General features: G+C 39.1%; 2 protein-coding genes across 3 annotated transcripts; one reads left to right on the top strand and one right to left on the bottom strand.

The window, feature by feature from the left end:
* Positions 1-2,680: 2,680 nt before the first annotated feature.
* Positions 2,681-52,831, bottom strand: LOC139725148 (testis-expressed protein 2-like). 2 transcript variants are annotated; one of them, XM_071636237.1, is made up of 9 exons: positions 52,566-52,831; positions 48,393-49,859; positions 33,941-34,822; positions 24,247-24,503; positions 22,419-22,511; positions 17,814-17,939; positions 10,692-10,892; positions 7,261-7,381; positions 2,681-5,705 (listed from the first exon to the last, which is right to left on the bottom strand). In XM_071636237.1, the coding sequence occupies exons 2-9, from the start codon at positions 49,833-49,835 to the stop codon at positions 5,622-5,624; spliced, it is 3,207 nt and encodes a 1,068-aa protein (XP_071492338.1). In that variant the 5' UTR covers positions 49,836-49,859; positions 52,566-52,831; the 3' UTR covers positions 2,681-5,621. The 2 variants fall into 2 exon arrangements, with proteins under 2 accessions (XP_071492338.1, XP_071492339.1); XM_071636238.1 differs by lacking the exon at positions 22,419-22,511.
* A 6,747-nt stretch (positions 52,832-59,578) lies between these two features.
* LOC139725147 (serine/threonine-protein kinase/endoribonuclease IRE1-like) lies at positions 59,579-105,514 on the top strand. The gene is made up of 20 exons (XM_071636236.1): positions 59,579-59,968; positions 63,184-63,395; positions 64,094-64,226; positions 70,514-70,620; positions 74,716-74,788; positions 75,255-75,426; positions 78,569-78,627; positions 81,598-81,844; positions 85,976-86,057; positions 88,953-89,079; positions 92,267-92,547; positions 94,745-94,968; positions 95,321-95,450; positions 96,474-96,630; positions 97,937-98,130; positions 99,325-99,463; positions 100,338-100,465; positions 101,510-101,633; positions 103,573-103,640; positions 103,935-105,514. Exons 2-20 carry the CDS (start codon positions 63,273-63,275, stop codon positions 104,181-104,183), a joined length of 2,817 nt encoding a protein of 938 aa, XP_071492337.1. The 5' UTR covers positions 59,579-59,968; positions 63,184-63,272; the 3' UTR covers positions 104,184-105,514.
* The last annotated feature ends 4,285 nt before the right edge of the window (positions 105,515-109,799 follow it).

Below are 109,799 nucleotides of genomic sequence, written 5' to 3'. Positions count from 1 at the left end.
GTTGCACTGAACAACCACTCCGAAATTACTAAGACAAGTTCTATCAAAAAACACAAATTAGAACAAGGAAAATGCCCTGAAGAAATGAAAAAGATATGTGAAAACCGAATTTTGCTTCAATACACTGATAGGTTGCAGTGCAGGTCGACGTTTAGCATTTTCTTCATCCTCACTCCTCGTTGCACTGAACAACCACTCTGAATTTACTAAGACATGTTCTACCAACTACCAAAAACAAAAAAACAAAAACACAAATTAAAACAAGGAAAATGTACTGAACAAGTAAACAAAATTGTTTTAAAAAAAATCTTCTGGAATTCTCCAACCCCCTTATCCTAAAAGTCATGCATACCTACATAACAGTTATTCATCCTCACAAATACAACCAATATTTCTGCAAGTTGAGTGAGAGGAAATCAATATGAATACTTCATTCAAGTTCAACTGACATGACCACGGAGGTAGTACCTCCTCAATGTGACTACAGGGTGTTTTGCATCATGTGGGTTAGTAAGACTCCATATTTCTGACTACTCAGTTACAGTGAATGTATTTGAATGGGTTTTTACAGGCGCTAGAAGGAGAGGGGCAGTTTTTGAATATTCTTGGTACAACGAGTGTAATCTCTGCAATCTCTATGAGATGATTCATTGTGCATGGGGATGAATTGAAAGCCAGCCTCATGCTAGCTTGTTTCAGAACCTCATTTTAATTTTGTCTCTGTGAAAAAGAAGAAAGAAGAAAGGTCATCATAATACACTATACACCTCGTGCCATCCCTAATTACAAAAGACATAGCGAGTACTGCGGATCTCTAACAACAACAACAGCAACAACGATGAGAACCATACCAATTTGTATTCATGGAATGAAGTTGTAAAGGACATGATAATTATACACTGTATTTTATAGTGTCGTGAAATGCACGTGGACTAAAAAAACAAACAAACAAAACAAACAAACAAAAAACGACCAACAAGAACAAGAATCAAGAGAAAATGGTTGACCTGTTCTGGATGGCATACAACATGTACCTGAACTGGCTGCCAGTTTATAAACCATACATAATGACACACCTTCTACACTGTCACAGAGACATAAAATGGTGTTGCACACAATTCACAGAAGACAGAAGCAGCAAACAACAAATAGAGTCTTGTGTCTGTCAAAGACAAAATCAATTTTACCTCAGAATGATTTCTCTCATGGATATTACTGGCATTTTCATCCTAAGTCAATTTCATGGAGGTGCTTCATTTGCTTTCACACTCAAAACATCTCTTGTTAGAAAAATATCTGCTTACTTTGATTCGTAGAACAATACATGTGCTCATGATTAATCCTATTTCCTAAAATACCGAAGACTTGACCAAAAAAAGATGCATTATAAACAACGCTATACATAAAGGCACCATTGCAACTCGTGAAAGCATGAAATCAATAAAAAAAGAAATTAATTTGATAGTGTCGATTTGGAAGAGATAGTTGTCAAAAGACTAAACACAAGGAATACATCACATCCATCTCATACAAGGCATGAACTGTTACAGCTTTGACCTCAAACTGCAGCATTTGTCAAAGATTTGCTCTATACACGTATCTTAAATAGCACTCACAATACCTCATACTCCTTCTGCTTTAGATTTTTGACATTTCATGATCAATATGACTAGCAACCTGCAATGTGCAACCATTCCAGATTCTGACTGGTTGGAAGTGAAAATCATTGAGACTTCCAACTGCAATCAGAACTTTTCATAAGAACACGGCTCAAAAATAAGGGTTATCATGTAGAAATGCACACCTACCATTCCCTTCTATTATTTGGCAATAAAAGTATCTTGTGCTTATGCAATATGTCAAGATGGACCATATCTGACGGTTTCATGACATTTCAAAGGCAATTACAGAAGAAAAGTACATAATTCTGCCTCAAAAGTATGCCTATCGCCAGCAGGATAAAAAATATGCTTCAGTACTTATCACAGTATGTAGAGGCAATAATGATTGAAGATAGTAATAACAAAGGTCATACTTAGAGTTTGGAATACATGTGGAAATGATAGGACTGCATTCTTTAAAGGACAAGTCCACCTTCATAGACATGTGGATTGAGTGAATGCAGCTATATTAGTAGAACACATCAGTGAAAGTTTGGGGAAAATCGGACAATCCGTTCAAAAGTTATAAATTCTTGAAGTTCCTGCTCAGTCACTGCTGGATGAGAAGACTACTACAGCTTATAAAGAATAAAAAGAAATATAAAGAATATAAAGAAAATTTGACATATTTAGACTTTTCTCGCATAACAAAAGGACGCTTGACTTACCTCTTTCAGAAGGCAGGGAGGAATGATATTACCTTTAACATAAGTCAGTGACAAGTCAAGAAAATGAGCACTTTTTTCACCAAAATTTTTGTGAAATTGTCTTTATGGTTAATTTTAGCATCTCTAACAGTTGCACAATACTTAACTGACAAACAGCAAAGCGTACAGTAGGTGTGCATCTCTACTTGATTCACAAAATACTAAGGGCTAAGGATCAATGAACAAACCAAAATGCATATTGGAGAGATCACAGTTGCTGAAGTAATTGGCATTTCTTCTTATTTGGCCAAATCTTCTCTGATCTGCAGTAGATATGCAAAATAATGCTGGCTCTGTGATATGACTTGTCCTATGACTTGTCCCAAGCCTAAAACTTTGCAACAGCAAATCAAAGCTCACAAGCCTGCCTGTTTTTGGTTTTTTTTTTGCTCCTGAAAAAAGACGTAAGCAGAATTTTACTCTCCGCAATTAGAATTTAGTCAGCGCACTAGTCACCAGAAAGTGGAAATAAATCGATCATGCGTGACCTATTCTCATACACCGTGTGCTACCTCAAGTTTACGAGTAACATAGCTTTGTCCATGAAAGTGTTTTTACGAGCATCAATAACAATAAATTATAAATGCATGTTCACATAATATAGATATACATATACATATAAAATTTGTCAAGTACACTTATGCTCTCATTTTTAGAATTAAATAGATTTCATAAAACTTTCTCTTTGTCGGAAATCAGTAATTATAACTTTTATTTTACACTAGCTGCTGCTTTTAGAACATTAACTTTTGAAACATACACAAGTATTAGAAACATATAAAAAAAAACATACATGAGCATCAAATTGGCAATGCGTCACAGCTCACTTGAGCGCAAAGAGCTCGGCACAGCCATCAATCTTACAACTTACGGTAACTTTGAGTGTAGACAATGATTATTTTGTAACACAGTTGATTGCAATTGAGTTGCTTTGTTTCAAGGAGTTGGGGTTGACTGCAGTAGAGTTTGAAAGGAGCCTATCAAAACATGTTGTGCTCATGACGGTTCTGAAGAAGAAGAGAAATCGATACAAAATGTCCAGCTGGAGTCCAATGTGTGTGTGTGCTGTGCCTTCTACTAAATGGCAGTAAACTTTATCTAATTTGGTGAACTGCCAGGAAAACTTGATTGGGCATAAAATGAAGAAGATCGGTGACAAGATGGATTTACAGTTTCTATCACAGCTACCAGTTGGAAAGAACAGAAAACCTCTCTCTTTTTAATATATAGTTTGTGTCTTCTTTGCTGCACTTTATGCTGGAAACCAGCTGTTGCTGAGTTTGGTCACAAGAGGGCTCCCTTTCTGCTTTCACACAGCTCTACATGGACAAGCAGTAATGCAGTACAATGCAGAGACTCCAACTCTCCCGTTTTCGACAGGAGATCTCCCGCCGAAAACCCATTTTTGCAAAATCTCCCCTTCTCCCATTTGAGATTTAATTTCTCCCGCCCTGGCTCTTTGTCTCCCGTTGGAAAGGATTTCTTACATATTTCTATCGTATGTTGAAAAAATAAGCCTTAGATAGCACCAGAGAGCATCTAGAACCCTGGGAATTTCGCGCTTCGCACACATCAACTTTGAGTCTCCCGTTTGCTAGGGGTTTCAGGCGGGAGAATCTCCAGATCAGAAGGTACTTTGGGTTGGAGTCTCTGACAATGCGATCACCTAGCCGCACCACACAACCTTCACTGTGCCCCATCATCAATCCACAAATATGCCTAGACAAGAGGTATGGAGTGAGGATGGCAAAAGGATAGAATGAAACATATTATGATTTAGACAGAGAAAAATGCTGCCTCTTTGAAGCCTTATTGGACTTTTGCACAGACAAGAAAAACAGTACTGATCACCAAAACATGGCCAAGAATTTGATATGACTTGGTTCCAATCTTTTGCTACAGCACACACACACAGACATGGTTCAACATATTCAAAATGACATGCAAGGTCGTGCCATGTATTGGTCGCCAACAATGATTTAAAGACACCACAGACTGCAGAGAAGTACAAAATATTACTTAGACCTTGGCGTCGCCCGACTGCTGCACGGAATATTGATATCTGCACAAGACACGACACCATCTCACCGACACTGCTCCGACAAGAATTCACAAAATAGAACATTTTGGATATCATCATTTGGCAAGACTTAAATTTTGAGTGACATTCTTGTCATACGCAAGGCCACCAGCAATGACAAAGATATTTTACGTCAAATCAAGCGTACTGTTTCATCACTTTTATCCACAAATATCTACCACACACTTAGAATCATGCTACACTGTACACATCCTCTATATAGCTTAATATACACCATCAAACATGATTTCCTTTTTTTCAATATCAAATTCAAAAGTCACTATTTTCACCACAACATTAAATACAATTTTGACTGTCTTTCAAATCACTGATGGAAAAAACAAAAGTGATATTCCTCCTCAACACATCTCTTCAGATTAACACGCTGAAGTGGGCCAAACTTCAGAAATCACTTATGATCTAACTGTAAGAAATCACAGAGAAATAAGGAGCTGGCAAAAACAAAAACAAAACACAACCACGTTACCAAATGGGAGAGACAGTCGGCTATGGAGAAGAAAATTTCAAGAGCTCTCAGAAAGTTGACAAGGAAAGAGAAAAAGATACTGTCATTCCATAGCAGTGAACACTGAGGGATGATAATGCCCCAAGTTTTATTCATTCAAATCATCTTTAACATCAATAAAAAGATATGGTTTGAAATACAAAAAAAAAAAAGGAAAAAAAAAGTGTGAAGCCCAATTAAATTCGATGGCAATGCCTAATACCGCAATGAATAGTCTGGACTGGCAGACATATAAACATTCCTCTGTTAAAACTGTTGCAAGGTTATAAACATACATCTTAGTTTGAAACAATGAGATTATGAGAAGTAACAATGCTTGTCCAATATCATATCTCTCCTTTTGAGATAACATAACTCTGCAGCATTATTTGCTTTTGCTCAATTAATGACCCAGCAATACTGAAACAAAGAAGGCTGGGGGGGGGGGGGTAAGGAGAGATAGGGAGACAAACTCAAAACAAATCAATCACACAAGTACATGGTTTGTATGCATTAAAAAAAAACTACAACAACAAAGACACTGGTGCAGCATCCCTATAGCACGTGCCAAGGTCTTTGCTGCTGGGATGGAGTGTTGCTCGATAGTTTCATGGAGGTGGGTCTCTGGAGATGCTCCTGTCATTCCACTTCCTGTGAAGCTGGCAGTATCACCTCGAGGAGCGGTTCTCGTCGATGTCAAAGGTCATGATTGGCACAGGGAGGTCGTCCATATTGGGCAGCACAAATATTCTCTGTGACGTGGGACACAAACAAAAACATTAGATGGCTTACATTGGATCAACAACATTAGAATGTTAAAGAGTATAGACATGTTTTCATCACTGTTATCATTCTATATTCACTCCCTTCTCACCAACACCTTGGAACATGGCTCCTCACAAGTAATATTCATGACTTAACCCATTGAGGATGAAGATCCAGAGTATACTTGGGCAAGTGTCTATAGGAAATGCATGTTGTAGCAAAATCAGCCCGTCCTCAACAGGTTAAAAAGAAAACGTTGCAGCGTGTGTAATTATGTTATGATTACTCTTCACACCAGAAACGAGTGTAGGACTTTTTTTTAAAGCTAATCTTCACTAGACAGATACTTCCAGACCTCTATCAGCATGGTAATAGAGACAACAAGTGCCACAGAGTAGTGGCTCCTTTCTCTTCCAGAACTACCTCATTTCTTGCTGTATTTGTGGTAAAATGATTTTATTTATCATAGTTGATCCTCATCGGTCAATAATCAAAAGATGAGCACAAACTTGACTTCCAACATTTTCTCTTTTTTTGTTGCTAATGTAGCTTGAATTGATTTTCTCCAAGTACTGCAAACAACCTACACTCTTTCCAGAGACACGTAATTAAGCCCTCATTCATCTCGAACGAAGGCGCCCTGTGCCATCATCTATCAGAGTTGTCCAGCGATAATGAGTGCATGTCTGGATTAATGCACACCTCTGCCTCCATTAATGCATCTCATTTCCATTACAGGAAAGACAAGAAGCCTTGTGACCATGACGCCCACAGCCTAATCGCCCATGGTGAATTCTGGTGTAATAACAGGAACCATCTTTTAACCCTAACCAGGCCGGGCTTTTTGGCCTGTTCTGTGGCCAGGGGAGGGTTGATTCAACCCCACCCTCCCCTCCCCCCCAACCCTGAGATCTCTGCCGTTGATCACGCAATTACCCTGAAAATTGGCACATACATTACTTGTTGTGTAATCTACCAAACTATAAAAGAAAACCTTGATTTTTTTCATTTTTTTATACATGTATTTCATATTAATTAATATGCGTGAAATCATATATTTTGCTCTAATTCAGAAAAGAAAGCAAGGGGCATCCTAATTTTTGGTGACATTATTCCTTGTAGCATTCCTAACAATGTAATTGAAAAAAAAATCTGGTATCAAAGTTAATTTCTTATGTATTCTATTGTTTTATGAATTTCTTATGTAGTACTCTGTTTTTCGACTTTTTGGTTTTTTTTCTTCATTTTTTCTACAAAATTTATTACAGAACCTATTTTAAGCATAATAATGCTAAAATTAATTGATTTCAGCCATTGAAAGTGAAAATAATCATATCTTTTTGAATAAGGTGAGAAAACTCTATTTGCATAGACTTTGTACGTTTTTGAGCCCTTTTTTGTCTGACAAGCATGTATAAAAGTTTATTAATGGTATGTCCGATTTTCGCGAAAAATGGTGTCATTAGATGTGCGAGACTTGAAAGTAAAAAGTCAGCGAGCAGCGCCATTGCCATTGTCTACTAATTTGGTTTCTATGGTTACCTGAAATTCCTTCTCCAGCTTTCTCTCGATGTACTCTGATATGTGTGTGATGGTGACCTGACGCGTCCCCAGCTTGGGCTTGGCGGAGAGCCAGAGGTGGGGTTTCCCCCTGAAACCATACCTGCGACAAGAAACAAAGCAAAAACAATAACAAAAACGAGAAAAACATGCCACTCCCTTTAGCATAGCTCCGCCCACCAATCAATTCTTCTAGTGAGTTTGATTTTAGTAGCAGAACTCTTTGACATATCTTTTTGACTTTGTATGAGAGGAAATGTATTACTAATTGGAACATAAAGGAAAGGGGAAGTTCATATTGAAAACAAAATGGGCTCTTGTAGCCTAAAAATTAAAAAAACTCATGCAGTAAATGCATGCCAAACTCATAATTATGGCCATGTTGCCAGTATTAATGGTTGAGAAATTCTTTACAAAGGTGAAGAAGGAGAAAAAAAAAACTAATACAAAATAAGCTCCAAGAATCATTTTCATTCTCAAATTGTGATTTTAATATCATATTTCATGCCACTTACTCTGCCAACTGACAGCAAACGTTATCTAATAAACTCTTTTGCAAGGACCATCTTAAAATCTAATTGACATTGTTAATAACCATATTGCTAACATGACTCAAAGAGTTAACAGGGTTCCCAGCATTTCAAGAAAACAGAATTCCCTGATTTTTCCTTGATGAAGTCTCAAAATTCAATGATAATTATTCAAACTCATTTCCAGTTTCACATGTTTTCTTCGTGGTTGCAGTGAACTATTTGCAGTATAAAACACCAAGGGAAATGTGTGTGTGTGTGTGTGTGTGTGGGGGGGGGGGGGGTGGTGGGAGTGGAGCTCTCAAATGAGGCAACAAAAACCCCAAATCTAATGTATATGGCCTTGTCTGTCTCATCTTGTATTAAAACTTTTGCACATTGTGGTTTTATCCACAAAGGGACCAACACCAGGAGTCTGAAAGTGGTCTGAGATGTGGCGTTGGATGACGGAAATCAAATGGACGAGTGGAAATCAACAATGACATTGCACTGGGCAAGGTCCGTAAGGGTTTTCCTACATAAGAGGAAGTTTGGAGTGGTGAAAGGAGGATTGGTGATAGGAGGATAGAGTGAAAGAAAAAAGATACACGGGAGTGGAAACACTCATGTTAACAAACTCTACCACACATGGACTTTTTTTAAAGAGCCCAAGAACATGGCTCTCAAGACACTGGTATGACCATGTTTCCTAACTGGTCCTGTTTCAGAACAGAACAGCATTTACATTAATACTAGGTAATTTACTTTAAGTAAATGCGTTCAGAATAGCATGCAATACTTTGGTCTAGTCTATCTCCCTGTATATATCATACTATAAGAAAGCAAAATAGGTCCAGATTTCTCCTCTGAACTTGGAACAGACTAAATGGAAATGGTATATTTACAACATGAGGTATCACTTTTAAGTCACATGACTCTTATCCACATACAAACTGGGCATATCTCAGGGCTACTTTCAGTCTATTTTTCAGAACAAAGCTTGCCTCATATGATACCAATGTACCACATGACCAACTCCTGCATCGGACTGATAACATATTATTAGTTTATTGCAAACCACATCATTTCCTACTTTGACAAGGGAGATTTCCTGGGTTATAAGACTACTAGGAAACAAAGAACATATCTTCCCCCTGTGGGTAAAATAAAAGTGATAGTGTTTCATATTTGTTGTAAACTCCTGTGTCTAATCTAAAAAATAAAGGAAATCCCCAACAGCTATATGGGTAACAGTGCTTTGCAGTTTGATTTCATGCAGTAGGGGTATTTACACTGCCACAGTAGTTTTTTGCACATTCCAATTTTTTTCATTAGAAGTTGCTAGGCGACTATTGGTATGTGAGCAAAAAAATGGAATCAAGAAACATTCCTCAGGAATGAAGTTTGTTCAAACTTTAACTTTAGCAGTGATATTCAGGGTTTTTGTCAGTATAAATGGTTTTTGTCAGTATAAATGGTTTTTGCCAGTATAAATGGATTTTGCCAATGTAAATGGTTTTTTGTAGTGTAAATGCTTGCTCTCCAGCAAGTTTTATAACGGCTTTTGATCATATGACATCTACTCTCGGTGCAGGGGATCTCTTGCCTGCCTACAGTATGCATAGCTTCACTACTGATCTCCATATAAGAATCACACAGATCAGTGGCCTCCCACACAAAGACAGCAGCAGAGTTCACACATTACAGGAATGCTTAGATGTGAAAATATGATTCACATTGTCAGTTGAAAACCACAAAAAGCTTTAAAATGTCCAAAGCCTATGGTAGAGGTTAGCATTCTCTGCCAGATCACAATCATCAATAAGGGCTTTTCCATTTGCACATTCACATACTGTAAAGCAAGAGTAAAGCAAGGCAAACAGTGCAGACAAGAACTTTTGTGTGCATTTTGATCTTGGTTCTTGCGAAATTAATGAAATTAAAATGCATGTGAACATTTCTCCTTTTACAGTGGTGGATTACGACAGGACTACCTATTTTGAATGAACTGATCATGCTCCTTGTTCTCTGGCTCAGTGAGTACCAGCATCAGGAAAGTGTTGATGGAGGATTTTATGTTTTGCCTCGATTCTAGGACAGATGATGTCCTTGTGTATCAAATAATCAGAGATCTCAGGGCAGAGCAATAACATGATTGTGTCACAAAATGCACAAAATGAAATGGGTCCAAATTACAAATGGACAAGGCCAGTAGGCAGCAAATGTTTGGCATGGAGAGAGAATGAGGATGGTCTCCACATGCACACACTTGAAAGTCATTCAGTCAATTAGACTCTGTCAAAGAAATCAAATCTGCTGTCATTACAGCAGAGCATGAGATAACCTTCACTTTTCCCAGATCATCAAAAACTCCACTAGCCTCAAAATAGTTCACTGTAAGTTCAGCAAAATCAGGTATACAAAACAAAATTCCACCAGGGAATGAAGATTGTTAGAAACACTCAAGAACTGAAATTTAGGTATGGTATGCCATATTTCACATCATCATTACCTCTCTAACAACAATTCTTTCAAACTGTCTAAAGAGTGAGATATCGCAGACTGGCTGCACAGTTCATCTGTGCCCTACGGCAGACCTCCCGACCTTTGTGACTGAAAAAACAGGGATGAACTGGTTCAAAAGTGGGAGAGAAAGAGTACTTCCCACAGAAGTATGTAATTTAGTTATCAAGAAAAATAGGAAAATCCTACTGAAACAAGAGCTGGGAATGGTCAAAATTCAGACTCAGATTCTTTCCTCCAAATTCAGTATGGTTGAAAGGTCTGTTATGGTCGTCCAATAGTTCATAACCTGTTTGCCATGTTGCTCCACTGTCTTGGATGAATTAAACAAAGAAGTAAAAGCTTTTCTTTTTTTTTACAAACTAAAAAGCAAGCACAAACCAGAGCCTGTCTGAGGGTGGTGGTGGGATGTTGACGGCCAGAACGCCCCGAAGCTCCTTCACCTCCACAGTGAGCTCCACCGAGGTGTTGGAGACTTCATCAAACGCCCGTCGGATGTACTTGTTCTGCGTGGCACGCTGGAAGTAGTTGGAGTTGGCCACCTTGTTCACAAAGCGCATGATCTTACTGGAGCTCTTCACTCTGCAGTGACACAAAGAAGGAAAAATGAAGTAAAAAAAAAGGGCAGACAATTAATCAGAGGTACTTGAAACTCAAACAGCACTGCACTACATTGGTAAATGCCTTGGATTTGTTGGTAGAAAATTTTGGGTTTGAATCCTGGTAGGTACATGCATCGTTGGACTATCAAAATGGTTAATGACAATCTCTCTCTTGCCCCGGAAATGGAAATGGGCACCTGGCAATGTTGGGATCAAATGACTTGGACCCTGTTTACAGTGCGAGGCTCGGCCGCGGCTCGGCCCAGCCCCGCTTCAGTGTAAACGCGCAAAAGGCCAAATGCGAGGCCAAAATTGGCCTCGCATTTGGCCTCGCTCTGGAGGTGGTCTCAGCCTTTTCTCAGTGTAAATGTAAACTGGGCCAAATGCGCGGCCAATTTTAGTCTGGCTTCCAAACCCTCTGCCTGTACTATATCGCTGTTCAGGATATTTACCCCCTCAACGTCGAAAACTAGTATAGTTTAAGGTGGTTTTGTCCTGCAAAGGATTTTTTCCGTCGGCAAAGGCCTTTGCCCGAACGACGGAATTCATTTGGCAAAGGGTCTGAAAACCAGACAATACCAAATTGCATTTGTTTACAAGTAGAGCGCCACTACGACAACATATTGAAAGGTTTGTATCAAAAGCGCGGCAGAGCCCGGCAGTGTAAACGGACAAAATTGCGGGGCCCAGCCTCGCAATTGAGGCTGGGCTCGGCCCAGCCCCGCACTGTAAATGGGGTCAAAGGCAGCTAGGCCCTCTGGGATAGTAGTTATAACAGTCAAGTAGTGTCCCTTTATATATGAGACTAGATTATCATCAACTGTCTTGGGCCCATAATAGGCGACTTGTTGGTGTGAGAGCTAAATTGTGTTTGGTATCTCAGGCAACTACTGTAAAAGTGGATATTTTCGCGAGACTAATTTTTCGCGCTCGGCGGGGATAAGAGTTTTGCGTGTTTTTAATCCGCGGAATCAAGACATCAACTACTGGAACATATGGCAAGGAAAAATATTTGTGTGCTTTTATTTTCGCGCTAGTTTCTGGTTGCGCGAAATGCGCAAAAATTTCAACACCGCGAAATTTCCACTTTTACAGTAGAGTAAATTCTTGCAGGTACATTAAGAGATGCTGATCACATTCTGTGCCTTTTTCACATTGAGTAGTTGATCAACAATAAATACACCTGGGTTTATGAATGGCTGGATGTTTTTAATTAATTTTCAAACCCCCATTCAAGAAGAATCTCATGTCTGCTTGGCCTTGGGTCTATGGAGACACAAACTCAAGTAGTTTTGAATGGGGTGAGCCACAGCCATTTGCACATGATCAACACACAGCTTCCATTGCTGTGCCATTGATTCATTTCAATGGAGATAATGCTTTAAAACCTGATATTCAACGAAGATAAACGACTCCTTTTATACTATCTTTTGGTTTCACACTTGGCTATTTCACAAGCACCAAAGCATAGCACATTTTCCAAGTTTAAATTGGCCCTGTCTTTTAAGCAGGGCTGGTACAGCACGGTTTATGGCCAGCCATTAAGGTATACAACCAATATAGAGAGAACAAGGCTTTTGTCTCAGTGTTCGTCAAAGTGTGATGGACATTCATAACAGGAAATATCATCCTTGATGACCATTCCCATTTGTTTAGATTTTCTCGTCATATACTAAAAGTCGACATGGAGATTGAATGGAAAAGCACAGGTAGAGAATAGAATGTAACACTACCTAAGGAAAATGCTTGTTTCAGAGATTTTCCAGGTCTGTGTATGTACACAATTGTCTATGTTTCCAGATGCACTGTGTACACTTGTTGATTTTATTCAAGGAAGTTTGCCAAATGGGGAATTTGAAACAGTAATTCTATACCGCTGTTCAAGTATTTTTCTCATTAGTGGATTTTGAGCATCAAATGATTTCGGCTCATCCAGCAACATTCATGTCATGTCATTAGGAGATGCAGGTTTTCCATATTTGGCCAACAACTGCTATAGTTCTGTTAAGGACGGGGTAATTTGTGTTTTGCAATGAAAGAATTAAACAGCACTGCAGCTTTCAATTGCGCTGTTTTTGTTTTTTTTCAGTCTTTCCTGCCCTCTGTTCTTTTTTATATACACACACAGACACGAACATCTCCCCTCCTCACATAATGCGCTGTACGCAATTACTACGCACACACTCGGAAGCAATCGGACACTCGGAAGCCATCAAACACACAAAACACACACCGTATTCTGATCTCTAAAATACACTGCACTGATCATACAGACAATTTCCATTGCCAGTCCTGTCTTCTGATCACACATCAACTTCCTTGAATACACCATACAACCCCTCCCTTTTCATAGAAAGATTTACTTCCCAGAGGAGCAGCACTTGACCTTTCAACTTTGTGCCCTCCTAAGTCAAGGGATGTTGCCTACATAACTCGCCAGCAATCTCTGTACTGTTGTGGACTGGCAATGTGTACGCCAGTGCATGTTGTCGCAAATTTGATTAGAAAGGTTAATTTTCAATCAGGCACTATGACGACAAATAGGGGCGTTGCCCACATAAACAGTATGGCAGAACTACATTGTATGGCTGCGCAAAGAGGGAAGAAAATCTGTAAGACATCATGAATTCATGACGATTTGATTCAAATTCTGTGATCTATTACTTTTATAGCTAAAGTGAACAAATATTTCACTATCTTTGAAACGTCTAATGGCTATAGTGTGTATGCACTCTCCAAATTAAGACAACATTATACCATCAGCATGCACAGTCACATCTCAACCTTTTAGGAGACAGACGTCAAATCTAATAATATGGCAATAATCAAGTGATGGCATATTTCTGGCACCATTCTTCTGATGTCGAGCATATCTCCAAGGGAACACTTGAGTGTCTCACATCACGGGAAGATTAATCTGGCTCTGGGTCAGTGACGATCAAATTTGATGTGACCGATGAAAGGTAAAGATGGACGATATTTTGCCTTCTGCGTCAGCGGATTCCATGAGCACTCTTTTTACTCAGACCCCAGTCACATACATAGAATTTAACAGGGAGTGCTGCAAAAGATTGATCAGGCTGTAGGATTTCGATTCACACTCTACACATTTTGTTCTGTCTCCATGAGACCTACATTGTTGCAGGCTTGTTGTTTTTTTAAAGCAGTTTCAGGTGACTTTAGGTGTATGATACAAATTGAAGTTCGAATGCTTATGTGTTCACACTCGATGTAAAGTCAATCCTATCATTAAAGGCCGTGTCACACCTTTCCGGGCAAGCCTTGCGTGCGACTTGCAAAAAACAATTTTGACTACCCGGAGGTCCCCGTAGATGATCCGCACATGACAGTACCTAGCATGTATCTCAACCGTAGTCGCCCGGAGGTGCACGCATATTTTTTTACCCGCAACCGTGTTCAGGCCCTGTCACACCTTTCCGGGCAAGCTACTCGGGCTTGTTATGTGTAGGGATTTTCTAGCATACCGGACATTCCTGAGGGCGGAAAAGGATTTGAGCGAATCAGCTCATGTGTCTTACTTGCTGGACGCATTCTACTTAAATTATACTTGCGAGTATACTGTGTGACCTTTGTACCAGTCGCGTGGGGGCTGACAACTCAGTGAAGGAATTCCTCTAATGGAATGGCTGAAATCCCACAGAATTTCATTATCTTGGCTGCATATGGACTGCGAAGTACCTGCGTGGGAGTTGCCTGGGAAGTGCTGCCGCTAAGGGCCTCCTACTGGCGTTCTGCGTGGACCTCTACGCGCATTCCCGCGACTCACCCGGAAAAAGTTTTGGTCATGCTCAAAACTTGGCTGCGGTTAAATCGGACTTGCGTGAGCACCTCCGAGCAACTACGCGCTAGATACTGTCAGGTGCGGACCAACTGCGGAGAGCTCCGGGGAGTAAATTTGTTTCCCCGCAAGTCAAGCCGCAAAACTTCCCCCGTACGGTATGACAAGGTATGAATGAAAATTAGCAAACATTCTTGTTTGCCCGCTGAAAATCTTCTACGTGCTGGAAACTACCTCCTCGCCACAAGCCCACGTAGCTTGCCCGGAACGGTGTGACACGGCCTTAAGTTTAAATGCCTATGTGTTCACACTTGAAATAAGCCAATCCTCATGGGTAGAGGGTGTCGGAGATCGGATCAAACAGGAGCAGCTGAGAGAACCACTCAAGCTCACAAATCATTTCAAGCAGTCATTCTAAGATCAACCTTATTTTGTGAATGTGAACAGGGTCTCAGACGTGACACATTATGAAATGTCTATTTTACTGGTGCCATGCGACGTTTCATTTGCTGACATCTTCCCTGAGGCATCCTGGTATTTATTAAAGTATTAAAGCTCTCTCAGAAGTCAAACAGTTATTCTTTCTTCCGATGCTTCCAGCTCCATTAATTGCTGCGGCATTGCTAAGGTCCCACACTCTTTGACAACACCGCTGTCGAGCATTCATTTGCAATTAGAGAGAGAGAGAGAGAGAATGAATAATCCCTGCCAAGGCCTCCAAAACTTGAATACTAGAACATAGCGACCTTAAGAAAGGAAGTTGGGGAGTGGAGGGGGATGGGGGAAATTGTATGAATCGTGGTTGGCCTGAGGAATCTCAGCAGAATATGAAAACAGCCCAAACTGAGACATGAAGCAGATTCACAGTGATTATGTTTGTGCCACATAAAGAAAAGAATACACAGGGAAAGGAATGCATATGATTATAATACAGTGCTCACCCATTAATTGGGAACTGCTTTAAAGGGAACCTCGCTGAAGTGCAACAAAACTTGATGGAACAAATTTTTCATGTGCTATTTCTACCGCTTTATCGGAACCATAAACCACTTTATTGGGAGAAACACTTCCACTGTCCATGAATTCTTAATGTCTAAAAAAAATTCCTCAAAACTCTCACTGATGTGTTGTAGAGCGTACTAATATTGCTGCATTCTCTTAATTCTTATGTGAAGGTCAACTTGTCTTTTACCCATGCATGGTGAATAGTGTAATGCCCACGCACCTGACTGGACTTCATGTTGCATGATTTGCATGGGCCAATGCCAGCAACCACTTAAGTGGGAACACTGCTTAAACAGGAGAAAAACTTGTCTCCTGACCCCTCCTGATTAAGCAGTGACCACTGTATTGTGAAGATATTCATGATTTGGGCATGGGACAAAAAAAAAAAAGGGTGAAATTTGCAACATGTTTCCACTAAACAGCATCTCCCAGAAACTGATATCACCAGCCCCCATCAAAGACACATACTTGCATGTCATGAATATCATCTCATCAGAGATCATTACCCATCAGGATGCTAAAATGTCAACCAGGAATAATTCCAGCTCGACCATTACAGCCATTTCGGCCATTTTTTTGCTGGCAACAACTCTCCTCTGTCTAATGATATACATTAACACAAAGATTGAGGGTTAAAGTCAACTTTCACCAGTTTTTACCGAACAGGAAGCAGAAGTAATACTATATCCATGTCCCACATATCTGCTACAGTACATTTTTATGCATTTCACGAGAGAAGAAAGTGAAAAAGTGAAGAAGTAACCATGGAATTACATCACAGATGAATTCAATTGAGATGGTCTTAGCATTGATCTCACATTTTCAAGATGGAATGATTAACATTCATTCACATCATCAAAAAAGAGAAAGAAATTAAATGATTCTGCAAATGTAGGCTCAAAGGACTGAAAAAAATCAACTTTTTATTTCATGTTCAAAAAGGGGACCCGGATATTTCAGGTGTACTTGCATTGGCAATGCATTTTAATCTCTTGAAAGTATGAGTGTAAGACAGAAAGTATTTGTGTAAGAATCTACCATTGCATACATTTGTATGATACTACAAGTACTGAAAATTTTATCGGCGGAAATAATACCAGGGTAGAAATACTGATATGTATGAAATTATCAAATTCGATTCCCTTAATACTCCAATACTGCATATATGATTATGCTGTATATGGAACTCTGAAAGCATAATATTTCTTGAAACAGGCTGTGCAGGAAATTTTCCTCAGTCATGAATGTGCAATAGAGTGCCACCATGATGAAATTACAAATAAGTGTTGTCTTTGATCGTGATAAAATGCAATAATTTCTCACTTTCCAGGAAATGCAGTGTGTATGTTGCATTTCTGCTGTGAGGAAATATTTTCACGGGTTGTTAATTTTGCGAATAATAGTCAACTTGTAAAATGCTAATACACACACACACAAAAAAAAATGTAAAACATGAAAACAATACAGAGAATGTGCAGCCAATGTAACAAAGAAAAGTAATGGCATTACCAACTTGAAGGATGTACAAAAGTTTCTCTGCTATCTTCTGGTCAATATAACCATGTAATGCAATAAATTTGCTTGCTTAGTATCATTTCACACCACACAAGCCTCTTATTTCACTGTCCCAGGTTTGATTTCAACTTTTTGTCCAGCTGGAAGTGAGAAAAACTTGTTCACTGTATGCCGACTGCTGTATCACTTACAGTAGCTTTTTTTTTTCTTTTTTTTTTTCAAGCACTTGATAGAGCAGATACAAAGAGAAAGATGGAAAGAAAAAATAACAACAATGCCAACCCCTCTTTAAACAAGGATGACTTACACACATGAGACTCACATGTGTGTGTGTGTGTGTGTATCTCAGAAAGCATGCTGGTATGACAATCCCACCACAAGTCATAAGTGCACTGGTATTAAAACACACATGGTGTGTCAATATCCACTACAAATGGTGTTGCACAGAGCTTATGGCAACAACGTGAATTACAGCTGAGAAAAGCAGTCTCCAAGATCCACAAAACAGCTCTTTTGATTCATGTTTTTAAATATTTTTTTTCATGATCCTTTGTCTTGTCTTCCAATCTTGGAATAACTTACCCCTCCTCGCCACCCATAATGCTAGTTTCAGAGGCTGTAGTGCTGATGTTCTCTTCCGCAACCTCATCATCCGAAGATTCGCCACTGTCCTCTTCGTCACTGTAGAGGGCAGCAGACATCTGTCTCCTGAAAATACAGGCAAATTTTGAAATTAAAGTTATTTCAGTTACATATCAGAATATATTCATTCATTTGTACTGCATCACATCCTGGGTTGGATGCCATTTACCAGAGGGAATGACATGATTACATATGGCATTTCTCTGCTAGGCTAGCTGGCACTTGAACCCTAGCCATTTGATTACACAGAAGGCATGCAACTCATAGAGCCACCTTGCTGTTCTTCTAATTAACTGTACATACGTATTCAAACTGGTGCATAGCATATTCAAATGACTGTAAAAGCTGTTATTTTTGTGTACAGATATTTTCGCGAATGAGGAGGTCACTGACATTTTCGCAAGATGTTGTTTTCGCGATTTCGACAGCGAGGTTGTAACGAGTGCACTAGTGCCTGTCAGTTCTAGATATTTTTGCATGCTGTTAAATTCACAGTCCAACAGTGATTCTTGCAATTCGCACAAATTAAACCCTTGTGAAAATAACAGCTTGTACAGTATAAGTCAAGCAGACAATGCTACAGGGGTTTTAGGACTTGTCATCACATTTTATTTTTGATGGTCACTAGCCATCACTAAGCACCTGTATAATGAACTATCCATACTTGTTGCTGGCATTCTACAATGCGTCAGTCAAGTGCTAGTACATTTCAAAACTCATCTAACCCAAAGTTGATGGGATGTGGTGAAACAGCAGGATGTAAAGAACAAAGGAAAAATTAATGGTGATCTTTCACTTTCACAACCCTACCCAGCTTGAGTTAATGAGGCCTTTATCGCCATCAGAGATCAATTAGTAGTACTAAGAGAATGTGATCTAGAAATCTTTCTCTTTTTTTTAAGAAAAGACTGATACCGCATCAATGAAGGCAAGGATATAAATAGCGATGATGCTGGCTAAACTAATAGTTGTATTGGTAATATTGATATTGATGAGGATGATGTTGGTAATAATAATGATAATGATGAATATGCCATTTTCTGTGGTTGCGCCATGGTTCCACTGACAGACAAAGCGTATCCCTCAAAGCAAACAGAGGACATAAGTGTCAACTTACACTGAAAGCAACTACATGTATGAGACGGTGAAGATGGGTAGGCAGTGGATATTTTGATGAAATGAAGGAAGTACAATGTACTGGTCGCTCTGAGGCTTTGGGCATGCATTTAATATTTGGTTGTCCAAATAGCACCATTCCCATATTATCCCCCCCCCCCCCCACCACCACCACCACCATCACCACCACCACTCAAAAAAAAAAAAAAAAAGGATCTAAGTTAGGTTCTAAATAAATGAAGATCACCCTATCATATTCTACATTACACTTAATGCCCCCCCCCCCAAAAAAAAAAGCCATCCCTGAATTTGGATAACCGGTAAATTTGCATCTGCATTTGCATTCAAATCAAAACTTTGAAAAATATATCTGTTCTTCTCACACTGAGGGCTATAACTGCAATCTACAATGTTTGAAAAAATTGTGTTCTTTATCTGCATGTGTTTGTTTGGTGTTTGCCATTTTCTTCTCTGTTGTCATATACATGTATTTATATCTACTTTTTCCTGCCATGAGCACCGAAAGGTGGACTTGTTTGCAATACAAGTAGCCACTATTATTATTATCATTATTGGCATTTCTATCATCTGACGACTAAAACCACAGCATACATCATTTGCTGATTGCCAAGAAAGCCTCCCATCTTACGAGGCTGCCATTGCCATCGAGCGATTGTGCCGAGATGGTATTCTCGTCCGTCAGGCCACTTTCAATTTCTTATTCTCCAGACTGAAGACAATCGGGAGCTGATGTGGCTTGGAAGACAAGACTACACATTTTTCCGATCCTACTGTCCCTGGTTTGAGAGTCCCTTGGCTGTTGGAGTTGTGCCCTTCTGCAGGGCACCTATCCTCATTGACTAGTCCGTAGGAAGATGATGTCATCAATTAATGTTATTTGCATATTATGTGGCTGTATCAGTATCCCTGCTTTGGATGTGGATAATTTGTGAAACTTGGAAATTTCCTTTATAAATCTTATAAATATTTTACTTTCGATTTGGATGAAACTCTACCCTCTGCTTTTCCTTTGCTTCACCTTCTTTTGCTTCCTTTTTTTAAATCAGATTTAGTATGAACAAAGATAGACATTGCACTTGACAACAAAACTTGATGGATATATTTTCTCTTTTTCCTTGCACAAGAATTTGTTATATCTGGCATCTTTTGTTTTGCTGCATTCATAAAATTCTTAGCCTCCCTTCCAAGTAGTTTTATTCACATGACAAAATACTACACTGATATTAAAAGTATGTAATTACTGTAACACTATCTAAACTGTAAATGGTGAGCACACTATACAGGTGACAGAGGTAAAAAAAAAAAAAAAAAAAAAAAACCAGCTGTGACAGGAAAAGTGTTGCACTTTATAAACAATACATGTCAGCATGTGGATAGAAGATCATGAGAATACTGTATCTTTTAATATGTTGGCCTTGGAATGCAGAATACCATGATAGCAGAGAAATAAGCAAAACAAGATTTGTTAATACATACTATATATATCTTTTTTAAATGTACGGACAAAATGAAGTGTCTTTTATCTTTCTGCATGTAAATTGGCCACTGGAGTGTGATCCCTCTTCAGACTGTCTAGTTGTTATGGCAACGACAGTGTGTATGGGTCTTCTGAAGGCAGCCAATCAATGGACTGTGGTTGTTTTCTTGCCCATGGACGACATCACGATTGTGGATGAGTGGCATTCAGAGGTGGCAACGACACCGCTCAAAAACCACACCAGAGCAAAGTGGTTGAGATTATGTGCGTCTTTTGAAGAGAGCATTTGAAAATAATGGAAGAGTCTCTATTTCTGACTGCGCTGGTCTCCCTACTTCTCCTCCCCTCCCCCCTCCCCATCTCTCTCACTCTCGACACACAGCCTGTTTGAGCGGAAACACAATGCAACTGATTGTAATAGCAAATGCCAGCGAATGCTAACTTTGAATTTAATCACACAGACAATCAGAGAGCAACTCAAGAGGAGCAGAAATATCATCAATGAGCACTTGAAAATAAACATGATCCGAAAGGAACAATTCTATAAGTCTGTGCATCACGTTTCACACTTAAATATCAGCTTTACAATCTGCATATAAAATGTCACAAAATTTGTAGAGTATTTCTGGAGAGAAAAGAGCTGCAACCTTTTACATGAAAATATCAAGATTCAAAGGCACAGGAACAAAAATCAAACAGAAGGCAAAGCGGAAATGGAAAGAATCTAGGAAGTTCACTAAATTTGGAATGCACTTTGAAATGTGTACTTATGCAGGATACAAATACCAGGAAAGAAAAGGAAGTGAAATGAAAGAAGAAAAAGAGAGAAAAAAAATAAAAGAAGACAGAAAAAGGAAAGAAAATAGCAGGAAAGAGCAAGAAAAAGGATACATGGTAACGCCAATGGGTTTACCTTTCAAAAGAACAACTCGCACATGCTTTCATGAACCTATTCAATACTGTTAAAGTGGAAGTTTCAACAATGTGGAAATTTTTGCAGTTTGCGCAAGCAGAAGCTTGCATGAAAATGAAAGCATGTGAGTATTTTTGCATGCCATAACATATTATATCCCAGTAATTAATGTTCTGATTTCTCAGAATTAAAAAAAACATGCAAAATTCATCTTACCCAGGTGAGCACAAAAAAAAAATTACTCATGCGAAAATATCCACTTTTACAGTAGTGATATTAAGATACAAGATATTGAAATTCAGTCTGATAGAGCTGCACACTGAACACAATTCATTTTTTACATGTAGATGTTGTACTCCTGAGTGGAGAAAGTTCAGCGGAAGACTCCGTGCAATATTGCGGAAAATTGGACAATCTGCTCAAAATTATGGATTTTTTTAAAAAGAGTTTTGGTAAACTGTATGCCCTGCCCTCAGCATGTGGAAACTTTACAACAATACTCGAAATCCGCAGATATGGTTGGGGGAAATTCCCCTTTGAAACAGTGCATACACCCATGGAGGATTAGCTGATTTTGCTATAACGCACATTTCCCACAGACACCAGCCCGAGCATACTTGGGACTAGCCTTCAATGAGTTAAAGATAGAAGGCAAAATCTGAGTCTCAAGCTGGCAATAGCTTTTAAAGTGGAGCCAAAAATATCAACCAAAGTGAAAGGCACCATGAAGACAAAGTTCTTAAAGACATAAGAGGAAGAGGATACTTCGCAGAAACACAAAATGGCCATGTCTGATACTGACTCACATGTGCACTGGGCGCGACAGCACGCCAAACGGAGGAAATATAAAAGGCACAAACATTGAATGAGAGCTGGTATGAGGGCTAAATGAACAGAAGGCAGAGGTTCGAGAACAGGCAAAAAGGTGGTAAGTGCAGATTATGAGATGAATGTCAAACAGGGAAGTCAGCAACATAAGCCTGACTTATATCTTCTTTTTTTTCATCAATGTTTTTACCTGGGTTTACCACGTTCGGGGTAGGACTCGGGTTCATACATGCTGACTTTATCTGGTGAGGGTTTTTTGTTAGTGCTGCTGTCTCGATTCTTCCTGGATATTGCATGCAGGTTTACAAGAGTGTGTGTTGTTCAGTGGCAGGGGTAGGGGTAGGGTCGAAAAGCAAAAAAATCACACGGGCAAACCAAACGAAGCCGGGGGGCAAAGGAAAAGAAATTGCAAAATAAAATGTGAGTTTAACATCACATGAAATTACGGGTATTAAAAACAACAAAACGGCATCACATGGAGTGGGAGAAAATGTTAATCATGTCTGCATGCATTTAGAAAATATTTCTGTGATATGCAGAGCTGATATCATCATAAACTGCAAGATGCACATTTATCCAACATGGCAGCTATCCACACAACAGCAGCAAAATAAAAGTAACTGATCAACTGAAAATGGGATGTGTGAAAAAAGTCAATATCATTTTACTGCCAAAAATCACCTAAATAGGCACACTTGGTAATCTCAAATAAAAGAGGCATCTTTGTCATGTGAGCCGAACAACACTTCTATGCAGGAAATGCCATAAACTTTACTTTTTCTTTAGATAATGACTTGTGTTTACGACTAAGCTCCAGACAAGATAACAAAAAAAAAATAATAATGCACTGCACATCCTCCAAGATGTAAAGCTAATTCCTATGCCTAAAATTCAAGAAAAATCAGGCTTGATATTATAGTGGATAACAGTATGTGGAATTCTGTGCAACATTATCGGGAAACCCTGGATGGAATGCTATATTGGATGATTTTTTTTTTTTTTTAGTTTTAAGCAGAAATTGCTTTTTAAATATCACTGCAATTTTGCTCAAATTTTCATGCATCTCTTGCTTTTATGTCGCTCCTTTTTTTTTTTTAATCTCCCTTGCAATGCACAATGACAAAATCACTTTGTCGCTGTTAGTGGGCGTTCATGAGAGCATTGACGTAGGTTTTCTTGTTGCATTTCATTATCCATTATGATTTAGGACCAATAGAGTGTCTTGTTAAATGATGGTCTGCAAGAGTAATTCAAAAAAAAAAACAACCATAATTCATTAACTTTCAATATAATGCAACAATAACAACAATACCAACAGACAAAAAAAGAATTCATGGCTATTCGAAGCTTTAATATTCCCACCAATTGCTAAATATTACTATTTATACTGGATCAAACTACAACACAATGGATGAAAGAGAAAAGAATGCCTGTCATCTTAGAAGTGAACTCTCCTTAAAAAATCTTATGGCAAAATGTCTTGAAATCAGTGACAATGATTGTGATTACACATCCACTTGGCATTTTTGTTTGTTGTTATTTTGATATTCATGATAGTGCCATGCTTTTATTTGAAATGCTCCTGAAGAGGAATAAAAGCAGATCGCAGTTGGTGCGACAAAACCTTGTATCTCCAAAATGTCAAATGTTCATGACAGCGAAAAAACATGGCAGGCAGAGCACTGTGACAAATGGAATAACCTTTCCTTTGGCATGCCATGGTGGCCTTATTTTTGGGGTAAGACAGCTAAAATTTGAACAGGACATCACTTCACTTACACAAACTTATCATATGATGATTAATCCTCAAAGTGATTTAACCAAAATTTGAGATATAAGGTCTGCCATCCCAGCGATGAGATACCATCAACTGAAAGCTACAGACTCACGACCAAGATGTACAAGTACCAAGATATCGAGTGTGGCCTCGCGGGAAGCCCCACCCTGCCCCGCCTTACCCCACCTTGCCCCACTTGGCCCCGCCTTGCCCCACTTGGCCCAGCCCTGCCCCGCCTCACCTCTCCAGCTTCTCAATGCCCTCCTTCTTGCCAGCCATCATGTCCTCCATCTCCCGCTCCATGCGGGTGTCCTTGCCCAGCTTCCACAGGTTGAACTTGGTAGTCAGTGTCATCCAGCAGGAGCCGCCGTAGTGGATCTCCACGTCCATCCACATGCCCCGCGAGTCCACCGTCGGCCGCGAGACGCGCCGGACTGTGGGCGCGTTCAGGCCCAGGTCGGTCTCGGTGATCGTCAGTGCCTCCATGAAGTGTGGAATCTGAGAAAGAGATAGAGAGGGAGCAGGAAAGAGAGCGTAAGTATGTGTGTGTGTTCTGTAAAGCAATAGTCACATTTGTATTTACAACACACACACACACACAAAAGCAAACTCTTGCAGCAGAGTTATATTGATGGAAATCAGGGGGGCATGTCATCAAGCATTTTGTCAGATATTTTTCTAACAAATTGTCGGAGCTTCTGAAATCCTTGCATCTGATTGGCCAAGTGCAAATTGGTCAGAAAAGAGATATCTGACAACATGCTTCATGAAATGCTCCCCGGAAGAAACAAAAATAATTCCCAACTTTAAAACGTTTTTATTTGGCATCGATATGTTGGGGAGGGGGGGGGGGGGGTATGTTTATGGTGTTCTGAAAATTTTGTGTGCCTTTTGTCATTTTGCCTTCCATGTGATGAATGAATATATTTGCTCAAGTGGCAACATAGAACTTATTTCTTCTTTTGCATAATTTCCTTGTGTAAATGCTACACAGGGACTCTATGTATGGGTACTTGTTTTCACAGTGGGCACACTAAGCTTTTGTGAGTCTAATCTAAACACACTTTTATATCCATGATATCGTATATTATTTTTGTGTTCAGTTCATACAGACAATAGACTGGAATGGAGAAGAAACATTGATATCTTAAAATATCCTTGGCAGAGTCCCAAGGATATCAACAGTTCTTTACGACAGCCTATATTCTTGGATTCTCACAAAAACAAAAACAGAACCCAGGCACTCAATTAAATGGCCCGAATATCACGCATGTGAGAAACTATTAAAGAGTACCAACAGAATTCCAATGTTCTATGAGTCACTGAAATTCAATAATAGCATTCTTTTATGTGTCCTCCTTCTCCTTGCTTGCCCATTAAAAGTTGTCAGATGCTACACCTTGCTACAATTCATCATTTTCCCTTCACCCTAATATCAACTAAATTCTACAAGCGACATAACCTTTCAATACGGGAAGAGAGAAAAATGAGCTATAAGAGCAAAGACAATGCAAAAAGCATGAGAACGACACACAAGTCAGAATTACTGGAAACTGCTGTAAAAGGAAGCTACATGTGGACGAGAGATAGAGAGAAAAATACTGGTCAAGAGAGAAAAATGTAAGGAGAACACGAAACGGCTGGTACACAGAAAAAATGGCATGATCAAGAGAAAGACACTGAAAATATATTCATGGGAAGCTTCAATGAAGCAAATAATTTTATTCAAAAAGACATAAACAGACTTGGGGAGTTATCTATTAAAACCATATTTCCACTGTTGATGCAATATGTATCTACACACCCTGAGCTTAACTGTAATCAAGTTGTCAAGCATATACTATTGATCGGTATCTCTGGTATTGAGTAGGACGGCTGTATGGTAACACTGCTGAAATGACACATGCGGCTGGGTCAATATTTGGCCTGGTACAGACATTCCATCTGCACAGAGTCTATAATCCTCAGGCAGTACCATAATTAGCACAGAGCTTATTTCGGTCTCACACTTGCAAATAAAGTGAACTTGCCCTGGCCCCTTCGCGCATTTGTATCAAAGATACTATTTAAGCAACCTAGGAAGAACATTCATGAAAAATTGAGTGTGCAAGTTCTGTGCAAACTTCCTGGTTGCAGTCGATGAGTGATAATTTCTCTACAAGATGCTCCTAGTATGGATGTCAGAAGTTAACATCTTAAATTTCAGAGGGACTTCCTTTGTTTACGTGTAGGTGCACCACAATATTGGGAATTTCTTAATGAAACAGCACATAGTCTAGCTTTAAAGGTCCTGTTTACCTTTGGGAATAGTGATTTAAAAGATTTTAAAGATATGACATTTAATGCATATCTGGGGGTGTCTCATCAATGTTAGTCAGCGCTGACAAGTTGTCAGCGCTGACAATCACCATAGTAACAGTCAGTGACCAAAGCATCTCTTCCAATCAAAACCAAGGATTTTGCTGAAATTGTCAGCGCTAACGTTGATGAAACACCCCCCCTGTTGTACCACAAAACATCCTATCATATAAAATTTCGCGATAAAGCCTTAAATATAAGGAGATATCTGTATTTTTCTCAATAAACTGTAACTGTAGATGGCTTAATCTGGAAACATTTTTATTATAACTATTGTTCACATTTTGTATATATTTAACAATACTTAACATTAATTCTACCAATTCAAATTTTTACAGTGGTTGTTTCTATCCCTAACTCACATTTTAGAACTATTCTAAAGCACTAATGCTGGGTTTTTGTTTCATCTGCAGATAGTAAATTATGCCTTTAAGGATCCCTGTGCAGAGTTTGAACAGAAAAATGAAATCCTCTTTACCAATCTGGTAACTGAAGGGATAGAAGCTGATCTACATGATGTACTTGGAGGTTGACCAGGGCCCCATTTCATAAAACTTGTTATCAGTGACAAGTTGTTATAGTTGTTACGTGCTACTATAATCCTTGCATCTGATTGGCTGAGAGCAAATTTGTCATAGAAATGTGGCAGTTGTCACTGATGACAAGTTTTATGAAATGGGCCCCTGATCTACATGTACTTGGAGGTTGACCAGGGCCTCATTTCATAAAACTTGTTATCAGTGACAAGTTGTTATAGATGTGACAAGCTACTGAAATCCTTGCATCTGATTGGCTGAGAGCAAATTTGTCACAGAAAAGTGGCAGTTGTCACTGATAACAAGTTTTATGAAATGGGACCCAGGAGAGGGCTTGAATCTTTTGTGTATTTTTATAGAAATGTTTCATTTTCAATCTTTAATATGTATACATCTCTATCAGTCTTTGGAAAATGATTTACAGGTGGAGACCTGTACATTTAAGTAGATTTGCCTCCATGTTTCCCCACTCAACACTTGTTGCTTCCTATATTTCACCTGGTTTACTGCCTTAGCATAGTTTGCTGATGATCCATTCAAATATGTGATTGTACATAAGGCTAAGTTTTGTCGTGATTTGAGGATTGATTTCTCGCCATATGCTTCGTTTCACTCCCTTTCAGTGATCTATAAATCACACAGCTTTTAGCACCAAACATATGCAGCATACCCACTCCTGGTGAAAGCAAATGCAAATAACGTTGTTATTAAATCAAAACAAAAATGAAATAACAAAAATATGTCCATTCCTTTGCTCGAAGATCCTCCTTGATTTTGAACTGTACCTGCACCTGCATGAAAATGCATAGAGCGAGTCAAAAGATGTTTTTCTTACTCTTTCATAAATTCTTCCACAATCAACTTGTCATGTCATATGAACAAGTCTCCCTTATCTCTCTCTTTTCCCACTCCCATCCCTCAAAAAATACAATCTACAAGCTTTACAGCCAAGAGCCTACACTTTCTCCTGCTTCCTCTGACACATCTCTGAGATCTCCCACGCAAACTCCACTCCAGCTAAACAAGAAAAAGATGGCAAGCTTTTAACAATATCTCCTTGGTACTTTAATATCGGTAGAACATGCAAGACAGCGAATAGACAAGAGAGAGGGAAACAGGAAAGTGAAAAAGAAGGGAAGGTGAGAGAGATGCCAGCGTGCAACTCCCTGTGCACCAATTCATATCACTTAGTGATATGAGGTGGATTACTGCACCTCCTTTTACACCTTGTACTTAGGGTCCTCTCACATTGAGGAAAGAATTTATGCATGAAGTACCTTTGAGATGATATGACATCTTTGTACAAAACAGAATGAAGCAAAATGTTCTGAAGCATCATCAGAATAAGGCACAATTGACATTGTGAGGTTTGTGTCAGAAAGGCACTGTGAAATACAGCAGAGTGATGCAGGCTTTAATTTCATCTTCTACTTTTAAGGTCTGAAAGGGGTACATTGGGATGAGATTCTCTGCACCAGTTTGCAATCTCCTCTGACCCACTTTTTCTCTCGAGTGTCCTTGCATTTCATGTGGATACCCATGAGTGACACTAAGGCAGCATGCTCTTTCATAATACACCGTATCTCGGTCACACCTGGGAACTCTGTGGCTGTTTGCAGTGTTGTGCATAGTATCCTTTCTTTTCTTTTTCTTTTTTGTCTTACGGAGGGGTAGCGCAATAGAACGTGAGGCCCTAATGAAAAAAAAAATGTTGAATTCAATAACAATTTGACAGGGACTTTGATGCTTTCCATGCCCAAAACCCTTCTGGGGGCATGAAAGAAGTTGAATATAATACTGTACATGTAAAACGAGGAATGTTTGTGTGCATTTTAAAACTGAACTAAGCAAAAAAATTTGCGAGAGCCAAGATTCGTGAAATTAAAATGCACATGAAAGTTCTTGTCTAAACTATACTCATAGAATGTTAGAGGCAACTTGCAAAAATTTCATGCCGTGAAAAAGGCTGTCGGCTCCAATTCGTGAAAATATAGTGTTTTACAGTACCTTTACTTCATAAACTTGTTTCATGAAATTATGTGGTGACAGAAAATGTTCAGTTCAGCTGTGATGGAAGACTATACTGCCGTCCCATGACAAAAGGAAGCGACTCTGTGGAATGAGTTTCTCAGTAAATTAAAAAAAAAAATGTCATTGTTTTATGAGGAAATCTGTAGAGTTGCTTCCTTCTGATATGTCTGTACATGTATTTCGGAAAGTAGGGGTCTTGTGACCTCAATTTCTTCACCATTATGTAGAGCATATAAAAGATACCCCAAATCAAGAAAAAAGTCAATTTTGATAAAATTCAGAGTTGTTTCCTTTTGTCATGGGCCGGCAGTATATCTCATGGAGGAATGGTCTTTGTTCAGAAAGTTCTACATAATTGCCTCCATGTCAACCTATGAAAGCAGTGGAAGAAACACAACGAGCCAGATAGGACTGAAGAGTGAAATCATGCAGGTTTGTTCACAAAGAACTATACCTTGGCATCACATGAGTCAGAGTACTGCATGACTTTTTTTTTTTTCTTTTTAAACCATTTTGTAGATTTTCAAATTGTTGCAGAACACTTGCGCGATCGATAATTTTATTTGCCCGAAGAAAAAAGTCCAAATATCCAGAAAATCGCTTGTAAGTCAAGAGCAGTGCAAGAAATGTCACTGGGCTGAAAGACCTTTTTCTCTTAAACTCTACTCAAGATTTATCACCGCACATCTTAAATAGCCACAGAACATGATGTTATACTCACAATGCACTGCACTTTAATTAAACCACATATCATATACACGTATGATATTCTGGCATGTGGGAAAATCAATATTAAACTAAATTTCCCTTTTGTTATGATAAATGTAAAAGAAGATGTCATATCACTTTCTTTGAAATAATTTCAGAGTACTGACTTTGTGATGAAGACTTCTGTGGGGGAGGAGGGGTCGCTGTCATTAAAAGAATATCAAATTCCAGTATACATTTAGTATTCATACAAACGAATGGCAGAGCTGTGAGATAATGCCTGCAGTGTACCATCTAATTAGAATATCAGAATGAAAGAAACATAAACAATTCCATAATGTTAGTTCACTGTTTGTTTGTTTTTCGACATCCATTCTCATGAAAGATAATAATTTTTATTGTTAGATATCATTCTCTCCCATTCTTTAAAGCAGTCCTGGACAGGGAACAGAGTTTTCCTTTAATTTCCCTACTGTAATTTTCTCCTGGAGCAGCATCTAGTTTTCCTGCATTCCCTCGGCGACTCAGTATGTGCACGGGGCGTGACTCATCCTGCCAGAGTTATGCCATGTGAGTCTGTATCCAGCAGACACTAGCCATCGCTCTTCGCCCAAACATTATGCAATGGCGTGATCCACACCGACTTAATTACCACTCACATAAACACGTAGCTTCATTAGTAACTCTTCAACCTCCCCTCCCCCTCCCTCCCCCCCCCCCCCCCCCCCCCCACACACACACCCTCCAATCATCTCTGCTATCATTACTTAATTGAAGCCTACATCCATTCTAGCCACATATTGCTGAAATGTGCACACGCCCACTGGGGCAAAAATTGCAACACATATGATATTACACAATGTACAGAATCAACCTTTTCTACATTCAGCTAGACTTGTAGTTGGGCATCTGAAAGCTGTGTTTTTGAATTGGCCACTCCCATCCTCCGCCTCCCTACCCCTACCCCCTGCCAAAAAAGAAAGAAAAAAAAAAGGGGGGGGGGGAGTAAATGGCATCAACTACAAGGAGGCAAGCATGCTATGCAATTGTTTCATTTAGCATGCAACTTGTGGTTGCTGTTGAACCATCAATGGGAGTGCTGGCCAAAGGTTCAAGCAAGACACATAATTATACATTATATGCACTAGTGTTTGCCACACAGTCAAGGTTTGTAAATGTCAAGACAGTCACGGTCAACTCTAGAAAACATTGAATCTCAGCTGGAAAACGCAGATATTGCACATGAAGGTAATGCATATTTGTTGTTATCTTTTTTTATACCTCAGGATTGAAAATGGTTGTTCTCGTTGGAAATCTACACTGACATGCATGTACAACTATCCTGATTTCTTCATTGGGTCTCTACTTTAACCTTCTTCAAATAAAAATTCAAATACTACTGTATAGTAACTGTACCTTATCTAAATGCAGCAAACATACTGACGTCCTTACAATTCACAACCACACCTGACTGTGCATGCTTCAAACCTTAGATTGTACAGTGTTTGTTTAGATTGTATTCAGTTTCCCCATAGCACACTCAATGCTAATGGATTTCCATGACGACCTCAGTACTCGCCAGAAATTTGTCCCCCCCCCTTGCCTGATGTAGCACAACTGGTAATAATGGATGTCTAAATGTTTCAATTTAAATCACTTAACCAGTATGACTCTTTTATTTGTCAAATGCTATTAAAAACCTTATCTGCACTCTGGGCTATGAACATATGTTGACTGAAGTGAAAGCTGATCAGAAAACTGAAGAATACAAACATAGAATGTACCAACGTTTGCACACAGCAAATATAGTCTGAAACACCTTCTCCACACCTTCTCCACAGTATAAGTTGAAGCAACCTACCTCTGGTGTGACTCTACAATTTCAAAGCATGTTTCTACAAAGCTTGAAGAGCATCAGTCATCACTGAGTTATTAAACCCCCACCCACAACCCTGTGCCTTCCAGGATTTGTAACTATGGGCCAACATTTAACGCAAGTAATCTTCCCAGCCAAAGCATAACCAGCAATCCTACCAACAAAAAAAAAAAACAAAAAAAAAAAAAAAAGGCAACACTTCCAACATGCAGATAGATGATGGAAGGGCACACATTTCTTACCGTCCATGCTGGACAAATTTGTATACACGTAGTTGTATGAGCAAGCAGCAGGAGAAAGCCATCCAAAGCCTAGCCTTCTCAAAGGCTCCCACTCTATTTTATTTTTTTCACCAAGTATCATGATGAGGGGGATGAGCCAAAACTGAGCATGTCATCACCAGTACTTGCCTGTTGCTGGTGGCTGGACAACGTCTCATACCATGGTTATTCTCTTCTCATTTCTCTGGCAATAAGGCATTTCATAGTTCCACTTTGTGCATGAAAAGGGTAAAGGCGTGCTGGGTTTTAAATTCACGGAGATAAGCATCTGTGATGTAATGATTATTCATGCAATCCTTATAAATGATGCTTGCCACCGCATCCACCTGACAGCAACAAAGATTTCAGGAGAGCCTAGTATTGGGCAATAATACAAGAAAAAGTTCATTTATGCATTCAATGCGAACCAATAAATTAGATGCCTCCTAAATTGTTTTAATTGAAGGGCCATTCTGGTCATCTTGTATACGAAAGCTCATTCTTTGAGTGAAGACAAATTAAGTATATTGTCACATTGGACAAACTCGAGCAGTACGTCACTTTGAAAACAAGTGGAGTGCCTAACAGCTGAGAAGAAAAGAATGGTCACTTGTACAAATGTGCACAAGCTAATCATAAACTGGCTCATTTATATGATGAGAGTGTCTTGGACTAAGGCTACTTAAACCCAGGCATGTGAGAGAGGTGGAGCACTCTCGATTGCCATATATCCTATGACAGTACAGTGTACCTACCTGGCTTTTCATAATCTGCCATATCCTTCCAATAAATCTTGAAATCAGCTGAATGTGGGAAGCCTACAAGAGAACACTTCTTGTCAGCCAAGTTTGAATCATCAGAGGTGTCTTAAAAACAGACATTCATACACAAATACTGCCTTTTGCATATGGTGTGTGTGTGTGTGTGTGTGTGTGTGCGTCTTTATTCAGTCTTTTTTTTTTGAGGGCATACTCTATATCAAAGACTTGTCAACTGAGAACACAACACTCAATGAACAGTCTCAAGGGGGAACACAATCTACTTGAAGAATTTTTACAGGCTGAAATCCTGCCATACAAAAGCTAAAAAGTAAATGGCCAGAATTGGCAAATGGTTGGAAAAACCATAATCATCAGAATATAGATCATTCTATGGTAACACTGAGGTAAAATTGTATGTGTCTGTTGGTTTACTTTGATAATGAATGGTACAATTCCTTTTTGTTTGGTGCATGAAATCTTATTTTTTCATAACTCGACTCTAGATCTTCGAAGACAGTACGTTATCTGCAATTTATATGATTTCAAAGAAGAGAAAACTTCAAGAGAAATCACATCTAGGTCTTTGTGTCTGAAGAAAAGGAATGCAATTGCAGCATGATGATGACTTGATCTAGGCAGCAATTTTTTTTTTCTAGGTTTCCAAAGGTAAAAGGTGAGATGACTAATTTTACATCAATTGCTGTGACCCTTTCAATTCTGGTTGGATTTTGTCTGCTGCTAATACACTGCTTTGACTGCTGTATTTTGGTAAACTCTGTGTGTGGAATATATCCCTTCTGTAATCCTTTGCTTTATTTTGATGAATAATTCCCCTATATATGACAGTGTTTCATTTTCACTATCACAATGGTCTTATGGAATGCAACAAATAAAAACAACATGAAAGTCATGTTCAAACAAACCTTATCAAGACCAAATAGTAAGCAGTCACATGGCTGAAGTACTTCTACTCCTGTAAACAAACATGTACAAATCTGTATGACCTTCAGTGTATCACAGGAACTTGGCAAGCTTCAGCAACTATTTTGGATGTAGATGATAAATTGTGCAGCTTGTAATTTATTCATATTTGAATTATCCCTTACAAATACATCTCTGGCAGGAAACGTATACATCATGCCTTTGGGCTCATCACAAGTTGGCTAAGCATTCAAAAGCAATTGAAACATCAATCAACAGAATGATTCCAGATATGGAGCATTTTCAATTAAGATTGTGTGAATATTTGCTCTTTGTTGCTACTGCTATTTGAAGAGCATATTCTTTTTTTTTTTTCATTTAACAGAATTAATATGGGTTGCTCCTTACCAATGACACCTGAACTTAATGCTGCCTACTAAGCTACTATAAATGATCATCAATAATTCTGCTGGTTACACCATACCTTGAGCTTGGAGAGTTTCTTCTGCAGCTTGGCCTGGACAATCTCTGCCCACTGTTCTTCCCGCAGGAAGTCCCAGAAGAAGCGTCCCACAAAGGCATTCACCCAGGCGACGGGAGTGTCATTGCTAACCCCACCCTGGATACTCCCCTCCCGCTCCAGGGTCCCCTTTGCCGGCCGACGCCCGGGACTGGCATAGGTCACACCACCTGCCTTGGCCTTGATGTCCTGGACCAAAGTGTCTTTGACATCCTTCTCCTTTGGCATTACCTTGGCTAGGAACTTGAAGAAGTCCACCATGGCTTTCCTGGATGTGATGTCCTCAGGGTCCCTATAGATTGGGTTTCCATCCTCACCAATGAAATCATTGCCAATCAGGAACACTTTCTTTTGAAGAGTTTGGATGGGACGGACGCGATTCTTCTGTGACGTTGACGCTGCTTCAAACTTCCAAAACCATTCCTCTTTTTCTCGACTGGTCCTGGCAAACAGAATAAGCACTTTGTCATCGCACTCTTCGTTTTTGATGACGTCGAAGCCAAGACCCTGGGCAACCCCATCATCTGGCGGTGATATATCCTTTTTCTCTACCGAAAGTCCCTTTTTAGGGAGCTCAATGAACAGTGGATACTTCTTACTCCAGAGTCGTTTCTTGACTAAGCCATCTGGCTGCAGGTAGACATTGCTTCCTCGGATGTCGTAGATCCTTTGGTGTATGAACTCTGGTTTCGGTGTTGGCTCGTCAAACATGGCTCTTCTGGCAATGTTCTGCTTTGGTCTCGATAGTCTTAGGGTGTGGCCCTCCAGGCGCACAAAGACGGAATGTGTTTGATTGACATTGTAGGTTTCAGGGTCATAGGCTACTGTAAGCTCGTTCATCCAACCCTGTAACAAAACAGAATGACAAAAACACAAGTAATTCATCTTCTGATCGGAACTTTCTAATCTGTATCACTGCATCAATTAGCTGTGCTCTTGACAGCAAAACCTTGGCATCTTGAGATAAGCTGATATCAAATCATGGATAAACTAATTGCTTGTCATTACTAAAATTTTCCCAACATGCAAGTACATGTACAATATAAGGACCCGAAATGACTTTCAGCCTTTGAGCATTGGAGTCAAGGCCAAGTTCAAGTATTAGCTAGCAAGATGCTAGCAAGATGCTCCACAATGCCCATGCACACTCAACACTTACTTCTCTAAGATATCAGTGCAAAGTCCCACTGCGTTGCTCTCACCCAGGAGACACTCATGGGCTATCTCACTATCAAGAATTATCAATCATACTAGCCTGACAAGTGCCGCTAATTGTGTGAAGGTGTTCTGTTAACATTTTCAATATCTTATACATTAATCATCAGTGCACCAAATGATCAAAACACAAAGCTGTTCCAGCTCTACTCTGTTTCCAAAACTTTGTGCACTTAAAGCATTTCTGATATAAAATTATCTGATAGGGCATGTAAGGAAATACCATATATTGCAGTACTTCTAATTTTGAGTGTGTCTGGTTTTAAAAAAAGAAGTAACTCTGATGATGAAGATACATGACAAATTGTGAATGCAATACCTTCTCATGAGTATTGTTCAAGATTAAAAAGACATCTTGCTGAAACCATTCCACTGGGTCAAAAGGCAATTTAAATTAGATGATAAAAAGGGGGCAGCAAATTACAGCAGCAGAAATGTTTGTTAGAATAAACAAGTCATCACATACAGACAGTTTTTGTCCTATGACTTATGTAATTGCTTCTCTTTTACGATGAGTTTATCTCATCTATTCATAATCAGCTATCTACATGTTTAATGATCCACCTTTTCATTCATTCATTTATCAATCTATTCAGGTTTCATATCAAGAAGGGATGTCTCATTCACCAAAACAAAGGTGGTCTATCTTGTTAAACATACACAAGCACATACAAATTGATATTAGGCGTATAGGAAAAGTAAAAACAGACTTCATACACTGTTACACACAATGTACAGTAAACAAAAAAAGAAAAAAAGGTGTCCGTTTGTAGAATATTGCCAGTAGATATGTACAGATATTTACTTATACTGAACAGTCACCATACGAGCATAAAAGGCAATGTGTACAATGTGTATGTGTACAAACGGCAGAAACTGCAGCAACAGCTATTAGATCAATCATAGGACCATCCATGAGAATATGAAAGTTCAGATATTATTATCATGAGTATCAACGTATATTCAATGTAGATGTATTTTCAAGAGATGGACTGCGGAAGTCTACAGGTGCACATATCAATCAAGCTCAGTGTCTCTTGTTCTGAGGTCAAGCCAATTGAACTGAGGCCCTTCTCTCTGGAACTCAGTATCATTCTTCTTTTTACAGCTTAAATTTAAAAGTAAACACATGGTGGTGTAAAGTGTTTGCTTTGTTCCACAAAGTTTCTTGGCCAATAATTCTCTGGCTTCCATGCTTTCCCAGGTGTTCACATTGAAAAGCAACTTTGTCTCATATGTGTTGTCAAGGTCCAAATTTCAAGGAGAGGCAACTGTTGATTCAAGATATGGGGGGAAACAAACTTTGCTGACAGTTCAACTAAAACTGACTTAACAGCATGAGACAGGGAAGAACCATTAAGTGACATTAATAGCCCAATCAGATACAGGTGATCATGTCAAATGAGTCACATAATATACAAACAACAACCTCAATGTGTAAAGACAACACAAAGTCTTAACTATCACCAGTTTTACAGGTTGATGGAATACTTTGATCTGGTAAATCATGTGTGTGTTGAAGTGGATTTTGCTCTATGAGAAGAACTTGGTCTGCTTGCTTGACTTCACACTTTAGATCAAAGCCACTTTGTACACAAGGTGTGGAAATTTCTGAATTGTGTTATACGTCTCTGTTCTTCCCCTAACAACTACTACCTCCAAATGAAAAAAGAAGAAGCATAGATATACATACTACTTGCATCATCTGCGTTCAAATGACATCATGAACCATTTCAAACTCCTGATAACAAAATTGCATGCAAACTTTGGAAACACACATGTATACGTGTAGTTGTTAAAGGGACTGTACAGTACTGGTTGAGGTAGGGATTCATGTTTTGAACATTCCTAAGTGAGATAACGAAAAGCCTCTTATGAAATATGAAAGAGCATGTGATTTTAAGAAGGATTCAACGTTTATTTGATGAAAATTGGTTTTCAGATGGCTGAGATATCCAAAAAAGAGCTAATAATAAAAGGCGACATGCCACAACTTTATTAGGATATCTTTGTTTCACCTTGTTTTTGGATATCTCAGCCATTTCAAAACCGATTTGCATCAAATAAACTTTTGATACCCCTTACAACTGCATGCTCTTTGACATCTCATAGAGTGGTTTCTGAATATCTCGCAAAACGTTAAAACGTAACTCTACACCTCGACCAGAGCTGTATACACCCTTTAAGATCAGTGGAAAATGTTTAAAAAGCACAAAGTTCTTTTAATTCTTACATTGTATTACCGCAGTAATGCAGAAATACACATGCACAGCATGCTGGGATGTAGTACATTTAAGACTGTGCAAAAATGTTCTTAAAAACCTTAAGTCTATTAACAATGAGAGTTATAGTTATCTTTTTTTCCATAAAATTGTAATTCTCAGAAAACAGTCCATGTGTTCACAATTTCAAGTCAAAATGGTTCTGAGCTCAATTGCCAAATTGTTTTAAAGGTTGCCAGTCAATTTTGTGTATTCAATGAGAGAGAAAGTTGAGGTACACATACAGTGTATTAGTCCAGTTCAAAACAGAATGCAAGATTCTCTCAAATGACTACTATTCATTTTCTTTTTAAAGTCCAGACTATACTCTGCCTTACATGTCACAGTGAAACATAAGGGAAAATGTGTAATAAACAATGTGTCTGAAAGGGGTTCTCCCCCCCCCCCCCAGAACTATTGATAAAAATGCTTTTAAAAGTAAACACAGAAGTGAAAGTAACTTGTCACATGTCTTGACAGTGTGTGACCTATGACACTGAATTGAAAATGTACTCTACAGAAAGAGTTGTTTTGAATGGAAACCAACATTTTACAGCAGCACATCCTGGTTACATGATCAAAATTGAAAGAGGAACAATGATATATTGCCTTACAACACTAGTAATAACCATTAATGCACCTTCCCATTTATGCTTTAAAATGTCACAATATGCTTAATATACAGCTGGAAATAGCCTGCTGAGCTCTTTTGTTTCACAGTTTTACTTAAAATTTCTCATATTGTGGTTAAGGTCTCTTTTGGTACAACTACAAATTTGTAGTTTACATGAATACGCTGAAACTCCTGTTTATGTTGATATTTTGTAAACTCATGAAATAATCTCCGATATAACAACAGAGGGAAATGCGCTGTATTGCAAGTTAAAACAAGGGCTTTCTGTACGGAAGCTTAATAGTAAAACATAGAGTACCGTATGCCTTGTCTCTCTGGTTCTCAATTAGAACTAATAAACTGTAAGTCACAGACTATCACTCACATTACATTAAAAAAAAAAAACTACATTAGCCCCATCACATACCAATTTCTGTGTTTGTATACTCAGCATTGCTTAGGGTTTTGAAAAACCTCTTTATGACCATGCCATCATTTTCCTGGCTTCTGCATAGTGACAAACATTTCAACAACAAAAAATAACATCAAGCTAGTTTTGTTGAAAAAAAGTGACCAAAACCACACCCTACTTGTGCTTTTATGATTTTGATTTCCCTGTGATACTGTACTATAGGTACAATGGTATAGGCCCCTACTGTAGTTTGGAAATATTGGTTTGTATATATTGCAAAACATACAAGATGTATGTTTTGCCCATTTTCTTTGTTTTTTCTTCTCTTTCAAGGCTGTCGTATCTTCAAGCTGTATTCTTATTTGACGACAGTCTTCTGCAATTATGCTCCTAATACATGTACCATAATTCAGTCTGAATATTTGATTCACTTTATCCCGAGTGGTTCCCAACTGACGTGTTATCTTATTCTTTTCTCTAATCTTTACACATATATCTCAGTATTATATTCGGATGCACACACTGTATGTTCTATTGTCTTGTGAACAAAAAGAAATGACTGTATTTCATTTGTAATATATATTCCATGCAGAAAATTCCTAACATATTCATTTTAAATTTGGAAATTTAGAAAATTGTTTCTTTTCTGGTGACTGTGATGATTTCCTGTATTCCACAATATTGTATACTTTATAGTTGGGGAGACAAAGAAAGTTAAATACGGTTCTATCCCCGCACAGTTCAACAGTTCATACATATAGCAGGGCTCGACACTAACGGTGGCCCGGTGGCCCAGGGCCACCAAAAATGCACGTCGGGCCACCAAAATTTCATAAATGAAGACTTTGGTGGCCTGATCGGGCCACCAAAAAAGGTCGGATGTTTGCCTTTGGCTGGGCCACCAAAAAAAAAAGTTAGTGTGGAGCCCTGCATATAGTGATCAAAACAAAGTATCCGGTAACAACAAGTTCCCACAAACACAGCAACAACTCAACAATCACAAAAATACCATTAATACATCACATTTTCTCAATGAATAAAAAGAAATTACTTTGGCCTACTATTTTACAGCAGAATAGCTGTTTCAGTGCAGGGCTTGTTTTCTCTAGAAGTCCACTGTATAAATTACCTGCATTTAGAAAATCTCAAAAGAGTTTTCTTAAAAGTTATTTCCATTATGAAACCAATCCTATGGAAACAAAAAGCTCTGAAAAAAGGGTATATCAATTTTTGTTCGTGAAGCAGCTTTAGTTGAAGCTTCACAATATTATCAATACCCTGATTGTGAAAATCTGAGCAATCATTCCACTTCACATTGTTTACAGAAATGAACCTGTCTTTCACAGCAAGTTCCCTGTAATTTGAAGAAACCGTTTGTGAAGATGCAATTTCCCATCATCTCCAGGTTCACACAATAAGAACAAAAATCAATTTTGATCATATGGAGACAAGCATTGCTCAGTGTGAGCGACTACTACCACATGACTGCACATTTTGCAGTGTGGCATCTAAACAAATAAAAATAGAAGTGGTGGAATATATCTTAGGTTATTCATGTTATCTCCTCGCTCATTATTACCCTGAGGGACTCATTGCAGGAAATTGAAATGGAGCCCAAGTCATTAGATTCCTGCCAACAAGACTTCCAGTCTATTACTCAGTCAAGAAGCAAACAGTGTGGTGCAGGAGAAATCCCCAAAGCAATATTCAGCCTACAATAGACGTTTTGTTTTTAGCAGTTTGTTTGTAACTCTATAAAGATTCTCAGTATCGAATGGTGCTACTCAATACATGAATCCATATTCCTTCTTTGAACATTAGCTTGTTAGTTGGTCACTAATGACTCCAGAGTGCACAAACAAACCGCAGTGTGTTATTCACATTGTAAGTATGGTGCTAAGACATATACACTGTAGACCTATCTGGTTTTTCTGTAACTTATATATCAGCCACAACTGGGGGGCTTCTAAAATACAATGCAGGAAGAAAAGATGATTCAACGGCTAATGCAATGGGAAAGGTGCAGTGCTATGTCAGTGAATAAATCAACTATTGTTAGGCATACTGAAGCCCTCCAGTTATGGCTGAAATAGATATTAAACATTAAAAGCACTCACACCGAACAGGTCTATATGGATGACATTGAAATTGGTTTAAAAAAAAATGAAATGTAGAGAACTTCATTATCAAAACAAACTCTCTGAGCAGATTTATTACATCCCAAACCCACAGCCAACCCAAATCTCACAAACCCTTGTGCCATTCTTTAACACACTGGTGCTGGAGCATGGCACTTTATTTCCCCCTCTCAGAACTGATGGCATAGCATGAGCCAGCTCTGAATGCCAACCTCGTTCTTGAGTCCTGAACATTGAAAGCTTTCATGACAAACAACAGTCAAAAAATAACTTTGATGTCTTGTCATCTGATATCAAAGGACAATTCTATCTTCACAGACATGTTGATTGAGTGAATGCAGCAATATTAATAGAACAAATCAGTGAGGGTTTGAGGAAAATTGGACACCCCGTTAAAAAGTTATGAATTTTTGAAGTTTCTGCTCAGTCACTGCTGGATGAGAAGACTAAGTTAGCCTGTGATGTCATGTGTATAACGATATAAAGAAAATTCAACATATTTTCACTTTTCTCGCATAATAAAAGAACGCTTGACTTGCCTCTTTCAGAAGGCAGGGGGAATAATATTACCCTTAACATACGTCAGTGACAAGTCGAGGAAATGTGCATATTTTTCAAAAAATAAAAATTTGTGAAATTCTCTTTATATTTTCCTTATATCGTTGTATGCATGTGACATCATACACTGTAGTAGTCTTCTCATCCAGCAGTGACAGCGCAAACACTGTAAAAATTCATGACTTGTGAATGGATTGTCAGATTTTCCCTGAACTTTCACTGATGTGATCTAATAATATTGCTGCATTCACTCATTCCACATGTATATGAAGGTGAACTTGGTCTTTAATTCATTTCAATAGTCATGACAACTTTAATATGGTGTGGAATTGAACTTTAAAGGTACAATTGTACAGTAAAAGCTTATCTGTCCTTGGCTTTGAATTGTTTGAACATGAGAGTGAACAAGATGCCTTAACAATTTAACTCAATGTGGCCTCTGTGAACATAACCTTGCACTTCCTCTATTTTCCTCTCCTTCAACTGTTCCCCACGGGTCTAGGGTAATTACCCCCTGGGCAATTACCCCCCCCCCCCCCCCCGACCCTTCCCCTTCCCCTGGCCCTAATCCTAATCCTAATCCTGAACCTAATCCTAACTATAACCCAAACTCCTAACCCTAACCCTAATCTTAACTCTAACCTTACCACTAACCAGTATTTGGGGGGGGGGGGGGGGGGCGTAATTGCCCTCTGGGGGTAATTGCCTGGATGCGGTTCTTCACATAATAACATATTTTTCTCCTCTCTGCTACTGCACATTTTTGGCATTTCTTCCTGTCTGCAGTTGCCAGCCTGTAGACTTGAGATCTCCTGTGAATTACTGTATGTTTTGATCTTGAGAGATAAAAAGGGGCATCATGCCAGTGAGTTCAAAGGTTATCAAGGGGTGACTGATGGAATGCTATATCATACGATTCAACATTACTCAAATGATCTGGCTGCAAGTTTCATGCCATCTGTCAGATTTTCCACAAGTTTTCACTTGTGCACAGTTTTTCTCTATCCTGATTTATGATCCAAAAGCTTCTTGCTTTCTGAGTGGAGGTACTGTACACTCGATGCTTCTCTGTACGCCAAGCACCATAAGCTCACTGACAGATAACTACAATAACACACACGAGATTACATTCATAGGGGCCAGAAACATTGAGGTAAGCACTACAGGTCACTCTCATGGGCACGAAATATCTAAAAATCATGCGCTACATGTTTTCTAACTATAACAAGATCTTCAATATCTGAGATCTGCATTGTTCTGCTGAGAAAAGAGGTCTTAACATCTAGGTTAGTGATCAGAACATTACATGTGTGATCAAAAGGCACATAACACAACTAATCTGTGTCTGATTAAATTGGATCCATGACAACTGGAGGACAGAAAGGTTGTAAATCACATCAAAGACGTTTTGAAAATAGCACACACACAGCAAACCACCCGCAAGTCACCTCTTCCATCTGTGGGCTGAGATCGTACTGGAGAACTTCATCGCCATTCTTTGTCAGCATGGACAAAATTCAAAGAAACAAAAATTCAAGGAAAACTACAAAAACAATTAATGATCAATATTGTTTGATGAAAGTTTGAAACTGGGGTGCTCAACTCTGCATACATGTAGTAGCGGGTGCTGTAACCTGAAAAAAAAAAAAGGTACTCAGCATAAGTATGATTGCAGACAGGTTTTCCTTTTCGTAATTGAGACAGGCTCACAAGATAACTCAGGGTTTCTTATAATTAATCCTACACTGTACTTCACTGATTTTTCACAATTCCTACGTATTTGTTGTTGGAACTGATTAACAAATTGCCCTTCATCAACATTAATACATGTAAGCACCGATTATTCAGTATTAAGTAGCAGCTATGATAAAACAATCATGGGAATACAATATTATACTCTGGTTGGAATCAAACCAACAATCTCCTGATTACTACTAGCTACTAGATGGGGATTGTGTCCACTAGACTACAGAGCTTCCATACGACAGCCAACTCTGGCTCTGATCCCTCATAGCAGCACGCACTGACCATCAAGTTGTTTTTACTGCAACTGGTTGACAAATTGCCTTTCATCGACATAAATAAGCACTGAGTGGTCAATGCTTTAGTACATTGATGAAGGGCAATTTGTCAATCAGTTGCAATAAAACAACTTGACACAAGAATTCACTTATTCTGTTTGAATAATGCTCTCACTGTGAATGACTTTCTTGTACAAGCCAATTCTTGTTCACTGCCACATCTTGTTATCATTTGGGCCAGTCACACCACTAGTAAAAAAAAATCGCAACATCAGAAAAAGTTTGGCGAAAGTTGCTAGGCAACAGGTGCCATAGGCCACTCAAAATATTGCCAAAGAAAATCAGCAGATGGAAAGTAATTTCTCTAACTTTGTGTGAAGTCTCATTTTGATGTTTTGCTAGGAGAACACTCTCTGCACAAGGATGTGATATTTTGCACATATGAATTTGATATACTACTGTGGTGAAAACATGCATACGGTACCAATATTTCTAACTTTGCAATTTTTTGTTGCAGTGTGAACAGATAAGCTCAAATGCCACAACTTTTAATGTTGCCATATTTCCCAGTGAGAATGGGCCTATTCTGGCACTCTGATGAACATCCCCCCCCCCCCCCACCCGACCATGACTTTACAGTACATTGTTTTACTTACACATCTCGTGCAGCTTTACTGCCAGAAGTTATGACATGCCTACAGTACCAAGAGGTAAGACACTATGCATGTATTGTACAGGTGGCAAAACAAACAGGCAGCTCACATGCTCATCATCTGTGTAATGGGCTTTCCACTCGAGCATTTTCGGTGTCATAATACATTGCATGCATCCCCATACCTCCCCACCCCTTCCCACTTTCAACGCTGTGAGCTTACTGTAAAACTTCAGTTCTACCCCCTATGAGCAGGCCCTAGAACACAGCAACAACAGTATGAGAATGACATTGCATTTCCAAAGGGTCAACAAACTCTTGTATGGCCATGACATCTGGCAACCTGTTAGCCTCAAACCTCTTCCATACATGTGTTTGCCCACAGATACACATTGTACTCTACACCATGCACAAGTGTAATCTTGTACATTGGTGACACACTGTACTGTACCTGTTCTACAATGCAATGCTACGCAATTACAATGCAGCTCCCCGGTCTGCTACAGTCCATCCACTCCTTTTCTCTCTCAACACCGCTTTTATATCATTCCTACTGAAGTGTGGATAAGAAAATCCAGCTTTCCAAGATGTCAAGGCAAGGCAGCATACAGTACCTCATAATCCATCCAACTAGAAAGGACATGTCCTCAGGTACACATTCATTCCCCTATGGCCCCTTTAACATACTTTCTGGAAATTGCAGTTGTATGGTGATGTACATTTGTAAGTGAAGTACCTGGTACACATTTTATCCACTTAATTTGCCCCATAACAATAACTGGGCAAATAATACGAGTAACTCAATAAAGTCTGTTTAACTTCTTCAATATATCTTTTTACATCTTTATCCTCAATGCAATTATTGTTGGTTTGAATCAATTCCTGTCTTTTCTTTTTCAATTACACACATGTCATTATTTTCAAAGACATTTATGAGAATACACTGACATAAGTATTCTGATTTTCTGCTCTACAATCACAATGACATTAAAAGTACCCTTAACCCATTGAAGACGAGTCCAGAGTACAGTATACTCGGGCAAGAGTCTATGGGAAATGCATGTTGTAGCAAAATCAGCCTGTCTTCAACAGGTTTAAGAAGCCCTTTTAGTTTGAGTAGAAACACACTGAACCTATCATTAAGTTTACAAAATCGTTCGGATACATTAAACACATTACATGCAATGTGAGAAATTCTCTACAGATGAGGGATGTACAGTTGTATGGTGGCTGTAAAGTCACAAAGCACCTGCCTTTGCCCAATCTTTGCACTTCATGATAGGCCTTTAACCTTGCATCCCAATGGTACCTAACTTCATCCCTTCCCCTCATCACAATAATACCGCTGGACCCCCTCCAGCTCCCTTGAGTGAGCTTAAGAAGTAATTGCTTGCGAACCTCGAGGGGAATCTCCCAGATTGAAATCGAACTGCTGATACCAAATCATCTTCTTTGGGATTGCTAACCCTCCTCCAGGCTCCTCCTAACCAACTCCTCTGGAGAATGTGGCACTATAGTATCATGACGATCTGTATGCTTCATCATTATATGTTTCAACTTATTCACTATAATGGAATATTGGGATGGCAGAGGCAGATGTCACAGAATTAAAATTGCAGCCTATACAATCGTAAATGTATTATACGAGCATTTAGGGAAATGATGGGAATGCATCATTCTAACCACTTTTGAAAGGAAAGAGTTCCATGCTGCTACATGTATCCCCAAATGTCTCACAAAATACATTTGAACCTTACTGAAAAAATTCATGCTACATATTGTTTTTTTAAAAAATATTTGAAGTTTAAATAGACCTCTTGACAGCATAGAAAGTGAAAAATCTGTAATCCACCCTGACTTTAAAGTGATATTTCATTTCTTCTGATTGCTGTGGGTAGCTTAAATTTTTTAAGCTGTCTACAGTTTTACACTGCCGCTTTCTACTATTCTCTTCTAATAGTACTAATATTGTACTTGTAGCAAATGTATGTGTACATCACCCTGAAAGAACCACTGAAAGTTTGAAAGAAATCAAGCAAATGATATAAGATACAAGAACATCAAAATCAGCATGTACCACATACATATTACATGTATATGCAGTACATCTTGTATGCCTGTCTACAAAATAGTCGTACAGAGGAAACCATTAATGTTAAGGCAGTGTTTTAACAATCCTGTCAAAACTGACATACTGCATAAAAATAGATCTTAGTGCAAACAAAAAATAATCACTTCCACGATTGATTGTCTAGCATATCAAATGTATTTTGGTTTTGAGCTGATCTTTTTTTCTTTTTTCAATGTGATACACAATCTGCAGCCAAGCTTTTGCATATAATATATTTCCTTCACAAGTAGTGATCTACACTACGTAAACTACTTATGCAAATTTCCTATCTTGCTAGTCACATACAACACAATTTTAATTGACAGAGTTTCTTAAACATGCACCAACTAGTGTGCATGACACATCTTTGTGTTTTTTCAGAACCTACAGTCATTGCCTCCAGTGGAGCAAGTCCATCTTCCAAATGCAGATCGAAGGAATTTCATCATTTTTTTCTCTTCTCATGGGTTCCTCTGGTCTTTTGTCACTGGTTGGTGTGCTATATTATGTCTCACACAATTGTTAGGATATAATACTTCTGTAAAATAGATAACAAAAAAGGAAAGCCCTGGATGGGCACAACCACTTTTGCTTCCTAAACAGGTAACTTTCTGTTTATGACGGTGCACAGGAATGCATTGAGGTCAACTGGAATATTGAGAGGACAAGTCACAACTTTTGCAGTCATCTTAACAATGTCAACATTGATTGACCTCCATAACCAGTAAATGCTGGTACTACAATTTGTAGTTAGTACAAAAGGCTTCAGCACATGTCCACTCTGTACAACAAGGTACAACCATGATATTGTGCATACATGTATGTAAAACAACTAAATGTACCATTACTGTAAAACGAGGAATGTTTGCGTGCATTTTAATTTCTCGAATTTTGCGAGTAAAATGCATGTGAAAGTTCTTGTCTACACTATTTGCATTGAATGTTAGAGGCAACTCGCGAAAATTTCATGCTGCGAACATCATGTTTTACAGTATACTGTAAAGCCAAAAATATTCATGGCAGGAAGTATGCAAATTGGAGCCGATGGCCTCTTTCACGGCACGAAATTTTTGCAAATTGTCCTTGGTATTAGATGCATTGCGTAGACAAAACCTTTCACATGCATTTTTCTTTGATGATTCTTGGCTTCTTGCGAATTTTGTGAAAGTTTCAAGCACGTGAACATTTCTGGTTTTATGGTACCGTACTAACCACGTTGTGTCAACACTATCTCCTCTCCTCCATCCACACATAATATGTCATTTCTAGGTTTCAGCAGCTGAATACTGAATCATTTCTTTAAAATCATTTTACCTGTGTCACTGGAGATAAATCTAGATGCAAAGAACATGATTTTTAACTTCTAAAGCTGAATCATTTCCTTCAGAGCCCCCATCCCCAAATGCCACTGATGTGGCACACATACTGTAACAGTCGCCTGATGGGAATGACAGACAAATACGGGCACCAAAATATAAATAAAAAAAGAAAAAAAAAACAGAAGAAGAAGAAGAAGAAAGTGAATGACATTAAAAGCTATGATATATTAAAACTGTGATTATAAAACTGTGATATTAGTGTGTGGAAACCCATCATGTACATATAGGAAAAGGCATCTAGATCTGTTAATGAATTAAAGATACATGTAGGTTACCACTACCAACCATGTGGTGACCATTTTCAATTTGAGATTCAGCTGTTATGCTGATATGAACCCAACATTCTGTTCTATTTGTTTGAGATGTTCATGTTGCCTGGACGTAGAGCATGCCTCCTTTGGGATTTGTCCCACATGGCCATCCTCAGATATGTCATGCCAGCAGCTACAGCTCAGCTTTAGATTGGAGCCTGCTCTTATACGGAATTAAATATTAACCTCAGTGTAGATGTCCCTGACCACTGGGCAGGTTGCCAACGTACAAATGGTTTACAATAATAATTATCTCTTTTTTTTTTCAATAAAAACACTGGAATTCTAGAGACTGGAACAGTACACAAGCTAGTGGCAACTTTGCATGGGCAGCCATTTTAAACAAAGGAGGAGATAATGATTCTATGCCTGAAAAGCAGAGAATAAGTACAATCCCTAATCTGAAGAATGCCTCTTCAAACTAGATATCACTTGCATCATAATGGTTATCCATTGCACTTTCAAACTTTTCTGATTCCATGAAAATTTCTTTTTTATACATGTATCTCTTTTCTAATGACATCTGTTACATACTCTTGACTGAATCCATAGGTTACGTGACAGACTCGGAATTACGGCAGGGTTTTTATTGGCATAGAATGTTAAAATATGTTGTACATGTTGAATATGGCTGTGAGTAGAATCTGGGGTATGCCTTGATCTTTTAGAAATGTGAATTTATACAATGTATTACTGCTTCCATTTGGAAATGATCATAACAGCAAAGAGTGGGGTCAGATTCTTACCTTTAAAACCACCTTCTCTTGCTCTTTCCTGACCTTGGCTGCTGTCTGTCTGGGTCCAGGGATGACAAGAGGAGTATCCACCTCTGTCCCAGCCTCCTCTACATAGAATTTGTCTCTTGCTGGAAGATTGAGCCAGATGAGGAACAGGACCAGGTAGAAGGCGCAGAGGAGGCCTGTCAGGAAGCCACTCAGGTAAGTTGGCAGCGGAAAAAGGTAGTAGCCGAACATTGCCAATGTCAGCATACTGAGGGTGTAGATGGGTAGGGCTGGGAGAGACACGGATGGTTCCTCAAGAACGGCATTCCTCTCCTCCTCGGGAGACTGCGCCCGGCTGGAGGAGGTGGGAGGACTGCTGGTATCCTGCTGGGGCTTCCGCTCTATCTTGACCCAGTCTGCCTCATCAGGAGGCACATCGGGGGTTCTGACTCCATCAGAGTTGGTGCGAATACTCTGCGTATCCCCATCGACCTCCGAATTGTCGGGGTTGGACAGGAGGCCTGACAACGATATCACTTTGGCTTGAGACTTTTTGGAATTTGCTCCAGACTCCGATTTCCTCACAGGGTCATCTTTCAGTTCTGAAGGGGTTGGAACATTGAAATAGCAAGGGTTAATGTCAAGGGAGTTGTCACCATTGACTACTTTCTCAGAGTTGTGACGAAAGTCTGCATCTAAGCTCTTGGCCCGATGTTGATGGAGATCCTTCTTTCGAGCATTTCCACTCTCTCTCCTCTTGCGAAGATGACTCTTGCTTCCACTGTCGTCATCATCATCAAAACTGCTGCCCAACTGATCTTCCATCACCTTGTCCAAGAAACTCAAAGGATCAGCCAGTGCTTCCTGAGAATCTGCAGGCAGCCTCAAAATGTCATTTTCATTCTCTTCCAGTACTTCTGTGGCCACTTTGAGGACACCTGAGCCACCTTTCTTCAGCTTTGGCTTACCCTTCGCTGCATTCTGGTCCTCCTTCCTATCTGTCTCTACACCAGCTTTTGGTGGAGATGACCTTTGAATCTCCTCCTGCACCTTCTGCACTTGGACAACTGGCCTCGGAGCCTCAACTGACCTTGATGCAAATGGATGGTCAAGCACTTCATAACCACCATCTACTGAGTTTCTGTCAAGGCTACCAAATGATTTAAGTTCTCCTGATTTCCCGCTCTCACTACTAGGGTGAGACAATGGTTTCAGCTCCTTCACCTTGGTATCATGATTGGCACCTGACAATGGCTTCAGTTCTTTGTCCCGTCGACTGTTGTGCATGGAGTCTTGGGCGTCCGGCCTGGTAGAGCGTGCAAAGCTTTTCTCCTCATCATCACTGTCCACTGCTTTGAGGTCATTGAAGCTGAAAGACAGACCGGAGGATGCCTGCTTTTTGACGCTCTTCTTCGGAGCAGGGGGAGCTGCTGGCCTCGGTGGCTTGGGCTTCCTATCGCTGCTCATGTTTCCCCGTTCCTGTCACCACACCTAGATGTATTTGTTGTACAACAGACACAGATATTATAAATGATTACCTTGATTGATGTGAAATTATAGTGCAAGAAGATCTTGAGGGAAGCATCACGGCGCATAGCTACTAACTCTCATGAAAAAATATGCATGTAGGGTATGCATTTAACAACAGATGCATGCCATAATTATAATATGCTACAAAAATTAGTGCACTGTTAGCTCATGAAAGCAAGTAATGTACAATGTACATTCTTTTTTTTTCTCTGAACTAAAGAAACAGTCAGACATCAGGTGATGTAAAGTGTGAACAAGTTTTTGGATAATTTCTGGGAAAAGAATGTTAATGTACAATTATTAAACTCCTACTGTCACACAAAATGCAATTATAGTCTACAAAACAAAGATTACAGTGTACGTGTACTTCATTCTATCATGTCAAAACATGGATTTCAGCCCACGCTTTTCGAAGAGGCAAATTCACATGAAAGTGCTTACACAGCTTGTGAGCCATAAATTTTGCACATAAATCTGTTACTGTTGAAAACGATCCTACATAATGTATCATAGTGTGTTGAGGATTGCTATTTTTTTCCCCTCATAATTGAAGGAAAATCATCTCCATTCTAGATAAATCAGAGAAATCATGACATTACACATTCTTCAAGACAGAAAATATGAAAAGCATTGAATGAATTTGAAAAAAAGAACAACCTTTCTTTACATCGTCATTCACTATAATTTTATAGTCTCCTTTCACTGGTGTAAAGACTTAGTACAGTCATATTGTAAAGAGAAGTACTAAATTAGACTAATCAGTATGGCATGTTCTTCAAACAAAATCATTTGAAAACAAATATCATGAAAAGGAATTAATCTTTATACATGTAGTAAAAGACTGTCATCAAGTATAAAAGCAGTTTGGAAAGGTTAGAAGTGGACAACTAAAATACTCCAGTCAGTATTGTCATATTGACTGGAATTACAGCTGTAATGCTTTGGACTGTGCGGCAAATAGGACATGTACATGTACTGTAAATCTCTATCACTTTTCTTATTCACAGTTGGAGCTTACAAACATGGCTTAAATTGTTTCTGATCATGACTATTGTTATCAGATGAGAACCTACTGTAGGGCCTATTGCAAAAGAAAAAAAAAACCCTCAGAAAACTCTTTTAACTCTTTTACTTTTTAAACAGTTTTTCTTGTGTTGACAAACTGAATAGCAAAATCAGATTACGTAACCCAAGTTCTTAATTATTACCATCCCCCCTTTTTTTTTCAGGTACGGTACAGCACCAGATTCCTGTTATAACGAAGTCCTCGGGACCGGCACTTTTCTTTTGTTATACAGAAATTCCACTATAACCGAACAAATAAATAATAAAAACATACACCTTGTAGAGCTGATAATTTTGCAACCTGGATTTTATTTTGTTGTATACAGAATTTTGTTACAACAATGTTCTTTATAACAGGAGCACACTGAAAAAAGTTTAATGCAACAGGTGCCAGAAATGAGAGAATGTGCAAGAGGACTTTAATTTGGTCGTTTTCTTGTTTTCGAGGTTGGTTTGCTACATGGCATACAAATGATACAGAGTTCCTCTCTGCTAGCTCTTCGACTCTGTGTAGATCCTACAGCAAACTGACTAGAGAAATACTGAATCTGCCCTAAACACATTTACATGATTTTCAGTGAAAAACAATACACTTCTACAAATTATACTTAGTACACAAACAAATTTTGTCACCCCATGAAGTCCACTTTGCTTCTCTTTCCTTTTAATATTGGTGGTACAAACATACTAACGTCGATTACCATTAAGTCGCCACTACCTAAAGTCGCCAGACATTCACATCACATGTAATGCGCGCCGCGATCGGAGATCAGCTGGGGCGACAGATTTTCATCGCTCTCAAAAGGCATTCCTAATTCACCTTTTTCCTCCATAAAAACACAAATAATTGTAATCCAACCATATGCAACAGGTGACAAAACCATTTTTAATGCGAGAATGTTTTTGATTTTGAATGGATTCCAGGTGGCAGATTAACAAAGTTTTTCAAACGCGATGATACACAATGCATCCTACATTGAAGTGTGCGTATAACACACGCGCTAAAATAATATGTGGCGCGCTATTGGGCGGCGAACTAATTCAGTGCCTATCGTTAGTTCGCCAACCCAGGAGTGCATAGGAAATACACGCAAGTGGCGACCGTACGGTAAATTACTTGAATACACAAGACAGTCCAGAGTCCAGACATTAATGAATTTAGGGTCTAGTAAATTATTCTAGATCACGGCCTACAGTATGATGTCTATGAACTCTAACCAGGCCATGCCGCCAGGGTCCCAGGGAGGGGGTCTTTTTCTATCTCCCTGCTCTAACCAAATGATCAAGGGGAGAATCAATCAGTAAATCATGGACCCATCATTCATTTTCTTTGGCCATGTGTGACCATGCAAAACTGGACTGGCACTGCAGTCGAGCTGGAGCCTGGGATTTTCGGTCAAATCACACAACACAACCAACAGACCAATTAACATTTTACTGGTATTTTGTAGAACATTGATTGTTTGTAGGCCACAAGCACAACAAACACTTCATGTAGACTAGCAGTAAGTTTAGTACACAATAGGCCTAGCACCCTTTTTTTCAAGTCACTTCATAGTTCAATATTCTTGCACACTTTTTGACTTACGACTAGCGACTTACGTTAGCTCTGTCTGTCGACTGCCGAGGCCAAAGGCAAAAAGTCCAAGTCCAAGGCAAGGTATCAACGTTTAACGTTAGGTCTATTCCCGTAGTCACCTCAGCGACGCTTGAGATGAGACTCATAACCAGCTCGTCATGCCAGTGTTGTGGATTGCTTCACAACACTCAGTCCATTCTCACACACGGCTGTGATGCCACTGACTGGGTGGTGGTGGGATGGTGTGGATACAGATGTTGTTGTACGTGTTTACAAAAAACGAGAACACGTCGGTACTCTCGATATGCTCTGCCTCTGGCTCTGGCAGGCAGGGAATTTCAACAGTTCGTTGCCGTATGCAGAGACAGAGCTATGGCGACGTGTGTAGTATGTGCAGTCAGATCGCAGGAGCATTTTATATTCGCTAGCACGGCTTGCTCCAACTCGATCTTATGAACAGGATCTAGAGTGAGCTAGGTGATGCCTGATGGTTGTATTTCTCATCTGCCTGCGGTAGTGTTGCAATCGGTACACCATACTATATAGCAAGAGCTGTATACAGCTCTATGGGTACCACACAGTTGGTGTGTGTGTGTGCGACGGTGTGTATGGAGTACGTAGGTGTCGTCCACAGAACTCTTACATACTAGTATGGTGTCGTCTCGCTACGCGCTTATGCGCTAGCTCTGAAATAAGCTGGTAAATGTTAAAGTTGCCAATCTTCATCATACTGTAACTACTGTATTAAAATGAATTATATAAAATCTTATTTTTGGATTGCAAAAACTTAATTTGTTCATTTGCATTTTGATAATCACTTATATTTTAATTTAAACTATGTTTCAGTTGTGTGGTTTGATATCTATATTTGTACATATTTCAAATCATATGTATATTGTTTAGATTGGCATTAGTTTTGAATTTTGATATTCTAACTTCAATCTAAAAAATGTCAACAATCCTTTTCGCACACCAGTAATCGCGTTGGACGTGAACTCCGCGGGAGGCGTTTTTTTTAAAGACGGCACAGATTGGGGCATGGCGCGTGTTAAACCTATGGGAAAAACGTTGGGTTAGGGTTTTTGGTTATGGTTAGGGTTAGGGTTAGGGTTGGGGTTAGGGTTAGGGTTAGGGTTAGGGTTAGGGTTAGGGTTTGATGGTTAGGGTTAGGATTAGGATTAGGGTTAGGTTTAGGGATAGGGTCCCCGATAGATTTTTAGTTTCCCCAATCTGTGCCGTCTAAAAAAAACACGCCCGCGGGAGGTGGCAGCGAAATGCTATAAGCCACCAACTGGAATAGTGAGGAAATTCTTCTCGGCACGCAATAAAATAGTCTACAATCTCGACTAGGAATCTTCGCGGTTCGCTATTATGAAACGCACAAATTCCGTATATAGTTTTGATGTTCGTTGAACCGAAAATGAAAACAAAAATCAATACAAAAAAAAACACCAAAAAAAAAAACAAAACAAAACAAAAAAAACCCAAACAAACAACAACAAAAAAAAAAAAACCCCAAAAAACAAAAAGGGCGTGTTTATCTGCAAACAGTAACTTTTTGATTGTGGCGAAGTTTCGTTATAGTTTGTTATTCCAAATGTTTGTTACTCCGAAATTGAAATCCTTTCGTTCATCAAAAAGATTCCTTCACCCGAAGGTTCGTTGATCAGAAGTGAAAAAAGAAAGAAAGAAAGAATGAAAAAAGTGCGGTGGAATTACGAACCTTACTTCATTCTCGAATCAGTAAACCTTTGGAATAACAATTTTTTTTTTTCAATTGAATAATTCAACAATAAAAAAAAATCTGATTTTTATTTGGAAACACAGGGTAGGACCTACCAAATATATATATATATATATATATATATATATACATGTATATATATCATAAAACCTATATAAACCACGTGTATATCAGATTATTGGTCTTTTTTGTTATCATTCATAAAAACAACATGCAATGATGACTTTTCGAGGGACAAAGGTTTGCTGTTGTGAAGCGTCGAACAAAAATATAAGTTTTATTTGATATTGTGGTCTGTATGATATACAAACCTAATGGAGACAATAGTTTGCCATCCGAATCATCTATATTTGTTCGTTTGCCATCAACTTCAGTGAAAATGATTATGTGAAACTTGAGTTCAAAAGATTCAAAAAACAGAAAAAGCCATGCACAAAAATTACATTTACAACATTTGAAGAGTCAATTCAATTCAAATTGTATTCATCTATAAATTCTTTGATGCATACAATCATTAAAAGAAATCGATGCAAATACAAACTATATTATTATAAACATAATTACGGAAACATTTACATTAATTTTGAAAGCGGAAAAAAAAATAGCAAGTGTACAACGTGGATAAACGGGTGCACGTCACGAGATACCGATACCCACAAGTCATACGGCCCACGAGTCATAGCAGAGCTCACGAGTTATAAAGCCCATGAGTTACTAGTATACAACTCACGAGTCATACAGCCCATGAGTTCGACACAAAGTATACAAGGCCCACCGAGACCGACACATTAAGCCCCGTATTCTGTCGAACTGGGCTGTTTTTACGTATAGTGTCGAACTCATGCATGGCTTTATTTGCCTTTGTGTCGAACTCATGGGCTGTATGACTCGTGAGCTGTATGATTTATGGACCTATTTTCAATGTCGAACTCGTGGGCTGCAATACCATGACTCGTGGGTGTTGGTCTTGTGGGATGACCCCGTATAAACTATATATGTTTCAACAAATTTATTGTTTTTGGAAAAGAGAGTCTGGCAGGCAAAAACATTTAACTGAAAAAAGGTATCTATAGGAGCACACAAAAGAACACACACACACACACACACACACACACACACACATACACACACCACTGCCACCACCACCACTACACACACACACACACACACACGATCGCGGAAAACGACAGAAACGACAAAGCGCCAAGAAACATCGGGAAGGGATATGTATCACAGCTCTTGCAAGGAACTTTTTTTTTTATGCCTCCGCAACGAAGTGGCCAGAGGCATTATGTTTTCGGGTCGTCCGTCCGTCCGTCCGTCCGTCCGTCCGTCCGTCCGTCCGTCCGTACGTCCGTCCGTCCCGTTTTGTTTTTGTCGATATCTCAAGAACCGTGTGGTGGTTTTACATCAAACTTGGTATGAGGGTATATCCTTGGGGGATAATACTTTGTGTGGATTTTAGGGTCACAGGGTCAAAGGTCAAAGGTCACAGGTTATTTTGTGAAAAAAAAATGAAATTTCATGTTTTTCTCCATATCTCGCAAATGGTTCAAGGTATCTTCATGGAACTTAGTATATGGTATGCTTGTACCGATGGGCAGTGATTATCTAGGGAAGTTGGGGGTCATGGGTCGAAGGTCAGGGGTCAAAGGTCAAGGTCAACTCCTCAAAATATCACTACTTTCCTTAGAATGCAATATGCCTGAAGGTTTTTTTTTTTTTTAAAAAGCTTGATGTATGGCATGTATTACCCAATATATATTTTTGGGGAAGTTTCTTGCCAAAAGGTCAAAGGTCAAAAGGTAAAAGGTCAAGTGAAAGTGCTTAATTGCACTTTTTCCTCCATATCTTGAAAGTAACTCAAGGTATCATCATGAAACTTACATATTTATGCATGTTCAACCTAACAGTGATTCTCTTTGGAACTGTGAGGTCAAAGGTCAAAGGCCAGGTTTAGATAATGCTATTTTCCCATTTGATACTGAAATTATACTTTTTCTCAATACCTTGAAAATTACTCAATGCATAAATACTTATACTTATATTCCCCAAATACCTGCACTCTGACATTTTAATCATTCATCCAATTGAACCTAGTTCTAGGAAAGTGAACATTCAGCACATTTGTGTCAAACCTGTCATTTTAATATTTTGCCAATTGTGTGAAACTGTCATCACACATTGTCAAGACATTGTACTATAGACCTATTAGGAGAACCATGCATTATGGCGGAGGCATATCAGTAGCCGTAGCGATATATCTAGTTTTTTATATTCACTGGTACTAGAACATGCAGTTTTGACAAAAGAAAGCCATTAAGATAACTTGATTAAAGACAAAACACAATTAACAAATTCGAATTTTAAGAACAAAATTAATCTTTTCGCTTGAATACATCAATAATTGGCGCATATTTAATCACTATCATTTAAAGTGTATCTTTGGCCAACAAATTATTTTGGATAATGTGAAAGAGACACAATAATTGCACCATCTTTGAGAGAAAGTGGGTCATTAATTAGTGAAATAATGCATCTCAAAGTTTCCAAACACACGGTGTCTGGAAGATTCAGGAACCGCTGTGGTTCCGTAACCCACTGCAAACAATAGGGTTTGCTGTAGTCTTGCTTCCCAGACCCATTGTGTTTAGAAACTTTCAGATGCATTTTTTCACTAATTAATGACCCATTTTTTCTGAAAGTTGGTGCAATGGACTACTGAAATGTGTCTCTTTCACATATCAAAAACATTTATTTTTTTTTTGGCAAAGATACAAACACTTAATTGGTCCAGTCCATATACGAAACAAATGCTTGTGCAAGAATAGTGAGAAGAAGCGTATATGAAATTTTCGATCGTCTATATAGGTATAGTACTATAGGATAAATAAACATTGGCATTTCTGCAAAATATATAATCATAATTATACTTCTTTGTACTCACTGCTACTAATTGAATACTTATAGAGTTGTCTTTAATACGATATATAGTTGAGGAAACTATGCACGGACCCGAGTCTTTTATAGAAGTGAACCTTGAGAACGTTGTTCTGCGATTTACCAGTATTTGTGATTGCGTGTATTTTTTTATATTAAAGATTATTCCTATAGAGCCTTTATGATCTAAGACGCAAATATCAAGCAATATACTGGGAATGAGTATTTCTCGATCATGCAAGAATATCAGATAATTCTAACACGGTCATATACTACTATAACACTATCCATTTTGGTGAGTAACATTAGGGCCTATAATAATTATGTGTGGGGAAATGCTCAAGTTATTGGTATAAAATGATGTAAATTCAATTTCACACACAAAAAAAAACTACAGTAATCATTGGCATATAATTTGCATGATATAATTTTACCTTAGACTGTACATGAAATCCTCAAGTTTTTAGTCGAGTATCATTGTTATCAAAATAAAATGCACAACGTTGCTTTCGTTTCATACAGACATCAGCTTTAGCATAATATTTATTGATGCGAACTATAACATCGAGTGTCTAGAGTACCAAAAACAAAATCTTTATATAATTGTCATTTGATGATCAGGTGATATATAGGTTTATGCCCATCATACTGAGATTGAGTAGTTGAAACAAAATATCTCTATAACGTGATTTTTCATACCTATATCGTCGGATGAGAACCAGAAAGGCCTTATCACAATCTTCGGGGGTATTGAATTATTGATATCATAATGCAGAGCCCGACTTCACATCATGGCGTCAATTCTAAATTTATTTAGTTTTCCGTAAAATGGTAAAAAAACTAAAACCACAACGGGTTATTTTGCCCTATATTTCTACAATGCTCAAAATCTGCCCACTTTTGATTAAACAAACTTTTTATTTCATTATAGAATTGATTGTTTCCACTCAAACCCCAGAAAACGATAGCACCCTTCTGGTTCTCAGCTGACGCTACATTGAGCTAGAACAGTTCCATGTTTTTTTACCCCAGTGGTGGTTCAAGTCAAATTGGGAAGACCGTCTATGCACAAGTTGGCGAACCTTCCAAAGAAGGGGCACATTCCATAGTGCAGGGACTGCGGGAGGGGGAAGTACTGCAGGGTCAATATCTCCCCCTTCCTCAGACGACTTTTCCCCGACCTTTTTCCCCAAGCCAAAGAATACTGTATTGGTTCCACCAGGGAGGTGCGTCTCACCTCCCTGGTTCCACTCAATGGTTCCATTGCCCTTGCATTCCTATATGCTAAGAAAGGGCATTCGGCTGCCTTGAAATGTATTTATTCTTTTTGGTTTCCACTGGTTTCTTAACTTGTCCTCGGAAATATTTTCTTTTACGTATACTTACATGAAAGTACATTTGTAAATCATATACTTGTACATAAATATTAGGCCAGGCTTTATATACTTTCTGCTGGGGGTTTCGCCCCGACCTGGGTGCAGGGAGTGCTGTTGACCCCTCAAGGAAAGGAGAATGTACATTCCAAATCAACAGTAACATTCTGCAGCCCTTTGTATGCCATAGTATGCAGTCAGTATGTACATCATCATCTCGATCATGCACATCATCCACTTCACTGTTCAGTCATCGCCGAGACCAAATTCCGGTAATAAACGGTGCATACTCTGTAATATGTATAGACTACACCGAGCTCATTCGCTCCTTCGTTGGGCAGTTGGTGGTCTACAACAGTCCAGGGGCCCGTTGCATAAAACTTACTGTTGAATTTCAATGGTAACTACCGTCAAAATTAGGCATCACAGCCAGTCAGCATCAAGGATTATAAAATTTACCGCTAATTTGAAGACTTACCGCTAGAAAGGAGCGGTAAGTCCAGCGGTAAGGGTTTTATGCAACAGGGCCAAGGGGCCCGTTGCATAAAACTGACCATTGAATTACAATGGTAACTACCGTCAAAATTTGGCATCACAGCCAATCAGCATCTAGGATTATAAAATTTACCGCTGATTTGAAGACTTACCGCTAGAAAGGAGCGGTAAGTCCTGCGGTAAGGGTTTTATGCAACAGGGCCCTGGGCTTGTACGCACGGTTGAGTTCCGTGGTTCGATCAATAGGTTCGATGCAAAGAGATTTTTCTCCTCCCCACCACTGCGGAAAATCTCTTTGGTTCGATGTCATCATCCCCCTCTACGACAGGAAAAGGACAGGGTGCATGCACAAAAAAAAAAAAAACACGAGTGAAAAACAAAACAAGTACAATGTACATACTGTGGTGCTCTGCTTGAATTTGTGCAGAGGGTACACACTGCTGTATTACACACAATCAGCTCTCTAGTCAATAGAGGTATTACACGTGTAACATTTCGTGGAAGGGATTGGCAGAGTAGGTCCAAGAATAGGAAAGATTCGCGACTACGTCTTACGCAATGTCAATGTGTTTGACTGCAACCCAGCTGTTGTGAGGTCAAGTCAAATGTTTTTGCTAAGAAGACAAAGGATTCTCGGAAGCGTTCTATCAGCTGTATTTCATTCCAAGTTGGTCCCCAGTTGATTCATCTATGACCAATCGTTGCCGAAGTAGGATTTTCGCTAATTTTGGCTGTTGTCCGTCTCTAGCTGAGTCTGCACTGAGAAGTGAGAGCTGAGACTTCCATGCATGAGAGTGACGAATACGAGAATCATTTCGACACAGGTACCCAGGTCACAGGTGTATGGATTGTGTTGTTTGCGGTTTGTGATTGTGTACGGCCACCTAATTAGGTCTACTCCATTCTGTTCTCACGTTCACCACCTTCACTATTCAAAACGAATGAGGGGCCAAAGCTAACGCCATAACGATCTCTCTGACGACCAAAGAGAGATGTGCACATGCACGCGTGGGTGCAAATGAAATGGCCTTTCTTTTCTTCTCGCTGATCGTCAGTGTTGTAAATGTAATGTTAAGTAGCTGTTCTAACACACTGACAGGGGCCGCCTCGCCTCGGCACTTCACTCACTTTTAAAGCAACATTGGCCAAAACTTGTCCGACATAGCAATTCATGAAATTCATCATTAGGAACCTACATCAATCATGTGTAAACAAACAAAGACAAAGTCAAAGGATGAATTTGCATAGGGGGGGGGGGGGGGGCATTTTTTGAAGCGCTTTCTCAAATATTTTCTTTCTGACAAAAACTTATATTCATACGCTACTGAAATCCTTGCATCTGATTGGCTGAGAGCAAATTTGTCCAACAAATTTATTAGACATAACGCTTTACCTACAATGTAGACTTCTATTCATTAAGGCAACTGCTGTCTACAGAAACATTCCAATCAAATCCAAACTTAAAACATATCTGCTCCTTTCACACTGATGCTATCAAATTGCTGTCTATAATGTTCGGAACAATTGTATTCTTTATCTGGTATGTGTTTGTTGTTTGCCATTTTCTTTCTACGTTGTCATGTTTGATACATTTGTATATCTATAGATCTTTTCATTTTTGAAGCGCCACGAGCACGGAAAGGTGGACCTGTGCGTTATACAAGTGGCCACTATTATTGAATTATTATGAAATGCCCCTTAGGTGACCAGAATGGCCCAGCAAATAACACCTTATGGGAAAGCATCCATGATCATTGGTTTGTGTTGAATTTATTTCTAAGTTACAACTTAATACAAGTATCGATATTGCCAAACACCATTACCCTTTTTGCTGTCAGATGGATGTGCTGGCAAGCACCAAAGATTAGGACCCTACTTGAATAATCTCGACATCACAGATCAGGGTGGTCCACGAGTCACGATGGGTTTGAGCATGTCGCTGCAACATCAGGGAATAATTTTCCTTCTCAAAATTGAATAGCAATTTTAGTTGATAGTGATACATTTTGAACAAAATGGTGTACAAGTCTATGCAATGAAATTGCTATGCAAATGATATTTTGCATATAGCAGTCATACGAAAATGCATAGCAAACTGCTACGCGATACCAGGAAAATTATTCCCTGAACATGCTCGAATTCTTATGCAACATCCATGGAAATTGGCAACATGCTCAAAATAGAATGTGATTAGACATAAAAAAATGTTCAAAACTTTAGAAACATCAAACTAGGGGAAGTGTGGGAGAGTTGAGCCACTGGGAGAGTTGATCCAGGCCACCTCACATCTTCATAGTGACTGACAGCAGTCAGCTGCTGCCATTTCTTGTTCATGCCTATGATTAACTATATACCAGTGTATGAGGCAGCGACGTTGGACGAAGCATGACAAAATAGTCAAAGAAAAACCATTTTTGGTCACCAAAAGTGAATGTCCACTTGTCAGATATGTGGTTTTCTCTCACACCTATGGTAGACGATAAAGTGCGAATCAGTTTGATTAGCAGATAGTCTGTATATCATTTGTTTCTTTCAGCAAATTTCAACATGTTTGGTGTGGTCACTTTCATAGGTTTTGAGGGTTAGTTTAAATGGCGACTGTGGGGAGAGTTGTGCCAACGTGTCGAGGGAGAGTTGTGCCATGGCTAAACCGTGTATTCCAATGGCTCAGCCCTCAAGTGGCTCAACCCTCCCTTCAAGTGGCTCAATGAGTGTCATTTTTTGGTCAAAGAAATGGGTCTGCAATTGGATGAGGTGAGGAATATTGGAAAGGTATGTGGTGTTCTCGCCAGGGGTGACGCCCTACAGGCGGTTTCTTCTCCCTAACACCAACAGTTGACTTATTACGCAAATCCAATCAGGGTGCATCTAGAAATCCTGATCATGTGATCGTAGGTGGACCCCAACAACATCCACATTATCCATCCGATGACCCGTAAGTCAAACAGATGCCCCGCCCCCTCTGTTTCCATTACACCATCTTTTCTTAGATAGGTTTCCATAGTCATTTTCTTTTATAAGCCTGAACTTCTTGATATGATATGTAGGGACTGTAGCATAGTGGCTCAACTCTCCCAACCCCGTGGCTCAACTCTCACCACATCAAGGGAGACTTGAGCCATTTTGCAAAATATTTTTGTCGAAGTGTCACCCCCAAGTTGTTTGTGCTAGGTGTCTTATTGGGCTATCATATTATGCCTGAATAGTTGTAGTATATACCAGCAAAGGAATAATCCATAAATTGTGTATAGTTATTGAACAATATCAATAAATGTAAAAAGTGGCTCAACTCTCCCACACTTCCCCTACTTAGAAAGTATGTGTGCAAAACATGAGACAGAACATCGAACATAGCAGCACAACAGGGAATAATTAGTTGTGAAATATTGCATGCTCCGCACACATACAATTTCATCAATATTCTCACCTTCAGAGCTTGCAATATGCTCAAATTTCAAGTTGTGGACCACCCTGCGGATGTTCAATCCCAGTGAATTTAAAAACTAACATACAATGTTGATAAAGATGACCTTTTCCTGCTCATGTATCCACAAAGTGGAACCCCGAACTAGCTAATTGGGAATGGGTTTCCCACCTATATGTACAGTGTCCCTCAAAAGTTTACTCTGACATACACTATACATGCTAACCCGATGCTGTGATATCACAATATTGGGACAGTATGTACAGTACAGGACACGGATGTAATCTATAACTTTGTAACAATATGGCATAATATTTAGATGATACATAGATGCTGACTATTGTGGGAAGGAACATGCATACACTGTACGTACTAATGATCTATATGAGGATTTTTAACTTTCAGTAAAGAATTAATGTTCAAGTCTCACAAATTTTTAAGGCAAATTCAATGACCTGTCTATATGTATGTGCTATCGATTTATGACCTCCCCAAATAGCACATCAGGCCGACCCTCCTGTTGAGGCTAGAACATTTGAAGTGTCATTCTTTTGTGTGTTTTTTTTTTCCCCCGAAACGGAAAAGTGAAAAGTCATTGTGTAAATGATATTGGCAGTTTGTGATAGTATCTCTGTTGATGCCATTCACTCATCTGTTGCTCACAGATAGAAACAGCTTGCAAGGATGCTGTTGCTTTGAAGCAAGTCTATGGTAGTTGGGATCTTCTTGCTTGCCTCTTGTCACTGCGAACGAGATGAGGAATGCCCTCATCATGAATGAGTTCGTGACTGCCGTCGTCATGGTTCTCCTCGTCCTCTGGCTAGCTGTCTGCATTGTCCAAGCATCGTCCAGTAGCAAGCATCATGGTCAAGGCCAGGTATGTCTGTCGCCTCTTGTGAAGATTCTATTCTTCAACATCAGTTTACAGCATAATTATGAGAACAATTTACATTCTCCATGTTACCCCTTAGGTGAATCTGTCATCAACTACAGTTGTATTTATAATGTGGGGTTGTGGGTGTACTGCCTTAATCCTAATATGATACTTCAGAAATAATAATTCTAATGATTTTGAACAATCTAATGAAGACTACCTCTGCCTTTGTTTCAAACATGTAATCTTTGGTTGCTCTTTGAATAAGACAGAAAATGATGTTATTTTTCTTTTTCTTTTTTCTTTTTTTCATTGTCCATCAAGTATTGTGTATTTCCAAGTCTGAATGTGAAGGAAATGAAACCTTTAAATGTGTTGGAATGCCACATTTTTCTTTTCCTCCCACTGGTCTGATCAGGAATGGAGTCAATACACGGTTGCAGTAAATACGATTTGCATTCCAAACATTAACAAGTTTGAAGTCTTGTATTTGATTTTTCTTCTACCACCCTGTTTTTCTTATTTTACTCTTTTCGTTGAATTCTACTTGAACATGGTTTAGAATTGCCCTTTTTATAGTTCATATGATCTGTCTTCCTCATACATAACATCTAAATTGCACAGTGATAAGGCAGTGATCAGCGGTGTACATAAGAAATTGCTGGGGCTAACAATTTCCCTCGTTTTATGGTCAATTGCAGGGGGACTCCGGACAGGGGCGCCTGACCATACCCTACACGGGACACGATGGTCTACTCCTTGTGTCCACTCTGGACGGCAGCATGCACGCTCAAAACCAGCGCACTGGCCAGACCCTGTGGACCCTTAAAGAAGGTACAGAGCTGTGAAACCAGAAATTTTTGTTTGCATGAAACTTTCACGAATTTTGTGTGGAGCCAAGATTTGCAAATGTGTAATGCACACAAAAAATTTGTTTGTTTGTTTGTTTGTTTTGTTTTGTTTACCTTCAAAATGCATTGAATGCCAGGAGTAATTCTTGAAAGTTTCATGCTGTGAAAAAGGCCGTTGGCTCCAATTCACAAAAATTTCATGTTGCAAATTTTTGTGATTTTACTGTATGTTGTACTTTTGTCCTCTCACTCTCTTAAAAAAAACACAACAACAACAACAACATACTGTAAAAGTGGAAATTTTTGCGGTGTTGAAATTTTCGCGCATTTCGTGCAACCAGAAACCAGCGCGAAAATTACTGCACGCGAATATTTTTGCTTGCCATATGTTCCTGTGCGTGATGTCTGGATTCCGCGGAATTAAAAACACGCGAAACTCTTCTTACCCGGCCAAGCGCGAAAAATTACTCGCGCGAAAATATCCACTTTTACAGTAAATGATTTGTAGATTCATGTATGTGACTCCTGTATATGACAGTGACCACATACACAGATTATATAGTGAGAGATATTGTTTTAGAAGGATTGAGAGGATGAGGTTCTGCAGAGAACGTTGTTACAATTGTACTTTGAAGACCTGGTAGAATGGAAAGAATGTTCATTGCGAAGGATGGCCTGACTGGGATATATTTGACAATTTCCATAAAGAATTGTGCACGTCTTCATACACGACACACGCAGTCGAAGAATCATGACTGGAGTTGAACATTACCAAAGAGCATACAAATGTATGCTTCCGTGCACACATTAGCTGATGGGCAGTTCTTTTCTAGCAGACCTGCACCAATGGCGATACTGTAAAACACAATATTTTTGCAGCATGAAAATTTCGCGAATTGGAGCCGACAGCCTTTTTCGTGGGATGAAATTTTCGCAAGTTGCCTCTAACATTCAATGCGTATAGTGCAGACAAAAACTTTCATGTGCATTTTAATTTCACGAATCTTGGCTCTCGCGAATTCGCGAAATTGAAATGCACGCGAACATTCCTTGTTTTACAGTATTCAAATGTACCCTGGTGGGAAGTGAATGAAGATCAATTAGAGCAAGCCAACCTTCCCATTGCATAGTGTCCCTACACTACTGGGTCTTTAATACTGTAAACGAATTTCGCAAGCGCCAATATTCGCGAAATTAAAATGCACGCGAAAGTTCTTGCGTGCACAATATGCATTGGATGCCAGTGCCAATTTGCGAAAATCTTGTGCTGCGAGAAAGGCCGTCGCCTCCAATTCGCGAAATTTTCATGCGGCGAATATATCGTGTTTTACAGTACATTGAATCTTGTATTGCTCAGTATTGACCATTGCATGTGAAGCTGACATATTAAAGGCATGTTTGAAATGATCTGTTGGTCATCTTATGGGCAGGTCAGCCCTTCACCTCATGGGTCATTGCTTTGTGAATTGTCACTGTTACAACAACAGGACTTCTCCAATGCCAGAACCCCCAAGGTGTGTTGTGATGCGGTGGGATTCTGAAAAAACATAAAATGGTTTGAACTGAAGACATATTCTTGGAGATGCTAGCCATTGTACAAGAAGTTTTTCCTGATAACAAGAATGATTGCCTAGGATTTGCCTTCATACAGCAGCAAATATTAAACACAGCTCCTGTAAACTGGATTCCAAATATCAAAATACAAAGACCAAGTAGGTGAAATGAATTGAGTGTTATTATCTCTGTGAGAGATAAAAATGTTTGCAACTTTGATTACATTAGTACACTTGCCTATTCAGTAAAGAAGATCTGTAATGTGTGTAATTCATTTTATGCCTGACCTGAAAACATGACTCTTTTTCTGGCAACCAGGAAACAAAAGCTTTCACATTTGTATCAATTCGTGTATTCTCCCTGGAAATCTTGAACTGCAGTAAAAACTTGATATCCTTTTCAAGGAGACACCAACCAGCAAAATCATCAAACTCTGGATGGCTACCCTTTCAGGCTAAGGCTGTATGGCCTCTTCAGTTGTGGCAGTGGAAAATGTGCGACATTTCACTTTGATAAAACTAAATCTCAGCGTCAGTGTCAGGACTTTAGGATCCAATCAGATGCTGATGAAGTCCAGTGCCACTCTGTTTCACATTGACTTTGCTAAGTAAAGCATGGAGATTGGTAGAAGTTAGTTTGTTAAGATTGGACATGCATAATTATGTGTAGAATATATTGGAATGTTATAGAAACCTGAAGTTTCACACATTTTCACCAAGCAATGATATAAAGTAGCAATGACATGATTAGATGAGATGATTGTTATGATAATGATAATAGTAATGATAATGATAATTATGATGATATGTTTTTTCATGCACTGCTAAATACCAGAAGTAAAAAGTAGTTTCATAGTGCTTTATAAAATTGGCAATAGAAGGTTGCTTTGCTTGACTGTGAATACTTGACTGGGAATAAATCTAATTCAACAAGAACAATAATACCCATTGAAGTACAAATAAAAGATATGATAGTAGCACCTCACAATCCTTCCATTGGTTTGTGCACTTATGCATCTGATGTTTTTGATCAATGATTTTAGCCAAGACAAATCTTAATTTGAAAGATAGACATTTTTTCTTTTTGATCTGATATTAAAGAGGAAATTAGAGAAGATAAGTGTTCAGGTCAATGGGGGACCTGGGACATAATGACATCATCACTTATAATTTGCATATATGAGGATGTGACGTGTATCAGTGTTTAGTGGAAACATGCGATACTTACAGAATTCCATAACTTTCACATATCATGTCATAATTTGATAAACTTCTCACCATTTTGTCTGTATGATTTTACACAGTTTATTGAGCTCAATTTTGAACATGGGAGTCCTATTAAGACATTATAGTTGTACATGTATATTGTACTACCCAAAATTAACAGATTTTGAACATTGAGCATGGCAATGCATTGTAAAAACCATTTATTCATGTATGTGGACACAAAATAAGTGTTTACACTTGTGATCCGCATTGCCGTGCCAAATCGGTCCACTTTTTAAGATTGCTTTAGTGTTTTAAAACCCTTGTGATAATTTGCCTCATGGACTGTGTGTGAATGGCACACACACACACACACACACACACACTCACACAAATCAAGATTTTGCATCCCATCGCGCAGCTCCCCTATACCAGGTCTGCACAATAGAGTGCCTGGATTCATGCTACTGTCATTGTCTAGCCATGTACAGTTACAAGATTTAAAGCACAGTCGGTAGCTGAGTGATTTTTTTTTTCTCTTTTAATAGATTGATTTTTGCAATGCACTCCTAAAACCGATAACTCTTGTGTGTGAATAGACCGAGAGTGGAATTGTACATGCATGGAAATATGGAGAGGGCAATGATCAATTCCTCTGACTGGAAACAGCTGCTGATCGGTGGCTGCTAGCTGCAACGGTGAAGACTTGTGCAAATATTCACTCACGTCAGTCTGTTTAATGAAGAGGAAAACTTGTGCATTGTCTTTGATAGTGTACAGTGTGCAGCATTTTGTGCTTTCTGGGTTGGTGGTGTGTACACCTCATCTGCTTGCATCCGTATTGTAGTAGAATATTACTCTGCTCACACTCACAATATTGAGTGAGGGAATTTCAGACGTAGCCATGAATTTCCAATGATCTTGATTTATGATGATGTGGCCACAAGGAATGAATTCAATGTTGAGCGTGTAATACAAAAATTGAAATTTTTTGTGGTTCATTTATCGGCAGCTGTTGCTGATGGGATGAATTTAGAAAATAAGTTTATAACTACATTAGAATTACAATGTGTGTTGTAGCACAGGCGTTGATGTTAAACTCACATTGAATACTCATCCCATGGAGATTTATTTCTAGACAATATACAAACAGTAATCATAGAAAGGCTGACTGGAAACACAGTGGTGCTTTTACATGAAAATTTGCGATAGAAAATGTTATTTCAGACATGGTTTGATATGATTTTAGCATAACTCTTGAGACTGTTTTGTTAGCATACTGGTATGCATGCCTTGATTGCATTGACTGTGAAGCATATATTCAGTGAGATTCACTGTATCTGCTCTGTGTGTGTGTGTGTGTGTGTGTGTGTGTGTGTGTGTGTCCGCACGCATGTTGTATATATATGCACAGGAAACGTATGTTTATACATTGTGCATGGTGTACAATGTTTTCTGCCAAGCATTACTTCAAATGACTGATACATGTTGGCCTTACCAGCATCACCCACTTGTGTTACAGGAATTTGATGTGCAAAGATTATTTCTGAATTAGGTGCAAACTACAAACTTATATCCCAGTAAATTGTGTGGGATATCGGAGCAGGAAGTCTAGAATTACTCTGAAAGCAGTGATTATGATCCCGTCTCTCAACCTCTCATGAAAGTGTAGAGAGAAAGAAAATAATAATTTCAGTGCATTTATTTCTCTCTGTTGAGAACCATATGTTCATCCCTGCTTTTTTTTTCTCACTGTTAATTTTTCTCACTAAGATAAACAGCAATTGTTGCATGTTTCAAAATGATTTGTAACTTCTGCTGGTAGTTTTGTATGTTTAGGATGGCATGTGGAAGATTTATGAAGGGGATATTTGCAATAAATTGTGTGTAATTTGAATTAAAATGTCAAGTATATTGATGTCCAGGTATAAGGTTTATGTGTTTATTGTTGTTTTAACAGTTCTATTTTTTTTTTTGTTTATTGCACATGGTGTATATGCCTCTCAAGAAACAAACAAACAAACATGTATATTATACATGTATACAAATTACTGGTTTTTGCTGTACATTTGAAACAGAGTCATCATGACATTTGCCTTCTCTTAAAGGCACTGTACAGTACTGGTTGAGGTAAGGGATTCATGTTTTGAACATTTCTAAGTGAGATAATGAGAAACCTCTTACATTGTATGAAATTTGAAAGAGCATGTAATTTTACAAAGGATTCAACGTTTATTTGATGAAAATTGGTTTTGAAATGGCTGAGATATCAAAAAAAGTGATGATAATAATAAAAGGCGACAGGCCGTAACTTTATTAGGATCTCTTTGTTTCACCTTGTTTTTGGATATCTCAGCCATTTCAAAACTGATTTTCATCAAATAAACTTTTGATACCCTTTAGAATTGCATGCTCTTTGACATCTCATAGAGTAGTTTCTGAATATCTCGCAAAACGTTAAAAGCTAAATCCTCACCTCAACCAGAACTGTACACACCCTTTAAATGGTCAAATTTTGATAGTAATTGTTAATAAGCCATTATAGCACATTTCTGTTTCTCTAATCAAACATTCAGTTTTGGATTTTTGGGGGAGATTCTTCATGCAGTATTGCATGTAACAGAAACACATTATATGATCTGTAACATCTGTGATCAATTTGTTTTATGAAGCAATTTTTGATATACATGTATGTTGTGTTGATTTCTCTTTTCTTTGAAGAGAATCATTGGATGTGTTCAAATGGTCCTGTGGGGGGGGGGGGGGGGGGGATCCTTTCAATTTGACTGCTGGCTTGACTGTCTATCAATGGTCAGTCCTGACACCTGTGGTCACCAGCCTCCAGCCTTGTACAAAATTGTGATCATGTAGAGACCATGTGTTGAAATGACCAACAGCTCTTAAGGAGTGTCTTAAGTACGATTGCACAGCAATTTGGCTTCTTTATGATATGAATACAATATGCCAAATATGAAATAGCTAGTCTAATTTTTCACGAATTGAGACTTCCCAATGATTTTGCGAGTGGTTGAATTTGCAAGTGGAGTACAGCACTGAACAGAGAAATGTATCTGTAGTATGTCACAGTCATGTTGAGATGAGAGTTTATACTTTTGTGTGTTTTTAAATTCACGAATAGCACCTGACTAGCAAAATTAGTAAAAATAAAAACCTCACAAAATATTTGGGGTATACAGTAGTTCCCTTGTACTGTATGTCATTAATGTGCCATATATATACATTATGTCAAATTACATTGTGTACGTGTACGCAGCGTGGACATACATGTACGTTAAGTTTTCAACAACATGGTACAAACTTGTAAAACTTAACAAAAAGTTGATCTCTTTTGTCATCTTCTGTGGCAAAATTATTTTGAAAAGTGTTCAACGAGATATATGATAGACACATGTATTTAATTACTTGTCCTTGTCAGGAAACTAGAATGTGGTCACTTTGCTGATACTGATGTCTAATCGTTCTTTCATATATTTTTTTTCCATTGATGCAGATCCGGTGGTCAAATTGGCAATGGATAGCCCAGATGGCATAACATTCATTCCAGACCCAACAGATGGAACTCTCTACCTGCTTGGACCAGGAGCTGATGGCATTAAGGTGTGACATTTGTGTGAAAACTCTATTCAAGGAGTGCTTGTTGTGCACATACTGTAAAAGTGGATATTTTTGCGCGACTAATTTTTCGCGTTTGGCCAGGTAAGAAGAGTTTCACATGTTTTTATTTCTGCGGAATCAAGACATCACGCACAGGAATGTATAGCAAGCAAAAAATTTCGCGTGCCTTTATTTTCGCGCTAGTTTCTGGTTGCGCGAAATGCGCGAAAATTTCAACACTGCGAAAATGTCCACTTTCACAGTAGATGTATGCACAAATACTGTGTATACGTCATATATTTCACAAGGTTTTTATTTTACCTGCATTTTGCGATTCAGGTGCTTTTTGTGCATTTAACAACATGCAAAATTATTAACTCTGACCTTTACGTGATTGCGATGGGCTGTATTCCACTATTGCAGATTTAACCACTTGTGAAATTGTCAAGAAGTCCCAATTAGCAAAAACTTAGACTTGATAAATATATGGCAGAGATGTTACGAGCAGGCAGCAGCCCTGTGCACAGTATTTTCAGTGTTTAACAGCAGAGAGATAGTGTTGACAGTGTGAACATAACTTGTTCATATCAAACCAATCAGCAGAATTGACAAGGGAAGAATTAAAAAAGGAGGAAAGCTCGTGTCAAACCCTGGAAAATAATGACTTGACATGGTGATGGCAGTTATTATTATGTGGTGACTGGACTCTAGTTGCACCTTAATAATTCACTCACTGGAATTGACAAAGGATGAAAGCAGAGAGTAAATGGTGTTTGAGCAATGCAAAATTATGACTTGAGATACTTGTGACAGTTGAAATGTGTGGAAAGTGGACTTTGATTGCATGTTGATACGTCTCTCAACAAACTTGACAAGGGAGTAAAAAGGCACAAATATGTTGCGCCAGAAAATTATGATTTGCAATGATTGTGACAATGGAGATGTCTTGCAATTGGATGTAGAATCAGATAGCACATTTAGAATTTGAAACTGGATTTTTTTTAAATGTGTGTGAGTGATACTGTAAAACATGATATATTCGCGGCATGAAATTTTCGCGAATTGGAGCCGACAGCCTTTTTCGTGGCATGAAACTTACGCAAATTGCCACTGGCGTTCAATGCATGTAGTATAGACAAAAACTTTCGCGTGCATTTTAATTTCGCGAATTTTGGTGCTCGCGAAATTAAAATGCATGCGAAAATTCCTCGTTTTACAGTAATCCCTCCCATTTAGTATTTCATTTTGTCCATGATGTTTTCAAGCTTGTTGTCAAACACCATTGTCTATAGATGCTTGTTGCTTGGTGATATTTTTCCCACAACTCAAAATAGTGCCAGAGTATGTCAAACTCATGTTTTATGCAAGTCAGCCCATGTAACAGTTCACCCAACATAATTGTTCTTTTTTTTTCTTTGCATTTATTGAACTATTGTTTTAGTTTTTATGCTTGGACAGTGGACAGGTAGTAATTCTACTCATTGAAAAGACTTGATGTCTGATTTTCCATCTCATGTGCAACTCTCCTCTCTATGAATTGTATGTATAAGAATAGATAGGACAATTTTTGCTCTTCGCTTCATATCAAATTATCATGACTGCTTTGAAAGGCAGAGCTTACAGAAAATGGTTCAAAGTCACCTGACTTTCTCATGTAAATGCTATGGATGATAATCTCTCTCAGGAATTTATTTAGACTTTAAACAGGTGTATTTTTTTTTTCTTCTAGTACATGTAGGGAGCTCTACTTTGACCATGTTCAGAAGTATTGTGTTGGTGTGCTGTACCAGTTACTGTATGTAGCAATGTAGTGATGTCCTTAATTAGACAGTGCCTTGCTTGCAATGGCCTAATAACAATGAGCAAAACAATGCCTCAATTTATCTTTGGACTGACTTCTTTTCTACCAGTACCACTGTTCTATTGTTGGATTTCTGTATTCCATGATTTATACTTACACATGTATTTATACTTACACATGTAGCATTCTTCCTACCCATTATTACCATGAAATTTAGAGGCATAAATAAAACCTAAACTCATAAAATGTAGAACTTAAGATGTAAACACCCACAAGTATACCAAGTTGATATGCACACAAGCATATTACTTCATGTGAGGTTATGTACTGTTGAGTTACAGGTCCTTGTAATGTCATAGTGTCGTTTATGAGAGATCTTTTCAAATGACAAAACGTTGTTAAAAAATAATTAATTACAGCTTAAAGACATTAAACTCCACACCTCCCTTTTAGTAGAGTAGATGTTAAGGATCCCCCCCCCCACCTAAACCAAACAGTCTCATGTGTTTTTTAGCAGTCTTCGCACTGAGCGATGGACGTCCCTTGATCTTTTGCCAATACTAATGTTTGCTCTGTATTCAAGTGTTTTGTCAGGAGAAATGTCTTGAAGATGGCTCTGTGGTTGAAGACATGTAGGATATTATATGACCCAATGTTTCAGAAAGGCATTGTATTCTTTTGTGAAATATCATGTAACAGCATCCAGATGCTATTTTCTTGACACTGTTGTCTTGTGTAGCTCATCATTACGAAAGTAAGCGCCAGTGCCCATAAGGGTCATACAGTGTACCTCTCAACAAAGAAAGAGAAAAATTGGATGCTCATAAGTCTCACATCCATTGTGTATTCACACATTGTTTGGAATTGAAGAAGGCTTTAATTTTCTCTGTAGAATTTAGCTGTGCATTATGTGATATTCAATAGAACATACTGTACCAGCCAGTACATTATATACAATGTACATGTAGATTCAAATCTATTTTCCTTTTAAGATTTTTTAGTGAAATATACCTTTCTTGGGGAGGGGGGGGGGGGGGGGTGAGCTTGCAATGCAATGCATGTGAGCCATGGAGGTTTACAGTTCGTAGTCAGGGACGGATCCAGGAATTCTGTAAAGGGGGGGGGGGGGGCACCTTTACAAAATTATAAAGGGGCGCACGTGCCCCCATTTTTATGCCTCCGCCAACGAAGTGGCCGGAGGCATTATGTTTTCGGGTCGTCCGTCCGTCCGTACGTCCCGTTTTGTTTTTGTCGATATCTCAAGAACCGGGTGGTGGTTTTACATCAAACTTGGTATGAGGGTATATCCTGGGGGGATAATACTTTGTTTGGATTTTAGGGTCACGGGGTCAAAGGTCAAAGGTCACAGGTTATTTTGTGAAAAAAGGTTGAAATTTCATGTTTTTCTCCATATCTCGCAAATGGTTCAAGGTATCTTCATGGAACTTAGTATATATGCATGTACCGATGGACAGTGATTATCTAGGGAAGTTGGGGGTCATGGGTCAAAGGTCGTGGGTCAAAGGTCAAGGTCAACTCCTCAAAATATCACTACTTTCCTGATATTTATGCAATGCCTGAAGGATTTAAAAAAAAAAACTTGATGTATGCATGTATTACCCAATATATATTCTGTGGGAAGTTTCTTGCCAAAAGGTCAAAGGTCAAAGGTCAAGTGAAAGTGCTAAATTGCACTTTTTCCTCCATATCTCGAAAGTAACTCAAGGTATCATCATGAAACTTACATATTTATGCATGTTCTACCTAACAGTGATTCTCTTTGGAACTGTGAGGTCAAAGGTCAAAGGCCAGGTTTAGATAATACTATTTTCCCATTTGATACTGAAATTATACTTTTTCTCAATACCTTGAAAATTAACTCAATGCATAAACTTATAAAAGGGTCAAAAGTCAAGTAAAAATCATCAGTTCCCCAAATACCAGTGCACTCTGATGTTTTAATCATTCATCCAATTGAACCTAGTTCTAGGAAAGTGAACATTCAGCACATTTGTGGCAAACCTGTCATTTTAATATTTTGCCAGTTGTGCGAAACTGTCATCACACATTGTCAAGACATTTTACTATAGACCTATTATGAGAACCATGCATTATGGCTGAGGCATACCAGTCGCCGTAGCGACATTTCTAGTTTCTTTTTATTTCTGTTGTTTTAACAAATAAGAAGGGCTGCGCCTGGTATACCCCCTCCTGGATCTGCCACTAGCAGCTGGCTGGTGTCACACCTCCAGTAGTTATCTTCACTTTTTCTTTTTCTTTTTCTTTTTTTCTTCCAGAAGCTTCCCCTGACCATCCCTTCCATAGTGTCCTCATCACCTTTCAGGGGGTCAGACAATATGCTGTACACAGGTAAGCATGTAGTATTTCTTGTCCATGTTTGTGGTGGTTTGTAGGATGTAAAATTCAAAAATTCAAATATAGCTTCAAGTAATAAAACTATCTGATGAAGTAAGGTTTGAGTAAGGATAGTTCGCTGATTTGTGATTGATACCGAAGTTCAGTGGGGCACCGAAGCAAGTTTATTTTCTATTTTGATACATTTGTGTGTTTGTACATGGTATTTTCAATTATCATGTTGTAATTTGAGTTCTCTATTTTTTTTGATAGCTTTTTGACTTTAGATTTGTAATTATGTTTTGTATTGTCTTTGTAGTTTCCAATGCTTTCAATTGTTTGATTGCCAAGCACTATATCTATTGTTGTCATTTAAATCTTTATTATGTTAATGGCTTTTATTATTATTGTTCTTCGTATTACTATCAACATATTCTTTTTTGTGTGTTTGTCTGTGCTTAAATGCTACTGTGGTGTACAGGGAGAAAAACTGATACGTGGATGGCTGTGGATGTAAACACTGGTCAGAAGAAACAGACGCTGTCCACCGAGTCTAGCCAGAGCTCATGTCCACTGGCGGGTAGCTCCACCCTCTTCCTGGGGCGCACAGAGTTTACTGTCACTATGTTTGACAGCAGGAACAGCAACAAAGTGTGAGTGGCTTTTCTACAGGGCCCCAACTCTTCTTAAGCCCATTGCGTGCTACACGATCAGATCGTTAGAGAGACGAGCTGGGCCATACGACCAGTCGTATGACTCAACACCGCAGAATATATGATCAGACTATACAGCTAGGCTTATGACCGTACAGCTAGGCTTATGACCGTTCTGGCTTTAGTACATTATACTGTAGCGTGATCGGCTGAAAGCCCACAACCGGTCGCGAAAATTTGACATGTCAAATCTCTAGGACTGGCATTAAGATCCAGTCGCACAACTGGAAACTAGCAAGACTGGTGATGTCACACTTCCAGTCTTAAGTCCATATGGCTAATACATTGTGGCAAAGTCGTGTAGTGTGTGGTGGTCTTCAGATACTGTACTAGTGCTCTTTTAAGATTACCGAGGATAGGCTCTGACAGACTTCAAAGCAATTGAATAACTTGCCACATTGTCCTTTACTGTTCATTTATCCTTGTATAGATATACGCCACCAGGTTTAACACCACACATTGACCATTTTCTTCATTATGTTTGTACGACAAGTTTGATTTATTATAGTGTGTGTGTGTGTGTGTGTGTGTGTGTATGTTTGTTGTTGTTGTTGGTTAATTTCACCTGTGTTTTCTTCACATAAATCGTATAGAAATAGATTGAAGTCAACTTCACTGAATTGAGAAGCATTTTGGAGGCAAACTCTTGAGGGACATAGTGTAGGGGAGTAAGCACTGTCTGAAAATTTCCCCTTTTTTGTCATGCACAATATCCTGTGTAAGATAGCATTGTGGATACATTAGATTCTTGTGGATGATCCAAATGAATTTTAAGAATACTTTCTCTATGAGGATGGGAATATTCTAGTTTTAAAGTGAAAACTAAGTTTCGGTAAGTGCTTAAGAAGCCGTCTAGCACCATTTCATTTTTGCTTGCAATATATCTAAAGAGTCCACTAAGAAACTTACCTGGCTGACGCGGTTTGCCGGAATGATGAGTCGGTTTGGAGTATTTTGAGAAAAATAATAATAGTAGGAAAACCGACTTTTATTCCAGAAGGCTCCAGACTAACTCGGTCTCGGGAAAAATTCGACCCTACTTCAGACAATTCACACACAGTTCGTGATCGCCACATTCTACTGGCCACTGCATAATACCAAATGAAGCCTAACTGAATGGACAGGAAAGTGCGTGCTAACGTAATCCTGTACAAAACAAAACAAAAATGACAGCGCGCGGTCCTCAGTTGCTGAGACACGCGGTCTTTGGAGTTTTTGTTGTTGTTTATCAAGCGCCTTTGATTGTTTTAGAGGTGCTTGATAGGCGCACACTAATTTTGCATGCGCGCAAAAGAGGTTTTTGATGCGCGCGTTGTAACAACTCGGACCATTACTGCGAGTAGCCAGAACATGAAGCGCTAGTAGCAGGCCGCTTCCATAGGACAACACTGTACAATCAGAGGGACAACCATTACAACTCATCCCGCCGTCAAAGCGAAGCCGAGTTATCCCCGAGTCCGAGTTTAGCCTGACCCCGTTCAGGTAAGTACTGAGACTGAACCTTTTTGGTTAATATTTCGCATTTTCGTCGTTACCCATTGAATATCTTGTAATAACATCGTTATCCTGCACATTTCCTAAGCTCTTATCTGTTCACATTTGGGAGCGAAATTTGACAACTTTTGCAGGCGTACCAGAACTTTGTTTGGGCTTTAACTCTGCAAGTCTATTGCACAGTTTGTTGGTAGAATGCACACAGTGCCAAAATAAATGGCCATTGAAGCTTGCTTCCCAACAACCCACATGGTCATTTATAGCATACGCTTAATCAGATAAGAGCTGATGTGAGTACTGTTTAGATGCTGTGCAGTAAAATGAAAGTAAGAAGTGGGCCAGTTGATGGGAACTAGCCTTGAAGATGCCAGATGACTGAATTTGATCAGTCTCTGTCATTTTGTTTGGGATTTTTGAGAAGGAATGATATCTATGCAGATACTGTACATGTGAGAATACAAAATGATCTTTCCACTCGGGACTTGTTTTTGATGAAATAAAAAGTCCTTTGTCAGAATGTGGCTTGTCTTGAAGTTATTTCAAACGAATGCTTTGATGCTTTGAATTTAAATTACCCTATTGGCATTTGATTGATGCAACATCATGAACCCAACTTTTCAATTTCTATTTATATTTGCTGCACTAGAGGGTATCAGTATACATAGGCCATGAATTGTTAGTGGTGTAGTGTTTTTCTTTGACACACATTATTCAGGTTTTGTTACAGTAGCATTCCTCTGTGAGCATTTTTACCCTGATTGTAATATGAGAGTATACAATGTATATCTTCTATAGGTGAGGACTAATTTACTGGATTTTTTTTTTTTTTTTTTGGGGGGGGATATTTAGATAGTTTGCACAGAAAAAAGAAAAAACATGACATTACAAGAATTATATAAACATTGGAATGAAACTGTGCAAGTTTTTCACAATGTTGTCATTCATAAAAGTAAATATGTTATGAAGTAAAAAGTATTTGATTTGTGTATGGGAATTGGAGAACTCGAGCCATTCATTACCAAGTCTGTAATCTTGTGAACAGCACAATGTCCTCATAACAGGCATGATATTCTGTAGATTTAAATCCGATTTCAATTTTTTTTTCTCAAGTCTATACACATTTCGCTTTTTCCATGTATCAAAATCACCTGAAAATTTTGATTTCCGATTTTTTCAACAAACCTCAATATCATCCCTGTCATAATAACATCAAAATTAGATCTGTACAGACAGTAGGAACCTGAAGATCTAGTCACTTTATCTTTGCAATGATAGAAGGTTTAATTAAGGTAACAAAATTAAATCATTTCATCTGGACTTAGTGTTTTGATTCCAAGAACATTTTCACGTCCGATCCTGGACGCTTCATCAGCTCGTCTGATTGATCAGACGAGCTGATGAATTTCAAGGATCGGATGTGAAACCGTTCTCAGAATTAAAACAGTAAGTCCAGATGAATTGATTTAATGTTGTACCCTTATTGAACGTTGCCTAGATGAATCAGAACTTGCACCAATTGATAGTAGGTTAGATGGAATGCTTTTAGATTGCTGTGATGACTGTATTTTGTAAATCGTCTCCCCTACAGGTGGAATGTGACATACGCTGATTATTCGTCACATGTTGCCACGGATGACTCCAATTATGGTAAGAAATTCATCCTGTTTTATGTGTGTGTGTGTGTGTGTGTGTGTGTGTGTGTGTGTGTATATATGTTAAATGAAAATTATTATTTGTGACCCTACATCATAAAACCAACAAAAAGTCACCAGATATGTATTTTAAGTGTAGGGCAGATTCTGAAAGAGCACACTTTAAGATTTAAAATGATGTATAACTTAACCTGTTGGGGGCGGTTTGATTTTACTACAAACGCACTTCCCATAGGCACTTGCCAGAGTATACTCGGGGCTCGTCTTCAACCTAATCTTGCACCTGGCTGGGGTCTGCAAAAAACAAAACAGGAAGGTAAACTCCATAACAACCACAATGAAAGGATTAATTATCAGATTAAGCTGGAATTGTGCACACTTTAATAGCACATTCTATTCATGACTGATACAGTACTCTCCACTTGAAGGTCCTGTTTACCTTTGGGAGCAGTGATTTTAAAAATGTTCAAGATATCACTTTTGATGCATATGTGTAGGTCAGTTGTATCACAAAACATCATACCATATAAAAGTTTTGCAACAAAGCCTAAAATGTAAGGAGATATTTAACCCTAATCAGGCTGGGCTTTTTTGGCTATGCTATATCTGGGGGGGGGGGGGGGGGGGGATTCCGCCCCCCCCCCCCCCCCCCCCCCCCGTCAGATCTTGCCTATGGAATGCGCGATCGCGCCGAAAATCGGCACACGCGACGCCCGCAACGTATTCTATCAAAATGTGTGGTTGCTTTCTCTGAAAAATGTTTCTTATATTTTATATTAATTAATTATTGTAATTTATGCATAAAATCAGTTTTGGGCTCTAAATCACTTATTAATGCTCCAATTAAGCTAATTTCTTTTTTAAAATGTTTCTTGTATCATTCTTCTGAGACATAGGATAAAAAAAAATCTGTATCAAAATTAATTTCTTATGTATTTTATTGTTTTTTGAATTTCTTATGTATTTCTTTGTTTTTTGACCTTTTGTTTTTGTTTGTTTTTTGGCCAAAATTTGTCGCAGACATTTTTCGAAGCATTATTATGCCAAAATGAATTAATTTCGGCCATTCTAAGTGAAGATATGAATTTTTATGTGAATTAATTGAAAAAACACAATTTGCATTGGATTTGGACACAAAATCACGTTTTGGAGCAATTTTGGGTTTGACAAATTTTTTTCAAATGGGCGTCGCGTCAAAACGGTACGAGCGGGCGCAACAATTTGGGTCTCAAAAGTTGCGCGATACTTGAAAGAAAAAAGTCATGAAACATCGCGGCGCGAGCTTATCGCGTTGCGAAGATATTGCGCGAAACATCGAGGGGGGGGCGGATTCCGCCCCCCCCCAGCCTGATTAGGGTTAAACCGCAACTGTAGATGGTTTAGTCTGGAAACATGTTTATTATTACTATTGTTCACATTTTGTATATTTAACAATACTTAACATCGATTATACTGGTTCAAATTTTTACATTGGTCGTTTATGTCCCTAACTCACATTTTAAAACTATTTTGAAGCAGTAATGCTGGGTTTTTGTTTCATCTGCAAATGGTAAATTATGCCTTTAATAGGGTAGTGTTGGGCAGAGCATTTCTTACCCTATTAAGCGGAGTACCCGATTAGCCAGAGAGCGTGTTTCTTTCACATCACAACCACCACACACTTATAATGCACCTATCTGCACCCCACACACAATATGCACGGTATGTCACTGCAGCCACAGCTCGTTTAAAGTCTAAAAGCCTTTGCAGAAACACCAATTTCTGTCTTAATGGTTTCAAGGAAAATGACGTACAAACCCAATGGAATTATTGTGTTTTGCTGTACCTTGTTGATGACCAACTGCAGCAAAGGATACCAAGAATCAGTAATCCATGCTAACGCACTGCTGGTGTGAGTGCGGACTCGTGAAAGCGTAATGTACGTCGCATAAATCATATCAACATGATATTTTATTGTAAATAATGCAACTTGACATCGTAAAGTTTGCATGCTGCCGTAAATTTTGTTGTCCCCATTTAATGGCATTTATCACTTTTTTATGAACATTTTGAAGAAAGGCTAGTGTCTCAGCAGAGCTAGCTTATTCCTCGTCTTTATCAAGAGCTGTTTAGACTCATATAGCCATCAGTGTTTTACTGTGTGTGGAGTTAGAGTGTGTGGTGCTGGTGTAATGGTTTGTAGATGGCATGTATAAATGTGTCTTCATGAAGTGATATGACGAATTGATCATACACTGCACAATTGACATGTTAAATCCATAACCATAGCGCTCTCTTGCCTTCCACTGAATGACAATTTTTAAAGAATTTATATACACATATTTAATAGGTATTCTGCGGGAAGCAATGAGAACACATATTGTTGATTGAGACTTGTCTGGAAAAATTCTACCCGTTAAGCTGTAATGCCTACCCAATTAAACTTATCCGGTGAATATAACATGCATCAGAACTGTCTGTTTATTGTGTATGTCAGTTAAGCTGAGTACCCGATTAAGCAATACCTGATTAGGCAGAGACTTTCAATGCAGTAACAACATCCTGTCAAATGTCACGAGAGTTGAAAGTGAAGAGTGTTTAAAAGGTTTTTAAGAAATGAAAAGGGGCCTGTAAGACAGTATTCTACAAAAAGTATTACAGAAAAAACTGCAAAATACATTGTATGCAATATCCAATTATTTTTGATAATGTAGACAAAGAATTCCTCTTTCAGAAAATAAGTCAAGAATAACTAGGTTGACCCATTTCACGTATGTTGAGTCCTCATGTAAAATCAGGGTGTTCAACTTTTTGTTGGTTTTGTAATGCACGGTCACATTTGATTTCTGCATACATTCCAAAAATGTCTCCCCTGTACTGAGGGAAATTCTAAATTTGAAGTGATTCAAGATACTCTGTTTCTCCCTCTCTTGTCTCTCTCTTTCCCTGTCTGTCTGTTCCTCACCATCTTTTTGTTTTACACCAGGTCTGCGACACTTCTCCTCCGTGGTGGACGGTCAGATGGTGACGCTGGACAAGCGGACGGGGGAGATGCTATGGGTCAGTAGCCACAGCTCCCCTGTGGTGGCCATGTACCGGCTGCTGGGGGAGGGTCTGCACAAGGTGCCCCACACCGCCATCTCGCCCCACACCCTAGACCACCTGCTGGACGGTGGCGAGTACCCAACGTGGCGCAACCAGCTCCTGGGCTACTCCAAGCCAACCAACTTGGTGTAAGTTCATGCAATCTTCCATTCATTCAAGATGGAGCCGGAGTACTCTTTAGCTCTCATACGTATATCTTGTATGTGACAATGCTGCACACTGGCGCTAGTCTGACAATCCCTGACCAGTAAAAATCACTGTCGGACCCGAGACTTTTTCAGGAATGGACCAGTGAAAAATTGAAAAACTGGGTACCTACAGGTCTGACACAAAGGTCAAACCAGTAGAAAATATGGGTTAGTGTGCAGCCCTGTATGATGATGTGAAATGGGTAAAGCCTGTGTTTCTAAGGAATTACAATTAGAACTAGAACCGGAATTTGTCAACACTGACAAATTAGGTGATCCGATCTCTTCGAAAATCAATGATTTGAGTCCTGATCCAAATATTCATGACCATACAGGTTTCATCTGTGTTGACGGGACATTGGCCGTGTGATGTTTGGATTCTCATTTAGAAAAGGGAGTGAGACCTGCCATCTTTGGTACCGAATTCCGTATACACTAACGGAAATACAGAATAAAGTATATTTGACCTTTGACCTCACTTTGCACACCCAAGATGGCATCTAAGCAAAAAGTGATTATTTTCTGAAATGATTCTTGTAACATGGACTTTGCGCGTGCAAAATATGGGAAAGATAGGACATGTATTCACCAAGATACAGGATGAAACATTTATGACCTTTGACCCTAATTTACATACCCAAGATGGTGTCCGATCAAGTAGTTGTTATTTTATGAAATAATGTATGTGACATGTACTAAACATGTGCAAAATATGGGATTATTGCCATTGTTGTTGTTCATCTATTGCACAGAAAGTAGTAGAAAGAAAGAAAAGTAAAGAAAAAATTATGTTATCTTATAGAAATTTGAAGGAGAAGCATAAAAAATCAGAAAAAGATAAAGTAAGGAAAGGGAGATTAAGATTAGCTTAAGAAAAAGAAGAAAAAAAGTGTTTGAAAAAATTAAAAAAAATATTGGCAGGGGTGAGCCTCGAACCAGGGACCTTAGGATTACGAGTCGGATGCGCTACGCAATGACCTATTTCATTCTCCATAGGCCCTGTGTATTAAGCAAAATGACGCTGCATCGAAGCCTCGTGCCATTTTCAACCAAGTTTTTCGACGTGATGCAGACATCGTATGAAAAAATGGAGGGCACACTAGCGATAGCCCAAAGTCTCAGCTACAACATACTAAAATCTGGGAGAAATTCACCGAAGCATAAGTTAGCTAGTGCTCGAAAAAGAGAGTCATGTCAATTTTCACTGCCAGAAAAACTGCTCTCCCATAGAGATAACACGTAAACTGGTCAAATTTGACAATATTACTTTCAATCCATTTTTATGAGGTGATGCCGTCGTCCAATAAAAATGTTGTTATAATTCTAATGAAAGATCATTTAATAAGCTACAACATACTGAAATCTGGGTGTAAATTGACAAAGGACTAGTGAGATACGCTCGAGTGAACTTGAAATTTGATGACGTCATTTTGAAAATTTACTTTTTTTACTTTATTAAGAAATTTGATATCTTTTAATCATTTTGCCAGCATTGCCAACCCATGAAATAACATGTACAACTCATCAGCTTTCAGAATATGTAAAGAAAATGGGGGGTTACCGTCCATCCTGACGAGTAAAATCGGATTTAAAATTGGCGTTTTTTTGGCATCATTGCACTGTATATCGCCATTGACGCGCGCGCGGAATTTCAACTTTGACGGGCCCGTATGACGTCATATTGAGTCGGATCGACTTGAAACTTGGTAGAAATATTCCTTGACATTTCAGGCATTCGATAAGAGTGTAAAAAACTATTTCATATGAGCTGTGCGTGCGTATATGTGCGCGCGCGTACGCGTCCGTCCAATTTTTTCAATTTTTCAAAAAATGTTTCAAATGGTCTGAAACGTGTGCAAAAAAAATTTGAGCTCGATTTGAGCATACAAATTTTTCAACGCACGCGTACGCGCACGTTTTAAGAGAAAATATGAATTTTGAGAACATGAGTAGAATGCACATAACTTGAATTATATGTGACGTAAATTTCATTGAAAAATTCCATTCCATTATTGAGATATGATTGAGAATATGTTTTCATACAATGACGTCATAGTGACGTCACGGTCGACTGATCACAATGATTTTACTTGATTTGTTGTCTTTGGGACACGATACATATATGGTATAATTTTGGCATTGATAGGAAGAGTACTTTCTGAGCTAATCGAAACACAACTTTTGTCCAGAAAGGAAGAAAGAAGAAGAACAAAGAATCCGTACAGATACAGAAGGTGATCCGAGAGGATACTCGGATCACCTAATTATCGGTCATGAAGTTACCTTTCTGTAGCTTGAGTGAAGTGTTGTAAGATTGACATATCATATCTTCTTTACTTCTCTCTCTTATCGCCATGATTTTCCAACCTTCTTCTTCCCCCTCTCATCTCTTATTTCTAGTTCATCTTTCTCCTCCCATCGAGTTCCACGTCCTCTACCTGATTCTCACTCTATTCTTCCTTAATACAACTGTCCTTGTCTTCTATTCTCCCATTTTCATTAGTGCAACCTCAACTTCAAGCTCAATGGTGCCCTTGACTATCACTATTTGCCTTCCTTACACTCACCCTATGTCCCTTCCCTCCTCAACTCTCCTCTTTCTAGGCTCTTATTTCCTCAGCCAACAGTCCCTTCAAGGACTGCATGCACATGGTGTTACTGCAAGTGTCACTTCCTCATTTACATCAGCACGCAAACTTTCAGACAAGTCAGATCATATCACAGTGTTTCACCCATGGTTATTATGTGAATCAATGTAAGACAATAAACTCATCTGTGAAGGTCACTTGGCAATGGTACATGCGCTCCCAAGAAAAGCATTTACAAGTCTATGTCATCCTGATGAACTGGAAGATGGTTAAATTTGGTTAAAAACTTTGAGGGCTTTAATTTGGAATACAGTAGGACCTCGATTATCTGGCCATCGATTATCCATATTCTCTGTTATCCGGACGTCAACATGCTGACATTAAAAAAAATGGTTTTATGTGTTTTCAGTGCCAAATCTCACTCAAATCAAACACACATTCCACAATTATCGTGTAAATACACGACGGGACATATTCCAATCACCACAGTGGACTCTAACTTTCAAGTCAGTATGTGAGATGATATGTCAATGACCGGTGCTGCACTTGTCACTGACAGTGAGTGCACAGCAGTGGTTGCAGTACAATGCAGTGGCAGTTTTCGATGAGTCGCAATATCGATCTCATTCACCCCTCTGAATAATATCTTTCATCGATCTCATTGTCGGTCGATATCAGTCAAACAGTACATAAAGGAATATCTTACTCGTATTTCGCTTTATTTCCGTATCACATGAAGTACGAAACATGACAGTGCCATGCAGATAATTATAATATAAAACTGGTGATAACATTTGCATACCCAGAGCATTATATGCTAGAAAGTGTTGTATTTGAGCATATCTTTCTTATCCAGCCAAATTGATTATGTGGAGGCCCTATGTATATGGTCCCAACGTGGCCATATAATCGAGGTCCTACTGTATCTTCAACCTTTCATCAGGAGATGGCAGTCATTCTCAGAATTGTATTTGACACACTTGAAATTTCTCAAGCACATTTGGATCTGACCACTAGCAATGATATTAGTCCTCGCATATTTTGTATTTGTACATGGCAGCTAGACTTTCCACTTTGTCACTCGAGTATAGCAAAGACATGAAGAAAATCTGTAGATTTTAGTCCTTTCTGGCTCTAGACTAGCAATTTGTTTGTCAGTGCAATAGCTATCTTTCCATTCAGCAGGTGTGCTATTACTGTATGCTAGACAAGTATTTTACTGATAGAAATAACATCGGCCAAGACAGGCAAGTGTTGTCATGTACCTTTAACATATCCACTATAAGGAGCACTTTTCAAAAACCTGCTGTGTTGATGTTATTGTGTGAAAGTGTGAAGGCAAGAGGGTACTTTTGATTGGCAACATGTTTGCTGCTGAAACCAAGTATTGTGATTTAGTGTTAACCCTGTTACATGCTTTCGTTGATACCTCTTCCATGAATTATTGACACTTTTGTTTTGGTCTGTCGCTCCTTGTGTACAGACCCACACTTTACATCGGCGAGTACTCACCTGGAGTACTGGCTGTGCCTGCCCTGGTGGAGGAGGAATCGGTCCCAATCATTGTGAGTGTCTTGTCTCCATATCCCCATACTTTGCTTTAATAACTATGTGCAGAAATTACCTCATATCAGCCTGATTTGTTTAAATTGGCTGCCCTACATCATGTGACATGTACAGTCAAACCTGTCTATAGCGGCCACCCAATAAAGACGAAAAAAAGTGGCTGTTATAGACAGGTGGCCGCTATAGTAAGGTTATCCAACTTTGTGTGCATTGCCTATATGTACATGTACAAACTGTACATGTATCATCGTTGTGTACATCTATAAGTACTCACATGTACATGTATGTGTGTACGTATGCACACGTGTGTTTCATGCATAGAACAATGCTGGTGTTTATGAAATTGTTGCACAGTAGCATGTGTACAGTCAAGAAGAAAGCTTAACACTAGTTCAGTATTATGACTGAATGAGTGATGAATGCAGCAGTGACGATCACTGTACGTTGCCCAGGAATGACTGGCATGAGTACAAAGCAGAAAAACACGCTGAATTACTGGCTTGGCTACAGCTCCATCGGGTCTGTGGCCGCTATGGACAGGTTAAAATCTACTGTGGGAAACAAAATTTGTGGCTGCTGGCCACGTTAAACAGGTGGCTGCTATACACAGGGTCTTTAGCAGGGCTTTTCTCTCGCGCGGATTTTTTAGTGGCCGCTATAGACAGGTGGCCGCTAAGGCAGGTTTGACTGTACATGTTTTGTGGTAAATGCAACAATGGTCTCACATAGATTTTTCCTCGTACTGTCACCGAGGTGGACTCGGAAAACGGAGACTGTCATTAGTATGCCTGAATTTTGATCTTTGTTGGTATTTATACTTAGTGGTAATCTCAGATGTGGTGCTTCTTGTCCATCACTAATAGATTATACTGAATTGCCTTTATGTCAGGGAACATGGGTTTATGACTTTCTAGGACCTGCTCATTTATTGGTCTGTTGAGGTGTTAGTGCTGTATTCATGACCCCAGTACCTGATGAATCAAAACAGAACACGTATGGCCAAGTTCAGTTTGTGTAAAGATGTTAGAAAGGCAGATGTGTCGGACGCAAATCTTCAAATCTGCAGTTGGAATTTTAATGTCAGAGTTGGCATGGATTGGTCATAATCACGTTAGTAATGACAAGTACCTACTGGTATGTATTTCTGTGTTCTTTTCTTCTTCTTCTTCTTTTTTTTTTTTTTTGAGAACTGTTGTAGGCCAGAAGTTTTTGGGAACTGTTGTAGGCGAGAAGTTTTTGTTTTTCTGTTCTGCCTTTGATAATCTACGTGATACAGATTATGTGAATTTTTGCCCAGTCATCATTGCTGAGCAAAGCTCAAATTATTTCAAACTAGAGAGGGGCCGTCAAAGGCGGCAGACCCACGCCTTAAGTACAAAGTCGGGGTAAATATAATGTGCATTCGGTCATCTACCAGAATTCGGTCACTTAATTGCCAGTGTGCTTTATCACGAGCCAGTGAGTTCTACCAAAGATCGTACACTGACGTGTACGATCTGTGGTTCTACAGTCACATCACATGCAAATCACATCATTTCACATACGGTAACACTCATTCACAACAGGAAAGTCCTTTAGTCTCCTCCAAAAATCCATCGAAAATCCCAAATTCCACCATCAAAAGTGCAGAATCGGAACTTTTCCAAGCGCGCGCGAATTAAGTCCGGGTTTATAGAGTATTGTCTACGCGACAGGTCGCCGAAAAAACGCTAAAAATCTAGAAATACGCCGTTTTCTTGCGGGATATTTTGACTATAGCAAGCCGAGAGTGTGATGAGATCAAAGGTCGTATGAGTGTACGATCTTTGATGGTATCCACAAAAGCGCAAAAGAAAAACAAAATTTACATACCCCCTAGGCAATTACCCCTATGATTATTGTCTACGGGAATTATTCAATGCAAGGGTTGAATGCAAATGTCTACTGCACCAGTATTTGGTCACCAGCGAGCGCCGCAACGTCCCCGATGCAATTTTGCACCAACAGTGTAGAGCGCGATGCATTTTCAGCGGCCTTGCACACGCATTGACATTGAGCGCGCATATCGTGCAGTGTGACTGCGACCGAGCAAATGCTCCTCCAACGAAAAAAACAATCAATGTTAATTTGAAAAATCATCAAAATACGGGCCAGTTTGTGACGACGGAGAACGAACTTTCATAAATCTAGAAGGACATAGTCCCTCAAATAGGCCTAAACGTAAATTTCGGAATTCTTACGAACATTTGAGCAGCGAAGTCGGATCGTTTGGGAGTTTATGTTTTTGTATGGTAGCGGAAAATCGCAAAGTGAGAAACGGGAAATTTTCGGAGTGGTCACTATAATACTAGTATACCATGGGGTCAAAACTTCAAGGTCACACAGAATTTGCAAGGGTCAACCGATTATCACCAAAATCTAATCGATTCTTTCCTGCCATTATCCAAACATCCCCTGAACATTTCGTGCAAATCCGTTCACCCGTTCTCTTGTTATCTTGTACACAAACAAACAAACAAACAAACAAACAAACAAACAAACAAACATACGGAACCCTTTACATAACCCCCTGCCGATTTTCATCGGCGTGGGTAATTATAAATCTATTAGAGAAACCACAGGAAAATCACTGTCTTTGCTGTATTGTGGTGTGATGGTAATCAAGATGAAATATGTATTTTCTGGCTGTCTTTTGAGCTGGTACATTCTTACCTCCTAGTGCAGCTCACTTTGTTCACTTGTACAGGTTTGCATCAATCAGAATGCACAGAGAATTTCTACACCTGTTGCTTAAGTAGGCCTTATAAAACAAGGCGACACCAGTGACACTCGAAAGTGAAAACCCAACCAGAAGGCTAGGTAACTGAGGCAGTCAATGAATACCAAGTAACATCGCTGTGTGTTTTACCGTGTAGGCAAGAGGCTGGAGTCCCCCACTTCTGGAAGGTCCAGGGTTCACAACCACAGTATCCCCAGTGGACCACACCAGGCCCGCAGTGAATCCACTGGGGGACAGCAATGGCCATGCCATGATCCTCCTCGGTAAGAAACAGTGAAATCACTAAACAGTGAAATCTGTCACTTTTGAGTACTTCAGATGTTCTTCTTTAAAAGAAACCTGTACTGACATTTTTTAAATGTCTGATAATTCTAATCTACTTTTTTTGATGCCTACAACTGGAAAGAGAGGATTCTAAAACCCAGGATAAGCCTGTAATGGATTTTTGAAAAAAATTAAAGCGAGCAAGCCCAGGAACGATCCACACAATTTGGCATACGTCACAGGTGCCAACCTCCGAATTTAGCAAAACGAACTAGAAAGGTTCTACACATGTCAATTTACTGATGAAATCTCACACGAAGTACTGCAAAAACTGTTATTTAGTAAAATTGCAATATGGAGCTGAAATAAACATGTTAAACAATATTTATTAATTTTTAAAAGGAATCTCTTCAAAAGCTTTTTATTTAGATCAAATTTGTGGGGAATATTCCAGATATGCAAAATGAAATTGGCATCACTGTCCGAACGTGCTGCCCATAGAAAACTATGTGTAAAAAAGTAACGTTGCACTACTGTAACTATGCATTGATGAGCGATAATGGTTCGACATCACAGTTCAAACTATCTAACGAAAATGAGGACTGAGTGATTCTTAAAATCTAAATCCAAAAAATAGTCAACGGCAATCACGGTTTACGCCTAGTTAGAAGAAAACGGCACTCAGTACATATAGACTCTAGACTAGAACTAGGACTAGGACTAGTGAGCAGTCAAGGACCGAGAAGATTCTACTCGCCGCTCCGTCGACAGCTGTACGTGCACAGTGCTAATAATAGGCACAGCGTAAACGTCTCGTATGCAATACATACCCCGAATGGCCCTGCTGCCAGAACTTGAAGAAAGTCCAGACGAAAGTCCAGACTTGCAAGGTCTAGCGTTGCCGCTAGAGGCCCTTGTGTTGCAGGCCATGTTGTTTCTGTGCTGAATTTTGCAGGTAAGATATCTGCTTTATGGATTTTCAATGTTTTTGTGGTCGAGATAAATCTCATGGTGGTCGTATTAACACCAAGGACTAACTTAGATCTAGACCCTAGTTTTAGTAGGACCCATACCTCGGAAGAGTGGCCCGACCACGTAGATACAAACAGTGCCACCGCTTCGCGATCCAAGCGCTGGTGTAGGCATAGTGCTAGGGTACTTCCGTATCCATGTAGATATCTCAAAATTCACCCAACCAAATTGCACCAAAATCACAAGAAGTATTTTATGACTCATGTCCACTTGCTCACGCTAATTGGAACCAAATCGCAAGTTGAGAAGCGTAAGTGAAGTTGTCGACTTTCCTGTCGTCGCTAAAAACAATCTGCTCTGTACGACTAAACAAGAGTGATCGCGGCGTAGTAGCCCTACTTGCCTGCGCACGCACAGACTGAAGTTAGCCATCTAATATCATGAGACAAATCTTTCAAGTAATCGGGAGCAAGAAATCGAATTTGAATCGAGCTAAATTGAATGAAAAATAAAGTTTGTAAATCACACAAATCGCTAAAATCATGACATTTTTAAATTTAGTTCCCGCGTAAATTCCCCGTTCGAAGAGCACTAGTCGGCTAACTTGAGTTCTAGATTGTGCATATCGCGTTTACCAAGATCTCTCGCGAAGTGTGAGTTTTTTTTTAGTGACAACTTGAAATTCAGCGTCAATATTGATACTTCTCGATTACCGATTTCGTTCAAATATAATACGGTATTTTGAAATATGCTTAGAAGTATATCCTGTAATTTTGGTGCAATTTGGTTCTGCGAAATTTGAGACAGCTGCATGGATAGGACAGTACACAAGTGCCGCCTGCTAGGTAAATTGGGCCTAAGCGTCGTCTGCTACTCGGCACTATTTAACGCACGCGTATGCGAGGGCTTGTAATCAGTGAAACATTTGGCACCCGTGACATCACGACATCCGGGCTCGTCAGCTCATTAGCATAATTCTCGCCAAAAAAATTCAATTTTTAACATGAAATTACGGGCTAAATCGTAATGAAATTTTGATTCTGTTTTCACCGCTGGGTCTTTTAGAATTAAAAGAACAACATATAAAAAGATAAAAAACCGGTACAATGCCCTTTTAAGCTTTGAAAAGGATACACAAATGCGATGGTATTGATGTGGATTTGTAAAGAATTCAGGATTCAGTAAGAAGTATTCCAAGTGATATAGGCACAGAGGCTGTAAACAAAGTTTTGCACATATCTAACCTCATGTTTGTTTTTTTACAGTCTGAAATTCTGTCATTTGTTTATCTAATAAATGAGGAGAAAGATTACTGAAGACTAAAAACTTAACAAGTGTTTTTATGCCATAGGTCATTTACATAGCATTACACGCACACACACAAATGACCAACAAGCAAATGCGTTTGAAGGAGAACTCTGGCACAGATTTTTTTTTTTTTACTTTTGCATTTCAACATCTCTAACTTGGTTATATGCCTGCTGGGTACAGAGTTTCAGAATTTATAGTGATTCGGATGAGGAATACAAATGTTGTGCTCCAAATTCACAACAAATCATAATGAACAAGGATGATGACATAACAGCTTCACATAAGAATGCATGATTAGGTGCTCAAGAAAACAGAACAAGATAAGAAAGCATGTATAAATTCTACACCAGTGAAATTGTGAAGCAAGCAGAAGTGTAAAGGAATTATCTTTATACTCAAAAAGCTGCATCACTTCGGTGATCCCTCTCATTTACCCCCAAGTTGAATTATCCTTCGGGTTTATGCCAGGTTCAAGTGTGTACGTGTTTGTCACACACAAACACACTACTATAGCTTCTGACCATTCAAGCATTGAGAATTTAGGGTTTCTGGGACGAACAATGAACTAGGGCTTTCTGTGGCTCAGGCGGTAGAGCACCGGGCTGGCAATCCGGAGGTCTTGGGTTCGAATCCTGATGGAATCCCATTTTCTTTGCTCAATTTTCCACTAAGGAATTATATTTCTACACATGAGCCTCCTTTGTCATTCTTGTTCAGTGTATTATGTTTGGGTTTTTCAGAGTATTGGTTTATCTGCAATAAATTCTGCAAATCTATACATGGCACTGTTGATTACATGATGTGATATTACATATATTGTCTGGAATGCCCCTGAAGTGACGTCTCTCGGGATTAATCCAAAACTATACTACCCTCTACCCTGTGTTTCTCAACTTCTACCAGGCTACCATGAGGTGCCTGACAACGCCCTTGTCATCCGCCCGTCTCCACCCGCTGGTCTACCTCCTGATATGAACACGCCCGTCATCCACGCCACGCCCCTGCCTGCCCATCGCCCTGTACCCCACAACCCAGCCCCAGCCCCAGCCCCCTTGCCTCCTCCAGACTCGAGGACCGGTTCTCCGGAGGCTCTCTCCTGGATCCACCGCAGTGAGGCTGTCTTCATGGGCGGTATTTTCACCCTTTTGGCAGGACTGGCCATAATCCTGTACTTTCTCCCCAAGGTACAAAGCTTAATAGCAATTTTCATCCAGTATATAGGGGAATTTGCCTTGATAAGTCTCTTATGGCCTTTGCTGATTTCCTCACACACCATACTTTTTTTTTTTCTCTGCCATCTGTTTTTCCTTATCATGGTGTTTTGTGTATTTTTAGCTCTTTGATCGCTCTTTGTCCGGCGTCCATCATGCGTTGTGCGTCGTCCGGCATTCATAAACTTTTTTACTCTTTCATCTTCTTCTTGAAAACCCCATTACCGATTTTCACCAAACTTGGTAGGTAGCATCTCTAGAGGGATAAGATCTTAATTTGTTCATATGGGCACCATGCCCCACCTGGGGGCCCCTAGGGAGGCCCAAGCCCCCCCCCCCCCCCAAATTAAGGAATCTTTAAAAATCCTCTTCTCTAGAACCAGAAACGATAGAGCTAAGTAAATACTATGAGTTAGTACATTGATGACTGTAGTTGCAAGTTTATTCATGGCAGAATTAGGTGGGTGGGAGGGGTCCAAATGGGGGCCTGAATTGTACATTTTCATCTTCTTCATAAATTGAGAGGGAAAAAAAAGCATAATTGGCCCTAACTTTCACTAAGTTATGTAATTACCCTGTAAACTCCATTTTACTATACGTATGTTTTCCTGTTTTTTGTTTTTCTTCTATAGCATTATCACGTATCATGTGTTTTGTTTTTCTTCTGTTGGTGACTTTAGCATTCATTTAAAAATAACATTTCTTGAATTTATTTCATGATCCATTAGAGAAACTGATGTGTGGGCTTGATCGTTATTGAATGTTTGCCAGCATTTAGTCCATTCTTTTTTATGCCTCCGCCACGAAGTGGTGCCGGAGGCATTATGTTTTCGGGTTGTCCGTCCGTACGTTCATACGTCCGTACGTCCGTCCGCATTCGTTTACGCGATAACTTGAGTAATATTGCCTGGAATTTTACCAAACTTGGTCCAAGTATAAAGTATGATGAGGCAATTACTTGATTAGATTTTGGGTGAAATCGGCCAAAGGTCAAAGGTCAAGGTCATAATTAAATTGTATCTGTTTACGCGATAACTTAAGACTGGATCAAGCAAATTTCACCAAACTTTGTCCAAAGATGATGTATGGTGGGACAATTACTTGATTAATTCTTTAGTGAAATCAGACAGAGGTGAAAGGTCAAAGATCAAGGTCAAATCCTAAAATTTATCTTTTTACGTGATTACTCAAAACTGGATGAAGCAGCTTTCACCAAACTTGGTCCAAGGATGATGTATGATACGGCAATTAGTTGAGTAGATTTTAGTGACATTGGCAAGAGGTCAAAGGTCAAAAGGTCAAGGTCAAATGCTAAAAATGTTGCTATTTCCCCATATCCATGCAATGCCCAGAGGTGTTTTCTTGAAACTTAGTGTAGACATGTACTACTGCATAAAGATTCTCCAGAGAGAGTTTCATGTCATAAGGTCAAAGGTCAAAAGGTCAGAGATTAGGTGAAAATGTTACAATTTCACTTTTCTCACAATGGTTCAATGTATCTTCATGGAACTTGGTACATACACATGTACTGACTTGCAGGGATTATCTAGGGAATTTAGGGGTCATGGGTCAATAGTCAGGGGTCAAAGGTCAAGGTCAACTTGTCAAAATTTTACTATTTCCCTCATATACTAGTATATGCAATGCTTGCATTATTATTTTTAAAACTTAATATACATGTATTACCTAATGGAGATTCTCTTGGAAATATCCTGCCAAAAGGTCAAAGGTCAAAGGTTAAGGGTCAAGGCCAGGTTTAAATGCAAAAAAAATCTATTTATAACTGTAATTACATTCTTTCTTTATACCTTAAAAATTACTCAATGCATAAACTTATAAAAGGATCAGTCAGAAGTCAAGTAAACATCCTCAATTCCCCAAATACGTGTACCTGCACTCTTTAATAGACAATTATAGCAAACGTAGTTCAAGGAAAGTGAACATTCAAGATATTTCTGACAAACCTGTCATTTCAATATTTTGCCAGTTATGTGAAACTGTTATCTCACATTGTGAAGACATTATACTATTCACCTATTGGGAGAATCATGCATTATGGCGGAGGCATCAGTCGCCATAGCGACATTTCTAGTTCTTTACTCCTATGGTTCTTTGCCACTTAGAGTACCTGATTTAACCCACAGATTGTTTAATATCTCCTCCTCTGAAGCCTCTGGTTGTGGTCTCCCAGACGCCCAACTCAGCTCCCCCATCCCAGTCCAGCCATCACAGTAACACCAGCACCAGCAGCATGGGAGGCAGGAAGGAGCTGATGAGTGCCACGCCTTCCTCCACCGGTGAAGACGTCCCCCAGGGCTACGTGTGCATTGGCAAGATCCAGTTCGACCCCAAGCATGTCCTGGGGCAGGGCTGTGCAGGCACTTTTGTCTTCAAGTGAGCATTGTGGCATTCAATGTCCTTCCCTCTTCCTGTTCACTGTCAACTGCAATTTCATTTCATACTTTAATACCTACTTGTCAGTTTTCATCTTAGTTGTAAATGTAACACGTTTTTTTTTTTTCATGTAAATTCTGATTCCATGAAAGACTTTGAGTCATTAAAAAAAAAGAAAGGAAAATCAATCAAAGACATTATAATTTTTATTTCGATTTGGATTTAGTTTTACAGCTATGTGTCCTTATTTCAGGCTTTAAGGTCTTATGTGAATGTACCCTTTTATCAGCATTAATTGTTCCAACTCAGAAAACTTAATGACACAAGTTCTCTCTTAACATTCCTATTTCAGGGGTCGCTTTGATAATCGAGACATTGCTGTGAAGCGCATCCTGCCAGAGTGCTTTGACTTTGGCGACCGTGAGGTGGTGCTGCTCCGAGAGTCAGACGAGCATCCTAATGTCATACGCTATTTCTGCATGGTGAGTCTACCGTCCTTGCCTGTGTGGGCTCTCTTGTTGAGACCAAGCACTGAGGGATCATGTATGTCAAATGTTTATCAATATAAACAAAACATAGGTTTGTGTGAAGAAACCAGGATGAGTGATTATTAAACTTGGGGAGGGAGTAAAATGTAATTGATTCTCACCCTAAGAACTTTGTCAATTTCCCATGAAATGAGAATGGATCAACATGCATTGCTGTATATAGATTGAAATAGATTTTTGGTGTACAATTGAAAACAGATACTTTAGAAGTGCAAATTTTCGCACTGTGGAAATTTTCATGCATTTTGCGCAACCAGAAGCTAGCGCAAAAATAAAAGCGTGCAAACATTTGTGCATGCCATATGTTTCCGTAGTTCGTGTCCTGTGTCCATGGAATTAAAAACATGCGAAATTCATCTCACCCGGCTGAGCGCAAAAAATTACTCGTACAAAAATATCCACTTTAACAGTATCAGTTTTTGGAAATGATTAAGACTGAGCAAAGCAGGGAGTGATTATATCCCATGGAGTTGTTCAGACCATTCAGCTAAGCAGACATGTTGCTTGCAGTTTGCATCAAGTTTCCGCCATGCACTGCACAATGCTCCTTTTCCTTCCTTTGTTGTTCATGTATACAGTGGTTTTATGCCCACTGGAGACATGAAAAGTGGAGTCCAGTATATTGGAAATAGATTCAGGAGTATTCTTTTCTCTTGTTGTGCAATAGTTCTGTGTAAAATGATATCTCTCACAAAATGTACAGTCAACCTTGCCTAAGTCGAATCTATTTGGACTGAAGAAAAAGCTTTGACTTAGAGAAAATTTGACATATGGGGGAGTAAAATCCAATAGAGTGTAAAGAGAAAAGGACTTGAAAAGTCCTTTTCTCTTTACTTGAAATAGGCGAATATTTGACTTATGTGAGGTCGACTTAGGCAAAGTTGACTGTATATATTATTCAGACAAAAAGTATGTATGCCATCAGTGCAATTGCCAATATTTCCAACTCCCTGGCAGGAGGAAGATCTTCAGTTTCGTTACATTGCCTTGGAGCTGTGTGCAGCCACCTTGCAGGAGTACGTCCATGACAGAGGGCGCTTTCCGGATCTGGACCCACTGGATTTGCTCTACCAGTCGACATCGGGCTTGGCCCACCTGCACTCCTTGAACATTGGTGAGAGCTGATGATTAGGAGCTTAGCTTTGCTCTGGGCAGCTTGACAGTTTTGAAACCCAAAAGATGTGGGAGGTTTATCAAAACACTACTCATGGTACTTGGAAAGGTACTTTCCATTCTCATTCTGCTTTGCTGTGTCCGGCAATTGGCTTAACCCTAACTAGGCCGGGCTATTTAGGTAGATGATAGAGCCGGGGGGGGCCTCCCAGGCCCCCCCTCCGGATCTCGGCCGTCGACCGCGCGATCGCGACGAAAATTGGCACACGCATTGCCTATGATGTAATCTAAAGTGCCATGAAGTTAATTTTTTCAAAAATTATCATTTACACTAAATTATGCTAATTTATGCATAATGATGCATGAAATCAGACAATTTGGTATAAATCACTAAATAAAGCTCAAAACAGGCACATTTTTGGTGTAAATATTCTTTTTAGTGTCCTTAGCAAATGTAAGAGAAAAACATTGCACAATCAGAAAAAATTTCCTAAGTATTTTATTGTTTTTTGAATTTCTTATGTATTTCTTTGTTTTTCGACTTTATGTTTTTCATTGTTTTTTTGATGAAATTTGTTGGTGACATTGTTCCGAACAAGAAAATGCGTTATCAACTGATTTTAATCAATAAACCCCCCAAATAATCATGCTTTTATGAAATTTGCCTGCAAACACAGTTTGCATTGAAATTGTACACAAATTCACGTTTTTGAGCAATTTTTGGTCTGACATGCACGTGCATATTTATGCGCAACTTCGGAACCGCGCACGCGGGCATCGCAAATTTGGTGTCAAAAGATGCGGGAGACTCGAAAGAAAAAAGTCATGAAACGTCGCGGCAATAGCTTCTCGCGATAGCGATACATCGCGCGAAACGTCGAGGGGGGGGGCCTCAGAGGCCCCCCGGCCTAATTAGGGTTAAGTGATGCTGTTTCTTCTATACTGCAGTCAGGAGACTCTTACTAGGATTGTCATGAGTGGTAAAGTCTGTGATCTAACCCACTGAGGCTATGACATCTTTTTGAACCCTTCATTCTCTGAGGGCTTTTGTTTAAAAGTTTGCATGGTGATTTACATGAGGAAGACAAGTTTGCAGTAACATCATGTGTATCCTTTCAAAGACTACATCCACATTGTGTTACTACAAACCTCCCTTCCTCATTTAATTCTTGTCATGTTATTGCAAAGTTAAGCTGGAAGTGTTCATTCCCCCCCCCCCCCCCTGTAATTCTAAATCTTTGTATAGTTGTAAACAACCATTGATAACAATTGTACTCATTCTTGTGTGCCTTTGATTCTGTCTGCAGTGCATCGCGACATCAAACCCCACAACGTCCTCATGTCCCAGCCGAACCAGCATGGCAAGGTGAAGGCCATGATATCCGACTTTGGTCTGTGTAAGAAGCTGGCCAAAGGTCGGATGTCCTTCTCTCGGAGGTCGGGGGTTGCCGGCACGGAAGGATGGATTGCACCCGAGATGCTATCTGAGGAAGAGAGAACGGTAAGAAAAGGAGGATGGAGGGAAGAAAAGGAGAGAAAGAGGGAGGGATGGAAGGGGGATGGGAAAAGGAGAGGGATAGGGAGAGGGAAGAGGGGTGGAGATAGGTAAGAGGGGTGGAGAGAGGGAGGGGAAAGGGGATAGGGAAAGGAAGAGGGGTGGAGAGAGGGAGGGGGAAGGGATAGGGGAAGGGAGATCGGTGGAGATGGGGAAGGGTACTCTAACACCAGAAATGTTAGCATGCATTTTAATTTCACAAATTTTGCGAGAGCCAAGATTCGCAAAATAAAAATGCATGCAGAGCTTCTTGTCTGCAATATATGCATTGAATACCAGTGGCAATTCGCGTAAATTTCATGCCGCGAAAAAGGCCATTCTCTCCAATTTGTGAAAATGTCATGCCACGAAAATATCTGACTTTACTGTATAGGGATAGTAGAGAGATGGGGAGAGGGAGGGTAAAGGGGATAGGGAAAGGAGAGGGGAGGAGAGAATGGGGTAGGGGGAGGAAGAGGGGTGGAGAGAGGGAGAGGGAAGGGGAAGGGGAAAGGGAGAGGGGTGGAGAGAGATAAGAGCAGGGGCGGATCCAGGAACTTCGTAAAGGGGAGGAGCCTTTACAAAATTAAAGGAGGGCGTACGCAGCCCCATTTTTTTCTTTTTATTCATTTTGTTTTAACAAAAAATAAAGAGGGGGCGCCCCCCTCTGGATCTGCCACTGAAGAGTATAGGGAAGGGAGAGGGATAGAGAAAGAGGAGGGCAAATAGGGGTAGGGGAAGGAATATAAGAGGGGAGGGAGAGAGAGGATGAAGGAAGTGGGAAGGGGGAAGAGAGAGGGGTGGAGAGAGGGAAGAGGAAGTGATATGGGAAGGAAGAGGCGTGGAGAGATGGAGCTGATTGTGAATTGATTTAAAGTGAGGAATTTCACAAATTTTTGTAAGTTGTAGAAAATTGGTTGTCTGCATTTACTGAAACAACAACAGCAGCAACAACTACGACTACGACTACAACTACAACTACAACTACAACTACAATTTCAACTACAACTACAATAATAACAACAACAACAATAATGTAACACCAATGTCGAATATAGAACTTGCTTGAACTGTACCTATATGTTCATCATGTTATTCTGTTTTCGTAAGATCATCACATGACTAACCAAACCTTTTCCTCTTTCTTTCTTGCATGCACAGACAACAGCCGTTGACATCTTTTCTCTGGGCTGTGTCTTCTACTACGTCGTGTCCAATGGCAAGCATCCATTTGGCGATTCGCTGCACCGGCAGGCAAACATCTTGTCAGGAGAATACAACCTAGATGTCTTATCGTCAGGTACCAGCGAATTTCAGACAGTCGTACTGCGAGTGTGAGGATTTTACACTGAAGCATCATGCCGGCATTGATCGGCAGTAAAACCAGAATGCATTGTGGGAAATTGATTTGAAGAAGCAAAAGACTGTCATGTGATCAACATGATAGTGGTTGGCTTGTTTAATCACATAATTTAGAAGTTTAAAGGCATAATTTACCATTTGCAGATGAAAAAAAAAAACAGTGTTAGTGCTTCAAAATAGTTTTAAAATGTGAGTTAGGGATAGAAACAGCCAATGTAAAAATTTAAATTAGTATAATCAATGTTAAGTATTACACAAAATATGAACAATAGTTATGATAAAAATGTTTCCAGACTTAACTGTCTACAGTTATGTTTTATTGAGAAAAGTAGTGATATCTCCTTATATTTCAGGGTTTATTGCAAAATTCTTATATGGTAGGATGTTTTGTGATACAACTGACCTAAACATGTATATGCATCAAATGTGATATCTTGAACATTTTTTAAATCACTGCTCCCAAATGGTAAACAGGATCTTTAACATATGAAGTTCCAGGGTACAAAAGATAAGTGGACATACCTTGAAAGCATGGAAACATACATAATTATAGATTTCTTTAGTCATATATGATATGGTAGATATCATCCCCCACAAATTTGTTTTGCAAAACCTCCCATTCATGATAGCTGAAAGACAGGTACACACACAGATATGCATTAGTGGGACTACATTGTGAGTGATTGTGCACTGAAGTCATGCAATGTTGTCTATGTTCTATCTTCAAACAATACAGAGACAAACTCTTCCATCAAGTTCAATAACATACTTTAACCACTTTGTTTTCGTACCCCCTGCATGCTCCCCTGCAGGCGATGAGGTAACCAGGCAGCTGCTGACCAAAATGTTGCATGCCAACCCTGTGGAGAGGTTGGTGGCCAGTGCCATACTGAAGCATCCCTTCTTCTGGTGGCCAGAGAAACAACTCGCATTCTTTCAGGTATGCTGCAGATATCCCATGTTTGAATACCGGTGGTATGTCTGGAAATCACAACTGAACAACAACATACTCTTATTTTCATTGGTCAAATTGTTATAGGTTGTGTCCAAAGTTTTGCCCCTGAATACAACATCCATTTCAGTAAACAGTGTCATCTTCCTGAAAGCCTTCATTCATCAATTGCTGGTCTGCAACATGGTCCAAAAGCACATTAAAATCGGGGGCCATTCTTTCGCACATGCTGGACCACACAATGTGTGTCTCTGGAATGGACTACCTTCATACGTATAAAAGTTGTTCGACTAGGGAAACTCCCAAATCAAACCTAAAATCACATTCTTTCGTGTTGTCATAATATGATTTGGTAAATGTTTTCGCATCCTACCTTTTTGTTTGTACGCACTTTTAATCTGTGATAAGTACTCCTTTCGAATAGATAATTTCAGCTATTAACCATATGAGACATCTGAGCAGGGCAATTTTAATTCTTTATTCCCCAAGTTTTGACCATCTTTATCGACCAGTTGATGATTTTGTTATTGCCTGCTCAGAAAAGTCAGTGACAAAATGTGTGTAAAATAGTGGGCAATAAGTTGGATAGATGCTGTAACCATGCTAAAAAGCACGAGTAGCACAAGAGTTTGCACACCTAGCAAGCATTCATGCACTGAGCAAGAGATGGCTAGCTGTATAACATCCAATAATAACAAGTTGCCTTGCAATCTATCTGTTTTCCCTCGATCTTTGAATTGCAATTTAAGATGTGATTATATTAAGTGTCAGTATTTTCAGAGTGTGCTCTAGATGTCTGATTTTTGTTAATAATGATAATATGAACTGGCAACTCTCAGGGATACACCATTAATTGCCTTCACTAGAATCGTATTGCCCTCGTCTTTGACTTTTTTTAAAATTCAATTTTAGTTCAGGCAATAAATGTTGTATCCTTCCCCCCCCCCCACACCACGCTAGTCCATACTATATTGATATTAAACCACGAGCACAGCCATCTTAGACCTTTCCTTTGTTTAACTTTTAACTCAGGACGTCAGTGACAGGATAGAGAAAGAGCCTCTAGACTGTCCGCTACTCATCGCCATGGAAACGGATGCAGGAGAGGTAGTGAAGAAAGACTGGAGAAATAACATCACAATAGAATTGCAGACAGGTGAGATGGGAATGTCAGTCCTTACAAAACAAAATATTCCACCAATTGTTTCTCGTATCTCAGACTTTATGTTCTCACCCAAACAAATTATAATATATAACAATGATATTTACAGTCTACCTTTCCTAAGTCAAATCTATTTGGACTGAAGAAATAGCTTCGACTTATGAGAAAATTTGACTTATGAGGGATTAAAATCAATAGAATATAAAGAGAAGAGGACATGAAAAGGCCTTCGACTTAGGAGATTGTTTGACTTATGCGAGGCCAACTTAAGCAAGGTTGACTGTATGTGCGTATTTCTAGATACGTTTATGATGGAAATGTGATCTATGCATAGTACAACCATAGTTGATTTCTTGTCCCAGTGAAGCAACCCCATTGTGACTGGTTTGAATCCTTTTCATCAATGTCTGATGCCTCTGTGATGAATATGGAGAGTCAGTGTGAAGTTAATCCTTAGTACAGTACTCTCCGTATAGTCGGGTATCGCTTAAATGGGTACTCCGTTTAATTGGGTAGTAATGTCAAAATCAGTTCCAGTGCACATTAAAATTACCTGATAATCGGGTTGCCTCTCCGCATAAATGGGTAAATATTTTCTTCTAATCTAATTTCCACCCACATTTTATCACAGATATAACACTTTAAGAAATCATGAATGTCAAATTTTCCACGGCCAAATGCGTTCTCTGCTTAATTTGCAAAGAAGACTGATCATTTGGGTAGTGATTAAACATGAAAATACATGTACCAGTACCGACTTGCCACACGTAAACGAACATTACACATGTAGCTGGCACTCACAATTGCATAGACAGACTGGAGTTGAACGCACTTGCGCTCCTTCCTTGCTCCACAACAACATTCACAATTCGAGAAGTTTGCAACGAAAATCAGGCCATGCATCAGCTCCATAATTTTCCTTTTCCCCAGTCACTTCTCGAAAAGTAACCGGACTTTCTACGTGACTAGTGCACGCAAAGAGACGTGTTCATTTCACAAAATGCCTGTGTGTGAGCGAGGAGTCTATAGTCAAATGACAAAGTTTTCTTCAGACATATTTGTCCATAAAAAGAGTGTAAATTATTGCTCGTGACTGAGCAAGTGTAAGGTATGTAAAATGTGCATACAGTGTAGGTGTTTGGTGCAGTGGGCAATGCATGTACATACACATTGTGTGTGTCAATTGTGAATGAGACGTGTTCTTCTGTTAATCGGGTACTCCGCTTAATCGGGTTAGAAACACTCTCCCCGAGCCTACCCGATTATGCGGAGAGTACTGTACCATATTTGCGGAGAAGAATATTTATTGAATATCAGACAGTTAATTGCAGCGGAATGAATCCAGAATGTAATGTAATGCTAGATGTATGGCTGTTGCTTGTGACGTAATCGAGATGTTCATATCATGGAAACAGCTTAGGGCATGGTGTCAAAACCTGTTGCTGTGGAATCAATCACTAGATTATCCATATCTATTTGGCCAAATTTTTCTTTCTGTGGGGATTGCATTAATCATTGTATGTCGTAAGATTTGCAACTCTTTTGGGGGTCACAAAATGTGACAAAAAATGAAAGAAGCATTCTTGTACCTATACCATGAACAATGCTCCCAGTTGTGTACTTGAAGACATGTAGACACATTTGTACACGCTCACACACACATACATACACACACGTGTAGGGAAATAGAAACAAATGAACTTTTCACAAAGCATATGAATTCTATGTAAACCGAGAAGTGATTATAAAGGGATTTTTGTAGAAATTGCCACCAATCTGAGCTTTTGGCTCACTAAATGATAGGATATTATTGAGATATATGAAGGAGTAACGTGTAGTGTGTATGCCAGCTTTTGTGAATTGCAAATTGTGATGTATGTCATTTCTTACCATGCTATCCTAGAAAACTTTGTCTTCTCCTTCCTCTTTACAGATTTAAGAAAATTTAGATCGTACAAAGGACATTCCGTTCGAGATCTGTTAAGAGCGATGAGAAATAAAGTAAGTGTTATGATTTCGTTCAATATTTCTTTCAAATGTAGATAAGATAAAATTTCATTTTCACTGATGTAAGATGTACATTTTGCAAGAGAGCAAACATTATTGGTAACTGAAGTGACATATCATATTATTGTTATGAGTTTTATTTTTATTATGCGGAAATTCGCAGAACACCAGCTTTTGATATTAACATGCCAGAGTAGATGAGTATGATATACGAGGCAAGTACTGAATTTTTAACGGCTCTGTCTGTCTCTTCCCCTCTAATTCATCCGACTTCTGGCGTGGCCTCAGAAACATCACTATCGTGAGCTTCCTCCCGAGGTGAAGGCTACCCTGGGCAAGGTGCCTGACGAGTTCGTGCAGTACTTCACCTCACGCTTCCCACTCCTGCTGCCCCACGTCTACACCGTCATGTCGGCGTGCAGCGGGGAGCCCGTGCTGTCAAAGTACTACCACCAAACAGAGGAGGCTGGGAGAGGAGGACCCCACCACCCTGGGCCGGGGCCATCGAAACAAGCCGACACGAGTCTGGATAGATGAAGAAACGGCATAAACTTTTACAGCCAGAAAGAAAAAATATAAATACAATTTTATATTTTAGATGAAAAATGGATATGAAAGAAGGAGGTGATTCTGTCACATCACACCGTGCCACTTTTTGATGGATCCCAAATCTGTGCAATGTTAGAAGCTACTCCCATGGCTGACTGGAAGGAGATCTGGAAAGTGGAAGGAGATAAAGGAGATTCAAGTGTACAAAAAAAAACCCACCAAAGCACAAGAAAGGAAACTTGAGATGGAGTACACAGAATGCTGATTTTACAATCTCCTGGGTGGAATGATTCCGCTTTGTGTCAGCTGCGAGGGATGACAGACTAGTTGATTACATCATCTTGATGAGGAGTGAGATTCAATGGAGGTACAGGAGCTGATAATTTAACCCCCCTCCCCCACGCTCCTGGAGAATGAAATGGACATTTGTTTGCCTCAGTGCCTTTTTGCCAAGAAGCTTATACTTTTTAGATGTACATGTATTTATCTTGCAGCTAATCAGTTTTGTGAAGGAAGCCTGTTGTATGTCCATGTCTTTTTTTTACACTGTACAAAAGTTGTCTTGCCAGAAGGTATCAATGCGAACAGTGTATTGTATGTAAGCCATGCCTTGATTGATACTGAATGTAGCAGCATTACTATTTAAGCATTGCTTGTATGTGTTACTCTGAGTGATAACTTTGATTTGGTAGGGAGATCAAGTGAAAAGTGCTCAGTGAGCTGTAGCCTTATTCTCATGCTGACATGTGATTTACTTTTCTATGCTGATTTAGTTCTCTTTTGTGTGTTTTCTTAAACATTTGTACCCTGATCAATTTTGAAAAAGAAACTGCATGTCAAAAGAATCATTTGAAAACAGGGGCGGATCCAGGAATTCTGTGAAGGGGAGGTGCCTTTACAAAATTAGAGGGGGGCACATGCGCCCCCTCCCCCATTTTTTTCTTTTTATTTCTTTTGTTTAAAAAAAAATAAAGAGGGGGCATGTGCCCGGTGCGCCCCCCTCTGGATCCGCCACTGGAAAATGTAAAATGACTTGATATTTACTGTCCTGTTGTATGGTATATACAGTATAGACATACAAGCATACATATATGCACACATGCACATACCTTTATGGCTTGTTGTAGATGCATTGTTGTTCTTGTGACGGAAGTTGATTTGGTCTTTGTAGTAACACCTTGAGGTAGTAGTTGGGGTACAGACTGAGTTTTTTTTTTACTCTCACTTGTCATATGTTGCATAGGCCCTTACATAGTAGACCAAGGACTGACATTCCTTTGATGTGAGTTAATTGTCTCATTCATGTACAATGCAGAAGATATCAGATAACCCGATGGGGGGGGGGGGGGGGGGGGGGGGGGGGGGGGGGGGTGGGGGTTGAAATTATGTCTCATCAGGGAGCGAACAAAAAGAAAACCACAGGCTAGTAAAAGCTTTGAGCAAAATTATAGAGAGACATCAATTAGTATAGTCACTTAATGCCATGTCCTTTGTCAACATGTAATAACCATTCTGTAAAAGAACTCATACGTTGAGTTTTATACAGTCACATGACCCTTATGGCCATTTTGAGGTTTTCGCAGAAGACCATAATGAAGTGTCATGGTTTCATCATCCCCATGACTTTCCATCATGTTTTTGCTTGAGTTAAGGCAACTTTTTATACAAAGGCAGATCTTTCCATAAATTGTGCTCACTGACAATGGGTCTGATGTTTGATGCACATTTGTACAAGGGGGGATTTTGTCGTTTTTGTTTTTATTCCTAGTCAGTGGCACAGTGGTGTGTGTATCTGGAAATTGCGAGGTACATTGTACATGGGTGTATGCAAGGGGGGGTTGGGAGGGTTGTACGACCCCCCCCCCCCCCCCAGATTTTCAAAAGGTCCACTTTTGTAAAAGACATTTTTGTTTTTCGAGGGCTTTTTACCCTATATACAACAGGAAAAAAAGTGACCAGGCGGTGTTCCAGCAAATTGGCAAAAACCTCGTAAATTTTGTAGCTTAGTTTTAATATGCCATACCTTATTTCTAAGCCGCACTGCCATGCCGAAAAATTCACTTTTTTATGCACCAAATGGCCCCATTTTAAGATATAAGATTCAAAAACTCCCTACCGTGGGAGGGGGGACACCCCCCTCCCACACCCTCCCCCACTCGGTCACTGCGCTCCCTCGCAAAGGTAAAGGTCCAAAAATTTTGATTATGACCCCCCCAGAAAAAATCCTGGATACACCCTATTGTATATGGAGGAGCTGAGAGAAGTATGATTAACCTACTTAAATTTTTATTTTGATTCAGGCACAAGGTAAAGTCCACTTCATTTTAACCCTATGTACAAGTGTAGATCAGACGGCATGTCTCTTACAAATCATCGATGTAGAATGAGCATTGACACAGACATACACACGCTGTTGACAACGTTGATGTATCAGACGGGTGGTGGAGAATAATTGTAACGCCCCTTGTAGTGATAAGCATGATCATGACTCTCAATATTTTCTGTCGTACATGTACTTTCCAATTTTTGATTGAAATATGCCATTAGAATTTCCGTTGAAAGATCAATTCTCTTTGAAAATGTAACTGTCATGGTTGGATTAAATTTATGTTGTGCATTTTTCACAGTTCTGCAAAGTGCATCCTTTTTTCATAGTTTTGACATTTCTTTTTTAAGCATTTTATAACAAATATGAATCATGTGGTTTTGAGATCAAGGAACACTTTCTGTGTAAGGCTGAATCACTGGAATAATTTATGTGTCTAAAGGGAGGAGGGCATAAACTACGTAGACTGTAAAACAATGTCCAAACCTTCATCTATGTAAACAGACAATTTGTAGCCCAATGTATGGATGCACAATTTTAGATGCTGGTGACAAAATGATTTCAAAGATATGTTCAAACCTAAAACCTAAGTTGTTTGAAGCACAGAGATTCGCATTGTTGTACATATTGATATCATTTCAAAAAGAATTGTTTTTATCTTTGTTGTAAAGCACACCCTGTGTTTATTTAAAATGTCATAAATCTGTTAAAGAAAGAACAGTGAAGATTATGTTGGTCTTACTTGTGTCACAATTTATCATGCCGGAGCCAAGTCTGTGAGTGTTTGCTACATAAATTGGAAAGTGAAGTGTTCTGTCTGGGCAACTGATTTATTCAACTTTATAATATGCCAGGTAGGATGTGTCGGGAACATAGTTCAGTTGTGCCTTGCGCTTCAAGGTAACAGTTTTATACGATGGAAGGACTTGAACTACTGGTACGTGATTGAAATAGCTTATCTGTGGACCTGCTGACGACTTGCAGGTGTACAATATTTGGTGCTCCCTCTTTCCAGTGTAGATTTCTTAAAATGTATTAAACCAGAGAAGAATAGCTCTATATATTCAAATGGTTGATTTATTTTTCAAAAGACAGTTTGTACTGTGACAGGATGATTGTACGTAAGGGAAAAATCGAAGGTATTTTTGACAGTATTACTGAAATAGTTGTATGAATTGTCTGCTAGTAAATAATAATGATAATAGTAAATATAATTTGTTGAGTGCAAAAACTACATCTATACATTTGTCTGCACTGCAAAAGCCCTGTAATTAAAGAGTCATGATAACAAGTTTGAGAGTGTGCAGGTGAAAAATGAGAATGAAAGACATAAAGTTGCAGAAGTTTAGATATATTTCAGATCTGAATGATGCCGGTAATTGTGGCAGCTGCCCTGCATATGATGAATTCAGAGGATATCTGTGTGCAATCAACTTGAGTGTAGGAACTGGAGTACTTGAGTATCTTACATCTGTACTTTGAGATTGACAAACATGTAACTCAGTCATGCAAAAGTTTTATATTTGATTTTAAATAAGTAAAAATATGAAGAATATGGGTATATAAAGTGATTTGCTGGATTTTATTAGCCAGATGAAATCATTAATGATTACCACTTTATGCCTTCACCACTATGAAGTAATCATCAGAATTTTCTCATTCTTTAATGTTGTGCAAGCATAGATTAAATAAAGGTTCCATGGGCATAAGATCAAAGGCAATCTTGCCCCAAATGTCACCCATTTGGTCTTGTTGCAAAAACAAGAACATATTTGAGAATTTTCAGTATCTGCAAATTCAAACCTAATCCCCCCCCCCCCCAAAAAAAAAAAAGAAGAAGAAAGAAGGGGGGGGGGGGGGGGGGAAAGAGGTGAAATTACCAACATCACTGTCAGTAGGCAGGATCTAGAATGAACCGGGTTGGTGGTGTACTTAATGATGTATCCATAGACAGGGAGGGCTTGGCATTGATATTGTCCAGATGTTGCTTTTATAGAGGTGTTATAACACAGTCCTGGGCCCTGTTTTATGAAGAGTTATAATTGATTATAGAGTTGATTTCTATCATAAGTATATGGCAGCCTGTTTGGTAAGGAAATGTATAATCAATTATATCTTTTGATAAAACGGGGCCCTGACCATCCCTACAGAGTTATACTTTCTCTGAGTGCACTGCTGAGAGAGAATATTGTCTAGAAAGAAAATGTAACTCCCAAGGGACTGTCAACTATTACATTACAGTGATAGATAAGAAGGCAATATTTATCATATTATGTGGTCTACGTTAATACATATTATCATCTCTAATAGGACGTTTTAACGGCGCATTAAAAACGCGTATTGCAGTCCGCGCAATTTTTACCGTTCAATATCAGAGCATATTGAACGAAACGCATAGGCCAACGTATTAATTCACCATAGGCTACCGTTGTTATTTGCCGTTCAAGATCACACCGTATTCAATTCTGTCTCGTCTATTGTGCGAGCGCATGCTGAATGCGCAATCGCTTGCTACTAGTGCGCATCAGTTTGTTACAATTCACAAGCGCGCAAACATCTTGGCTAGTTGTTTGTTTCATACGCAGTTTTAGGGGCTTCCCCGTTTCAGCACTTGGATGTGACTGCCGAGTCAACTTCCAAGACGAGTAGAAGCCGGGTAATTTTGTGCAGTTTATGCTTGCTTTACTTGATTGTATAGATGATAATAATTATATTGGATGGCCTTGATTCATGGAATACCAGGGAATATTGCACTCGTTAGGGTCAATATTGCACTCATCTTCGATTCGTGCGATATTGGCCCTAACTCGTGCAATATTCCCTGGTATTCCATTCATAGCCATCCAATATAATATAATTATTCCATTCTAGTCCACTCAGCAGCCAGTCAAATCCTGGAATTATATTACCTGGTGTGATGTCATAGCAGGCAATATAACAAATCCAATCCTTGCTGCATTATCCATGTGATGGCATAATGACCAATCATTGATCAGTATTTATATGGACCATTTAATATAAACGATCGTGTTACAAAAGCACTTTTATGTTTAGGTCACTTTAAAAAAAGGGGTTCTATTATCATCTTGATTTTCTAGTAATATATTTTCACAGCAATTTGGAGAAGAAACATTGGAAATGAACTGTGAATTGTATGTCAACTGTAATGGGTAAAGACTTCCAATTATTTCTCAGTGCTCACAATTGTACATTGTATGTTGTATGAAGACATTGTATTTTGCATCTGTCAAGATGGCTTTTTTCAACTCTACTAGCTG

The sequence above is a fragment of the Diadema antillarum genome, unplaced genomic scaffold (genome assembly GCF_040938485.1).
Source record: "Diadema antillarum isolate AM-2024a unplaced genomic scaffold, OU_Dant_1.0 seq00000016_RagTag, whole genome shotgun sequence".
NCBI lineage: Eukaryota > Metazoa > Echinodermata > Echinoidea > Diadematoida > Diadematidae > Diadema > Diadema antillarum.
This window is presented reverse-complemented; position numbering and strand designations above follow the sequence as displayed.

Excerpts from the sequence above, each read along its gene's own strand:
- LOC139725148 (XM_071636237.1), bottom strand. The coding sequence starts at position 49,835 with ATGAGCAGCGATAGGAAGCCCAAGCCACCGAGGCCAGCAGCTCCCCCT. Across the intron at positions 24,504-33,940 it reads AGAAACTCTCCAAGCTCAAG|ATTCCACACTTCATGGAGGC; the intron begins GTATGGTGTAAC and ends TCTCTTTCTCAG. Across the intron at positions 7,382-10,691 it reads CCACCCTCAGACAGGCTCTG|GTATGGTTTCAGGGGGAAAC; the intron begins GTTTGTGCTTGC and ends TTCTTGTCGCAG.
- LOC139725147 (XM_071636236.1), top strand. The coding sequence starts at position 63,273 with ATGAGGAATGCCCTCATCATGAATGAGTTCGTGACTGCCGTCGTCATG. Across the intron at positions 70,621-74,715 it reads CAGGAGCTGATGGCATTAAG|AAGCTTCCCCTGACCATCCC; the intron begins GTGTGACATTTG and ends TTTTTCTTCCAG. Across the intron at positions 96,631-97,936 it reads CCTGCACTCCTTGAACATTG|TGCATCGCGACATCAAACCC; the intron begins GTGAGAGCTGAT and ends TTCTGTCTGCAG.